This window comes from Alosa sapidissima, chromosome 14, assembly GCF_018492685.1.
Source record: "Alosa sapidissima isolate fAloSap1 chromosome 14, fAloSap1.pri, whole genome shotgun sequence".
Classification (NCBI taxonomy): domain Eukaryota; kingdom Metazoa; phylum Chordata; class Actinopteri; order Clupeiformes; family Clupeidae; genus Alosa; species Alosa sapidissima.
Genome location: NC_055970.1, coordinates 17,736,025 through 17,880,203, shown reverse-complemented (window position 1 = coordinate 17,880,203; position 144,179 = coordinate 17,736,025). Strand labels below are relative to the sequence as shown.

General features: G+C 44.0%; 6 protein-coding genes across 15 annotated transcripts in view; 4 read left to right on the top strand and 2 right to left on the bottom strand.

The window, feature by feature from the left end:
- sh3gl3a (SH3-domain GRB2-like 3a) overlaps positions 1–12,497 on the bottom strand; it is a 27,764-nt gene extending 15,267 nt beyond the window's left edge. For 2 of the 3 annotated variants that reach the window (XM_042062071.1, XM_042062072.1), the window contains exon 1: positions 12,250–12,497. In XM_042062071.1, coding sequence (XP_041918005.1) covers positions 12,250–12,294 — 45 coding nt within the window. In that variant the 5' untranslated portion in view covers positions 12,295–12,497. The remainder of the gene's footprint in view (positions 1–12,249) is intronic. The other variant, XM_042062070.1, reaches the window with a different exon arrangement.
- Positions 12,498–33,677: 21,180 nt separating this feature from the next.
- On the top strand, positions 33,678–37,211 carry fth1a (ferritin, heavy polypeptide 1a). The gene is made up of 5 exons (XM_042061665.1): positions 33,678–33,986; positions 35,165–35,270; positions 35,667–35,813; positions 36,545–36,670; positions 36,753–37,211. Exons 2-5 carry the CDS (start codon positions 35,169–35,171, stop codon positions 36,909–36,911), a joined length of 534 nt encoding a protein of 177 aa, XP_041917599.1. The 5' UTR covers positions 33,678–33,986; positions 35,165–35,168; the 3' UTR covers positions 36,912–37,211.
- Positions 37,212–42,826: 5,615 nt separating this feature from the next.
- saa (serum amyloid A) lies at positions 42,827–43,837 on the top strand. 2 transcript variants are annotated; one of them, XM_042062122.1, is made up of 4 exons: positions 42,827–42,981; positions 43,116–43,217; positions 43,375–43,513; positions 43,629–43,837. In XM_042062122.1, the coding sequence occupies exons 2-4, from the start codon at positions 43,130–43,132 to the stop codon at positions 43,765–43,767; spliced, it is 366 nt and encodes a 121-aa protein (XP_041918056.1). In that variant the 5' UTR covers positions 42,827–42,981; positions 43,116–43,129; the 3' UTR covers positions 43,768–43,837. The 2 variants fall into 2 exon arrangements, with proteins under 2 accessions (XP_041918056.1, XP_041918057.1); XM_042062123.1 differs by lacking the exon at positions 43,116–43,217 and having other exon boundaries at positions 42,895–42,981.
- A 908-nt stretch (positions 43,838–44,745) lies between these two features.
- Positions 44,746–46,843, bottom strand: rplp2l (ribosomal protein, large P2, like). Of its 2 annotated transcripts, none has more exons than XM_042062124.1 (5): positions 46,742–46,843; positions 46,188–46,311; positions 45,865–45,913; positions 45,649–45,741; positions 44,746–44,860 (listed from the first exon to the last, which is right to left on the bottom strand). In XM_042062124.1, exons 2-5 carry the CDS (start codon positions 46,308–46,310, stop codon positions 44,781–44,783), a joined length of 345 nt encoding a protein of 114 aa, XP_041918058.1. In that variant the 5' UTR covers position 46,311; positions 46,742–46,843; the 3' UTR covers positions 44,746–44,780. The 2 variants fall into 2 exon arrangements, with proteins under 2 accessions (XP_041918058.1, XP_041918060.1); XM_042062126.1 differs by having other exon boundaries at positions 46,730–46,816.
- Positions 46,844–50,263: 3,420 nt separating this feature from the next.
- On the top strand, positions 50,264–55,395 carry slc25a22b (solute carrier family 25 member 22b). The gene is made up of 5 exons (XM_042060819.1): positions 50,264–50,521; positions 54,324–54,426; positions 54,613–54,673; positions 54,770–54,923; positions 55,019–55,395. Exons 2-5 carry the CDS (start codon positions 54,394–54,396, stop codon positions 55,236–55,238), a joined length of 468 nt encoding a protein of 155 aa, XP_041916753.1. The 5' UTR covers positions 50,264–50,521; positions 54,324–54,393; the 3' UTR covers positions 55,239–55,395.
- An 8,709-nt stretch (positions 55,396–64,104) lies between these two features.
- On the top strand, positions 64,105–136,939 carry syt7b (synaptotagmin VIIb). Of its 6 annotated transcripts, none has more exons than XM_042060807.1 (12): positions 64,105–64,358; positions 90,074–90,177; positions 101,277–101,356; positions 103,574–103,708; positions 109,727–110,080; positions 113,578–113,697; positions 130,628–130,763; positions 133,579–133,846; positions 134,121–134,290; positions 134,808–134,922; positions 135,577–135,776; positions 136,247–136,939. In XM_042060807.1, the coding sequence occupies exons 1-12, from the start codon at positions 64,325–64,327 to the stop codon at positions 136,349–136,351; spliced, it is 1,821 nt and encodes a 606-aa protein (XP_041916741.1). In that variant the 5' UTR covers positions 64,105–64,324; the 3' UTR covers positions 136,352–136,939. The 6 variants fall into 6 exon arrangements, with proteins under 6 accessions (XP_041916741.1, XP_041916743.1, XP_041916745.1 ...); XM_042060809.1 differs by having other exon boundaries at positions 64,106–64,358; positions 130,628–130,751; XM_042060811.1 differs by lacking the exons at positions 64,105–64,358; positions 90,074–90,177 and having other exon boundaries at positions 101,312–101,356; positions 103,127–103,708.
- Positions 136,940–144,179: the final 7,240 nt, after the last annotated feature.

Sequence of the window (144,179 nt, the reverse complement as noted above, 5' to 3'; positions counted from 1 at the left end):
GGGTGGAGTGACTGTGACAAAAAAATAAATAATTCAGTGGAAATGCATGGATTCAGTTGCTTCCGTAGCAGCAACTGGAATCCATGCATTTTCACGGAATTATTTTTGGAATCTGATCCCTTATCATACCTGTTCGTTCGTACTCGTCGCTCGACTTATCGTGACTAAATTCAAGATGGCGTCGAACGGTAAAATTCCTTAAGGTACTGTCTGTATAAATCGTCTTGTAAATAAACTACCAGTGCTTTTTCAAAGTTTTCTATGTCTCGTTTTAAATGTCAAGGCCCTCGGAAGTCTACCAATGAAGTATGGAGCTACTTTGAGCCTCGTAAATGGTGTAAAACAGTGATTTATTTGCATGGCTAGGGCGATGCCCGAGGCACCACAACGAAACACTGTGTTGGTAGCATTGGCTAACTAGCGCCAGATTTCTGAGTGCAGGGGACAAGCCGAGGTGAGCTATGAGACATACATTCACACTCGGTATCATGTTTCAACACACTTTAGGTCAAAATCACACCGGAATTATCCTTTAAGTGGTCCTTGGTCTGAAAAAGTATGAGAAACACTGTGTTAGCCTGTAGCTAAAGAGAAGGTATCGCAGGCAGAACTACCTGAATAAGCAGAGCGTGCTGCAGTGGCCCTTTCCTCCCACTCATCTTCACCAACGCAAATGGCAGCACCACAAACTACACTACACCCTACAGCAAACTCTGTGTGAAAATGTGTCTCCTCTGATGTGTGCTTAAAAACACATTTCAATGTGAGACCATGCTTTTGTCTTGAGCAATTGCCAGAGCTTAACCCTTGATCTCGATTTCCCAGACCTGAGGAGGTGTACTTTCCGTGCTGGGGATGTTCCTGATGTCATTCCATGTTATTGTTGACCTTTGTCAATGCCCTCCATTTCCTGCATAATTAGATTTTTCTTCTCTCTGATGCAATATTGTGAAGGATATAATGACTGTCTACTCTTCAGAGTGCAATAGGACTGTGTTTCAGTGACCTAGCCATCAACAGTCTACTTGTACAGCTTCCGTTTAACCTGCAATTTCACAAGAAAAGAAGAGCATAGCTACAATAATTGGAGCAGGAAATGAATTTTCACACAGAAAAGAGAGAAAAAGAAACACAAAACCATGAAGCCTAAAAGTTTGAGTCAAGGGAGCTTGTTGAACAAAATAAAAAGATGACCTTTTGGTAAGAAAAGTAACTGAGGGAGCGGAAACTAGGCTATTGAAACTAACATTTGACATTTCTTTATATATAACGGTATTTGCTTTGTCGAAAATAAGTCCCTTCTATAAGCCCCAACCTCTGTGGATAGGTTTTTGCCAAGGACAAACCGTCCTCTAGGCTACGTCCTTCGAAAAAAAGAATCCTTTTAGCATAGCCTACATGACAGAGATGCAACAAATCTTTCTATCACAGGGTTGTTGCAATGCTTACACTGAATCACCAGCACTACAATAAATACCCTTACTGGAAAGATGATGGAATTAAAAAAACATCCAGTCCATAGCCTATTCTCCACAGGAATTTGTCATATTTATCACTTGACATAAATAGCCTGACACAGAATCTAGACAGCAAACAGAGACATATTGTAAAGGCAGCATGCCAGACTCCAAGCAATGCAGAAGCTCATCAGAGTTTGCCTGTGGCACACACAAATCTGTGATCTGAAATCTCTACTCCATCCCTGTAGTATCAGTTTTCAGGCACTGAACGCAAAACCGACCAACTAGGTCAGAATAAATTTAGCCCACATAGAGACAGAGAGAAAGTGTGTGTGTGAGAGAGAGAGAGAGAAAGAAAGAGAGAGAGAGAGAGAGAGAGAGAGAGAGAGAGAGAGAGAGAGAGAGAGAGAGAGAGAGAGAGGGTGATCCTAATATGGAGATATTCCTTGAGAAGCATGAGGACAAGAAAGACACGGACAGGAGGACTCTGCTGACTGTCTAAGAACACGGTGCTCAGAGAACAGTCAGGGAGCCAAAGAAAAGCTGATTACCTCCATCATAAGTGGTTTCAGTCTAGAGCAAATGGAAGGTATTGGCCTCTGCTAGGCACGGTCCCGGATCTACACATAGGAGACCATGGCCTGTTGGTGATGGGGGGGGGGGGGGGGTTGGTGCTTGGCACGGTCTAGCAACGAGGACTGCCATCTCGAGAGCAGCACAGCTGCGCTCCCTGCAATCTCTGGCCGCTGCTTAAGTCCAGGAACTCATTTACAGCTGTCCACAGACACACAGAAACAGTGAGACCCTCCATGGTCACTGTGGCCTATCGTCTCCTGCCATCTTCCTCCTCAAGAGGCTATAACACCAGGGCCAAAGACCGCTATTAGGCCTCCTCATCTTGGCAAATTGCTCACACAGAAGAGGAAAAAGAAGACACAAGAACACGAAGAAGATGACATTCAGAGGTCTTGTAAAGCTGAGAACTGAGGCCCAGACAATGCAGGTGCCCCTGGGTTGAGTTACGACCACGACAATCAGACTCCATGTTCTTTCCTCAAAACAGCTTCCTGCATGTGAACAATGTGTTAGAGGGGCCTGGCAGGTTATGAAAGAGGTACTTTGTAGCAGAAGAAACACCAACCCTTTCCTCCCCTGAGAGCTCAGACAATACAGAAAAGCAATAAAAGAGACACATCCCTCTCACGAAACATGCACCGTTCCTTCTTCTTCAGGACAAGCACAGATGTGTGTGTAGTACTGTACTCGGTCAGAACTTAGACGGTTCAATGTCTCAGGCAGCTGGTTTCATCACTAATTGGCTCATCCGACTGATATAAGAGACTGGAGAGAACTGCAAAAACCTGTGGACTTTGATGAAGTCTTTTTTGCTGCACTATACTGCATTATTGTTCATTACTGCATAAAAATAAATATAAATATAAATATAAGGAACACCCACATCTGTGTGATCCAATGACTCCTCCCTTTCTTTACATGATCAGTCCTCTCCTGTGAAGCACCGCATCGGTAATCAGAAGTGCGGTGGAATTACCTTTTTTACTTGATAACAAAATCCAAACGTTTGGATTACAAAGATGGTTGGTAGGCTAAATCAGTGAGAAAAATATGAATTCAATAAATTAATAACACAAAACATATCATACAATTTAACTGTTGGCCAAACACAACAATCAGAAGCCTACTACTGTGTATGACGTTACATTACATTACATTTAGCAGACCCTTTTTTACCAAAGCGACTTACATATGTCAGCTATATTACAAGGGATTAGATTGTCCACGGAGCAACTTGGGGTGCCTTGCTCAAGGGCACAACGGTGGAAGCCAGGAATTGAACCGACAACTTTCAGGCTACTGCACGCCAGACCAGCTCCTTAACCACTACACTACCACCGCCCCGACAATGCAGCAATCAATGTTAGTCATTTCATTTATCATTTTTACTCTACTCTTATTAGGATAATTCTGGAATTCCCTGAAAGAGCTTTTGGTTGACGTTCCGTGTTGGACTTAAACTCCCATTCAGCATGCACTTGTTTCTTCCCAGGCTGCCCCTCAAATTACCTAACTAAACCCCTTCCCAGCACAGTGAGTGAGTCAGCAGCCACTACTCATACTCCCACTTACACAAACCAGCAGAAGGAAACGCCATCAGTGCACTGCAATGAGTTCCGGGCACCCTGAGAGCAGGCAAGAGCCTTTAGCCCATAACAACAGCGTCGTGGTAAGGTGACAAGGAAAAGTAGACTAGGCCTAATAGTACTACAAAAGTGGCATCTATGGCCTGGAGATACCATCACTGGATGTCAGGGGAATTACATTCTTGGCTGTTTCATTGTTTCACAGACCAAAAAGGCCTAAATCGTGTAAAATTGTTGTGGTAAATGTACTAGGTGCCATGAAAGCTTAGGTTTGGTTTAATTAAAGGAGGCACAGTGGCTTACTATAAAAGTGTAAGCTCTTCAAATCTCAGGCCTGAAGGCAGAAACGAGATGGCTCTTTTTCACTTGAAATTCCGCTACTGGCTCAGACATGAAACATACTGCTTCATAACAATACATACATCATAGTGTGTTGTACACTGCTGTGCCTTTGGTAAACCACACTGACTACTGAGTCTTTTCATATGAAATGTAATCCTTCATAAAATAGCAGTCGCTCTGTACACAGAACTAGTGTGACCACATGAGACACGTGGCTTTCCTGTGCAATATCTTGCCATAGCTGTCAGGAGTGTGTGTGTGTTGTACTGTGATGTGTTAACTGTCCAGCACTGCAGCTGTCAGAAGTACGGACTTCAATCTCCCTCTCTTCTGCAACAGCTCCACTGGTCCACACGCCCACCAAACAAGCACAGGAAATGTCAATAATACCCCATGCATTGAGACAGAATGGCTTTAATTTGAGGAAACACGTACGCTTTGCACAAAGAAAGACATACAGACAGAGGAAAGGCTGAGAGGAAATCTGGACCGGACGTCACATGCAAGAGCCGAGGGAGCACAATCTCTTGGTTCTCCAGTTCAACGGCACAGGATTTCAAAACAATCCGAGGCAAAGATATCAACAGGTCACGTCTTGAGAAATTTCATGACTTTGGAATGAAAACAAACTCGATCTGAGGAGCATCGTAACAAAACAAGTGTGTGGTCTGAACTGTTAGAGCTAGTGGCAAACAAAGTAGCACTGGAGAAGACAATTGAGACTGAGGTCGGGGCCTACCCCTGGGAAGTCTCCCTGGCCTCCTGTTGGATGTGGGGCTGGGCCTGGGCGTCCGTGGCCGATAAGAGCTTGTGTATTATCCCACCCCGCCCCTGCTTGGGGAAATGGAGCACACATTTCTGCACAGCTTCCTGAGAGACCCTCTCCCACCACACAGCTGCTGCGGCAAGCATCCTGCCGCCAGCGGCTCCCCGCCACACTGGCCTGTTCACAGGGACGAGCCTCAGCTGGGCTGGGCTCAGGGTTGGGACAACGACCGCCCTCCACCCCGCCCAACTCAAGTCCCGTTCTGCACCATGGATGTCTCTGTGAGGCTCGAAATACCCTGGAGTCCTTAGCAGTGCCATGACATTTTCCTCAGCGGTCGACAGGGCAAAATAAATACTCGGCTACTGATCGATGGCTTCTGGTTCATATTTGTCCGTTAGGACAGAGATTGGTGGTGCTCGGTTTCAAAAACAACCGAGTGGCCCTTTGAACAACAGGAGCAGGCTTGAAGATGCATTAAACCACCACCAGCTGATTTGTTTTTATTGCATGGATTGGACCCAGACATTTCCCCTGAAGCATTAAATCTGCCTTGCAGGAGACAGACAATGTCTATGTCTACCCCTTCTGAAACCAACACTATGCAGCGGCTGCACAAGGAGTTAGCATTCCATGCATTTCGGTCACAAATAAACTAAATACCAGAGTCCAATACTTGGAGTGAGAGTGAGGAGTAAAGTCATTACGTCTGACGGGAGTGAGCGAGAACACTCCGTTAAGAGGGTAATAAACACGGATGGCTCTGTTAAGAGTGAGGTTCTTCTGAGGGGAACAGGTCCTTTGCATCAATTTGGCAGAATCAATACGGAGCGAGCCAGATGACTGTCTGAAGAGCTGCGTAAATAAGGCCTCTGGCATGCAGCTCAGCCCTCTGTTTAGACACAAAGCTGTATCTCCTCTCAGTGAGAGGATTTAGCAGGGCTGTACATTAACTTTTTTTGTTCATAGCACTGGTTCTACTGAGGTTGATAGTTTTCTAGCACAATCCACAAAATCTCTAGAAACAGTATGTCGTCACAAACACCTCATCTCATTTTAAATGAGGGGTTATTGGTGCTAAGATGGTAAATCATACATAGCACAGACTGATTTTTTGTAGCTACATAGATGTAGCACTGCCCACCCATTTAGCCTTACCCACATGGAGCCCACAGGGGAAGGAAGGGGAGCTGTCGGTGTTGCGTTGATGAACACAAGCCATTCAAGCCTGCACTGCACTACACAGAGTGAGCAAGTCATAAGACCAAGGAGCTTTAGCGGTGACAGCCATGTCGACCCCTTTCAAACACTGCTGCTGAACTGCAAAGCGTAACACACACACCCACAAAGGTAGGCTACAGGATGTTAACAAGCAGCCGGAGGTCTGCAGAGGGGTTAGAGATAACGTGAATGAAGGGTTTTCAACAATTTCCCACAGTATATTTACATGCTAGTGAAGGGATTGACAGATGGGCATGCTGCAACAGCAACCCCGTCTGGTGTTTTCTCCATCAAAAGCACCAAAAACATGGAGGGAAACAGCCGAGTTAGCCTACATAGAGTCATTATTGTTCATTAACAGCAGTCAGGCTCCTGGGAGTAGTTGGTGCTTCGGTGTGGTGACAAATCTCAGGCAGAAAGCATGCGACTGCTGAAATGTTTATGAGCTGTGTGACCGCGCCTTATGAACCCCTTATGAATCCTTAGCACATCATCATCCATATTTCATACAGCTACTTTCTATAGCTCAGTTCCATCCTCATGAAATGGCAAATCTCTTCAAATCCTCTTCAACTTCCTGCCCTCCATTACTATAGCATCCATAGCCACAGAGAAGCTGGAAGCTCATATTATTTCTACTGATTGTTACTTGGTTAAACTAAAGGGGGCTTAATGAATAGTTTGTGAACAGGAAACATGACAACAGCAGTAATTTACGGAAATTAAAGTAAACTTCAGATCACAATGGAGAAAGAATGGGATTACTCTGCATTATTAATGACACTGTGGAATCTGAGATTATTCCGAGGTCTATTCTAAAATAACATGAGCCAAATCCCTCCGCTGGGCAGTGAATCATCATGTGATTTTTCCCAGAGCTGCATTCCCATGGTGCACCACACCTCTGTGCAGGGGCCCTGCTGAAGGCGTCCTCCTCCAAGAACAAAATCATCCATAACCTCTGACAGGAAACACCAGCAACAGTTTCACAAACCATAACAAGCTTCCTAAGAAGGTAGAGACAAGCCAAGTCATTGCACTTGGCTGTAGTAAACTCAACATTTAAAACTAATTCAGTCTTTTCAAGCATGATTTTGGTTGTGGTAGACCATGATAAATGGTCGCCAATTCTGTACAGACTATGAAAGGAAGCTTTCAGATATCCCAGATCTGTGTGATTTCTGAGTGATCACTGGTAGTATGGTGTTTTAATGCACTGAAGGTCAGAGGCTAAGAAAAGTGTTTTGTTAACAAAGTTGTGTCAAGTTAACATTTGTCTAGGTGAACTAAAGAAAGGAGTGCAAAATATTCAAGTGAGAACTCAGGGAGGAATTTAAACTAAAATGTAACTGCCACATTGTGTTGACACCAAAACAGTCATCATTCACAGCCTACACGCTCTCGGTGACAACTATGTAAACCTTGTTGAAAGTTTTGAACTTTGTACTGTCAACAGAACTGAAACACTAACATGAAACTGGCCCATGGGATTGCTAAACTAATTATCCATGTGTCCTGATAGGCCTATGTGGAGTTGTGCATGCAGAGCCACAATACTTTGACACTGTGTGGTGATGTGGCAGGTGAGTAATCAATCATGGGAGGTGTGACCGATGCACGTGACATTGGCGATGACGTGAGGGCTCCGGCTAATAACAAACCATCACCACAGGCTTCCAGATCTCTGTGTTTATTCAGCTGTGGCCGTCCAAGAGTCACTCCCTGTCCATCCTCCATTGAAAAACAATGGAAATTATGCTCAATCACAACTCACCTTACCTCACAGCAAATGATTGTTTAGTGCAGTGTTTCTTAACTGGTGGGTCGGGACCCAAAAGTGGGTGACAGAACCGTTCCGGGTGGGTCGCGGAGCTTGTGGTTAAAAAATCAATTTAAAAAAATAAATCGCCCATTTAAAATGCTAACTCTAATCCAATATTGGACTTTTATTTTGATAGACTTTATTTGTATGCCAGTCATTGCCATGGACATAGACAATGTTTATGTGACAGGTCATGTTAGACATAATTTTAGCGGTAAAGCAGCTATGGCCCTGAATATTTGAAGTAGGATATGGTTTCACTTAAATTGAGACAAAATGGGACAAAAACCTCAGTGTGCAGTGTTCACTGAATTGCTGGCACGAGAGAAAGTGCCACATGGAAACAAAGCACCCGTGACAAAGACAAACCTGTAGAGTTCTTTGAAAGGTGACATCAGGAGTTGAAGACTTCACAAATGTAATGCCAAACATCAGCATGTTCCAAACAAGTAGGCCTACATGCAGGCACTACACGTGTCTTACCATGTAGCTCACCATATCCGTTAGTTTGATCGCTAAAAAAAAACATACTCTTATAAAACACTGATAGATAGATGACATCTTGTACTAGGCTACAATTGTCAGAATAGAAAAATACCTGCAATGTTGTTTTTCTCAAATTGGAAGGACTATCAGATAAGACATTTTTCAAACTAATATGTTTGTGTGTGGAACACACATGGCAAAATAGCTTTGATAGAAAAACATGTTTACAGTAGCCTACAGTAAAAATTTTAAATTGTTGAACTCTGCTAGATACTTCAGGTGATACACAACAGGGATCAGATTTTCTTCCTAGTGGCCCTTAGGGCCTGAACATCTGAAACTGGCCCCTGGTACTGTACATTTCTACTGGCCCCAAAGTCATTTTTACATAACACTGCTATTTTTCTACATTGTATTTTACCCCCTCTTTCTGAAAGTAGCTTCACATACTTAACTTCAACAAGTTAGCATCAAATGTAAACTGAAATGACTCATGATGTTGATGGGCAGAAAAACTGACACTGGTCCAACATTACCTACAAACTTGCCTATTTACTTGCCCCTGGCCTGTGGGCCAGTACTTGTGCTTAACCGTGATACACAGCAATGTAATGTGTGTACCATATCACATACCATACCATAGCACATTGTCTTCAGGATCTTCTCCAACACACATCCTCTACATACTTACAGCACACTGCCCCCACCTACCCCCACACACACACACGCACACAGTCACTGCTCCACTCCCCTCCCGCCCACACACACATCTTCACTGTCATTACTCACATACATCATACATACAGTACTCTGCTTGCAATAGTAAGTCCCTTCATCATACTTGCAGTACACTGCCCCCCCCCCTCCCTACACAGCACATTATTTCATTAGGAAGCTTCTCCAACACACATCCCCAACATACTTACAGCACACTGCCCCCCCTCATACACAGCACATTGTCTCATGAGGAAGCTTCTCCTACACACATATTGCACACTGCCCTCTCCCCACATACACAGCACGCTATCCCATCTCCCCTGTCATCCCCCCAACACACACAACAAGACCCCTGGCAGTTGGGTTAGCCCCTTGAGCCGTGGATCTGCCCAAAGTTTCTGCCTTGGTAAGGCCATCCTTAAAAATATTTTTGTTTGCAGTAACAGCCAAAAAAAAATAAAAATGGGTCGGTAGGTAGGTCAATATTTTTTTTTTTCAAGATTCAAAGTAAAAAAAAAAGTACAATTTTGGTCATGGTGATTACGTAGGAATGAATTTACACAAATGTGCATATCGTGACGTAACTGACTGGGTCTTCAACCCGTGCCTTCAGGCGCACCATTGCAAACCTCATTCTGATGCAGGTTATATAGACCAGCCTTTCTCAAACTTCTTTGACCTGAGGCCCGGTCATGGCAGACTTTTGGGTCATAGGGCTCATCTACATGTACCCAGAAAGAAGGCTACAATAGCTCTTGGCCACGTTATATTGAAATTTGACTATACAATACTCAATGCTATACAGTGTATTATACAGTCTCTGCTCTGTTTCTAAGGAAGTTCCAAAAAACAACGTCGTTCTATTAAGTTTCGTTAAATAAATAAATAGCCTTCCAACAGGTTGAAGCGGAGCTTTGATACCAACGTTATCGATTAGTTTCAGTTTCTCTCGCGCAGACGCGCATTGAATGAATGCTCATACCACCACTTAATTGTAGGGCTCCATGTTTAATGACATCGATAGCAGAAACGTTTGTTTTCTTTTTTCGTCGATCCGCGGTTTCTTGATCAACTGCGCAGCAAATTATCAGATGAAGCACCGGGCCTAATTTCACTCCACGACTCCGCGGACCAGCAGTCTCCATGTTGCGGACCCATATTTTCAGAAATGCTGAATAGACCACAACCAGTTTCAATACTCCGACACGGTCACCGTTAGACTAGGGGGAGAAGGGATGAGAAAAGATCTGGCCACAGTTCTTCCAGAACTTCGTGCCAAGTAAAAGCGTTGTCAGTTTGTGTGAATGAGCGTAGGCCATAGTGTGACATGCGTAAAACCAATGGTGTAGAGATGACGCCACAGGTTTTTTTTTTTTTAAGTGAGCCACGTTTGCATGTAGGCAATTTATATTCACAATACTTGGGCCTACTAAAAGAAATATTATTTTATTGCATTTGTATTGGTTGTTTATTGTAAAAAAAACAATCGGTCGGTATTAACGCAAGTTTACAACCGGCAAGTCGGTCGGACTAAAAGGGGGAAAAAAATAAATATTTGGGTCGGTTCTAAATTGACAGGGTCGGTCGGGTTACGGCAAACGAAAATATTTTTAAGGATGGCCTAAGGGAGTTTTTTTTCCCTTGTATATCAACGCAACCCAAAGCAGCAAGTCTAGGCCTACATCCTGAAAAAACACAACATGGTGGCATTTCTTAAACAATGGAGTCATTTCAACAGACAGAACAATGACACATTAGCTCTTGCATAGTATTCCCCAGCTTTAAATGTCAATTGGTGAGAGGAAAGAAAACATATTACTACAAAGTGCAAGCCAATTGTCTTTACCACAATTCTAGCATCAAGCTTTTTGGGATAAGACATTTTGTTCCTAACTTTGTAAAAACAGGAGAATCCTCCAAGCACATAAATTGCAGTGAAATGCCAGGGGTTCACATGATGGCATGTTGGGCAGGTTTCCCATTGCTGTAACTTGTTCAGACAGGCTCCCGCAGCTTAAATAGCTGTACAGCACAGTTTCAAAACTAAGTGTGAACTAAAGCATTAATTAAGGGGATAAACAACACTATCAAGGTTCAGATAATCAGCAATAATAAAGGCCACATTGCACATCCTGACAAACATCCACTGTATTTCATTCTCGAAGATAGCTTAAGATGGCCAATGTGATTATGCATCTGTCTTGGGTGTAACATTCTAAGCTTACCAGTATTCACTTGGCAATGCAATTAAGGTCGTAGTTCTATACATTAAATTCACAGTTTACCTGCCAACGACACTCCCAATCTGCACTTATTCTATATCTGATCATTGAAACATCACTTCTGTGTTCAACACACTGTCACTAACGTTATTTGTTAGGGGCTCATATCTTCGAATGTGCCAATCAAGTTACAGAGTGAATAAAGCTAGGTCTATAACGTTATATTTAATCTAAGTTTGAAACACTTGGTGCTTAGACAAAATGCTGATATGTGCTGATATTAGCTGGTTAACTTTTCACTGAAGATCGAATGTATTCTTTGCTTTCACGACACAATGTTTACTTTTTAGCAACCTAGTGTCATCAACATCCCCCTAACGGATTATCAACACTAAAATGCAGTCATTGTAACGTTAACGTGGGTAGTCTCTCGTAGACCTGCTGTTACTGCTCCATCTGAGCGTCTCTCGCACTAACATTAACGTTTTCATAGTGCACTTGTTACCAACGAGTCAAAATCGGATGATAATTTCATTGTTAATCGTGGTTAGCCATGCCTTAGCGTTACTTTACGATGTGTAGGTTAACGTAAAGTTAACTAGCTAGCTGGCTAATTCGTTGGTAGGCTATAATGTGAAGTAACGTCAACGTCAAAAGACAGTTATCGTTAGCTCCTTTCTCTAATGCCATTGCTTACAAAGGCGTAGCTTCGTAGAGGTAATAGCTGAAATATATGCTGCGACTTAGACAAAACATCATATGTTACCTTTTGAAGAAACTGTATTTTAAACAAGTAATGATGTATTATTTTCAATTTCAACGTTTCACCACTCTAACTGGTTGGCTAATTTCACATGCTGCATTCCTCAAGCAACCGCTGGAGTGAGCAATGCAACGCTAACGTTATCAGACTTGGGGGGGGCAGTGAAATGGCTGGGATTGTTGAAGTAAACAATAGGCTGAGATTTTCAGTTAGAGGGTGTAAGGTCGCAATATAATATCATAATAGTGCAAAGACTTCACGAAATAAATTGGGGCGTCTCCTCCTTACCTGACTCGCTTTATGAAACTGCTTCTTAAATCCGGCCACCGACATCCTCAAAATGTTCAAAAACACCACAGAGAAAAGCCGGGGAGGACAATGAATGTAGCCTACACTGAAAGTCAGGTGGACAGTAGAACTATAGCGCTGAAATATTACGAAGGTGGTTTTGTTACAGCTGCTAATTACAATCCATACACTTGCGTATTTGCTTTGAGTGACCACTCAGTACACGAACACAGACAGTTTTTTTTCTAAAAGGAAAGATGTGGTTGGATCTAAAAGCTGATTGGTTGAGAGCGATTTTTATGCAAATTACGTTAAACGGAGCCCACGCACGTCCGCAACATCGCATAGGCTACATTTGGTAGGCCTACTGATGAACCTTCTAATCTATGTCATTACGATGGATGCACTTGCCACTTGTGGAGGCTATATCTACTAAGTTAGGTGGTTTAGAGTAGGCCTAGCCTATTTCTCTCTCTCTCTCTCTCTCTCTCTCTCTCTCTCTCTCCCTCCCTCCCTATGTGTGTTTGTGAGAGAGAAGGAGAGACGAAGAAAAACAGAGAATAAGTGTAGCCTACGGGATCTCTGCTTATAACTTCAATTTGAACCTAGGCCTATGCAGCTTGAAAGAGATGCGTTGAGTTTGGCTGAACTATTTGTGAATCAGAGGTTCACTGTTTTCATAGTAACGCACTGCCCTCTCGTGGCAAAACATGTGTGACACGTGCTAACTGGCGTGATGCAGGCATAGGGTAGTGTATACAATAGGATGCAGGATATTCTATATTACAGTTTTTTTAACTGTTTACACACAAAATCTTTGCACATCACACAATCTTTGAAACATGGCACTCAAACATCATAACCCCATACCAAATCTGCAAAACCACTAATTCTCAGCCTTTGACTCAGTTTTCAATATCATGAAACACTTTTTTGCAAAGCACCAACACACAAAGATCTACCAGGAAGTAACTTGATTTCCTTTTTCAAACACAACCTATCAAAATGCCACACTGAAGTGCTTCACTCTCCCTCCTCACATAAATACTCATTACTTTACTGAACACCATCCAATCATTGCTTTAGTATAGGCCAATGAATAGATATAGCCCACAAACACACACATACAATAATTTCTGCCAGTTTCTGTCCAAATAGGCCTACATGGGGGTTGTTGTATTTTGCTTTGTTTTTTTTGTCTTGTGTGCTGTAAAGTAGGCCTATTGTATTAATAACAGCTTATTATTGGGAAAAATCTATATTTTTGGTTTCAATACTGCTTACATGTTTACTCTGTGTATTTCAACTTCTCTTTGTAGATGTCTGACTTTCACTAAATGCATAAGCCCATGAAAGATAGAAAAGCTTTAGGTTTTGAGCAGCAGTGCGTAGCTTGTGACCAGGGATGTAGTAAGAGGTGGGTAAACTATGAATTCTGTGATCATGGAGATGTGGACTGCGCCATGCATTAACAGATTTTTTAAAAAGGCATTCAGAACATGTTTGATGATTGTGGAGGTTATTGTCCAATGTTTATAACAATACCGGTATTAAATGGTTCATAGAGTGTTGATGAGTGTACATATTGTGAATGTGGATAATACATTATGATGTTTGAATGTTAAAAGTTGCAATTGGTGAATAAACTCTCTTGAGAGTTGGATAAACTCTATTTCTGAAATTTTAGAGGTGGATAAACTGCGTTTACTTGCTTTTAGCCTCCACTACATCCCTGCCTGTGACGTATCCAAAATGTCATTTTCAGTGTTTATGTGAGGCAAATGCTTGCTTTTGAGGTGTGTTTCAGACATTTTGTATGAGCAATAGTTGGATTTGTGTGTTGAAAAGACACAGAGCTTTGAAAATGTGTGTTGTAAAAAACTGTAAGTTAATTTCATTAAAAATATCCATACCTTTCCTGCAGACAACGGGTCCGTGTAACGCTTTGCAGTGCTATGTTCTATTTGCAGAATTCACATGAAAAAATATAAAAATAGGCTTAAAAATCCGTTATCCATTCTTTAGGATGGCACAGTAAATGGGTTATTGTTGCTTATTTTGATTTTCAATTGAGCACAGTTACGGTTTTCTGTTCAGAAGTTAAAAATTGAAATGATGCGTCAATTTTCTAATTTTCCTTTTTTGCCCTTGTGATTGGACTGAACCACGAATACCGGGGGGAGAACACCATCTAGCTGGGCCAGGCTAGATGGTGGAAGGGAGCGCCGCCTGAAGTTGTTTGTGATTTTGACTCATTACTTTAGAGATTAATGACAAACTTTTTGGGAGAAGGCACGTTAAACATAACTTTCAGCCTATGTTGAACATATCTACAGTAGCCTATATTTGAATACCATAGCCATGCCATAGCAAATAATTCCCCAAAGCAGAATGTCATCGACGTCAGTCTTGGCTATACCGGGCTATACAGGCTACCCCGAGCACTGTTTGACATGGTATTTTTGCTTATTTAACGCTTTACGCTAGACTAGGTTTCATTAGGCTAAACGAAGACACAGCGGTGAGCCTAATTTATCCGTTTATCCATTTATTAATTTCAACAGCAAATAGCCTACATTGGCCTGTAGGCTACTAGGGCTCACGTAGGCCTACTCATAAGTGTCAGGACGCAGCAATGTCTCCCTCTGCATCTGAAGTTCTGATCTCGAGCTGACATTATCAATCGCTTGGCACCTTGATGCAAGCGGAACTGTGTTTGATAGCCCTCCATCTCTACATCTATTTTTTACAGTCTATGCTCTACATCCGCTGATAAAATGTGATCACCAACACCGCGCGCCAATATCTATCAGGTCACCCACCCCTACGCGTGGTTCAGCCCAACAAAAACAGTAAAAAAAAAGGGGCCAAAATCCAATATTAACTGAATTTTACTTTTGTTTCCAATCCAGTTTCTGTTTTCTTTATCTTGCGTGACTAATGACACATTTAGAAAATAGCAGCAATTATCTATTTGCTGACCAGTTAAAACAAATTGAAAATTGGATTATTGAACACATTTTTTATTTGGACCCGATGGATGGAACAAATAGAACAAAGCACTGCAAAGCGTTACACGGACCACAACGGAATGGATTATCTGCCTAGTGCCTACAGGTTCCAAAGTTGGAGAAATGCAGTTCAATAAATGCAGCTTCAAGGAATCAAACCTAATTTCTAATTCAGTGCTAGTCTAGGCCTATCCAGAGCACAGTAGTGTAAAGGTCATGGACAAAGATTTCCTTGTGTCATCCTACCATTTGTATCCCTTTGCAGGGTTGTCCACTGTCCAGGCTTGTTTCACTAATAAAACATTGTCAGTTCTGTTAGGACTAGGTGTTGATATCCCTATAAGTATACATGAGACGTTGGACACAGTGGGAAGGTCAATCGAGTGATGGAACCTTTTGGGTTATCAAGTGGGCGCCCTCCTTCCCCAACGTTTCGCTGATAAGCCTACGACGTCTCCAGAGGGTTAAGCAGTGACTCCCGGCGTCCCGGGCTCACTCACTAGACACCATCTACTAAGTTGAGGCCCAAGTGGAATCCTTTCTCTTAATCCAGAGCCACTGACTGCCCTTTTCAGCAGCTCTGGAGAGGCCTTTCAGTGCTTGCCGGTGGACCTTTCCTCGCTCTCCCATGTCCCGGAGTAGCCTTGATGTTGACTTGGCTATACAAAAAAGTCACATCATCATGTCATGCTCTTCAGAGCTCTCCGACACCCAGTTATCTTGCCCCTTCATTGAACGGTATCACCAAACACCAGTTCCAGCAGATCGGCTGTGATGTTGGTTTGCAACCTCTCACTGTAAGGTTGGCAAGCTCAGCAAAGCTTTTAACCCTCCTGTTATCTTTGACCCCAAGCAACGTTTAACATCATAAAATATATGGTTCACTTTTTTTTTTTGCTTCAATGTTTTATGACTTTTCCTCAATTGGAGGGTACAACAGAGTTAGCATATGTTAGCATATGCTTTCAATGTCCTGAACAAATATTTTGTACATCGATGTTTCTTGGGGTCAGTTTGACCCCAGCTGTATGAAACATAAGATACATGAATATTTGACACATTATGGATATTATTATTGTAATAGTATGAGAACATATTGTTATTATCATTATTACATACACAAGTACATATTACATATAAGTCATTTTGGCAGAACTGTATTAGTCAAAAGGGCAAGCAACAGCAAGCCTTTGGGCTGCTGACACTGGATGGCCAATATTGCCAGCCAGGGTTCCAAGGTTCATAAAGGGGTGTGGGGGGGTGGGATTGTTTTGTAGGGCTTTTGATGGTGGTTCTTACACTCTTGTTAAGTACCTGTCACAAAAAAACTGGGTAACAAAATTAATTATATATCATTCTCTCAGTCATTTTCTGAGGGTTTATTTAGTTGGGGTCAAGTTGACCCCAAGGATAAAGCATGTCGGTAAGTTTTGATAACACAAGGGTTAAGAGGCCTCCTAAAGTTCCCACTAAAGTCTCCATTTCCAACAGGACCCCCTGAGTCCTTAGAAACGCCCCTTTACTTGTTAGTTAGTTTGTTAGTTAGTTTTATTAGTTGTCCCCTTAGGGAAATTCTTTTTCACATTTTTCCATATCACTTTTCATCCTGCATGGTCCCAAACACAGAATGGCACATACATGGTCACAGACATAGGTATGACACATACAGACATACACCTTACATACATCATAGGCATTTGACACAAACTTTTACATAAATTATTGGGGGTTTCATGGGAAAACCATACATTATTGCACTGCATATATTTTTATATGTGGGGCTTTGTGTTGTTGAGTGTTTGGATTCCTAAGGGGATTAGGCTTCTGCTGAAGCGGGCTTCATTGCACCTTATGCTTTTTAACCTCCTGCCAGAGGGTAGGGGAGAGAAGTAGCGGTTGAATGGGTGGGTATAAGCCATAAAAACCTAACTGCACATGGTAGACTTAAAACCAGCTACGGCTGTACTAAGTGATTGTATATGCTCATATAGACGCCAAAAGTTCATGGGGCACTAACCTAACCGGCGTTAACCAATGGGAATACATTCCACGATCACGTGATCGCAACTGAAGTCCTCTCACAGGTCCTGCTAAGGTTCTGTTGGCGTGAAAAACGGCTCGGCTATAATAAGCCGCCGCGGCCTACGACAATCACTCTTTCATTCTTCAGCGACGTCGCTTGAAGTTCCCACAAGAGAATCAAACACGGTCTTGCGAGCAAGAAGAAAGGCAAAGGATATCGGAAGAAGTTAAAGGAGCGGGAGAGACGGGTGTCATCGACTTCAGCCTTGCCAGGGAAGAAGACTCTCTCTCTTTCTGTACCTCTCTCTATTTTTCTTACTTTTCTGTCTTGCTTCTTCAATAAAGGTTCAAAAAAAAAAAAAAAAAACGGTGACCGCCCAGATGCGGAGGTGCGGTCGGAGCTCTGATCCTCGCTCTGGACCCACACCCGGTCTGCATAAGCTGCCTGGGTGTTGACCATGCCCGGGCAGCGTTGGCGGTCCCCGAATCCTGCCCGCACTGCGAGAGGTTGGGGCCGAAAGCTGTCATATACCGGGCTCGTGTGCTCGAGGAAATGGCAGCCAACGGCCCCCTTCCCAGCTCCCAGCTTGGCCCTGGTGATGCACTTGCACTCCTGGAGCGGCTGCTGGTTGAGCAGGGAGAGGCACCTTTGCCCGGGACGGTTGCAGGGTCCCCCGCTGGCTTTTTTGCTGAGACCTCCGCAGACAGCTCTCATGAGTCCGATGACGATGACAGTGTCCCTCGTCGCCTCAGAGAGCTGCTCGCTGGAGCAGCAGGGCCCGGTTGAGAGCACAGGGGATGATGAGCCGTATTCAGCCCGATCCCCGGGCTCTACCTTAACCATATTATTAACTGAATTGATGCTGATAATTGAAGTTTATTAACTACTTTTGACCATTCAAAATAAAACCTCTCTGTTAATATGCTTCCTCTGTCAAATAGATAGGCCTATCAGAAACATGCCGTATTGTTATTGTTTGGTTTACGTAGGCTAACGTTAACAATTCATGTGGATGTCTTGTTAGCCTATGAGCTTCGGTTCGGTTCGCTAGGCAAAACGTTGGTGCACTGATGACAGTCAGGATCATTTCTAACTTGCCAACTAGTATTGTTCAGTTCATGTATAATAACATGTTTTACTTGCTACCTGGATAATTTCCGCTAATATTATTAAGGTAAGATGAATGATAAAATATAAGCACTGTGTTCGGTAGGTTAACTAACGGCATCGCGGCAAAGGCAGTTAGCTAGGCTGTTAAACAATCTCCGTGGAAACTATAGAATTTTCATGCCGGAAAATCCCTTTCAGTGCAGTAAATCCCTTGGCGTTTCTCATTAACTAAGGAAACATTTTAAGGTATTCTGTGCAACACCCTTAAGTAAATCCCTTACCTGAGGAGAAATTAAGTCTTAAGGGTCATACTTAAAAAAACTTAAGGTGCTTTGTGCAACCGGCCACTGGACCTCTCGCTGCGCGCGTCGAGGTGTGTGCTGCTCTGGCGCAGGGCAGGGCAATGGGCCATTTGGTGGTGCTGGTGCGCCACCTGTGGCTTACGCTGTCACAGCTGCCGGACAGGGAGAAGATCCCGCTACTTGATGCGCCTCTGACCCCCTCGGGGTTGTTCGGGCCGACATTGACCAGCATGAGGGAACGTTTTGAGGCGACCCAGAAAAGCATGGAGGCGCTGAAGAGCTTTCTGCCTCGGCGAGAAGGGATCTCCCGCCCCACCGCACAGGCGCCGACAATGGCCACGCACCGTGTGCAGGCAAGATGCAAGCGTGCGCCACACCCACAGCGGCAGCAACAGCAGCAGCAGCAGCAGAGGCCGTCTGGGCAACAAAGGGGCATCTACCCGCCGCGGAAGGACGGGCAGTCAAGGCGGGGCTGGAAGCGGGGCAGAGAGCGGTCTGCTTCACGCCCAGCCCCCACCGGCCAGCCTCAGGCGAGCTGACTGTTGGGACGGTCACGGGAGGTTGGCGAGCCGTTCCCCAAGCGCGCCAGGGTTCTCCCAAGTGACAGTTCATGCGCAGTTGCGCTGTTGTATCCACAAGCACAAAAAAATAAAATAAAAAAGAACCCCCCCTCCCTGCAAAAAAAGATCATCAATCAATAATCATGATAAGGCACGGCCAAGCCCGTGTGCCTGCCGTGGCGCTACAGCCTGCAGCAGACACACAGCCGACCCCAGGCTTGGTGGCTCCGGACGTGGATGCCCCGCCTGGAGTGGGTCGGCCTGGGTTAAGCCCGCGGCCGCCGTGTCTGGCGAACCACATTGCGGAGTGGCGGAAATGCACAAACTCCCAATGGGTTCTCCATACGCTGGAGCACGGGTACGAACTACAGTTCGCCCGTGCTCCTCCCGTCTTCACGGGTATCAGGCGGACAAGGGTCTCGCCCATACGGGCCCTGGCGCTCCGCAGGGAAATCCAGGAGATGGCGGCCATGCAGGCCATACGCCCGGTGCCGCAGGGCCAGTGGATGGAGGGGGTGTACAGTCAGTATTTTTTGATTCCCAAGAAGGATGGCAGCTTTCGGCCCATTCTGGACCTCCGGCAACTGAACGCATACTTGTCAAAGATTCCGTTCAAGATGCTGACGTTGCAGCGCATTGTTCAGAGCGCCCGCTTATAGCAGAGCGTCATGTGTTGGTGAGGTCGGACAACACTGCGACGGTGGCATACATCAATCGCCAGGGGGGCATTCGCTCGCCGCAGCTATGTCACCTAGCAAGGAGATTGCTACTTTGGGCGAGGTGTCATCTCCTCTCAGTCCGCGCAGTTCATGTGCCGGGCAAGAAGAACGGGGCGGCGGATATGCTGTCGAGAGGCCCTTTGTCGTATCGAGAGTGGCGCCTCCATCCGCAAGTAGTGGAGGGGGTGTGGCAGCGCTTCGGGAGAGCGCAGGTCAATCTTTTTGCTTCACACGAGACGACGTACGGCCCGAAGTGGTTTGCGCTGACGGAGAGCGATGCTCCGCTGGGGGTAGACGCTCTGGCCGAAGAGCCTGTTATATGCGTTCCCCCCGAAGCCCTTGACACGAGACTATCCTGATAGCCCCTCATTATCCAGATCAGATATGGTTTCCGGAGCTAATGGCTCTACTGCACGGCGAGCTGTGGATGCTCCCGGCCCGCAAAGATATGTTGTCCCAGGCGTACATGGCGATTTGGCACCCAGCGCCGGAGAGATGGCAGCTGGCGGCTTGGCCCCTGAGAGGCTGAGGCTACTTAGCGCTGGGTTGCCACTCTCGGTGGTGGAAACCATACAGAGTGCCAGAGCCTTGTCAACCCGCTCACTATATTCCCTAAAATGGAAAGTGGTTGCGGACTGGTGTCGGGAGAGAGCGCTCCATGCCTTTACATGCCCAATCGAGGAGATTCTGGTGTTTCTGCAGCATCTTTTTGACTTGGGGCGTGCCCCGTCCACGCTAAAAGTTTACTTGGCAGCCATATCGGCTTGTCATATGGGTTGGGCGGGGATGTCGCCTGGGGCTCACCCCCTCGCGTCGCGATTTCTCAGAGATGCACGCTGCATCAGACCTCCACGCTCGGTCACAGTTCCACCTTGGGACCTGGCCTTGGTGCTGAAGGCTCTGGCGGGAGCGCCGTTTGAGCCATTGGCACGGACCGAGCGGAAATGGCTGTCCTATAAGACGGCGCTATTGCTCGGTGAAGCGAGTGGGTGACCTCACAGCATTATCGGCTAACCCAGCCTGCATGCAATTCGCAGTGAATGACTCGAAAGTCGTTCTTCACCCTAACCCCTTTTATCAGCCAAAGATTCTGTCCTCCTCTGCTCGAGGGTGATCGAGCTGCCCGCTTTTCGCCCAGAGGCCCAGCAGGAAGAGCCATGGCTTTGTAGCCTGTGTCCGGTCAGGGCTCTGAGAGTCTACACGGAAATGATGAGTGCGCTACGGGAGATTGAGCAGCTGTTTGTCTGTTTTGGTGCACAAGCGCTAGGGAAACTCCTCTCTAAACAGAGGCTCTGCCATTGTGGCATGTGATCGTAGCACGGTGGCATAGCCTCAGAGGCGCGGTGCAAAGGGGAACCCGGCTGGACTCAAGAGAACGCTCCGGCCGGACGTGCTTATCCGCAGGTGATATCGAGCCAAGGCTGGCCCATGGAGACTCGCTGTGGCATTTACACGGTCAGGACCGGGGTTGGCCCCCTGTTTTTTTGCACGCGCATTTGGTGTGTGTTGAGTGGGGACAGGTGGACTGGGCTGTGTTTCTAGTGTTTCACCGACAGCCCCCGAGCGCAGTGGGCATTTTCGTGGGAGACTGTTATTGGCCAGGATGATACATGATAGGCGCTCTGCTCGCTCTGCTCGTGTATTCTCTACTTGGGAACAGCTCTGCTCTGACAGCCTAGCGGGGTAAGGTAAGAGTGTGTTTTCCCACTGGTTAACGCCGAGTAGTTCAACTGAAAGAGAACGTAAAGGTTATGAACATAACCACGGTTCTCTGAAAGAGAACACAATGCGTTAACCCTTCTATCCTCTTGGAGTGTGTGACTTGTGTTTACGTCGCTTCAGAATGACTAGAGTGATTGTCGTTGGCCGCGGCGGCTTATTATAGCGAGCCGTTTTTCGCACCAACAGAACCTTAGCAGTACCTGTGAGAGGACTTCAGTTGCGATCACGTGATCGTGGAATGTATTCCCATAGGTTAACGCCTCGTGTTGTCCTTCAGAGAACCGTGGTTATGTTCATAACCATTACGTTTCCCGAGAGTGGCGGTTCTCTCATAGACAGTGTTCTACCCTTATTAGACATTCTCTGTTCATAGTTTGAAACTTTCTCAGCGAAAATTATTGACAAAGATGGCGGAGTCTTTTACTGCCTACGGCGGAAATCTTAACGTGATTAAAAACTTTCTTGATGAATATTGGTACTTGGTATCAACAAGGATTGTGGTTTATACATCAGCGTTACAGCAGACTTTTCAGACTCAGATTTACATTATTGGCAGGGATGGATTACTGCACGGGCCTACCAGGCCCAGGGGCCCAAGGGGTCAGGGGGCCCTGAAGCCCAAGCCTTTGCATGGAATCATTGCCTCAATATCAACAAATCAGGATGTAGGCTATGAATCTGATTCCTATGAATTTGGAATCTACTTCCAAAGCTACACCAGCATGTTGATTTTCCAACAAGAGGAGATAACATCCTGGACCTGGTCTACACTACACACAAAGGAGCATACAAAGCCACCCCCCTCCCCCACATTGGACTTTCAGACCATATCACTGTTATGCTAATGCCCGCATACAGACGAAGGGTAAAAGCGAACAAACCGGTTCGTAAGCAGGTAAAAGTGTGGCCTGAGGGAGCCTCCGATGCTCTTCAAGACTGCTTTGACACAACAGACTGGGAAATGTTTAAGCAGGCAGCCACTTACAACAACCGGACAGACATAGAGGAGTATACAGACACTGTAACCTCTTACATCACCAAGTGCATCGATGATGTGACCCACACAAAAGACATCATCACTCGGGCTAACTGGAAGCCATGGCTGACAGGGGATGTCCTCAGGCTGCTGAGGGCCAGAGACAAAGCCTACAGAGCTGGGGATGAAGCTGGCATGAAAACAGCGAGAGCCAACCTGTCCCGTGGCATCAAGGAAGCAAAAAAGGAATACACTCACAAGATAACCACCCACTTCAAAGACAGCAGGAACGCACAAAGCCTATGGCAGGGCATTCAGGCCCTCACGGACTACAAGCCCGCGCCACAGAGCTGTGAGAGCAACAGCCCTCTGCTCAACAACCTGAACCGCTTCTTTGCTCGCTTTGAAGCACAAAACAGCACCTGCCCACAGAAGACCCATCCCCCTCTACATGAGCAGCCCCTGTGCCTCTCTGCCGACAGCGTGAAGAGGACACTTGCGGCTATCAACACCCGTAAGGCAACAGGTCCAGACAACATCCCAGGTCGTGCGCTGAAGGACTGCGCAGGGGAGCTTAAGGATGTCTTCACAGACATCTTTAACACTTCCCTGAAGCAAGCCATCGTCCCATCATGTTTCAAAGCTGCCACCATCATACCTGTGCCGAAGAAAACTGCTCCATCCTGCTTCAATGACTACCGCCCTGTGGCACTGACACCCATCATCATGAAGTGCTTTGAGCGGCTTGTCATGTCACATATCAAAGCCATTCTCCCCCCCACCCTGGACCCCTTCCAGTTTGCATACCGAGCCAAGCGGTCTACAGAGGATGCAATCTGCTCTGCCCTCCACCCAGCCCTCACCCACCTGGAAAAAAGAGACTCATATGTGAGATTGCTGTTTATAGACTTCAGTTCTGCATTCAACACCATAATACCACAACAACTCATCTGCAAACTTGACAAACTGGGACTCAGTACCTACCTCTGCAACTGGCTACTGGACTTCCTCTGTCAGAGGCCCCAAGTAGTACGTGTTGGCAACAATACCTCAAGCAGCATCACACTGAGCACAGGGGCCCCCCAAGGCTGCGTGCTCAGTCCGCTGCTCTTCACCCTGCTGACGCATGACTGCACTGCAACCTACAGCAACAATCACATAGTGAAATTTGCTGACGACACAACTCTGGTGGGTCTCATCACCAAGGGCGACGAGACTCAATACAGGTTGGAGGTCGACCATCTGACCACGTGGTGCAGGGACAACAACCTCCTGCTGAACGTCAGCAAGACCAAAGAGATTGTTGTTGACTTCCGGAGAGGTCACACCCAACACCTGCCACTGACCATCAACGGTGCTGTGGTGGAGAGAGCGAGCAGCACCAAATTCCTGGGGGTGCACATCAGTGAAGACCTCTCCTGGACCACCAACACTGCATCACTGGCGAAGAGAGCTCAGCGCCGCCTGTACTTCCTGCGGAAACTCAGGCGAGCAAGTGCTCCACCAGCCATCATGACCACATTCTACCGAGGCACCATTGAGAGCATCCTCTCCAGCTGTATCGCTGTGTGGAGCGGAAGCTGCACTGAATACAACAGGAAAGCCCTGCAGCGCATAGTGAACACAGCTGGAAGGATCATTGGTGCTTCACTCCCCTCCCTGAAGGACATTTACACCACCCACCTCACCCGCAAGGCGACCAAAATTGTGAGTGATGCAAGTCACCCCGCTCACAATCTGTTTGATCTACTGCCCTCTGGGAAGAGGTACAGAAGCCTGCGCTCCCGCACTACCAGACTCACCAACAGCTTCATACACCAAGCTGTAAGGATGCTGAACTCTCTCCCTCCTCTCCCCCCTCCACCCTCAGCTACATAACATCCTGGACATTGGACCCACAATGGCCGCCTGCACTACTCCACTTGCACACTTGCACACTTGCACACTTGTACACTTTACAACTTGGTGTTGTTGTCCTGAAAACACAACACTTCTGCTGCTCTTACATAACTTGCACCACTATGCCACTTTCTTTATTACTTAGGTCAAACAGAACTACCCAAGCCTTTTATTGGCCTGACTTTGCACTAGTATTTTATTGACTGTCTATGCACAATTTCAACCAAATTTTGCTGCTCTTATTTTTTTCATTATTATATGTGCCCTCTTATTTACTTATTTACTTACTTTTTTGTTTACTTGAATGTTATGTTTGTCTGTGGACTTAAATTGGAAAAATATGTCTTGTCTTCACCGTGGGATAGTGAGAAACGTAATTTCGATCTCTTTGTATGTCTGGAACATGTGAAGAAATTGACAATAAAGCTGACTTTGACTTTGACTTTGACTTTGATTGAATTTAGTATTGGCCATCCCCAAAATGCACCAGAATACTTGAAATCACATCAAACAAATTAAACATTTTCTGGGGGAGGACCCCTAACCCACATATACGACAATAAGTGGGGGGCCCTTAATACATCTGGGCCCAGGGGCCCGAAAGTTCATAATCCGCCCCTGATTATTGGCTCATCTGAATAATAACAGTAATAACAGTAATAGTAGTGAAGTAATAGTATTAATAACCTAATTATAATAATAAACTATTTATGTATCAACTATGACAGCTTTTCTGCTGCTCAGTTTTTATCAGTTCCTTATCAAATAAATTAAAAGAGGCTAAAAACCCAATAAATGTGCCACACATAATAGCCTAATATAAGATAAACCTTGCCTATCCCATTTCAATTAGGCAGCACTAGGCTACACTACTAAGCTGTCATTATAATTTTGCGTTTGTACAACTTCTCTGATGTGACGTTTCTTGGGCATTTAGCTTTACCATCATGTCATTGTCAACAAGTTTCTTGGGCATTTAGCTTTACTATCATGTCAACATAGTTGTAACGTTATGCGCAATATGCTCATCTAGGCTATGGATTTAAGTGGTTTAATTTTAAAAAGGGCAGCAAAAGTGGGATATAGTGCAATTGCTTCCCCAAAACAATTCCTCCATAACTGTGGATTTAATCGTTTGATATGTGGATACCTTTCAGTGGACTAAACACATAAAAGGTAAGACTTTGTTATCACAAAGCTAGCTGGTTCGTTAAATATGGCAAAGCATATTAACAGCCAACTTTGTGGGCCTACTTGCAGCAGTGAAACTGAGTTTGTTGTTAACATTGTTGGTAATGTAAATGTTTCTTCAGTATGGAAGCCCGTTTGCGCCACATAAAAAAAAATCTGATCTATTATATCTCATTATTTTGAGATACTATGACATAGTATCTCGTTATTGTGAGATACTATCTCGTTATTCTGACATAGTATCTCATTATTGTGAGATATACGTCGGCGCAATAAAACTGATGTTGCTGAAGTTGCAGAGTTCATCCATTAGCAACTCCAGACTTGAGTTGCTGAAGTTGCAGAAGTGCTGGATGGCTGGCATAATTACGGACCGAGAAACTGTCCGTCTGTTGTTAAGACTAATGGATGGTGGTGGTGTAGATTTGCGAGCAAGACACCGCTTGAGATGCTGTGTGTATGTCAGTCATGGGCCGAATTATGTGTGGCAACTCCGAAGTCTGGAGTTGCTGATGGATGAACTCTGCAACTTCAGCAACATCAGTTTTATTGCGCCGACGCCAAAGATGCTTTCTTTGCAAGGTTATCTGTAAAGTGCAGAGGCTTATTTCAATATTATGCTCTTCATGTAAAAGCGTTTGTATCTCAGTGTTTGTAAAACCACGTCGAAAATAGTTTTCAATGATTGAATCCATCTTGAATGACTAGTTTTCAATGATTGAATCCATCTTGAATGACCACGGAAATATAAGGGGCAAAGCATTTCCTATTTAGTCATAGCGAAATATGTCAGAATAACGAGATAGGTATCTCAGAATAACGAGATAGTATCTATAGTATCTAGTTATTCTATCTCACAATAATGAGATACTATGTCACAATAACGAGATACTATCTCACAATAATGAGATACTATGTCAGAATGACGAGATAGTATCTCATAATAACAAGATACTATCTCACAATAATGAGATACTATCTCACAATAACGAGAAACTATGTCACAATAATGAGATACTATCTCACAATAATGAGATATATCTCACAATAATGAGATACTATGTCAGAATAACGAGATAGTATCTCACAATAACGAGATACTATCTCACAATAATGAGATACTATCCCACAATAACGAGATACTATGTCAGAATAACGAGATAGTATCTCACAATAACGAGATACTATATGAGATATAATAGATACAATAATGAGATATAATAGATCAGAATTTCCATACTTCAGTTAGGAGCCGGACTGTTTTTTTTTATTTATTTTGTATTAATTTTCATTGGCAAAAGCTTAGCCTAATATGCATGAGAGAACCTAGATTTGTAGGAGCCGCAGCTGTTAGCATCAGCACGGTCATATTAACACAGCAGGGCACACTAGCCCAGTGATGAAGGATCGTGTAAAATCCCCATCCCCAGAAAGTTTCAAACCAAGCTTGCGCTGATGATGCATGATTACTGATCAAATTGCTATTTTCTGACACTATGAAACCATTCCTAGGTGCTCACCTGTCTGAATCTCAAGCTCTTTAGCCTATCATCTTAATGCTGTTCACAGCACGGTGAATGACAAACAGTGTTGGGAGTAATGCATTAAAAAAGTAATGTAATTACAGTAATGTATTGCTTTTTGCTGTAATGCAGTAATGTAAGGCATTGTCAATACAATTTCAGTAATATTTTACTCGGTACAATTCTCAGTAACTGAAGTTACTTCGCTTTTTAATCCAAAATTGAGAAATGCTCAATTGGCACCAGAGAAGATTATCCAAGAATAAAAAAAAGTAATCTACTGTATGCTGGTCCTGGAATTTGATTGCCTTGTTTAGATGACTGTAGAAAGGTAATTTGAGTTATCTCTGCCATCCATGCAACAGATCTAACATGGTTAGGCTATACTTCTCATTTCAAGCAGTGAGAATAACTAAAATGTTGCTTTTACAGACAAAGATCATAGCCATTATTCTCAAACTATTTGCATTAAGTCTACACCACTGTAAGTGGAAGGAAAGGCAACCAGTGACCTTTGTGAGTGACCTTTGGCCTTTGGGGCCTACATTGTCCCATGAGCCATAACTGCAACCATTATATTGTTCTTTTGTTAGCCTTAAGCCTAGCTCAGTCATTTTGCCATACCACATCACCTCCTGCCGTGTAATGAGCTGCATTGAACACATGAAGATCTATTGAGAACACCAAATCCATATTTCCTGTTATTTTGGTGAAAGTAATGTAACAAATTACTTTGAGATGACAGTAACAAGCAATAAATAATGCATTACGCTTTTGAAGTAACTTGCCCAACACTGATGACAAACGATGTCAAAATGCTGTTCATGTTTATGAGTTCAGCCTGGTTATTTATCGAAGGACTTACATGTCACGTTTTATATTTTATTATAATCACTCGCATTATGGGGTTACTGAATGCTACGGTTAACTTAGCATGCCCTAACCTAGAAATCTAGACGCACCCTAGCGCCGGCAAATTAATTTGCTCAGCCTGTACGTCTAGTATCAAACCATAGGGATTTCTATTGGCTGACGCCGTGGACGTCATCCAATCACAGCGCTCTATTTTGTTAGAGTCTTAAGGCGGGCTTAACAGGATAACGACAGTCCTGCGACGGTGAACAACAAGGAAGGTGGCTATGGCGAACGAAGAGCGGTTGTTTGAATCGGCGTTGGCGTCAACTTTGGAGGTGTTGGACTTGTGCTTTTCTTTGAAAGTTGAGCAACACAATGCATCAAGTCATCCAACACAATGCATCCAAGAAGGATGTATTTGCCGTTTTGCCGACCGGATACGGATATGGTAGTAGCGCTGGCCTATTGCATGCCTAGGCAGTTTGAAAGACAATTCTCCGCCCCACCCTTGGATTAAGCGAGGTAAATGGTTCGATTCCAGACTATACATTTCAATGATATAGGATGGCCCGCTAGGCTAAGCATGCCCACCATTACACTGGAGATGTTAAAAAACTACCTCAGGTAATTCGCTCATTAGCTCAGATCAGTGACTATTAGAGGAAACGCGGGGGAGAAAACTCAAACAAGTTAATGTTAGACTAGTGTGTTACAGTTTCTCGTTGCAAAATCAAAATTTCACTGGAGCTCCATGTGCTTTTGTAGGCTACACACAGTCTCAAAAACACTGTTTACAGCTTTTCGAGTCACTGTACAAGGTCATTTTTTTTTATATAGCAATAATTTAGATACAATTTAATTGTATGGGGTGGGTGCAATTGCGTTTTCTAAAGAATCTCCCGTCTTGGTTTTGTACAGAAATTAATATTAAGTGACACATACGTAAAAGGGTGGGAAAAAATGTCACCATGTAGCAGGCTACGATATAAGGTCTGGAATTTAATTTAATATTGTTGTAATGGTAGGATAACTACATAATTTACACAATAATTACACTATGTTATACATATTGTATATCAATGCATTTATTGATTGTCAATTACCCAAAATCGTGGCTCTGTCTATCATTGAACAGTAGCCTATTTAATGCATTCTAATCGATTCTAATCCATTGTCCATCACTTCCAATTAAGCAATTGTTTACTAAGCAATTGCTCAGTTGTGGTTTTTTTATATTATATACTTTTAATTACTTTTTCTGCTGTTAGTGAATGTGTGTGTGTATGTCTGTATGCTACTGTGACCTTGAATTTCCCCTAGGGATCAATAAAGTATCAGAGAATGTCTAATAAGGGGCGAACCGCCACTCTCTGGAAACTTCCGTTTTCTGAACTGGTTGCAGTTCCTTTTCTGGTTCCACATGAGGGCGCTCACGAATAAGTGCAGAATGAATGGAGGCCTATGGAGCTGTACCCCTCAAATCCACTTTTCTTGGGATATCATTTTTTGCCCAGAAATTCGTATGTTGCAGTCGAAAGAGGGGGCAGAGAAAATACAAACCGCTGAGTATTATATTTTTTGAGTCACTTATTTGTTCTAAAAAGCCTTTCAAATGTGTCAATGACGTCATTCATTAGCAGAAAGCTAGTGTGTTGTGGGCAACAACAACCCAACCTGTAAGAAATCGAAAGGACGTGACTACTCGTTCATTCAACTTTTGACCTATAATCTATATTGAGCTTGCAGAAACCACAATCAAATATTCAATTTCTCAACAACAACCAGGTGAAAGAGACAAATTTAGCCATCTAGCTCCATAGACCCCCATTGTTTTTGCACTTATTCGTGATCGCCCCTAGCAGAACTGCAACAGATTGCAGGTACAATGGAGTTAATAGGGAGTGATCCGGCTCTCCGTAAACAGGCTCTGAAAGTATCTATCTATCTATCCATCTACTTCCGGGAACTTTTTGAAGTTTACATGAACCACGTGACCTTAACGAATTTTGAACACCCATTGTTGCAACTGTACCTGGCTCTGCATCTAGCTAAAAGCCACCTCCGTGCTACAATGTTGCCATGTTGTGAACGTCTGCATTTTACAGCTCGGATGCAACAACGTGACAGTTCATTTAAACTTCACAACGAGTTCGGCGAATTAATATACAAGTGTGATACGACCAAAAAAATGGATCTACTTCATAGGTGTGCAAATAACATACGGTTAATGGTCGTTCTAAATTACCTAGGACATTCAACCAAGCAGTGGAATAAAAGGAATATATCATTAACAAAATATGAACAGATATGGCGAACACACAAATGTTAAAGTAATAACACTGTCAATACAATGTGTGTCTCAACTGTACCCCGCTGACCACCTCACACATTTATCTAGATTTTGCAACGACCTTACATGACACAAGGTCATGAAATATGCCAGTTTATAGGGCACAAAATATGTGCCCTATAAACTGTGTAATGATACCAGTTTAACAGTCACATAAGGGTCATGAGTTATTCATTGTGGAAGGTATATGGTGAAGTGACAATTTTACTTGGAAAAAAAATAACTTTTGCGATATCTTTGGATCAGAGATACCTGTTTCTTTCCAATTTTCCATGATGAAAGAGGGCACTAATTCGCATGTGCATAGCAAAAATCACAACTTGGGCTTGCTGTGCACGCAAGATATTTAAGGCGTCTCAACTGCATGTCTCAACTGTACTCAGTCTACCCTAGGCTACTCCTGCGTATCTGTACCGCTAGGGTGTGTCTAGATTTCTAGGCTATCGTATCTGAGCTGGTCATCAATCATTGGTTTAAAGGGACACCAGGCAAGCCTGATGCTTTTTCTCTACGAATTTCCCCCTCGCTCGGTCTGAAGCTCTTTTCCTTTTCTTTGCGTCTTCCGTCAAGGGTTTTCGCTGCTTCTCCGCCGGCTCTGCCATTATACACACGTTTGCAACAATCTCTAGCGTTTCGTTAGCCTGCCTCTGTGCTGTAAACTGATCCTGCTTCGGTCGGCGGGTAGGATACACCGAACCTGCAAGTGGGATATTCTTCCTACAGGCAGTAGGTAGGGGCGGGAGAAAGAGCCTTCATTCGCCTCGTAATGAGTCATTTAACCATATACCAACTTACGAAGATGATTAATTAACACGAAAACATTGCCTGGTGTCCCTTTAAATTTGGTTGGCATAAGACTCTTTCCTGACCACAAGGGGGAGATTTTCCACATAATAAAACCGTGATGTAGGCTGTCTATAATTCAGGGAGCTTTGAAAGATAGAAGAAACACAAATGTTGCCCATGTAGAGTAAATACTAGTGTCAGTTATGAGTGGTGTCCTAATTTTAGATCATATTTTCGATCAGCTGTTTTCACCCATTCTCTGGTTTGGCACATGAGGTGCACTGAAATTAAAGTTTGGGTAGGTAGAGACCTCATTAAGATGTCAACCAGTGACGATGACAACCATGTCTGAACAAACAGGGCTATGTTGTCTGTGAAATCATAATATTTTGTATAGATGTACAGCGCAGCACAGCACAGCACTTATTAAAGACACAGTCAGGGATTGCACATGATGTTTAAATTTAAATTTCTTATAGCAGATGCTTTTGTCCAAACAATGTACATTTATATTTTAACCAAACAAAACACACAGACACAGTTTTTTACAGTGTACTCACAGGATGGGCAGCTAGTGCATCGTGAGGAGATGTTTGCTGAATGTGACATTTTTTTTATTATTGGCTTGAAATTGCGTACAATCGCTGACTAAACCTTCAAAAGATATACAGAAGACATTGCAGAAGCCCCCAGTCAAATTGCTCTTCACTAACTTGATGCTCCTGCACTGTCCAAGTATTTATTGGTAAAAATAATAACCAAGTTTAAAAAATTACAATACATTTGACTTGAAGTTGACTGCTTATTTGGTGGATGTTTTAGTGTTCTTTAAAGTGACTCATGGTCATCGGTTGTGAAAAAGCTTACTGGCTATATATTTATCTTTGACTATGTTGTGAGGGTGAGTTGTGGTAATGATAGTGGAACAAGGGACATGCTGTGTCATTAAAGAACTCAGAATAGCTGATGTAGAGGTTCCACCCATACCTGAGTTGATGCCTGAATTACAGATAACATAACAAATGTTTTCTTCAATCAGCTATAAAGGGTGGGTGAGTTACGAATAGAAAATGTATCTTATGTTGACTGGGGAGTTTTGCACCTTTTACAGATGCAGAGGCGTATAGTGCAGGGTGCAAGTTTCACTATTGTCGTACACTCTTATGTTTTCTGAATGCCAGACAAAGGCCATATGGTATAGGCTGGGGGTAAAAAGGGGTAGTAGATACACCTGCTCTAACCACAGGAAACCCACATTGAATGATGTCCTGACACGGTTTGCTATAAATTAACTGTTTTCAAGTCTCAGGTCCAAGATGGAAGAATTTATGGTGTTGTCTTTAGGTAACAGCACACATTACAGAGCATGCTTTTACAAGTTAATGGACAATATCTCCATTAAAAGTATGTAATGCTAGAGGACCTTTGGTGATGGTCAGGATAGAAGGTGATTTGCTCAGAGCCTGTCAGCGTATTTTCTTGACACATTAAAGGGTTTTAAAGTCTTTTAAAAGACAAATCTCACATAAACATTGTCTAAAAAAAAGCTTGAAAGACCTTAAAATACTAATACTCACAAAAAATCACAAACATAAAAATCGCTTAAAAGCTGTCAACATTTACATCAATAATTCTGACTAAACTCAAACATTTCCACATGGTAAAAAGTCATGGCAGGCAGAGTGCTCCTCGTGCTCACAGTGACTCAAGGAGTGATACGTCATTCCTCTGATTTCATTGCACAATTAACCTCTAACCAGCCACTGTACAAATCCCAGAGTAACCATTTGTCATAAAACTTCCACTGCTGTCACAAGGTGTGTATCATGAGACCAACACAACTTATAATGATTACCCCCCTCCCCCATCACCACCACCGTAAAAGCATTGTAGACATGACTCTCATCTGATGGTTATGGGATTTGAACAACAATTTTGAAATGTTGGTAAGACTGAAGGAGAATAGCAATAATGTCAATTCAATCAATAGCCTAATGACAATAAACAAATACATAAACCATAACTCATAAAAACGCTTAATTAACCATGTATAATGCATATGCTAATGTAATAGGCCTATATACATTGGTGGTAGCATTTCAGTTAATCCTTCATAAATAATCCCTCTAAAAAGTCATCTTAAATTATTTTTCATCAAAAACGTCTTAACTGGGTCTGTGGACTGCATGTGTAGCAGCCTAGTGCAGGACCTGATGACGCACTAAAAAACGCACTTGCATAATATGATAGATCACTTTTTTTCTTAAATGTTTTATTTGAGTTTACTAGTTACCAGCATGGCCGCCTAATTGAGTAGGTCCAAGCTTTTTCATAGGGCAGAATCTCTGATGAGGGCGGTCTACACCTACGTCATTGCATCATTTCTTTAGACTGCGCCACACGGTCAAAGTCACATCTACACGCTTACGGACAGAGTGAAGGTTACCTGCTTCAACAGTGCTTGAACGGCAACCCTCCTTCTGTCAGAACTTGCGCCTCATTAATCAGCATTTTGATTTCAGAATAATTGCAGCTAATCGAACATCGCTTAAAAAGAAGACTTTCCTCAACGTCCATTTTCCAAACACGAAGACCCCTCCAGGAGAAATAATAATCGTAGCGAGCTAACGTTAGCTAGGACTGTACTTGGAAAGCTTTCAACGACTTTAACGTAACGCATTTAATTTTAATACCAAGATAATCAAGCAAGGTAAGTGTTATTTTATGATAAACGCATCACTACCCCACCAACATATACATAAGCTTATCTTATAAGTTTATCTGAACAGAAATGGTAGATAGCTCGCTAAAAAAAAAATAGTTATTATGCTAACGCTAGCTGGATAAGGCCTTGTTTGGCCAGTTTTACGAAGCTTGAGATGGTAATCATTTCCACTGTAGAAATACTTTTGATTTAAAAATACTGATATGTTTTACTCTTAAGGCTAACAATTGTATATAAGTGAACTCATTTAACGCACGAATGTGTGTCGTGGGACCACGAAGCTATACCGTAAACTAGCTTACTGAAGCGGTTTGTTTACTCATGTTAACGTGAGTGCATTGGTCTACATGCGCTTTAGCCACGGCGCTGTTCTCTTTGACTCCACGGTGGTCCGTCCGTCAGTAACGTTAGATATTCGATGTTTAGATTTCCCTTATTTTTTGTTCCAGGCTACATTAGTTATAACTTATTGGTGTTTTTAAGTTATAAGTTCATAGTTTATTCTCGTACTCTACACGTCTCGACCTAGTCATGAAGAAAAGTTGAATGCCTGCCAAGGCAGTCCAAAAGTCAAGCCGATGGTAAACACCAACTTGACTGCTAACATTTAACCGCCTTTACGAGATACTAGTGCCAGTTGAGTTGTCACGTGCTCTGCTGCTGCATCAGGACAGATAAGAAATTGTTAGTTAACTGTAGCAGTGACATATAAACTCAACTAGGCTATTTGAAGTTGGCTAGCATATACACAGCTTCTCAATTCCCGTACTGCTGTTTTTGGCAATTTTGTCTGTTTTAAAAGAGGTGGACTGGTATTAGATCTCGTTTAGGAGTAGATTTTATGTAACCTTAGATTAGAGTCCCGATGTTACTGAAGCCAGTACATGAATAATTGAGCACAATGTTAATTCCCTGTATTTCATCATCTTCCCTTACACACACACACACACACTCACTCCTGGCATTACGGGCATTACCCAACTTCCTGTAAACTCTCCAAGGACATTGAAGCACATGATTTTATTGCTCTGTCTTCATAGCCTTACCTAGTTTCCTGGCCTTGTGTATGGATGGTTATATTGAGGAAACATTAAATGTGTATTCCAGTAAATGTTTTGATTGCATCTGCTTATATTTTGTTTTGGTTTCCATGTATTTTCTAGAAACATGACCTCTCAGGTGAGACAGAATTTCCACCAGGACTGCGAGGCAGCCATCAACCGTCAGATCAACCTGGAGTTGTATGCCTCCTATGTCTACCTTTCGATGGTAAGAGAAACAGTAAAACTACCAGAGCGATGGGTAGAGAATGGTGAAATGACTGGTGGAGTTGTGGCTTATGTCGTGATGGCAAGTAGGGCTTCGGTATGAAGTGGGTGAGGGACTATTTACCTCAGTTAAACCTGGGAGCAGTGGGTTCACATCCTTAGTTAGATAGCAGAAAATTAGTCAAAGTGCAGCCATGGCGCGACCCTATTTGACCTGGAGATAATGAGTGCCATTGCGTACAACTCCACTGGTCTAATGGCATGGCATTTGTTTAATTTGAAGGTGGAGTACTGGCAGGTTCTGTTAACCCCAACTCTCTTCCTAACTGTTATTGAAATCCCACTCTGCTATGTGTCTCCACACTAATTTTGCCTTGTTCTTCTTTCTCCTGTTCAGGCATACTACTTTGACAGGGATGACCAGGCCTTGCATAACTTTGCCAAGTTTTTCCGCAACCAGTCTCACGAGGAGCGCGAACATGCTGAGAAACTCATGAAATTACAGAACCAGAGGGGAGGCAGGATCTTCCTGCAAGACATCAGGGTACGTGTGTGCGTTTTGAGTGTGTGTGGTATGTACATATGTCTGTGTATACCTTTTGGGTAGCCTTTTATGGACACTTTGTGGAGACAGCTAAACGTCATAGTTGTTAATGTGCTAAAGAGCGATAGATAGACATAAGCAGTGCCAATGTACACGTGTTTGAAGCAGGGTCACAAATAAGTGTGAGTGCGTGTTTGTGTGCGTTGAGGAGATATAGAACCCACAAAGGGAGTTCACTAATGAAGACGGGAGATACTGAGGGAGGGAAGGGTGGAGCACATATCTCTCAAAGACATTAAGCCTCAACTGAATGAGTGTGTTTTATAATATCATACTTGTATGAGACATGCCTCACATAACATAATATAGCAAAATGTATATACCAAAATGTTACGTTCACCAGAATTCCATTAAAGAAAATATTAGCCACTGAATTTAAGCCATCAATTGGGAGACTTGCAAAGCCAACAACTGGGACATTGCAGTAAACTTAAGCTAATATTTTGAGAATGCATTCCACAAAGCAAAATGTTTGAGACAGCCAGACAGCTCAGCCGTGGTCGGTAAAACCTGGAAACATTCCAAATCTAAGATCCTCCCCTCAGTGGGAAGTCCCATAGTGGTTTAACCCTAATGTTGTTGGCTTTGTCAGATTCCTGGTTCAGGGTAGGGTGTCAGTAAAATGTGAATTGGAGCGTATGCCACTGAACGTGTGTGTGTGTCACTTACAGAAGCCTGAGAGGGACGAGTGGGGCAGTGGAATGGAGGCTCTCGAATGCGCACTCCAGCTGGAGAAGAGTGTCAACCAGTCCCTGCTGGACCTCCACAAGGTCGCCTCCGAGCGCAACGATCCTCACGTAAGTGTACACACACACCCACACACCTACACACCTACAGGTCACAACTGTAACCCTCATGATAATCTGTTCTCCCTTACAGATGTGCGATTTCATCGAGACACACTACCTGGACGAGCAGGTGAAGTCCATCAAGGAGCTCTCCGACTGGGTGACCAACCTGCGCCGCATGGGTGCTCCCCAGAACGGCATGGCCGAGTACCTGTTCGACAAGCACACACTGGGCAAAGAGAGCAGCTAAACCCCCGCACCTCCAACCCCACCCACCCACCCAGCCAGCCAGCCCCCATCTCCCATTCCACCTCACTACATTTTCTCTTCAGCTCAAGCTCTTCAGCTGTTAAGATCAGTCAGTTGGCCTGAGCCAACACTCTGCTTGCTCTTTTGCCATACTAGCCGTCCGGTACTACTGTTCCCATAAGCCATAGTTCTTATCAGTGTTGTTGCTTGTCTTGAGTGGCTGCCGCTCTTGTCCTTGGCCTGTGTTGTTTTATTACTGATGTTATAAACAAACCAAATAAATGGAACTCTGGATTCTGAATGTCTGTTTGTTGCCTTGTGTGAAACAAGAAATCAGTGTAACCTTAAAGATTGACAGAATAATGGTTAACATATGGTTGAAACGATGGTGTAGATGGTACAAAACGTGAGGGCGGTTAGAATGTTAGAAAAGCGATATACAGATTAATTCAAACTTCCTTTTTTTTGACCGGGCCCAAGGTGAGAACAGCTATTATTTTGTTGCATCAAACAAAGCGAAACAAAATAAATAGCTGTAAAAAGGGAAGTGTGAGTGAAAACCATTGCTCACTTCTCTTAACTGGAATAGCTGGGGTTTAGAGGGGGTACTTTTTACGAAATAGTTCCTTAGTCTGTTACCATGGGAATGTGGCTATATGTCACAGAATTGCAATTTCACTTACCGTATTTTCTGGGCCATAAGTCGCACCGGAGTATAAGTCGCACCAGTAAAATGTTTCATAAAGAGGAAAAAAACATAAATATATATGTTGCACCTGAGTCGCAGGACCGGCCAAACTGAAAAAAAAGTGTGACTTATAGTCTAAAATACGGTAATTAATTTCAAAGCATACAGAAGAATGCTAGGTAGAGTTGAAGTTCTGCAATATGACAAGTGATTCATTAATCCATAAAATGAACATTTAAAACCGAATGTAATTCAAATAGTTGCTGTATTATAATTCTACCACACCTTTTTCCTTTTCGTTTGGATATATAATGCATCTTTCTCTGAAACTTGAACTTCCATAAAGGGGCAGTAATAGTGGCATCACATATCAATGGAGCAGGGAGTTACACTATAGAAAATATTTTTAAGAAAATATTTACACAAGCGCACATACTAATACACAAAAGATACATACGTATACATTTACATGGATCCATAAGAAATCTTAAAAACCTCATCTTAGAAACCTCAAAAGTTATTGCTTAGTCTTAAACACCCTTGCTGGCATGGGAACCCATGCTTGAAATGGGAAGTGTCAAATGTGTGGCTATTGTTTTTTGTTTTTTTGGGGGGGGTGGGGGGACATTCTTTTCTCCAGTTGGGGTTTTATGCCCAGAGAAATTTTACTTCTGTTTTATAACAGAACAATGACAATGACCTGGGCATTTTGGGATGTCCGTTTTGCTTCCACAGCTGTGGCTGTGGGCACTGATCATGTAGAACAAATGGTTCGCAACAGGGGGGCCATGTCACCCAGGGGACCTCAGAGAGTTGGGAGATCTCTTTGAACGTACGCTCAAACAATTCTGTTCAGAATTGGAATAAAAGGAATTAATACATATTTGCCATTGATGTTTTTTTGTTTTTTTTAGCCAGACTATCTGTGGAGGCAACATAATGGGAAAATGGAAAAGGCAGATTCTGCCTGTGATGGGCTACTTAAAAGTGAATGATATGAGATGACTGAGCAATCTTGCTGGGCAACCACATAATCGGTTACATGTGTTCTAATTTTAGGATCATGGTCATTTGCCTTTATGATTATGATTAAAGTTCTCCTGGAAGACAAATTGCCAGAAGAACGATACTCAGACAGGAACGTTGCCCATCAACATTGCTGAAAAATTGCCTTGTATCAGCAGCTTAAGAACCGCTGAAATGGCAAAAGCAGTTTATAAAATACTTTTATGAGGTCTAACAGAATAACCTTGACTGACTGCATTAAACTTCGGAATGTGTACAGATTAGGCCACAATGATGACTGACAGACAGGTTATCAGACAGGCTATTTCCTTGGACACAGGGGTATTGGGGGCAACAAGGTTGAGAATTACATACATCAGAAGACAGTTCAATTATATTCTTAGTGACTAATACATTACAGATAATGTTGTCATTTTATCAGTCAGTATATGTACTGATAAGGAGGCCTATATGTCTGGAAATCTCAAGGCCTTGGGGTTGTTTTCTTCCATGGTTCCGGAACATTTTAAGTCTCACTGGGACATGCAGACACAGCATTGTACAGCTATTTTTTTCCATTTGACTATAAAAAGTGCTTTGCTTGTGTAAATCTCTGTAATGGTCTGATAACAAGTTTAAACACTGACATTAAACTACGGTTATGGGCACCACCTCTCTGGACTCGTCAAAATTTACCTGTTCACCAGCCTATAATATCTTAGCTGGCCACCATAAGTACAGTATTACCCTCCTTTTGTGTTTTTCTACCTTGGTACCTTGAAATGTGCTATATAAATATAAGTTATTATTACCATTTGTTAGTATTATTATAACATTATATAACACATATACAGATCCATTGTCAGTATGAGACATGATGGGAACATTGCTTGAAGTGAAAGAGAATCAAACAGAAAATGTCTTATACCCTGACAAGTTTTTTTGGGGGGTTGTTTCTTTGTCAGAAATGGCTCCTGGCTAGCCTGGTCTGAATGAAATCTAATGACTGGGAAATTCCCCTATGGGGCCTACCCTTAGACAATGCTGGTGCTCCCTCCAGTGGTTAATATCTGAAACCACTTGAAAATGATATATTGAACAGAATAGATCATAGAAAAATCATATGGATGTGGCACTTACAGTTTTTTCTGATTGCTTAAGCACATTTTTTGTAACTATGGCTTTTTTTTGCAAAACTCTACACACAAATGGCAAAACCTCTCACCCAATCAGCAAAACATTGTAGTTCTCTTGCAAAAGCTAACACACCTTGCTTAACTCTTCACACCTTCGTAAAAATGGTGTTTTTGTATCTAACAGTAAACACAAGCCATCACAATAGTAAGCACACAATGTGCCAACAACACACTGATGGTATGAATATAAAACACATCTGGCTTTTGCTTTCTCTGTGCACAAGGTAGACTATGTCAGTTTGAGGTCATACTTTTGTCATAGTTCTGTAAACATACAGGGATCCAAACTTCAGGTATTACTGTTTACTGTATTTACACACATCAAAACAAACACAAGTGTGTTTTTCCAAGTCAAAACACAAAATAGCATTTCACTGAGACAAAACAAATCAGTCTACATCGGGTCGTCTCTCTCAAAATTTCGTCTACATCACATGCAATGTCCTAGTCCAAGGCACCGGGGAAAATATATTCTGGAATGCCGTATCCAGGCCTGACATGACAACATCCCCACATGTAGACTGATTTTTTTTTTGCCTGTAAAGGGCTATTTCTTCCTCTTCTTACCCTTCCTCCTCCCCCTCCCCATCCTCCTCTTGCTCCTTCTTGTCCTCTTCCTCTAACTTCACCTCCTTGTCCTTGTCATCCTCTCCCTCTCACTTCTTCACCTCTGCATCCTCTTCCTCCTCTTCTTCCTCCTACTTCTTCACCTACACGTCCTATTCTTCAGCCTCCTCTAATTCTTACTCTTCTCACTCTTCCTGCTCACTCCATCGTACCCATTGTACATTACCTGTGGCTTATTTATAGTGCTTAGGCTGATTGCAAAGTGAACTAATTATCTAAAACAGTTTTCACATGAGAAAGTGTGCCAGAGAGTTGGCAAAATAGTGTAAATAATAGCCATTGTGCCTACAGTTGTGCAAAGTGTGTGTTACAAAATTGCAAACTGAGTGCAAAGCAGTGTTTGTGCTTTTAGTTTTGCGAACTCAGTGAGTGGTTTTGCCATTTGTGTGTAGAGTTTTGCAAAAAAAGCCATAGTTACAAAAAATGTGTTTAAGCGTTCAGAAAAAACTGTAACTTAACTATCCATGTAACGCCAACATTTGTCTTCATACCAACCACAATAAAAATTCTATACAGTGATTTGTTTGTGTGTTGATAGTCAGGAGAAATTAAAACAGGGAAACCTAATTAAAATCCCTAAACAGGCAGGAATAAATAATATTCACAAAGCCAGTACCATTAAACCAGTGATTAGATTTTACACTATATTGCACATATTTCACATATTGTAGTTCCCAGAGTTACCTGAAGTTCAAGGCTATTTCAAGCAGGCACGTGCAGAGAAGGGGGGCTACAGGGGCTCTAGCACCTGCCCTTTTGCCAATTTGATGCTTTGATGTCCAAGTGCCCCTTTGACAAGACCCGTTTTTTACTTTTTAAAATTTGTAATACTTCCGCTAGTTCCAACGTGAATATTCGCTAAAATGTCTCATTAATAATTTGTGAAATTAGAAATTTACAAAAATAACAATTTAACAAAATCTGTGTTAATTGAAATGCCTTGCGGCCACTAATCCGTGACGTCATACATTCAGTTAACTCTCAGAAGGTGCACGCAGGCACAGTGCTGCAGGAGACGTTTGGGAGCACGGTAAGGTCACTTGGCAAGTTGGCAGTTAGCCTATCTGAACATGCAATAGTATTCAGCTTAGAGATAGAGAATAAAATGTTTAAAGTTGTTTCATGTTTAATGAAGTAGGCTATCAAACCCGTTTTAACCATGTCATGGTCCATCCATTTCAATAACCTGGCAGCTTCGAAAATCTAAGGCTGAACGTTCATAACATATTCTGTTTAGGTTACTATGTTATAGTAGCCTAGCTTAGGTTAGTAGGCAAACCTTTTCTAAATCGCCATAAGCCGACGACATAGGCTACTGTAGTTGTTTAACTAACCCAACTCCACACGTCGTTCTCTGTTTACAGTAGGCTACATTACGCGTCATTTCACTCAGTGGCCACAAGTACAGCACGTGAATCTGCAAGACACCAGCTTGCTAATGGTGGTAGTTCACTGTGATAAACATTAAAATTATAGCCTGACAAGCCAGACTAGGCAATAACATATTTGCTGCCGCTAGGGTGCGTCTAGATTTCTAGGCTATTAAAATTAGCTTTGAATTTAATCAATAAGATGTAGCCTTATAGCCTATCTCTGTGTAGACAATACTGTAGCCTAATGCAAACTGAAAAGACCTATCTGTCTGTGCCCTGGCTACAGTAGGCGTACATGCACTCCTATTGAATTTTCAGAACCAAGGAGAGAAATGAGAAAAATGTGTTACAGCTCTGCTCTATTTACACCCATTCTTCTTGATACATAATGAATAAATATGAAAAACATTTATAAAATGTTTATCAGTACATTAGACTACTTTGCAAATTGCTAAACCATATAATAGCCTGTCCCACCATCATCATTGAAATAGCATAATGCTAGAATTTAAATGCAAAAAAAATTGTTCCAAGTGCCCTTTTTTAAAATTTGAGCCCCTGCCCCTTCAAAGGTCTCGGCACGCCCCTGATTTCCAGGGTGAAATCACTTACCCCTTGCAATGTTGAGTCTGATGGCCTCAGATCATGAACATTCATAAGGAGGGACAGCTGCTATAATAGCTCACCATTAAAGTGCAAGCTGGGCACAGGACAGAGTGAACACATGTTGCAGCATCCCTCCTCTCTACCTCACTGTCACACTCACCTGGCCAGGCGCTGAATTCAAAACATGACTGAGAGATTAATTCATTAAAATTGTTGTGAATTGGGCAATGAGTTTAAACAGGCATGTGTTGTAACCAGGAATCTTTGATTTGGAAACATGTATGCTTTAGAAAATCAAAGGTCCTCTTAGAAAGATGCCAGCCCTGTAGTCTACTCAACTTATTGATTTTACATTTAGCCTAAATTCTGACTGAAACACAGGGAATTTCCAGATGTTCACAGTTCAACCTCAGGACTTTCCAAAGACAACACATCATGCCATTCTTTTTGGAAAATCCAAACCTTACCCAATCCTACCAAACTTGAGGGCTATATAAAGTGCCACACGATTCTGGTGTGAGAGACCTGGAGAACCCGTAAAATTGTATTTCTCTGAACAAAACATCAACTATACATGTAAGTAGGCTATCTCAGATGAATAAACCATTTTACATACATCATAAAATCTCTACACACTCAGCTTGAAAACAGAAGTGTGGTGTTTAGCTATACTTTATTTAAGATGTGGACCTCTTGTTGGATTTTCTCAGAGTAAGTTGTAGAGATGAGGCTGCTCCTGGCTACACTACTGCTGGCTTCTGTAGCTGCCATTCAAGCTCAGTTTTACAACTTTCCAGCTGAGGCTTTCCAGGGTAAGCTCTTGATGTGGATCTCTGTACATTTGTAAGGATAGTAGCCTACAGCAGGCCTACACCAGGTTTATGATGCACTGAAAGCTATTTTAGCTATTTTATCAAGTGCTATGGAAGTTCAACTGTGACCACAGTCACTCTGTTAAATGCATTGCAGGGGCAAGGGACATGTGGTCTGCTTATTCGGATATGAGGGAGGCCAACTGGAAAGACTCAGACAAGTACTTCCATGCCCGGGGAAACTATGATGCTGCCCAAAGGGGTCCTGGTGGCAAATGGGCAGCTGAAGTGATCAGGTAATTATTATAAGAATTTAATTCAAAGTTGAAGCCATTTGATCTTGAATACTAATTGAGCAAGGATTGATTCTGTCCGCTTCTCTCAATTAAAATAAATACCCTGCTCTTTCAGTAATGCCCGTGAAGGATGGCAAGGAAATAGTGGTCGAGGTCATGAAGACTCTGAAGCAGATCAGGTGGCCAATCGCTGGGGCCGTGAAGGAAATGATCCAAACCGCTTCAGACCTGCAGGCCTCCCTGACAAATACTGAATCAGTCATCTTCACTAGGTGGGGATTGCCAGAAGAATGTGTTTGGATAAAATAGATTTTTCTTCTGGAAGCTTAGTCTTTATTCGTGCTTATTCAGTGTCAATTAAAAACTTACATCAGACATATACCCATACTGGTAGATGCATACAAAATATTTCAACAGTCATCCAGAAGGACCTATATGCAATGACCCCTACACACAATTCTGAGACTTTATGTTGACACGTGTTCTTGCTAGATGAAAACTTGAATTCCACAAAGATGGCTGAAAAATGTCAAAGTAATTTTGAAAGCATTATAGCTCCAGGCAACATTTGTGTCTAAAATTACAGTAAATGTGCAGAATTTAATTTTTTTTGCTACCAAAATTCCTAACTCTCCCAAGCCAAAAAAAGTTTTGTGATCATACTTCAAGAGACTCCAGTTAAACTGGCCTGTTGTGAGTTTGGACAGGTCAGACATCAGACAACACTAGTTTTACCATAACACTGCAAATCCCACAGTTCCAACTGTAGGTTAAATGTAAAATTCCATAACTTTACCCTGCCAAAAAACCCTGAGTTTCCATTACCTACTATATAATGAACGGTACAATATACCGATCAAAGATTTCTGAGCAGCCACATAAGCGTTCTAAACTGACTTTCTCAAGCAGATGATTAAAATGAGCCATTAAACAAAGTTGAAAAAGGTGAATTTGTATTAATATATGTATTTTGGCAAGTACTTTTTTCACTGCTACACCAAAATTCACTGACATTCCATGACTTTGCTGCAAAAATGTTGTAATTCCCTGTCTGGAATACTTTCCAATTGATATTCCAGAAATTCCATGACCTGTGGGAACCCTGAAATACTAAAGGCCTACTGACCGATTCTTTCGCTGACTAACCACTTTGACTTTAGGTTAACTGGTCAAATCGATGTACACAGTAGTGCAGAGTAACCATTTTCAAAAGAATTAAGTCTCAGAAATGGGAGTTTGTACAAATTTTATTTTAGTCCAGAGAAGTTTAATCGAAGAGTCCGAATCCCATGTCGTCATCGGATTCCTCAGACTCCTCCTTCTTCTCTTCCTTCTTCTCCTCAGCAGCTGTGGACAGAAGGACAGGGTCAGTCAGAGGCCAACCATGAGGGGAAAAGATGAAACTTGAATTTGCTAGACAGGAGTTACAGGAGCTTTCCGTAAACAGCAAGCACACTGAAAACAGTCACACCAAATTGTGTGATAAATGTTGTAAAGATAATTTTGTTATAAAAACATTTTTAAACATTTATCTAAACACCCCCTTTTAAGAACTCAGACCTATTCATCAGGTCCCTTGTCACAGGTATATAAAAATCAAGAACCATGCAGTATGCATTCATAAACTAGGTGCTTGATTTTATACACCTGTGGCAAGGGACCTGATGAAACCTGTGAATAGGATTATCCAGAGATGGGGGAGGGGAAAAAAGACGACAACTTTGTTCTTTTACATGTGATCACTGACTGAATTAATCTGATGAGTACCATGTGAACAAGGTCTACATACCCGTTTTACATCTTACAGCTACTCACTACATTATCCATTTTACACCTTGCCACAAACTCATCGCATCACTTGCTAGTGATGACAGGAAAGTTCATTAACTTTGAGGCCAATACTGAGATACATTTCCTGCTCAGTCATACAATTCAGGTCTTTATTTTAAAACCCCTTCAAATCAAACTAATACAGTTTAGTTGAGTATTACTGAGTTTTTCAACTTAACTTGTAATTGATTAGAAAACTGCTATCCTAGCTCTACTGTCTAAACATCAGGGTCTTGCAGAACACTATAATTATACACATTAAGTGCAACAGCATTCTACATCCCAGTTAAGTTGTGGTAACTGACCTGCAGCAGGGGCAGCAGCACCGCCAGATCCACCACCAGAGGCGGCCACGGCCACAGCACCTCCAGAAGGTACGCTAGCCAGTTTACCGTAGCCTGTGGGGCAACAGACATTCACATTATTTAAAAAACAATCTGCTAAGAGGTCAGATAAACTGGAAACGCATATTTAAATATCAGCTTTATATGTTTTGCGGCTACAAGTGTGAACCAACTTACCCTGAGCAATCACCACCTCTACATCCTTGCCACCGAGTTCAGAGACAACCTGTAATCATAGACGTTTTAAGCTTGATTACATAGTTTATCTACATCCAGAAAACTACCAAAGAGCAAGTCATTGTATGTTCAGGACGCATAAGGCCTTCATATGGCTACACATTTTCAGTAGAAACAGCAAGTTGTATTTAACCAGCATCACATTGATGTTTATTAGTAAAATGTCACAATTACAACATTTAAGAGGATCCTGCAGTAAGCACTTCAACCGAACAAACTTAGGTAACGTTATTCCAATTAAGTTGTGGTAACGTTATGGGTACCTTCTCCAGACGTGTGTCATCGGCCTCAATACCAACGCTCTCAAGGATTTTCTTGATGTCGGCGGCATCTGGGCTCTCTTTGCCTCCGAGGGCAGCGAGCAGGTATGCAGCTACGTAACGCATGCTGAAATCACAGTCAAGAACATACAGAAATTATTAGCGTTATTAGACGTTTCAACGAATTTATTCGCGTCCTAGTGTTAGCTACAATTCACCTCACAACTAACTAGCTGTTGTGATTCATGACAAAATAACGACACGGTAAGAATGTAACTGCATTAATCCTTCATAAAATGTTATTAAAAACCGCTTTCCCCAGTAGCTGCCCACCTCAGGCAACCAGCAAATAAATGACGACTCGGCCACACATGGTATTGTAAACTAGCGTTAGCAGACCCGAGTTAGCAACCTCGAACAAATAAACAACCTCCTGGCTCCACACAAATATATATTTTTGCTATTTACTACAGCATGATAAAAAGCACAGTTGGTTTCATCGTTTTATTGTTTTCAATGGTGCCTATCCATAAAATAAAACTTACTCAAAGACTCACTTTTAAGACAGCGTGGTATCGCGTGTTCACGGTAGAGCTCGTACGGGCGGAAAGGAAGTAAAACGGGTTCGGAAAACGGAAGAACTTTAAGTAGGCGGGCCTTAGTAAAATTCAATTGGTGGAGAGAAATGTCTGTGAAATCTTCTGATTTAATTTGATTGCGCAAGCGTATTGTAGATGTGGGCAAATATTTTCATGTTAGGAACCTTATGTCTGTCTTTTATGAGACTTACTAAATAAAAATAGTAATAATAAAAAAGCTCATTATAGATGAGTGTGTTTTGCTGTGTGTTTTTAAGTATTTGGGAAATTATACATAGGCCTATTATGGAAAGGCTAATAGGCCTAAACCTTTTACATTCAAAACAAATCTCTCTCTCTCTCTCTAGATTAGATTCAACTTTATTGTCATTATGCATGAGTACAAGTACAGAGACAACGAAATGCAGTGTGTGTGCGTGGGTGTGTGCGTGTGTGTGTGTGTGCGATTTCTAATTGACTAAATTGTTTGATGATAAACCATGGGTGATACATAGTCCTTGAGTATGTGAGAATAAAAATGTATATTTAGATAACATAATAGTCTATTGTATCTATCTATCTATCCATCTATCTATCTATCTATCTATCTATCTATATCTATTCATCTATATAAAAGCTGAGTAATAGCTGAACAAAACAATTCCTCTATTCGAGGAAGACTTCAGACAGGACACTCCTTCAGAACTCTTTCAAGCCTCTGTGTTGTGTACAGAGTGCAAGCATTTTGGTCGAAACATTATACTGTACCCCTCTCACGCACACACACACACGCACGCACGCACGCACGCACGCACACACACACACACACACACACACACACACAAATGCACTTGCATTGACAAACACAAGCAACAATACACTGTCTTCATTAGCCAGACCTCACCTGCAGCCAACCAATGAAAGCAGAGTCCAAAACTGCTCCCTTATAACTTAACTGTATAAAAGAGAACAGAGAGAGATCCATTGATTTAACCCATACTGTTTGTGAAAATGATTAAAATACAGAAACGTATTTATGTTGTAAATTTATCAACCAACCAACGTGATTCCCATGCAGTAAGCAGTGCACATCATTCAACATGGTGCATTCCAATGCAGACACAATGCATTGCCATACAAATCGGGGCAAAACACCTGTCCCATTTTTAGCATTTGGAATTATTTTGATTTCTTTTCATGACTGATGTATGACTATGATCACTAAGGCCTTCTCTTTTTCAGCATCAATTGATGCAGTCAATATGTAAAACTCAGTGTTATTACTATTTGGACACAGAAAACCTACACTCACTCACACTCAGAGATATACAAAGCACAGTCGCCCTATTTATTGAAGAAACAAAACCAAAGGTTAGGTCACAAGTATAGTTACAAATCTGTTGGTACAGGGGACAGGAGCAGAGAGCACTCACTCAGGCTGGAGAAGGAGGGCCGTAATGAGTTAGGTCTGGGAAATGGGATTTAGAGAGAATAGAGAGCTCATATATCACTCAAACAGCTATCACAGAAATATGGTGTAGGCTACGTTCTATATTTTGATAGTAGAGCAATTTGGCCTATAATATTTTCAGTTGTGTAGTCTGCGGTTGAGTGGTAGATTCAGTTTATGTATTTTTCTTATAGCCTGTTTATTTATGAGTGCACATGTTCAAAGTAGGTTATCACAATTTTTGCTTTTTCTCAATGGTTGGTTACCATGGTAATTAAAGCACTAGTTTAGGGCCTGGGAAGAGTTGGCGGCTGTGGTTGTACCAGTGTGTGTTTAAGATTCATGATATTGGTTGTGTTTAAGATACTGCATATTTGTGTGAAGCAGGGCTAATATGTTAGCCACATATTATTATTATCATTAAGAGATTTATTTTCATCGATGTGCTGCTCCTTACCATTTCATATCTTACACTGAACTCTTGTTGTTAGGGGTGTACAAACAAACAGAACCATTGTTGTGCAATATAACCACAAACACTTACAAACAAAGGACATGAATCTCAATATTGGGAGATTAAGAAAGGAGCCGTAGAGGGGTAGAATTGCAAGATGAGACAAAGGGTGGGGCGAGAGCGTGTGTAATTTCCCTCTTTTTAATCGATGGGTCATTTTACAGGGCTCATGGAACATAAAGAGGCTCTAATACCCAATTCACCTCAGATTCCCTGCCTCAAAGAGGCAATAGAAGACAGTAATGACACAGAGAAATGAGATTTCCAGATCAAATTAAAGTAGATAAACTGTAAACAACTCGGATCCTGTTAATGATGCCAATGTTTTCTCAAAATTCTTTTAGGTTAACCATGAGAGGATCCGAAATAAAATGTAGACTCTCACACACCGATTACCATTTGTTTTACATCCTAACCAGCTTTTGATGTTGTGTTTGTGTTTCTTATTTCATTTTATTACTTTTCTTAGACTAGATTTCACACACGTGTATACTCTCAACACTGCAACAACTGCTGTATGTTTGCTATAAAGAAGATCAGATAAGAACTGACACAAACTTGGTGTACTGGTTGTCAGGTTGACTAACTGACAGCTTCTGGGGAGCTTTGCTTGAGTTAAACTGATGGCTGACAACACAATCAGGTAGTCTTTTTCACAAAGTTTACTACTTTACTTTATATGTTTTTATTGTGTTTTCTATGGTTGATTTATGCCAGTATTTACACATTTTTCCATTTCTCTCTATCTCAGTTTGCCTGCCAAGCTAATAAATGGGGGGATTGCTGGATTGATTGGAGTTATACTTGTGTATTTCCCATAGACTTGGCCAAGACTATGCTCCAGAACCAACAAAATGGGTTTCGTCTCTACAGGAGCATGTGGGCAAAATCTCAATAGTCAGAAATCAACATTATGAAGAGTACTGTAAACATCTTTAATTTAATGTATCCAAGTGTGCCAACATCCAGACGTATTAGCTCATAACAGTATCAACTAATTGGACTGCTAACCATCATAGTACTGACAATAGAAACCCTCATATGGCCAACTCAGCCAACTGGATTGCAGGCTGTTCAAAGCTCTTAGAAATGACCCCATGACGTTCTTGAAAATTGATGAAATTGAATGAAAATTACATTTAATCAAATGTCTATTTTACCTTTGGAGCTAAGGATATTTGGTATCAGAGGAATTCATAGAAATTATTTTTAAAAAATCACTGAAACTGAAGGGCAAATATCACTACCAATTCTTATGGTATGTCTGCAAAATGAATTTCTTGAATTACAGACCACATTGCTTTTCTGTGTATTTAAAACACTCACATTCACAGTGTAACTTGGAATGCAATGCACATCTAACCAGGAAGCATGCAGGGAAAATGTGCTCATCTGTGTTTTAGGCATGTTCTGACAGTTCTGACAGGAAATTACATATTCATCTTACTGGAATAGTTTTGACTATAATGCTTCCTACAAAATGTTTATGATTTGTCACCTATAAAATCAAGCATTTGTTAGAGACATATCCTGTCATTCAATTGTCATTTGTCAACAGTTAAAGTATTTTCTTCCATTTAACAGTTTCATGGACTTAATCAACATGCTTGTTTATTGTTTTGGGTTAGAATGCTGATGTGCCGCTGTATCATGCTGCATGGTAGGCTACAGAGAGAAAGTAATATTGTGATCTTCTGTTTTACTCTGCTGAAAATATTTTCTACCATCATGCCTCTTAGGTCAGATTGCCTTATCAAAACCATTCGCTCAGAAGGCTACTTTGGTATGTACAGAGGTAGGTTTGAGCAAATAGAATTCAAAGCATTCTGTCACTATTATACCACTATTCCTCTAAACATAATCTGACGACACACACACACAACAAAATCCTGAACATTCAGCTGTGATTGTGAAAAAAAGGTTTGTTTTCCAACCAGCTTGCTGCTAATGATTTAATTCGACAACAACTTTCCAGGGATGGGTATGTGACACTACACTATGCTGTAAAGGATTAATCCTGTAGCGACACAATTTATTTTAAGCAATGACTGTATATACAGCCACTATGTCCATCTACAGTCATTGATTTTAATCATTGTAATATGAAGTTACAGTATTGACCGAATTTTTTAAAAGCTTAGAAATGAGAGCCACAACAAAACAGAGTCCTTGTTTATTTCAGGAAGAAAATATATCATTAGATCTTTGGCAAATGTTTTGGAAAGTTATGATTGTTCACAAACCCACACTGTTACTTCTTGAACTATCTTTGGACCATCTTTGTATGCATAGCCGTGGGAAGTGGGAGTTTGGTCTCTTTATTGTCATACAGATCAAGTAAAATCGTACAGTTTGCCCTCTAAGCCCAACGTGTAATCATTTTGTTGTGCAGTAAAATGTCTCATACAGCATCAAACAACTAAGCATTTTTAGCCGACTGGTCACCTGATAAAGTTTTACGCTGTAGCCCAAGTAAATGACAGATAACGTGAGGACGACCACATAGGCTACAAATATTTTCGGTAGAGTTTGCAATTGCAAATCTATGTGTTAAGACGAACGTTTTCTGTTGTATAGGTTTTGTTAGGCAACATAAATTAACACATTTTGGTCTCTTTATTGTCTTAATTGTATATTGATTTACTAATTGCAGCACAAGTCAAATTTCATTCAACATGTGCATGTAATTTTTTTTTTATAATTAAGTTTTCCACGTGCGCTAAAAAGTCTGTAAGTCTGCCCCCTAAAATGTCTGTGCACGCCACTGAATGTATTGGTGTGCCATTCTGGAGGAGTTAGACTACCTGTGCAACGTTTGTAGGCTCCAGGTACTGGCTTATGCTACCAGTAGTGACACTAGTGAAAATTCAGTCAAGGAGGATAAAGATGGAAATGTATAATTTGCCACCACCTCTAAAACCATTCCTGTGTTTACAGACCTATCTCCCTTCTTCCTTTCTTGTCAAAGTTTTTGGAGAAAGTGGTCTTTCAGCAAGTCTTGGACTTACTATATCAGAACAACCTGCTAGACCCTATGCAGTCTGTTTTCAAGAGTCATTCTGAAACTGCTTTTCTGTCTGTGACCGAAGCATTGAGAGTAGCTAAGTCCTCATCTAAGTTGCTTAGTCATTAGTATTCATTAGACTTATCTGCAGCCTTCAATACTGTTAACCATGACATGGCTACTTCTTTAAAATCCAACATGTCTGCCATTTTAATTATGCATGATTGTCTCATGTATTTCATAATGCTGAAAGATGGCTATAGACACGTCATATTATGTGTTAAAAGCAGCATAGCATTATAAATGTAGAAAAAAGGGCATATTTTGGTGGCCATATTTGAAGTCACGATAGGGGCCACTAGGGGGCGCTATGTGTTGGGGTCCATTTAAATTTTTGATCACTAGGGGTAGTACTATACCAAGTTTCGTGCTTTCTGCAAAAACTGAATGATTCAGGTAAAAATCTGGCCTTAGCCGTTGTACTATCTCTGGAGTCCAGGCCCGACTGAAAGAGCTGTGCCCTCAGTCCATGTATGTGCATTGTAGCAATCATGCACTTGACCTGGTTCTCCAGGAAGTTGCTGGAGAAGTAAGCCTTGTTGCGGATACTTTGAACTTTGTGCGCAACGTTGCGACAGTTATCGGAGAGTCGGCGAAACGCAAAGCGTTGTTCGAGTCGCTTTTTGCTGGTAATGAGGTTGCTGTGAATATCTTAGGCCTGTGCCCGACTAGGTGGTGTGTTCGTGCCATAGCTATAAGCCACATATTGACCTCGTACAGCGCTCTTTTGGCCACACTGACTGCGCTAAAAGATGACAAGGGGACGAGGGGAGACACCAGGTCAAAGATTGTGGGGCTGTGTAAGCAGGCCCGAAACGGCAGGACACTGTTTGGGCTGCTCAGCTGCCAAGCACTGTTCGAACCCTGCGAGGCAGTGGCTAGAAGGTTGCAGAGCTCAAGCATAACGGCACTCAGTGCACTTGAATGTGCAAATGTGCTCAAACAGCGGATAGTGGCACTTCGACGTGACGAAAATGTGGAGAAGATGCTTGAAAAAGTGAACGTATATGCTGCGACAAATGACCTGAGGATGCCTAACACCACTGGGAAAGAGAGCAGAACCCCTGCCCGCCTTCGCCAAACTACGGAGCCAGAGGCACTTGCGCCTAGCGCATCCATTCTGACTTGGAGACGTGAGTTCTATCAGGCTGTCGATTTAGTGTCATCAGAACTGGAAAGACGGTTTAACCAAGACACCATGATGCTAGCAGCGAATCGAGAGAGGGCGGTCATAGTGGCAGCATGTGGATGCCCGGTTGACTTGGACACCCTTCAGCTTCCCAAGGAGCTGGACACGGGCCGCCTCGATCTCCAGCTTAAAATAATGCATAGTGTTACCGGGGAGTCTCGGTGCACCACGGTGAAAGGTGTGGCATCGATATTGAGTAAGCTCCATCCACAAACGAGAGCTCTCTTTAGCGAGGTGGATAAACTTATTCATCTGTGTCTTTGAATGCCTGTTTCAGTGGCCTCCTCAGAGCGTTCTTTCTCCAATCTGAGAAGATTGAAAACATGGTTGAGGTCCACAATGACACAGAAACGACTCACACACCTGTCCCTCATGAATGTGCACTCGGATATGCTATCCTGAATGCTTTAGACATCAAAGCCCTCATGAAGGACTTTATATCCACTACCCATGAACGTCAAGTAGTGTTTGGTATGGAAGCTTAATTCAAATGAGAATGCAATCTGCAATATGCAATTCAAAAAGACATTACATTATGCAATTGCCAATTCATTATGGAATTTAATATTGCAATTTCAATTTCAATAATTTACAACAAATTGTATTTTAATCTGCAAAGTGACAATGCAATCCTAAAATCAATTTGAATAATTTTGGTTAAAAAATAGAATAAACATGGATTGAATTGCATTCCATTTTGCCATTGGATTATTTTGGGCAAACACGGAAGTGACATAGCCTAGTTCCCGCCTTGATGAGTGACTTGACAGATTGCAGATCGAGATTCCCATTTGAATTTTGCAACACAAAGAGCGTGGCAAAGTGCAATGCAATCATGGGGGGCGCTATTTCTTTTCCATTTGAATAAAATGCCTCAAAACGATGACAAATCGTTTTGCCCAAAATAATCCAAATTGTTTTCAGGCTGGCATTGTCAGTTTTGCCAAATATGTTTTCAAAATGCAATCCTACATTGCACTTTGAATATTAAATTGTAAAACGAATTGACAGTTAAATGATGAAACTGAATATTGAAAATTGAAATGCAAAATGAATTGCCATTTGAATTTTGAGACTGAAGTACCATGGCTAAATGGAATGCAATTCAATCCATGTTTATTCTATTTTTTAACCAAAATTATTCAAATTGATTTTAGGATTGCATTGTCCCTTTGCAGATTAAAATACAATTTGTTGGAGTTTATTGAAAATTGCAATATTAAATTACATAATGAATTGGCAATTGCATAATGTAATGTCTTTTTGAATTGCAGATTGCATTCTCATTTGAATTAAGCTACACATATGCTTCCATACATATCTCTCTCCCTCTCTCTCTAATAGAGTTGTAAAGTATGTTTCCTCATGTGACCTCGACACCCCCCACAGCCAGAAACTAACTTTGCTGCGAGAGATGCTGGCGGGCTGTGGAGCAGGTACCTGCCAGGTGAGTTATGACACCGTGTTTCCTTATTGCCCCCATGTGGCTCTGAGCAACACTGCAGCGCCAGATGGCTTTTCGGCGAAACTAGTCCAATCCTGGTGCCAGTGTCCTCATTATCTGCAATGATGAACACAGAACCCTGGTTACAGCTGTGCAGAAAGTTATATCAGTGTAAATGCCACACTACAGGTCATCGTTACCACCCCAATGGAGATGCTGAAGATTCAGCTACAGGATGCTGGTCGAATAGGTGAGAGGGAGACCAGCTGATATTCTCACCATGCCATGCTATTCCATCTTGTCCCATGTTGATGATGCTGGACTGATGCTGGTGTGTGATTCACAGAGGCCCATTGGAGGGTGATTGCACAGACACGGGACCAAGCTGCTTTGGGTAGACTGGAACCGAAGTCTCCCACAGCCCGTCAGCTCACCAAAGACCTTGTGAAGCACAAAGGAATCACTGGATTGTACAAAGGCCTTGGAGCCACCTTACTAAGGTTGAGCAAAGCACACACCCATGTTCCCATGCATACAGATTCAAACACACAAGCACATTCTGCATGCCACCGTAATCCTGTTATCTCTTGTGCAGGGATGTGCCTTTCTCTGTCATCTACTTCCCTTTGTTTGCCCATCTGAACAATTTGGGAAGAGGTGGGACAGAAGGACCTGCCCCACTTTATGTCTCCTTCATCTCCGGCTGCGTTGCAGGCAGCACTGCTGCTGTGGCTGTCAACCCTATGGATGGTATCTGTGTCATGATGCTCTCTATTGTGTGTTGTATGAGAATCTATCTGTATGAGTCTGTATGAGTGCACAGGACAGGATATGTTTGTATTCTTGTATGGATGCAATACCTTTGAACATTGACTGCTTAACCATTTGGTAGAGCACACTTTAAAGCAACACCAAAGAACTTTTCCTCTGTCGCACGCACTATTTGTTTATCCAGCACCAGCTTTGCAAATAACAATGCCCACAGACAATGTAGAATATGTTGCATGATTTTATGAAAGTATGATGTATTGCGACATCAGATGCAAGTCAAATTTGTAGTTTCTCATGTCTCATTCCATCGAACTACAGATCCGCTACCTGATCCGGCAAACTTACATAGTGCGGTTATAGCCGATAGGGCCGCGAAGCGAATGCAGAAAGTGCCGTTCACCCTATTACGAGTTGATGAACCACTGAAACGATTTTGGAAACATTATTTTAAGGTACAAAAACCTCTTTGGTGTTGCTTTAAGACACCATATCTTACCAAAAAATCCAACTGTTTTGAGTTTAAACATATGGAGCCATATCTACCACTTGAGTAGCCTACTACATGTTAAGCACAAAATATTTGCTCAGTACCTCTGTAATGTTGAAGGCCACACCTTCTCATCATACACGATTTAAGAAATGAATTTACGCGATTTCGGCCATATTTTGTGGAGTCACATCTACCAAGTTTTTAAAGGTAAGACTTTTTTTTCTTCATTATTATGTAAATATTAAGAGGAATAACGCATGTATTAACTTACATTAAGAAAAAAATATTTTCATGGTTAAATAATTGTTTGAAAACATGCTCTACCAAACGGTGGATGTGCCTGTCATTGGTAAAAGTGAGGTCCGTATAGATGATACTAGAAAACAAAGTTCATGAATTAATTATATTAACCATTATATACTGTTTTAAAATGTATACTACTACTGTTAACACAACATATATATGTTTAAAAAGCATGCATATGCATGAAATATATCAAATAGGCTTATTAGCTAGTAATTCAATGCAATTCAATACATTTTGGTCTGTACCATGAAGGGGAAACCGATTCAGCTATATAAACCATGTGTTATGCATGGGCTGCATACTAATGAGGAGGGTGGGACATGTGTCATGTCATGTTAGATCACATCCGGAGGGTCTAAGCTTTCAGAAAATATATGGTTTATATGGTTGGACCAGTTTTTCCTAAATGGCTCAGACCTAAAGGTATCAGCCATATACCGATTTACTGTACCAATACCCAATGTGTTATGCATGGGCTGCATACTAATGAGGAGGGTGGGACATGTCTCATGTCATGTTAGATCACATCCTGAGGGTCTAAGTTTTCAGAAAATATGTGGTTTATATAGTTAAATCAGTTTTCTCTTCATGAAAAAAAATACAGACCAAAATGTATTATGTGTACACGTTCTTCACCTAAATCCATAGAATCCCATTAATTTCAATGGTAAATTTACTTAAGTGGTCTGCACTCTGCAGGTACAGTGGGAATGAGTTTATTTCTTGTTAACATGATATTTCTTAAACTCTTTTCTTTTAGTAAAACACAATAATCTCATGCCAAAGTCAGATAACTGACTTTTACCATAAACAGGCACTTCAACCGTTTGGTAGAGGTTCATAGAAATTGAATGGGAGGGTCCTTTGAAAAAAAAAATCACAGATTGTTCATACTACAGCCTAATAGAGCAAGATAAAACAAAAAAATAAAATTTTCATCACTTTTATCATGGTGTGCCAGTTAAAGGGTTAATATATAGCTCATAATGCTCTTGTATATGTTGATATGTTGGAATATTATAGCACATGTACAGTCAATTATGGATATGGATGTGGATGTTTTTTTTTTTGTTGTTGTTATTGTATCATTAGCAGAGGCTGACAGAGTACACAGCTTCATTACTTGAGTAAAAGTACAGATACCCTTTGCTAAATTTTACTCAAGTACAAGTAAAAGTACAACAGTCAGATGTCTACTTAAGTAAAAGTACTGAAGTACTTGTTTTTAAAAGTACTTGAGTATCAAGAGTACAAGAGTAGCCTACATTTTCTAAATATTGCATTACTACTGCCACAGTGCTTATTTACATTTATGTACAGAAACGTCCTACATGGAGTTATGAAAAATGTTAATGTTAATACCTTGGAGAATGTAAAAGGAATTGAAAGTAAAATCAAGTAATTTTCATATTTTTACAATGTTGCCAGGGATGGGCAGTATTTCTAATACATGTATTCAAAATACGTATTTCAAATGCAAAATTCTATTTTGTAATTGAAACACTTGAAGCGAAAACTATCATTAACTTGTTCAGAAAATTGAAATAGTCTGGCGAGGTGGAGCCACGGGTTGGCACATTCCCGGGATGGACCTGCTGCGTCTTCATCCATTGTTTCATCCATGGTTTCATCTCTTATCTAAATCTGACCATGGAGTTGACTTTGGCGGAAAGCTGAAGGTGATTGCTGATAGGCTGTCCCAATCAGTGGTGCCTGCACAATCCAATCACGTTTGAGAGGGAAACAACAACTTGAGGGTTTCCGAGATTTTTCTTTTTTCCTTTTTTTTTAGAAGTAGTAACAAGTACTCACGGTTATGGATAGAAATGTAGCGGAGTAAAGAGTACAATATATGCCCCTCAAATGTACTTGAGTAAAGTCATGAGTACTCCCCAAAAATGATACTTGAGTAAAGTACAGATCCCTCAAAATTGTACTTAAGTACTGTACTCAAGTAAATGTACTCCGTTACTGTCCGGCTCTGGTTGGACATTTTGTCAACTGTCCCTGTTTTTACCCCTTTTCATTCTTTCATAATACTGTATAACTTTCACAACATCAGGAAAATCTTACATCATGAGGGTCCCTCTGCCTTCCTGAAAGGTGCATATGCCGTGCTCTAATCATTGCGGCCCTATTTGGCATCACTCAGGTGGTCTACATCCTGGATATGGGTGAGCTCATCCACTGCCTCCTGCCTGACGGAGGCCCATAATCACATTCCAACAGCATCCTCGGCTGATTTGTAGTTCAAGAAATTGACATTCTGCACATCATCTGGAGATACAGTATGATGCTGAACTCAGTCAGATTGTTATTTCTTGTATCTTTGTTATAGTCTAGACTGTTGTTGACCTTTCCTTGGCTGTGTAAAAGGGATTTGTAAGTGGGAACACTGACAAATCGACATTTGTCCACACAGTAAATCTGACCCTGTAAGGTAGACTACAAGTTCAAAAGTCCTTGGATAAACTGCAACATCTTCCTTCAAGCCAAAAAGGGCAAACATTTTCTCCTATGATCTATTCAGTGATTTTTGTTATGAATCAGACCTTAGATAAAATATTCACAGGCAGAAAATAATCGGATGTAAACCGTTTCTTTAAAACAGATCAGACTCTTTCTGTTGCTGACCTGACTTTTTTATTATAGTGTGTGTAAAGCATTATTGCAATAGTAATTGATTTGACTATGGTTTGTATTGAATGCCCCTTTTTTTCAATGCACCTTGGTAAACAACCATGCAGCTTTAAATAACATATTCAAAAAAGTAAATGTCTAATCTAAAAAGTAGATGTTTAAAAAGTAGATGTTTATTATTTGTACAGAGAGCATGACCATGACGCTTTTAATCAATCATTAACATGTTGTAATAATTTTGGGTCTTTCAAGAGGGGTCTACAGGCATACCTGTTCAACTTAGTTTATTAAGCCTTTCTTATGCATTATGGTTTGTATATTATAGTAATTTATTTTCATTAGGATATTGATTGAATTGATATTGTTGTTTATTATTGCTATTCTCCTTAATGTAGTCTTACCAACTTTTTAAATTGTTTACTGTTAAATGTAACTTTGTATTGTTGTGTGTATGTCGCTTTGGACAAAAGCGTCTGCTAAATACCATAACCATATAACCATGGTCAGACTATTGGATAATTCATTTGAGATGACAATAGATAATGATTTCCAAACAAAGCTACATAGTTTTTCTTCCCTCTGTGATAATGTCAACTTTCAGCACCCTTCAGCAGTTGCCCACTGCTCTAAATGCTCTGGGTTGACAGCTAGGCACATTGGAGGCCGTTTTGCTGTAGTAGGCATATTGCTTTTGATTCCGAGCAACATTTATTGTCTGGAGAGGCCAAACATTCACCCTAACAGGGAACAGGGAAACTTCTTGATCAGCTTTGAAAGAGTGCAGATTAGGGAATCCAGATGACTGAGCCGATGCAATTTACCTCGTGTGACAAATGAAATCCTCTTGTGGATAAGTGTTTGTGCTTTTTACTGTCTGTCAGGGTTGCCTCTTTGGGAATGCACCGTAAGTAAGGTTTACGTATATTGCCTAGGTATATGCATGTGTCTGTGTTATGAATGGATTGATTGAATCACTCAGAGAGAGGGCTATAGCATGCAATTGCTTTTCATAATCTGTCATTCTATTAGGGATTTAGTATCAGGTAATACTCTGTGACTTTTGTAGACTGTTGAAGATTGGATTATCAATTATTAATAGTAGACTAATGCCGGTTCAGGTTTGAGCCATGTCTCTTGTTACTTAAATGTGTCTTTTAAAATGATTCTGTTCTCATATTGATATTCTAAGCCGGGTATTGGTACAGCTTTAGCGAAGATACTGCAGATTTGGAGTTTCAGAAGATTATTTGTGGAGAAAGATAGTGGTCATTCATTGTTTGAGTAACATTAAAAACTATGAATGTAGTGATATTCAAAATGAAAGACACTTTGTCCTATACTTCAAATAAATGCACACAATACTGCTGCTTGTCTGACTTTGATCATTCTTCAATGAAAAGACCAGCCTGTGTAGTCCCCGCTTAGTTCTCTTTGTCTTTGCTCTGTGTGCAGTTGGCGTTATGAGATCATGGTTTCCTCCGGTAACCACTCCCAGGGGGCTGCCTGTGGCCCTTTGGACAGTGGTAACCAGGACAACAAGGCTCTAGAGTCAGCGACTTGCCAAACTCATCTTGACTGGTGGATGTTTCAAACAGGAGCAGAGGCCTTTGAAAACCTAAAGTGCATTAGCATTTGATTTTCCCCTCTGGTGTTCACATTCCCAATCTATATGGCAAATAAATTCTCCGCTGTGACCACCAGAGCAAGCTGATTTTTCATTCACAAATTAGGAAGTGTTCTGCTCTGGGGATTTAATACCGCATGTTAAATAAGGTCAATTAAATTAGCTCATAGTTCCAAAATTCATAATTTTACATTCTGAGCAAACAACTTGTGGGTCAAAGTAATTTGCCTGGGTGAAGTTAGATGGAAAAAAATATACCTTAGAGGCAGTGTTTTTGTTTTTCCATTACTTTATAAATTACTTTATACTTATTACTTTCAAATTAGGCCCATATTTTCCTCAATACAATAGATGATACACATTCACCTGTGTGGAGAACTGGATAATGATTATTTCAGAAAAGAAAAAAAAAAAATATATATAATTTGGACCACACATTGATTGGCACCAGCACACCTGGTCTGTTTTCTGCAGTTTTGACAATTATCCAGCAGAGAGCAGCAATGCGTCATTGCTGCAGGAAAGACCTTTTTTTCTTGTAGACTGTTCATTCATTTATGCTACACCATGCTACATTTTTTTGTAATTAAATTATGGATCACTTGAAACTTTTCAGTATTAGAATTGGCTCAAACTGCCCTACTTTAGCAATAAATGCCATTGTCTCCTTGCTCTCCAGCTGCCTGTTCAGACATGTAAATCCATTAAATGTGATTTTCTTATTCTGAAGAAAAACTGTTGAATAAATTCATTTGTAAAACAAATGCTGGATATGGTCCCAGGGTGGCAATCTATTCAGGGACTGATTCTGTCAATATATGTCGACTTGGTGTGCGTATTCAGCTAACAACTAACAGGAGAGAGCCTGAGAGAGAGAGAGAGAGAGAAAAGAGAAAGAGTGAGAGAAAGAAAAGAGCACAGATTCAGTGAGACTTCAGGCACCCTGACATGCCACCAACCACTCAAGCAAATCAGGCCATGAGAATAAACCCATTGATTGCAGAAAGAAGAAGCAGAAAAAGAGTGATTGTATCTGGAGGGGCGAGCACTGAGGCCCTGGATCCTATTACACATGCCGGGCACAGAGCAGACGGCGAAAGGCATGGGGGCTCCAGGGCCAGGGCACAAAATAGTCCTCAGCGCCATTTCGATCAATTTTCGTCACGACCAGTCTCATCTCTTTTCCTCACATCTCATTAGATCTCTCTATCCATCTTATTTTCCCAAGCATCCCTGCCAGTTTGCTGTTTTTAGAGAGCTTCTCATTCCCCATGGCCATTTGAATTGATTTCAACTGGTTCCTACCAAGGCAAGAGGTAGGCTACCTTTTTTTGGTCTGTTTTGGTTCCGTCGAAGAGAGCATTAACATCCACATTTCTTCAGACTCTGTTAAACAATGAAGGCCAATGCATGGAAGGCAAGGATTCACAAGCAGGCAGGAATAAGAGGGTTGCAAACGCTATGTTGCCCTATGCTGCCGTCCATAGGCTGTTTCAGGGCTCATGCGCAAACAAAGAGTTCAGATGCAAAAACCTTCTAAATCCGTCTGACCACTTTTCTTTTAAATGAGCATTTTTTATTAGGCTCCTATAGGTTTTTACCTACAAATAGATATTTCAGACCAGGAAGAGAGTGGTATTTAGCGGGTTTTTGAAGCAACAAAATATTAACGTATACTATCTGTGGAGACAGCATTCATTCACCTTTGTTATTTAGAGGTGGTGTTTAGAGGGTTTTGCATCTGAAGTCTTTATAGGCTGTTTTGAATGTTGGTCATTTCATTATATATTTTTGCCTATATGAAGCAAATGTTTCATGTCATGCCAAAGGGGCTGCTTTGAAACCTAGATGCAAACTAATGGGTTGGTGGGGGCCAGGGTGAATTTGCAGATATGTGTTGTAACTGTTTGAGCTTGTATGTTTGTTACTGTTTGTACTGTTTGTACATGTTTGTTACTGTTTGTTCTTCTGTCTTCTGGGAAGTAATGGGGGTAATAGAAGGTGACAGTGTGCAGATTTTCTCTTATATTACACCTATTCAACCTACAGGATCAGTTTATCATGTAGCATATATATATACATATATATATATATATATACTATATATTTTTACCAGGGGTGGAGATGGATGATTGATGTTTTTCTCATCTGTTGTTATCCAGCTTCGCAAAAACATGCGACAGACTCGTCTAATGTATTGGGCTGGTTTAAGCATGGGATACGGTTATACTGTTGATGTTAGAGGTTTGAGTAGGTAGGTGGCTAGATCAAGGCTCTAGCATCAGTCATGCTCTCAGGCTTGATCACCCAGGAAAACAGTGGGAGATGAAAGGCCTGCTTGTTGACTTGAGCTCAGAGGCAACAACGAGGCGGACTGATGAATATTTAACTCAGACGCGGTGCAGGAGAGAGTGAGTGTGTGTGTGTGTGTGTGTGTGGGGGGGGGGGGGGGGGGGGGGTTGGCATAGCATAGGCATAGCATAGGAATTACATTTAGATATGGAAAATGTCTATGAAAATGACCCGGAGGACATTCCTTTGTGTGCAAGATAGATCACCCACCCAGGTTTGTAAAAACACACATTTGTGCATCTGCATAAGTAATATACCTGGAATGACAGGCAGAAGGTAAGACAAGTGAGAAGGCACTATAAAAAGGGAGAGGAAAGGGGTGGGGTGGGGATGAAGAAATCAGACAGTCAGTCCAACTGATAACTGGACTGCAGGAGAAAGTGATATCTTTAGGCCAAATGCGTCCGGCGATACAGGGTGAGGCACACAGCCAGTTGCTCTAAGCGCCAGCATATTATCTCCCATCTCATGGAGGTGTCATTGGCTACAGGAACACAACACTCAAGGTTAAGCTATCTAAGATAGGAAGGTTACAAAAATAGCCAGAGATGTGGCTATCCTGGGCTATTGTTTGTACTTTATGCCTTTCAAAAACTTTCTCTTTTGTTTCTGGTCAGATGGTAATAATAACAACGCTGTGCCTCCCTGCCCATGATTAGAAGAAGAACTATATGAATATTGGCATTGGCAAAGCTATCTCATAGAGAAAATTGGGAAGGTAAATATTTAGAACTTAAAAATGTATCTTTTTTATTTTTACAGTGGTTATGGGTTCATTTGTTGGCCTTTCTCCATTAAAACACTTCCTGGAAGCAAAGAGTGTTAACAAGCTGTTCTGAATAATTTAGAGGTGACTTGTGTGTGCATGTGTCGGTCAGGGGCAAATAATAACATCCCACAGATGACAGTTTATTGTTGACAGTTGTTTCTCTTGAGAGTGACAGAGAAAATATTTCCATAAAGATCTCCATCTCTTATTTTGAATACAAATTTTTATTAGCCCATTCAGTGAGTCTTGAACAAGCAAGTGAGAGACCTCTGGGCTAAACTGTGACAAATGTCAGTAAATGTCAAGTGAGAGTTTTATATAATCTCTCAGACTTTCAGAAAATATCAAATTAGAATGAGGAAATGACCACACGGCTGGGTGCTGAAAACGAAGACTGTGTGGTTATGAGGACAGCCAGCTCGAGAGGCGACCAGACTGATCAATTGAACAGTGGGATCCAGATGGATGCGTAGGGGGAGAGGCACGCGTTGCAATGAAGGCAAACCAATGAACCAATTGCTCGTGCAATCATCTGGCGGGGACATGAGCTGATGATTCCAGCTGCCGACGATCACACACGAGACAGCCCCTTGCCCATCACTCATTTTCCTCCTCACCAAAACCTCTCTCCTTGCTGCCTCTCACAACCCCCATGCATCGACTGTGGAGATTGAAGAGAATAAGACAAGGAAAGCAAAAAGGGAGAGAGTGAGGGAGGGAAAGAGGGAGGGAGCTGGAAGAGGAGGAGGGAAGGAGGAGAGAGCAACATCACTGACTGACTACCTGCTCGAGCGAAACACTGGCTGAAGACGCTCAGACACGCGCGCGCACAGTCGATCGTTCGCGGAGAAGCAACACAATCCTCGGGCACGAAACTATTCAAAGAATCTGGGAATTTTTGGAGAGGAGATAAATTACAAACAACCTTGAAGTGAAAAAGTGAACAGTCATGCATCTAAATCGCGAGGACGAGGATAACAAGGGTAAGGACAAGACACACGCGCAGCTTTTCCACTTTGTTTCTTCACTGTTTGGTTTGTTAGGTAAAAACGCCCTTGAATAGCTAAGAGTCTGTCGGTATCCACAACTGAGCAGATGTTTTGCATCCCTTTCAAGACAAGCCAGGGGTCAATGGCTCTTGCAATGACAATACTTGGTGGCATTGCACAGCGTTGAAAATAGTGCAATATGACTAGTTGATATCCCATGTTAATCGTGTCAGTGTCGGCAATGACCCCAGCGATACCGAAAGTGCATTTCTCTAGTAATAATTATTACACTAGAGTGCTCGTATCCTGCTTGTATGGTGAATGTTCACTTGTTGTTCTGACATGCTTGCCTGTGCTACTTTGTAGTTATCAGTGTTCATGTCAGTGTGACTTTAGGCCATCCTGGCGGGTAAAGACAAGGTCATTACATTCTCATCCATGCACCCTTGAAAGGCGAGCCCACATTGTGTGTGTGCGTGTTCGCGTCGCGGCTACTGCTTTTATTAGAAAGCGTGCTAGTCTCTCTCTCTCTCCCTCTATGTGTACGTGTGTATAGAGAGGGTGTGCGCGGGCGACAGCGCGTGCGGGCCTGCGTGCGTAAATGAGTGCTAATCTCTTATCTTTTTGTGCGCATTATTGAGCGTGACCAGGATCCCGCTGGTTTGTCCAAACGTAAACACTGAGGCAACTGACAAGCAGTCTACAAGTGGTTATGAGGAAATATACCCAGTATTTTCAGCATGTGCACAAGGGGCATGATTACCACTAGTGTGGGAGACAGACTTGTCCATAGCCCGTCTACCTCGACCCTTCTCGCGGCAACTCTTGAGACATGTTTTTTGGAATTACGAGGTAAACCCTAACCTCCCATTCGTACTGTTCTAAAACGAGCAATTGGTGGTGGGAGGTTCAGTGGTGTGGCGAACAGTTTCCTGCTCGGTTGGCAAATGCAATCGTAGCACCTGTGACTTGCCTACCAAGTCCAAAAAACGCGCTCTGGGAATCTCCCCTTTGCAAATAAACAGTAGCAGTAGCAAAGAAAATACACGCATTCTCTGTTGATATAATGATAGGCTTGCAATTATATCTTATATTGCATGCCATAGCAACTGGAGTTATTTTACTTGTTTCATCGTATATGATGCATTTAAGATCGGGCGGTGCCATTATGTTTGTAAAACGACGGGGGCTGGTTACGGTCGCGCCCATAGGTCCGTTTCCCCGCGCATGCCGGTGCTTCCCTCTCCACGTGCATTTCTCCTTGTAAATTCCCGGCGCATCTCAAGGTGGAGCAAGGCGGGGGAGATTGAGCATGCCTCTGCCAGTGATTTAACAGACTGACGTATCGATTATCTTTCCCTCATCGCCTGAGGATTCCTTCTCATCTCTGCCATTTCTATTGCCTACATTTAGGTGTATACCAGAGACAGTGTCTGATCTCAGTCAAACAGCCGTAATAGCAATGTTAAACGGCGTTGTGTTGGGTGGGGACATTTTTGTATTTATTCACCCTCTGAATTGAATCAGGAATTTTTAGAAAGCCTTTTCCATAATTATACAATGATGGAATTTATGTTATTATCTTCAAACGGAATCAATGTCCATACACACAAAACACAGAAAAGGTTTGATATTTTAAGGAACAGTTTGTTTAAATTGATATAGTTAAGAAGTTACCATGGTAGGACCATAACAGTGTTGTACATAATGACCTACTTCAGCTGGTGCAGACACAGTGGTAAACTCAGACCATTAAACTTGGATAGTTAAGAACAGACCTGGATTGATAGAACAGACCCTGAGATAGAATTGATAGAATAGACTCTCTGTAATGTTTGTATAAAGTTAGATTTATTTGCATTACTAAATTGAAAGATAGCACTAATCCCATGTCTTGGAGATGTCTAGATGCTGTGTCAGAAGTCAAAGATGTCTTGTCTTCCAAGACATAAGTCAGTAGTAGTCATTCTGCCCTTTTTACAAACTCCCTCCCCAAACAATTATAAACCTGTTTATAGCACAAAAATGGATTTAGTTAATTTGTTAGAAAATGTTTGGGAAAAAACAATGCCACATAGAGGCTCTGGGGACCCCAGTTTCTCTCTAATCTCAGTTTTATTATTGTGATGACAGTAAGCAGCTTCTCCCCTTGGTCTGAATGGAAACTCAGCGGGAAGTTTCTCTGGAATCTTGCACTGTATTTATCTAAACCGATTACGAGCTAATTTCCCAGCAAAGCCAAGACATTATGTGTTGATTTGTGGTACAAAGGATGGGCGAGCCGAAACTGGTTGTGTGTGTGCACTAAGCATGAATTCTCTCTACATCCCAGTGGAGAAACCCCTGAAACCATTCTGCTGGAGAGATGGATTGTTCTGCTGGTTCTCAGTTCTAGCAAAGCAAGAGCACATTTAACCTCCTTATTCAGTCAATAATTCCCAATTATTCATAAATTAATCGAGTGAAAGCACAAGTTTTTGTGCTTCACTCTTAAGCCTTAGGTGGACTCAAACTATGCATCATGTCTTAAAGAGGCATATTAGACAAAGGCATATGCCAAGCCAGCTGAGTAATAATAAACCGACCTGCAGGGCTTTAAGGCAGTGAGGTTAGCCAAGTCGCTGTAGGCAAACTAACAAGACACCTTCACATGAGTAACTGACCGCTACTGCATGCAGGTAGCCCTAAATTAAGTGTAACTGCCCCTGGAAACCAGTGAACCCACGAGAAAACAAAACTAAAATGTAAACCATAGGAAGACAGTCATCCGGACTATGTCATAGTCATAGTGCTCTCAAAATGATGAATTCAAAAATTTGTGTTGATGTCAAAGGAATTCCAGAACAACCAAGCATGTTTGTTAAAGGTCTGTGATTCTAATATAATACACTTTCTGTTAGACTCAGGCCATGGTCATCACTAATTGGCCCTCATGTAGCTGTCTGTTTCATGTGTGTTCTCCGACAAACAATGGTGTTCCTACACTGTTCAGATTCTGTAAATAGGAAACAAGCTAAGTAGTTTGGACCGAGCCATTCATTATTCCAGTCTAACAACATGTTGCTTCAGGAACAAGGAAAGGAAGGGTGTAATTAGATTGGCTGTTGAAAATAAATATATAAACCATTTGGGCGGAATTGCCGACTAGGCTACCTTTATGAGATCAAGTGGACAATATTTCAAGTATTTGTTGCAAATCAAGAGCAATCAATGGAAAATAAATCATCTAACATTTTTTTTCTTCACTTAATACAAGTTATTTTTCATGTAAACATCCACATGATTTACTTGACTATGTCTTGACTTAAAACATTTTCATTTATCAGAAGGCTTTCACAAAAAATCACACTTGTAGATCAGTAGACAGAAAATAACCCCATCAGGACCCCAGATCAATGCTTTCAATAGACTCTGACCTTTCATCTCCTCAATGACATCTTCCAAAACACAGCTAAATATTCACATTCTGCTGGGCCATGGACCAGATTTCACATCCTCAATACGGTCTGCCTACTTGCAAAACGAATTGCACTGCCGCTGAACGTTGACTTGCATGTGACTGAGTGATTGGTGATTGGCACGTGTTTGAGTTATTGGCCTGAAATAGTCTATGCACAGGATTTAAGTCTCTCCCATCCAGTCACCACCTTTTTAGAATCAGTTTCAACTGTCGAGCACCAGACAGACATGCATTGCAGCCAGGGCCCTAATGGTTTTTGCGTGCCAGCAACAGGCAATAGGTTTTGGGGCTTTAAGGATTTGGGATTCAGTGTTGGAATGACGGACAGACAGTCTCAGCTGCGAGAGAGTCCCTGGTGTCATTAAAATTCCCCGAGCATGGCTCTGATGTTGTAGTGGAGTGATAAGGCAAACACGGGGAGAAGGTCAAGCTCCGGCCGGGTTGTCAGGTCTCTGTCGGATAAGAGGAGCCACGTGGGCATCTGGGTCTTGGCAATGGGCAGCGGTAGATGCGAGTGAGCAGCACCGACACCGGGAGCTGAGCCACAGAGTGGCCGCTCTCAGGATGAACGCCAGACACAGCCTTGATTCTCCCCCTATACCAGTCAGGTAATATATAGATAGATAGATAGATAGATGGATACTATACTGCACTACTCTATACAAACACAACACGCATAACAAATGTTGAAAAGAAATATGGCCTATGTTTGAGAGGATGAGTGAAAAGTTATTTTGTCACCTTTTTACTAAAGAATCAGGGCCAGTTATGTGTCTTATACCGGTGCAGTGTGTCAGTGAGGTGTGGAATGTTTTTTGACATGAAAAACAAGGGACTGTCTAGAGTCAGATTTATTGGTGTAATCTAAAAACGAAACATTCTACACACAAGACGCTATGGTAGAGACTTGGTGTTGTGGCGGAGTGCCTCAGGCACTTTGTGATATTTGCTCCTGACACCAAAGAAAACAAGCTTAAATTTAAGACTTTTTTTGTTTTGTCACCATTGTAGCTAGAGTAATCTGGTCATTGCACAGGGGCCACATACAAATGTATGAGCTTTGATGGATTTGTTTACAAGCTTGATAAATGAAACATTCACATGCAATAATATCACATAGATTTGAGGAATTGCTGGGTGACAGGGCCTAGCGGCATGTATATGCACACACAGCATTCTAACTGAGACATGAATTTGAGACTTTTGAATTTGCTCTCTGCTATTGTTTTCTGGACATAGTTTTGCAATGCATTGACCTGACAAAACAGCAATGCACTTGTTAGCATGGCCATATTGCCCTCCCTGCTGTGCTCTGAAAGGTTTTATTCGCCACAAAGCTCAGTGGTCAAGAGTCTCTCAGCCAAGCCATACACCGCATATAAATCTGGTTAACAAGAACAGAGGGGGTTGTCCACTTCAGCACTTCCGCAAGAAAAAAGTCATGTTGGAGGGTGGACTATCTGGTGGCATCTCCGTTGGTCATTAATAACCTCCTAGTGTTTGTTTCTGTGGCAAAGCTGGCCAGGATGATGTTTTTGGTGGGTCTGGGTTGGGGGGGGGGGTGCGTGGAGGAGCAGAAGAGGTGACCATATAAATGGGGCAGACAGGAGTGTGATGGGATGTGCCTCTGACCCTACTGGATAGGTGTCTCTTCTTCCAGGCAGACGGCTCATAATCGTCCTTCGTAATTGCGTATTAATAGTCACATCCAGCCCCATTGTCAAAGGTCTTGTTAATAGGACGTCTCGTGGAAAAAAACAAAGGGAGAAATAATGGACTGTAAATGACTAGACCTAAGTATCAGTGTGTGTTTTTTTTCTTCTTCTGAGGAACGGCAAAGCGTGTGGGAGAAGGAGGGGGGGAGAAAAGGCGCGATTAGTCAGGTGCTGTGCGTAATAGCCATCTAAAATGGATGTATTTTTATCCCGCGGCATTACTCCTGGGTGTGATGGGGAGAGAGGCACAGAGATCAGCCCATTTGGAGCGAGGAGAGAGGAGCCACAGCACGGAGATAGCATAACACCATTTAGAGATGGCCTATTCTCAGTCGAGCAATGATTTATGCACCGTGCCCTTGATTCCCGGTAATCATCACATGCAGCGCATTAAGTAATGGCAACTGTCCTGCTGTAGTTACAGTAAAATATATTGTTGTGGTGTATGATTCAAACCCAGTGTGAGTAATAGGTCATGCTAAATATGTGCTGTATATCTGAATAAACTGTACTTACATCAGTACTATTATATTCATGGAAATTAAGTGCATTTAGAAGAGTGTAATGGGATATGATACTATAAACTGCTTATTACTGTCATGGTAGCTCATTCCCATTACCAAATTCGGCAGTGATGTAAAATGGCAGGATATCACTATTCAATGATCTAGATCGAAGGTCAGTGATGTGATGGTTGGTCCAGATGACAGACGGTCATGACAGTTGCCCCCGTTACAGAGAACCTGCATTCTTCAGCCGCCAATTCACCAGAATCAATGGTCTGGTCGTGCCGCATTGAGCCGAGGACAACAGAGCGACTCCACAACTTTTGCACCAGGGGTGGAGTTTGTCAGTGTAATGTGTGTCATGGCCTCTGAGCCTGGCATTGCACCCCCCCCCCCACCACCAGTCCACCCCCACCCCTCCCGCCTCCGTCGTGCTGTCACTCAGTATCACGCCGGCGACTCGGAGCTGAACGAACGCCCCAGAGGCCAGTGTCCGAGTGAATGTGGGATTCTCATTAGTGGCATGCTTTGAAACAGCTGATAATGGAGGGACGGGCTATTTTTTTATTTTATTAAAACATTTTACATTTAAATATTTTATTATAAATACAAAGTGACATGGATAATGAGTCATAAAGATGTTGGAGCGAATGAGATAGAGAGAGAGAGAGAGAGATATGTATGACAGAGGGCTGGACTGGAGCACTATGTCTGTTAGAAGTCAGAGGTTGACATGAGCTACTGGGCAGGCAAACAGAGCAGCCTTGCCTGCTTCAATAAAGCCATCACATCTATTAACTAAGATTGAGCAGAACCGGGATGGGAGTGCGAAGGAGGAAGGAAGGTTTGATTATGTGCACCTTTTTGCATGTGTGTGTGTGTGTGTGTGTGTGTGTGTTACATAACACCCTCTGTGGCTGAGTCACGTGGAGTCTCTGAGAGGTTCGCGCAGACCCCTGGCTCTTCTTCTCCTGTGCTATCGTCTTCTTCCTCTCCTTTCTCTCATCTCCTTTCTGTTCTGTCCATCCCTCTCCTCCTCCTGTCTTGTCCTCTGTTCTACTCTTCTTGGTTTGCATCCTCCCCTCTGCTCCTGTTTGACCTTCATTTCTCCTCTCCCATCTCTCTGCCTGTCTATTGCACTCTTCTCACTTACTCCCACACGGCTGATCTACAAATGACATGGATAAACAATCAAAACAGACCCATCTCCAGTAGAGGGAATCGTCTCTATTATATACCACTATACCTAAGTGAAACTAAAAAAGACAGTCTGACTTCAGAGGAAGGGAAACAAATGAGAAATACTAATGGCATCGTGTCCTCCACGCCAGCCCAGCCGGAGGGACGCTCTTCAGCCCAGAGAAGCAAGAGCACAGCCTCATCAGCACGGGCCACGAGTGTGACTCATCAGCCAAGAGCCAGCACAGCCCTCTGCTCTGCTCCCCGCTGTCTCACACACAAGTGGAGTGGGAGAGAGAGAGAGAAAGAGAGAGAAGGGGTTAGGGAGAGGTTGAATGAGGGAGGGGAGGAGGAAGGGGGGGGGGCGAGCTAAGGGGGTGAGAAGTGGGTGAGACTGGAAGGGGAGGATGGGGAGGAGACTAGAAGCAGCAGTGTGACCTCATCCCCTCATAGGAACTTGTATTTTGGGACAGTGTCAGAGAGAGGGTGTATCTGTGTGTGTGTGTGTGTGTGTGAGAGAGTGTGTGTGTGTGTGTGAGAAAGAGAGAGAGAAAGAGAAAAAGAGAGATCACAAGTGTGGCTTTTAATCAGCCAGCTCATAGATGCTCTGGTCTCTAGAGGCTGTGCATGGAAAGAGCAAAATAGAAATAGAAAGAGAGACAGAGACGGAGAAAGAGAGAAGGTGGAAGAAGAGGTAGATGTAAAGTGAGACTGAGGGGAGGTGAGGGGGAGGGGGAGGGGTAGTGTTCTGAATTATCATACCGTTATTTATGAGGAAATGGGGAAGGTGTTTGTGTGGCAGGATCGTCTGGAGCAGTAGGGGTTTCCATTCTGTTATTTATGTGATGTGTAATATTTGGCAATTTGAGGAAACATTTGTCATGGCAGCGCTGCATTGTTTGCGCATGCAGATTCTCAAATGGGGGGGGGGGGGGGGGGGGCTGATGGCAAAATGAACCGGCTGATGGCCTCCCATCAACACGAGATGACAGAGGGGGGGATCTGCTGTGCAAATGGTGTCATCAATCTTCATACATTCATTAACATACCTAGAGGAGCATGCAGTACACGTTCTGTGTGCAGAGCGCACGCCATGCTGGAAGTGTGCATCACATGTGATAATGTGCACGGAACGAAGGCTAACATGCTGTCAGCATGTGAGTGATGGTGTGCGTGTCCTTGTGTGTTCTTAGTATGTGTATACCTTGCAGTAGATGTAGGATTACGACAGGTCAACAAGTCATGCATGGAATGGAAAAGGGCCCATAAGCAAGGGTCAGGAGGTTGTGGTTGTAGTGAGGGGGGTGGGGAATCTCACACTGTGCAGACTGCTAATATGAAATGCGTTTCATGCATGCTTTATCCAGTTATGTATGGAGCGAGCATTGGAGAAGTGGTCCTCTCTGAAGTGGCTTGGTCTCTTGTGAAATCTCTTTGTAGTGGCATGCTCCTCTTGAATTCAACCCAAAGTCACAACCTGGAGCTCTGGAGCATCAGTACGAATGCTAATGAAATGCCTGTCTGAGTAGGCTGATGCATGGGTGGTTTCTGTTTGAACCACACAGTAGAGGAGATGGGGGGAGAGAGAGAGAGAGAGAACAAGAGAAAGAGAGACAGAGGTTAGATGTGAGAGCAATGATGTGGACCAGGTCAAACAGGCTCTTGACTTGAGTGAGCAAAGGTGTAGAGAAGAGCAGTGGAATAGGGTGGGGTGGGTGGGTGGGTGTAGTAGGGGCAGGTCAGCTCACACCACACTTGTATTTGAGCATGGCATAATTACAACTCTGCGAGATCTCTTGGAGAACAGAGAGGTCCTTCTCTAATTCTGGAATCAGTCTTTTTGTCTCAGCACAGCCGCCTGCTGCGGCACATTTGCATTTCACTGCCGGCTCTCTCTAAATATTCCATTTTCACCACCTGTCGTTTTTTTTTGGGTGGGGGATGTGGGCACAGGATATTGTGTCCTCTCCAGCTATACTTATCCTATCCACCTACCCATCCACAGCTGCCTCTAATGTTTGTACGAGGAAAGTCTCTGCCTCCACTGTCGCCCTGGGCGAGCTTCCAGGGGTTCAGTCCAGTGGTGACTGCTATCATTTCTGCAAGCGTTTCAGCTAGAAAGTCCTAATGGAAGTCGAGCTGCCGGTGGATTGGAGTGCCAATCTGCATGAAATGCTGGCCACCAGATCCGGCCCTCGAGAGGTCATCCAGATTTGTGCGTTTTTGGCTCTTTTTTTCTCTCTCTCTCACACAGAGCTGAAATGAAAGTGATTGAGAGGGGATCGGTGGCCCTCCGAGCGTCTCTGAACACACGAGCAAAAAGCTCCCGGCTCCTGGCCTGCCCGCCACAAGCGGTGAGGAAGAGCTCTCACAAACCGACGGGATGAAGCCGTCATTAACGGTGTCAGCGGTGGGATTAGCGACTGAAGCCACCTCAACACCCCGGCGCTAGCGATTCCCATTCAGACCCAACTCACAGCCTCTAAGCTCATCAGAGGGAGGGACAAAGCTTGAGAGAAAGGCACAGGAAGGCCGAGGGAACAGAGGCACAGACAGCGACAGGGACGGTGCTTTTGAGATTGAGACTGAGACTTTGGGGGTGTAAGATGCCCCCTTTACCTTCCCTTCTCTAAGCGTGAAGTCTAAGGAGAGGAGAGAGGAGGAGAGTAGGCAGGGCTGACGTACAGGCAGCCAGAGCACCAGGAACAGATGGCGAGACTGAACGCTTCTCAGACAGTCTGCCTCAGTATGCCAACATTAGTCGCAGAGAAAAAAATAGATGTGTCTTTCTGCGGGCCTGTGATCCACATGTGTGGCAAACACACACACACACACACACACACACACACACACAGACCAGACTTTGAAATCAATTACATTTAAGTGGTGTCACACAGACAAGATTTCTGTCCTGAAGCCAGCACTGAAATACAATTAAAGAGTGAGAAAATGAACAAAAAAAAACACATCTCTTAGGTAATCACATCTGATTATAACAAGACTATTAGCTGTATCACCTTTTCTTAATATGTAAACTCATCTCACAATATACCATTTTTATTGCAAGGATGTATTTACCGTTTATCTCAAAGAACTAGGTCATAAGTGTACACCACTCGACTCGATTATGCTCATGCTGAAGGTCACCTTGGATTTTCTTTGGTTTTTTTTATCGTCTTTCCTACCAAATTGGATTTATTTCGCAAGTTTGGTACTTGATATTACGGCCATTTTAATTTCTTGAGTTGGTCGGGCTCTGATCCATTTGGCCACAAGCACGTCCTAGTGCTGGGTTCTGTCTGTTGTGGCTTGTGGTGGTGGATGTCCAAAAGCTCACTAAAATTCCGTTCCTCGTGAGTTAATACTGTATCCTTTCTGCTGCCTGCCAAGCTGCTGTCAACCTGACAGAAGCAATCAGCTTGATTTCTGGAACGACGTGGCCGAAGTTCCATTCTGAATCTCATTCCGGCTGTCACTTTGTTTTTATTCCCTATTAAATGCTGAGCTCAGGTCAGCAGTGTTGCATTTTTTCCCCCAACCATGTTTGAGAATGCCATTGAACAAAGACACCCAGTTTCAATAAGATGTGCTGCTGTCAAATTCTATTTTATTTGGAATATATCAGACATCTATATATGATAATAGTACCATGTTATTAAGGCAAAATATTAATTTAGTGATTGCATTGTAAGCACACACACACACACACACACACACACAGCGCACTACCATGCTCTCTCACAAAAACACCATTGCATCCACTTGCAAACACAGTGGGAGAGCTAACCAGCCAACCCTTAGGGTATCTCAGTAGCTGTCATTTCTTCAAGCTCCAAAAGATGAAACAGAATCTACTATTTGGACTCCTCCTAACTCCTGAATTTGCAGCCTCTTTCTTGCTATCCTTGGACTCCTCTCTGTCCCATCTGTCCATGTATGTCCTCTCCTCTTGGCACCTCTTCTCTTTGACACATCTCTCCTCTCCTCCTCTCTTTCTCTCACTTCAGCCCTCAGCTACCTCCCACTCCTCCTCTCATCCCTCTCCTCCTCCACCGCCATGCCCTCTTCTCTTCGCTTCCTGCTCCTGCTCTATCCTGTTGTGTCCAAGGCTTTGCTATCCATCGTATCCTGTGCTGTGCTCTCTTCCTCTCTCTCCTCTGGTCTTGTCTCGTTCCCTGCCTCCCAGTCTTCATTTGCAGTCAGCTCACTCACACAGGACAGCATTTATCGTCTGTTGTTTGTTTTGCCAGTACAGTAAATGAGGGTGGTCTAAAGAGAGCTCTTTTCCTTTAACTCACTTGTTCATTCTCTCTCTCCCTCTCTCTTTCTTTCTTTCTTTCTTTCTTTCTTTCTTTCTTTCTTTCTTTCTTTCTCTCTCTCTACTGTGGTCTCACCAGGCTGCATCTTATTTAATATTATGCACATGCATATTCAGACCAGGCATGCTCAGTGCGGACTGCCATATTCTTTAAAAAAATGTATCTGGTGTGCCTGCAGACACCAGCATCTGCTGTTGAGTGCAGAATGGTGACTGTTTTTGTGATGAATTCTCATGTTCGCACCTCCTGAAACATTTCTTCCTTATTATCATGATTGCTTCAGCTGCCATAATCCAATGTCTGTTCCCCAGAGACAGGATGCCGAATGGGAGCTAGGAGGTGTGTGTGTGTTTGTGTGTGTGTGTGTGTGTGTGTGTGCGCGTGCGTGCACGCGTGCACATGTGCATGGATGTGCTGTCAGTGTGTTTGTCTGGGTAAGCGTACATGTGGATTCCCTTAAGCATGTTTATGTTTGTATCTGTGTCGGGTGTCTTGGACCTCAGATGGCCTGTCTCAGCCACACTTGAAAGGATTGAAAATAATGTCTGTGGGGTTGACATTCATGTGTGCTTCCTACCTCTCTCTCTCTCTCTCTCTCTCTCTCTCTCTCTCTCTCTCTCTCTCTCTCTCTCAAATTCAAAGGGTGCTTTGTTAGCATTACTGTTTGAGTACAGTGTTGCCAAAGATATATTTTACAAATGACGCGGTAGTGACACAAACGAATGAATATAGAAATACATCAATCTCTCTCTCTTTCTCTTTCTCAATCTCTCTTTCTCCACCCCCCCCTCTCTCTCTACTAATCCCTCTCTCCACCAGTGATCTCTACACCTATGTCTGATTCCCATTCTCTGGAAAACTGCTTTTCTGGTTTCCTCTTCCTCCGTATGTCTTAATGGGATGGTGCATGCCTCACACCCCCCACTTCATCACAGGGACACGAGGGAGAGAGAGGAATGGACAGATGTGTGTGTGTGTGTGTGTCTGTGGGTGTGTGTGTGTGTGTGTGTGTCTGTGGGTGTGTGTGTGTGTGTGTGTGTGTGTGTCTGTGTCTGTGAATGGGGTCTTACTAGGGGTAGTAGGAGAGGTGGGAAGATGCTGGATGTCTGGGAGCCAGCAGGGATTTATTTATACACTCTACTGAATACAGTCTACTGAATTATTAAAAAGAAAACCTCCGAAGTGGCCATCTACGGTCAGAGACAAACCGGTCGAAGAACTACACACTGACAAGTGGAAAAGTGGGGCAGAACAGGTAGCACAAGCAGACACACACACACAGACACATACACACACACACACACACACTCACACACTGGCACATTGTAGAAAAAATAATGAACCTCCACAGACTGACTTGCACATTGATACACACACCTTTTTTCCAAGATCTCATGAATTCTGAGCACAGTGCGGGGCAGCTTGGAGGGGAGTGTTATCGATGCAGCGATCCACTAATGCACCGATGCGACTGACAGCAGCGTTTCAACCACAGTGTAATTATTTTTAGATATTTTTGATGTGAGGATGATGCCAGGTGGTTTATCGTTCCCCAGTTAGGCTCTGCTGTCGGCTGCCAGATTCAGAAGTTTAATATTTATTTATTTATTTAGGTTTATTTATTTATCTTTTGTTTGGGGTTGATCAGATGTATCCCAGCAGAAGCCAGACATGAAGTGTTCTCGGGACACTGCCATTTTGTTGTGGTATTAAATTGTGCTCTTCTGTTTTTATTACACGATCCTGGGTGCCGCCGAGCCTTTAACAGTCTAAAATGTCATCTGTGGGCTTGTAAATGAGACAATCATCCATGATGGATTATGATAAAATGCTCCTCGGGTGACTGGTCTGCCATTGCCACCCTATCCGAGGTCTGTGCTATGTTTATATTGTCTGGGCTGCTCGCATCCTTAGAGGCTGTTTTTTCGTTAGCCCTGTGACCCTGGTGATATTTCTACACAGGGGTTTAAAATAGAGCCAAGGAGATCCCTCTTGACAAGCTGTGCCCTTTCTCTGTATCACATCACATTTAGCATCCAGCGGGAAGAGCAGATGAGCATCCCTGCACCCCGAGTGAAGGGCCGCGGCTCAAGTACATCCAGATGCATATCTGTATGATTAAGGGTGTCACGATTTCGATTTTATATCGAAATTACATCTCAATCTCGAACTTCGAACTTAAAAGTAGAATCGACGATGCAGCCACACCCCCAATGTCACGTCCAGCTTGTACAAGACGCACAAACACACATGCACGTGCTGAACTGCAGGGTCAACACTCCTCTAATTGTAGGCTGCAGCCAGTTAAAATATAGCCTACACATCAACCTACCGAAATCAAAGCCCCTCTTGCTACTTTGAAATCACCGGTGTGGAAGTATTCGTTCATTCACGTAAATTAAAACTAACTTAGCCTACTCAACTTAGCAAGTGAAAAGATGATCTAGTTACAGTCCAAAGTTACTTTAAGGCTTAAAAGACACATTGATAAGTACATAAACACTAACCTTGGGTCTCTTCGGAGTGTGCTGAAACAATCAAATTAACATTCTGTGTTGTTTCATTTCACTATGTTCACGTCTCTGTTTTAGCCTAATGTTAGTTCTGTTTACATTACAACCTCGCGGTTGGAACTGTTTCAAAATAAAAAGCGGTTTCAAAATAAACCCCCCCCCCCCCCCAAACAGAAAAGGAAAGCGCCAAAAAGAGTAAATAACATAAGGAATGCATCAATAGTAATATTAAAAAAGATTGAAAATCAAAAAAATCGAAAATAACATCGAATCGAGGATTTGGAGAATCGTGACACCCCTATGTATGATCACAGTGCCTTAAACAATGCTTATCTTCAAACTCCCAATTATAGTCCTCACTGAGGATATTCAGCTACAGAGTGCGACTGAACTTAGGAATGGGAATGGTTAGTATGATACATCTGTAGATTTCCTCCCTTTCTGTACACAGCTTCATCTTTAATGTGGTCTGTCCCCTGAGGATTAACCTAGTCTAATCTGTTTTCACCACTGAGATACTGTACTGAATAAGGAGATGATTTCCTGTGAATGCCAGCTCTTGGCATCAAACAGTGTTCACACTGCTTATATGTGACCTTTGGCTTCTTTACTGCTGTTGGAGTCCATGTCTGAACTGATTGCGTATCCAAGTCCAAACCCATCCCGATACGGTGGGAAGAAGTGTTTATCCATTAGGTATGGGCAGAAGGTGTAAATAAAATGCATTTGGATGCTAATATATGGCTGTTTCGAGGGCGTTTCAAAACAGATGCAATTCTGGCTTGAAATAAATGCAAGACATGGAAAACATATCGACCTGTCAGCTGACCTTCAGACGACTGCCAGCACCGAGATTTGGGGAGCTCCAATTATTTTCCACATGTTTGTTTTTATTTTGGTCTTCTTAATGCCATGGCTCTTAGAAATGCAGTGCGTTCCCCCCTGGAGGGGATTTAGTTATGGGCGCTGATAAAATGGTAACTCACTGCCCGGATGGGTCTGACCTTCTGGTTTGCAAGAGCAGTGCAGTCACCGTGTGGCTATATTTGCGCCGTTTGTTCAAGCAACTGGATTATGTCCCTCTGTGCACTATAGGTTAACTGCATCATGCCATCCTCTCAGGCAATAAGTCAGTTTAACATGATTTTGAAAAGAGGAATACGGATTCGCTGCAGAAAATATGGAGGCTGTGTGAGGTCTGCACGTGGATCACGCAGGGTTTTTTTTCCCTTAACCCCACCTTGTGTGTCTGACTTGCCTGGTCCATACAAGTGCAGGATAACAGCAGGAATCCTGTGTTTTTCCTCCTCACATTTGTTTGGGTTTGAATGGTGTGTGTGTGTGTGTGTGTGTGTGTGCGTGCGTGTGCGGGGGGGGGGGTTGTCACACTCTCTGAGCTGGCCTCTCCGTTCACCTGTTTGGCAGCTTTCATTGATGTTGCTGGTTTTTGTGGAGTGCAGTGGCTCGGCGCTGACTGATAGCAGCTATGGGGGGAAACACTTACTGCCATTTCACAGTCTGCTTGAGCACTAATTCAGCTCCCTCCATTAAACCCCAGTGCTGGGCCAAGCGGGCGTGATTCGGCAGCACTCTCCTCCACAGTTCTGCGAAGACGTGTGTTTTGGGTCTACTCTTTAAACCCTGGCCTATGCATAATGGCATCTGTTTGCCTCAAGACTATGGAATCAGTGCCATGTAGGGGTGTAAAGGTACATGTATTTGTACCGAACCGTTTAGGACGTACAGGACGTTCAATACAGATGTGTACCGAATGCAGTCTTTAGTAATCAGTAGGTTTTTTTGCTTTTGGACCATGTTTCAAATTTGAGTTCCCACACACATATTAAATGGCGGACCATATGTCATTTTAGTGAATTAACAGCGGAAAAAAAAACATTTTACACCTTTTCAAAATACTATTCCTGTTGTACATCAGTAATATTGTCAGTGAATTGTTGTAGGCTTACAGTACCTACAGGCTTACCGTACCGAAAATTAACCAAACCGTAACTTCAAACTGAGGTGCACACCGAACCGTGATTTTTGTGAACCGTTACACCCCTAGTGCCATGGATTGTTTGTGTCCTGATAAGCTTCAAAGCTTGATGGCTACATAGTCCAGTGCTGGACCAGGCCTCCTGTCGACTGGGCTGTTATGCATTGTTTTACATAACCTTATTCGATTTGTTTTGGAGGCAACAGGGTTGTTGGTGGTTGTTCGGTATTCTGAATTTGATTGGTTTTGCCTTTGAAAGCGCCTCCGCTGATTAGTGGCGTATCATTGTTAGACCTCTTGTTACCCAGTGTGATTTATGTTCCTCTGTGGGGCTCTGAGGTAACTTGACCTCTCTTGACCCTTATAAACAATCCATAAAATTATAATTTTTGAAAAACAAAAGCATCCTCTCTCAGTGTCAAGGCTTGAAGCCATTTTGTTAAAGGCACATTGCATTTATTTTTTCCACATGGGTAGCCAGATAAATTGTGAAACAATTTTTAATGTTGGCTCAGCGGCTGAAATAAAGAGGTGAAAGTGACTCAGTGTTCTAAGACCTAATCAAGAGGGATATTGTTTTCCTTAGGGCAATTACATTACAACTAACGTGTCGTAGTTTCATTCACTGTATTAGATTAGACTGATTAATTAGACAGGAAGCCCTGCATGAATATGCTGTGGGTACACAGACATGAAATCCACTATAACCTGAGATGAATAGAATATGCAGAGGAATCTCAGCCATCCAGACTGGCAGTTTACAGGCAGACTCCACAGGGACACGGAGGTCCACAGGCAAGGAAGCCATCCCAACTCCAGACAGACACACACACACACACACACACATACACACTGGCCTTGGTACACACAGACAGACAGACAGATACACACACACACACACACACACACACACACACACACACACACACACACACACACACACTGGCCTTGGTACACACAGACAGACAGACAGACAGACACACACACACATGCACACACACTCACACTCTCACACACACACATACATACATACACACACACACACACACACACACTGGCCTTGGTACACACATCGAGACAGACAGATGGAGAGAGGAAGTTGAGAGAAAGGCCACAGGCCTAGTCACAGTGTTCATAGGAGGTGTGTGTGTTTTAGCCTGTTTAATGGACTCACCTGTCAGAGCAACTCACTTTAGCAGTCCATCACTACAGGGCCCACATTCACACACACACTCACACTCACACTCACACTCACACACACACACACACACACACACACTCACACACACTCACACTCTTACACACACACACACACACACACATCCATGCCCACAAGTGCACTCCCATATACAGAAACACACATGTGTGGTAAGTGCATTCAAACATATTCACACATACGCATGCTCATTGACTTGCATGCATGCACACACACTCATGCAGACTGCTTATTCCAGAGGCCCACACAGTTTGGCCCATTGCAGTTAGACACATGAGGGCCCTCAGGTTATAGTACTAATAATGAAGCCATAAAACAACATCCCTCTTTTTTTCCTGCATACACTCTCATACACACAGGACCAATAAAGCCACCGTTCTGAGTCTTAGCCACTGGCTAACAATATGCTTGAGTTGCAAGTGTGTGTGTGTGTGTGTGTGCACGTGTGTATGTGTGTGGAAAGGGGGGGGGGGGCGTGGGGCATGTGTTTGTAGCGTCTGTGCCTGTCTGTGGGGATTTAGGTTTGTGGTATGATTCAGTGTTTGCATGTGAGTGTCTCACTGAGTGCTGTGTCTGTACGTCACCTCTGCGCTGAACAGCAGCCCAGCTCGCAGATTTGGTGTTGCTAGTTTCTACCCTGAGATTGTCTTTTCTACTGTGCATTACTGTGTGTGTGTGTGTGTGTGTGTGAGAGCGAGAGAGAGACGGAGAGAGTATGTGTGCGTGCATCTGTGTGTGTGTGTGTGTGTGTGTGTGGTGGGGGGTTTGGGGGAGAGGGGCAGAGACACCCTGTTGTCTAATTCATTCGGACACCTCCGCACACCCCAGGGAAGGCTCCTATTGAGCAACATTCTGCTGGCATTCTCCACAGACACCTCATACTTCCACGCTCCTCTTCAGTGTCGCCTGAACGAGAGCAAGTGTGACACGCATTGCGCTGACGGTGAGAGTGGGTTACGTGTGTCCTTGTGCGCAGAAAATTGCATTACTGGCTATGCATGCGTGTTATTTGGCGCTAGTTGTTTTTACGTGCATGCCTTGCTAAGAGCAACAATGTGTCGTGCATTCCTATTCCGCGCAAAAAGGGCACAAGTGGTCAGAGGAGCCCTTTTGGTAAACATGCGCGTAAGCAAACACTCGGCCCGTAGGCTCGCTAAGATCAGTGGACTACTAAAAATCTGCTTTATATTCAGAGAGAGTGAGGGCTGGAGGGTCAGCCAGCTGCCTGACCACCACGACCACCAGCGCAATCTAATCCCTCAATCTCTCTCATGTCCCGCGTCGCTGTCGCAGTCCCCACGGCTCCGTTCCCCCCCCCCCCCCCATCACACGGCCTCCTCGAAAAACTCCCCTTCTTTTAATCTGCCCTCATCGCCGCCCTCCTCTCAGTCTTCCAAAGAGCACTTTGTCTCATTCCTCACCCTCATCTCTGATCCACTCTCACGCAACCCTCCACCCGCATCCACCCACCACCACAACCTCCTCCTCCTCCACCACCACCACTCCCTCTCCTCCTATCTCTCTCTCTCTTTCTGCCTCTCCGCTGGCCCTCATTCTCTCCCTCTTTCTATCTCTGACCTTCAGCCTCTCAAGTGCTCCTTTGCGTAATCCCTGCTTCTCTCCCCGGCTGGCCCGGGTGCCCTCGAACCCTCCCCGCTCTCCCTCTCTTCCTCTGCCATCTCTCGTACCCACTCTAACCTCTCCTCTCCTCTCCTCTCCTCTCCTCTCACTCTCCCCCCCAGCACTCCAGCTTCCTTTCTCGACCCTCCTTGTTCTTATGCTATCCATCTCTATGGGCCATCATTCCCCCTCTCCACTTCTCTATCTTTTTCTTCTCTTTCTGACCACCATTTTGCACTAATTCTTTCCATCTGTACTCCCAGCTTTTTAAACCTACTTCCACTCTTTCCTCTCTCTCTCTCTCTCTCTCTCTCTCTCTGTGTCTGTTTCTGTTTTTCTCTCATTCTGATATTAACCCTCTATCTCTCTCTCTTCCCCTCCACCGCGGTCTGGGTGCCGGTGAGTTATGCCGTTCCCAGTCATAGGCGGCCCTGTTGGCTCTAAATAAACCTGCGGATGCTGCTCATTACGGGCATCATATCACATGCCTCTGGGAAATGGACTTTGATGGGTTCTGCCTGTGAACCGCCCCGATAAATACACCTGCCAATCAAATAAATGAGAGTGCCGGGGCTGCTTGTGATGCTCCCGTGTCCCCGCGCCAACGCCGCATCGTTTGCCGCATGTGGCAACGGAGAAGGAGATGGGAGAGGGGAGGAGAGAGTGAGGGAGAAAGGGAGGCAGGGAGAGGGGGAGCAAATAGGTGAACGAGTGCAGCGGCTGTAGGAGCAAGGTGTCGAGCGCGTCGCTTCAGTGGCGGACAAAATGGAGCCGAGTGGTGCTCGTGTGTGGCGGCGGCGGTGGCGGCAAGCGTCAGGTGGGGGTGAGAGTAGCCACTCGACGCCTGGTTTAAAGTTTACGCGGAGCCGACATGGCCGGGAGAGCCTGAGTCAGACTGGGGGAGCTCAGCAAGCAGACATAAACACACACAAACACTCACACACAAACATACACACACACACTCTCTCTCTCACACACACACACACACACACACACACACACACACACACACACACACACACACACACACACACACATACATACACACACACACAGAAAGAGAGAGATAGGAGCATGAGGGAACGGGGGACAGAGAGAAATATAGACACTGAAGGGGAGAGAGAGAGAGAGAGAGAGAGAGAGAAGGGAATGAGAGAGAGAGAGAGAGAGAGAGAGAAGGGAATGAGAGAGAAGGCATAATTGAATAAGAGCCTCCCTCAATAGGTGACAGTAAATAAGTCAGTATCAGGGGTGCAGTGGAGCAGTAAATCTAATGAATCTCTCTAAGACTTGCCTAATATCTCCTTTATCCCTTTGTTTTGGTTCGATGCTTGGAGAGATAAAAGAGTACGGATGGGGAATATGATGAGGGGTATGCAGGAATGAGAACACTGATAAACAGACAGGGAGGGAGGGACACAGGGCAGGTTTTCTTTAACAGGTGACTAGTTTTAATCATCCCTGTTGGAGAAGGTGTAATTGCTCGATAAGGGAAAATTAGGATGCAGCAGTGCCTATTACACAAAATAAAAAAGCGTACAGTAAACAGCATATAAACAAGGAAGGGGAGGGAAGATTGAGAGGCGGAATTACATGTTTGGAGGTATCCAGTGGTGAGGGAGACAGAGAGGTGAGTGCTATGTGTGTTGACGAGAAGGCAAGAGGGTTTGTGTGAGCGAAATGCCTCGTCAGCCTCCCATGGCAGTTTATTGCCTCGGTTATTGTTTGTGTCCAAACTGTAAAGTTGCGTGGAGTGCTGCTGCACGCAGTGGCATGAGGGCTGACGCCGGCGGCCGGCGGCCTCTCAGGAGCTCTCCAGTCCGTGGCCGGCTCTGTGCAGCGCGGTGTGGCGCAGCAGAGGGCTCAGCGTGATGCCCATCAGCGCCCAGCGTGGGGCCTCCTCCTGCCAGAGTCCTGATGGGAGCCTTGCGGGGGTCAGGGCCAGGGGGGTGCGGCTCGCCAGAGTCGGAGGGCTGGAAAACATGGTCAGGCTGACTCGCCCCGCTCGCTCCAACCAACACGCTTTCCTAATTGCCGTCCCTTGTGCCAAAGCAACTTCTTTTTTCTGGTACAGATCTGGCCGCTCCACACTGTCTGTCTGCCCAACCCAACTGTCTCTGCGCTTGTGTACAAGATGCGCTCTGACTGGCCCCAGCCGTTTGTCAGGAATATTCTTGTCATGTTATAAAGGCTGCTGTCTTTTATGAGATGGCGCAATCGGAAGGTTTGTTCATCATGTAGAGTAGCCATTTTAGTGTGGGGGATGGCTAGGTCAGCCACTTCATGACATGGATGGGGCATCTTTCTATATTAAAATAATGTCATAGCCAGGTGGTTGAGTTGGATGAATGTGCAAAGCAAGTAATGTTAAAGCAGAATAAGTTGCCTCTTATTTCAACAAATTGTAAAAAAAAACAGTGCTAGACTTTAAGTAAATCAGTTGCATTCATTATTTATTAATTGTCCAGATCTGTCTGTTAAAGCAATGAGTCTTTTAAGCTGTAGTTCTGTAGACTGTATTGCTTTTCCAGCTCATCTATGATGCATTGACTGCTGTGCTAAATTGATTACTCTTTCAAATAGTTTGAATACAGAGATATTTTCTACAAATTGAATTATTTGCCCTAATATTAAGAAGGAAATGCATCATACAGGCAAACAAATTACATGTAAACTCAATGTCAATATGAATATATAATACAATTAAATATTCATCTTCAGACTTTTTGTGCCTTTGTTTTCCATTGTCCAGCCTTAGTAGTTGGAAGACTATCAGAGCTTCGCTAATGTTAAGAGGTCTTCATGAAGCTGGTGCATAACAGGGACTTAGCTGGCGCACAGAACCAACAACTGCACAGCCGGCTCTGCTTAACAGGCACCCTGGGTGCCGAGCAACCTACTTTTAAGAAGAAGGCAGGCCAGCAGACAGGCAGACTAAGGCTCGGCTCGGCACCAAGGCCGTCTGATGAGCCTATGAAGCAGTGCTCAGCTCTACGTTTGGGAGGTTATTTGGGATAGAGCTGTGGCCCTGCACCACTCCCCAAAGAGCCCTCATCTGTCTGCCACTGTTTTCCTCAGCACTCCCCCTCCCCTCCTAACAGCCAATAAAATGCTGAGGAGGACTAAAAAGCATATATCTGGAGCAGTCAAAATTGAGGTGAAGCTCGACCCTCTCCTGAGGAAGGTTGCTCACCACTGTATCTCACCCTGGTGTGTCAGCCTTTCCCTAATCCAATCAGTAGTCTTCATTAAGCGTGTATTAAGATATGTAATTTTCTGATAGGGAGGCACGTTATTTTTCCCCTGTGAATTTGCGATTAGATATGAACAGCATGCAGTTATTAAAGCAAGATGAGTAACATTTTTTGTCCAGTAACAACTGCTCCAACAGCAGTGGAAAACTGTTACATCATACTTGTATTGGACTGGTATTTACCATTAAATGGTTTCATCCTAGTGTTTGATCCAGGGTGTACTATAGCAGTTTGGAGTCGGAGCAGTAATGGCTGGAGTCCTAGTGGTGCTGAATGGGTTTGATGAAGATGCAAAATGGTATTGAGCTCGTTTGCAATTGTTGTAATGTTGTGCTCTCAATAGCCAACCTCTGCTGCACTACAACACTTTAGTTCCATGGACTCACCCAACTAATTGCCTGCATTCATCTGTTAAACCAGCAGAACGCTTCAACAGAGGCTGTGTTGGGTGCACTGGGAGTGGTAGATTGGTTTTCTATATTGCATTAAATTCCAGCTCTCCTGCAGTCTGAAAGATTTCTTGATTTGACAATTACTTGTTTATTTGATCTATGTGTATGTGTGTGTGTGTGTGTGTGTGTGGGGGGGGGGTGTTGTGTAATTTCTAGTTATCACGCATGCATATTACCATCATTTTTTATTCATTTTAACTATGCTTTTATAACATTACCTTGAGGGGGTTGGCCAACTCATCAGTGCCCTCTCTGACTGAGTGGAGACATCACAGGTAACTCTAGGTCATAGTGGTTGGCCAGGCAGACTTGGCTTGTGTGCTTAGATTGGTTTCACTACACTTGGCACTTTTCTGCCACTTGCACTATTTATGGGCTAAATTCCATTTTTGAACTTCCTCTAGAATTTACTCCCCTCTGCTTTATCATACTTTTCTCTACCCCTCTCTTTTTGGGGCTCTGCACTTTATTTACTCGTTCATTTTCTCCTCCCTGTGCAATCCTTTTCTCTTCCCAGTTCCACTGCCTTCACATTAACACAACTCCCAGTACACAGTAATTTGTTTTCTTACATGTTCACTTGCTTTCATACGTGTTCATGTTGTGCTTGTGTCCTACGTTGTGCTTCTGTTCCTCTGGCAATTGCGTCCAGTCTTATGTAATGAAATGTAATGTGGTATAATGTGTTCTGCTCTACTGTACGTGGTTGAATTCTACACATCTCTGCCCTGTGATTGATAAAGTATTTGTTTGGTTGCCAAGAAATGTCTGCACTATTGAGGCAGAGAGGTATTGTGATGATTTGTGCTCTCGGTTTTCTGTCAGCCGCACGATAACATTTATCATTCATGACGAGGCACACTGCAATCCTCTTTGGCGTTGCTCACCCACAAAGCCTATGAGTGCTTGAAACGCCTGAGGTTATCATTTTGCTTTGTTTTTTTTCCTCATTGTTTTTATTTGGTATGTTTTTTTTTTGTTTACACCACGATCAGCAACTGCAGTTATGTGTATAGATATGAGCTTGGCATTTGAAAGTAGATAAAAGAAAATAGCAAATAAATGCTGGATGCAAACTAATGATGACACTAGTAGTCTATATTTAGAGCAACATTTTAAAAAGGGACTGTTTGAAGTAAGGCAGTGGCATTTGTTTGACATTTTAATCTGTTACATTTCCTTGTAAATTCTGTTAACGTGCAGATGAAACTGAGGAGAGCATCTGCATTTGGGAAGTAAAAAACCCACTGAGATCTATGGAGGTCGGAATCAGCTGTGAGGGAAGATAGAGATTAGGCCCAAAAGTTATTTCTCATTTGCATATTGCACTCATTTCCCAGAGGGAGAGGGGGGGAGATATGATTTATAGGGCAAGCAGGTGCAGAGAGAATGAAAAGGAGAGGCTGTTTATTTGCGTTACCATAAGTGTATGTGCATGCGTGTGTGTGCGTGAATGTGTGTGTGTGTGTGTGTGTGTGTGTGTGAGGCCAAAGAACAATGCTGAGAGCTTCCCATTCTTTAGCTGACATGGTTGGGCAACACAAGCCATCGCCTTTAGAATTCTCCTCTGAGATGGACCGTGGAGAGGAAAATGGCAGTTTTGTCAAGACAGAGGAGAAAATGCCTCTGAGACACAGCACACTGGACCAAAGAAGCATGCGCTTGTCTGTCAAGGTTGTGTTTGTGCAAGTGCTGATCAGCCAACAAAAGCGGAGAGTTAAAGGAACGAAATCGGCTTACATTTATTTACAACAGGGGACTTGTGAGATGGATACTGACAATTACAGCATGTGTTCCCTGGAGCGTTTTAATTTAGCTGGTTTTGGTAATGACTCTGTAGTATGGAGGACCCTACCAGTCTTTACTGTGTGTGTGTGTTAACCCAATGAGTGCATCGATTCTACCAATCTGCCTGGTCTCTGTGTGTGTGTGTGTGTGTGTGTGTGTTAACCCCAAGAGTGCATCTTTCTGTCTGTGCGTTGTTACTTTGTCTAGGCTTATTTTTCCCCCTGTTAGCTCACCGTGTGTGTGTGTGTGTGTGTGCGTGTGTGTGTTAACCCCAAGAGTGCATCTTTCTGTCTGTGCGTTGTTCCTTTGTCTAGGCTTATTTTCCCCCTGTTAGCTCACTGTGTGTGTGTGTGTGTGTGTGTGTGTGGATGTGTGTGTGGATGAGCTACAGTATGATAAATGAGGTGAGACAAAAAGGCACATTACTGACCCGCACTCTTCCGTCTTCTCTCTCTCCCTCCCTCTAAAATGCGCCTCGTTTTGGTGGTAGAGATATTCTTAAATCATTTATTCTTGTCTCCCCCCTCCCCCATCCCATCCCAACACCACATATAGAGCCCAATCCCAAACCTGCGTCCACTCCTCCTCCTCTATGTCCTATCATTCCTAAATCACATCCCTCCGCTACCTCCCGTTGCTCACGGTCCAGGCTCTTCTCAAGGTTACCTCCTTTAGTGTGGTCTTTGGGGAGAGCCTCCCTAAACCAGCTGAAGGGGGTGTCGAGACCCTGCTGTATTTTTATCAGCTAACGGATTGTTTTAGTGTACGAAGCGCAATTAGCCGCGCAACTAGGTCTTTAGGTTGCTCCGATGGCCCCGTGCTCACCTACTCACTTACTGTTCTGCCTTAAGTGTTGCATGGTGGTCCCAATACTTTATCTGGCTCACCTTGGCTAAAGAAATGGGTTGGTGTTTTTGCGTAACGGTCGGTGTGCAGTGCACTGGGCAGATACTAAGTGGATGTGAAATGCAGTGTGGGGTAACATCACTGAGATGGCTGATGCATGAATTATGTTTTCAGACATACATTACCTCTCAGTGCCTCTGCTCCCACTTCCCTTCCTCCCTCCTGAGTTATGAATGACGATGCCCCGGCATCTAGGGACCTTTCGCTATCTTTAGCCTTGCTACAAGATCCGTATCTAAGCGGCTGTGTTCGTTCCATCCAAATATGGAAAAAATGGAAAACAGAGGAGAACTTGAATGAAACATTAAAAACTACAATTAAGAGTTATAATCCTCTCTTTTATTCAGTCTTTTTTTCTCTTTCTCTCCTATGAATCCCTTTTTTTACGGTCTTTGTCAATTCAGTTTTTATCATAGCTTGCTTAGCGAGCTAATTGGCATGGCAGTAATGCATTTGAGACACCTCATTATGTGTGAACAGATTTATGAGTTTAGGGTAATCATGAGATACTATGGGATTAAAACCAGATTCATTTCACATTTCAGACGGCGGTGGAGAATAAAGGGGGGGGTGGTGGTGGTGGGGGGGGGGGGGGGGGTGGTCGGGGGGTACTTTGCGGTCAGAAGTGAATGATGAACTGAGCGCTTTTTTAAACACTTTTGTTGAAATCTCTTTTTGCCCCCCCCCTCTGTCTCTCTTCCTCTTTCCCTCTCTCTCTTGCTCCCTGCCCCCCCCCCCCTCTCTCTCTCTCTCTCTTTCTCTCTTTCTCTCGCTCTCTCTCGCAGGTTCTGTGTCCCTCAGCGTGTTCCTGGTGTCTCTGGGCCTGACGGTGTGTGTGGTGTGGCTGGTGGCCCTGTGTGGTGTCTGTGGCTGGTGTCAGCGCAAGCTGGTGAGTGACGTCAGAGCCTCCCCCGACTCCAGAGCCCCACGTCTCACACACACACACACACGCACACACACATACACACACACACACACACACGCACGCACGCACACACACACACACAGAGCACCTGTGCGATGCAGTGCAGCACATTATACCACCTGCCGCTCTGCACCACTCATATACACTCACCTATTACACAATACCAAAATGCTGATCCACCAAACTCACCTTGGACAATTAAATGGCTCTTTTTTGGTTACTAGAGAGCCATTTCACTGTCTCTGATGTCATGGCCAAGGTCAAAACCTAGCAGCCATATTTAGTGAAAGGTCCACTTTAGAAAAGGAAATAGGTTGTTAGTAAGCTACTGTATTGAACAATGTTCTTCTCCTTCCTGATTCATTACAGACTAAAGCTAAAGCAAGAAACATCAGAAGGGAATTTCTCTTTTATGTGGCCCTCTTAAGGAGGCCTTTAGGGACATGCATTCAGGCTGAAATATGTTAAGAGCACATTTCAAAGAATTGTGTGCACATTAGCTTTAATCAGAAGAGAAAAGGCATCTGCGTAGTCATACAGAGTGTTATGGTAGGGTTTGTCTGTAGCCATTTTTAGATAGTCATATCAGTGCATGGATTTAATTGGAGCACAGCATCTTGGTTGACATTTTGTTTACAAATGGGAGCACAGTCTCGTGTCTGTGTGTGTGTGTTTGTGTGTGTGTGTGTTTGTGTATATTAGAATGAATTGGTTGTTATCGGCGCTTGTTGGAGGCAAGGGTTTTTGCACTGTTTGTTTACGAACACCATGAGGTCAGTTATTCCACCAACTGTGTCTCATTTAGTACACAGTGCCTCGTCGTCTAATACACAGAGAGAATAATGCACACAACAAATATCTGAGGGAACAACAGGCACATAAATCCAGTAGGAAAGTCAATATAAATAGATTTCTCATAATTGGAGAAAAAATGTGTTTGTGTGTATGTGTGAGAGAGAGAGAGAGAAATATTATATGTCAGTGACTGTATGTGTGTGTTACTGTGTGTCACAGAGAGAGAGGACAAGAGAGAGAAATTGAAAGTGTGCAATCTTTGATTGTGTGTGACTGTTTTTGTGTGTGTGTGTGTCTGTGTGTGTGAAAGTACCTGTACCCATTAAGTGAGAAGCCTTAGACAGGGAGTCTCCGAGCCATAGGGATAGGAAGCATCATGACTAAACCGGCACTGCTTATATCCAGGGTCTGTGACAACCCCAAAATGAGACAGAGAGGAGCCATGCCTCTCTGAATTTTACTGCCTATAACACTGATTCGGGTATAATTAACTCTGATTAATAATTAGTCATTGGCAGTCTGTTCATTAGAATGGGGGTAGAGGGATGTGAGGGTATCAGTATTTAGTATGGGCAAATGGCTTAGTCTTAAATTAAATTCTGTTATGGGCCCAAACATTAACCTCCTTACCCTCAGCCACAGCCAAACAGTCTGGTATAGAGTGAGAACTCCTCTACTGCACGAACAGTTGGGCTGATGTTTTATTTAGAATGACACTGTTGCTCGACACATGAAGTGACTAACTGGCTGATGTGTGTCAAGTGAGTGCAGGAAAGAGAGAAGAGATTCTGAGTCTGGAAGTGAGACTGGCAGTCCGTCTCCTTTAGAAATGGAGCTCAGCAGAGAGAATCTGATTCTGGATCAGGGTCTTGCACCTCCTAGAATCCGGATCAGTCCCTTGGGTGGAATTAGGCTAATTGTGTGCGTGGACTGAATCTGGTTCTACTGTGTGTGTATATGAAGGAAGGCTGCAGTCACATGTGGTTATGAGAGACAGCTGGGTTGTGAACAGCACTCTAGGGTTCTTTAACGAGGGAGAGTATTGTTGACATGTCTAACATTTCCAACTCCAGGTGTTCAGCTTACACAACCGATTCCCCAACCATACAGACAAACAAACAAACAAACTCATGCAACAAATATCGATTGGAAAGAGCTCTATGGTTTGAATTTCAGATGTTTACATCATCTTGTTTTGGATGAGTGTGTGTGTGTGTGTGTGTGACTTTGGAGCTTCTGTTTGCCTACCTGATGGTGTCGCTGGTAGGGTATCATTTGGTGGGTGTTAATTATCCACCCTGGGTGTGACTAGTGCGCTGTATGGAGTCATTAGCATGCCTTCTCCCTGTGTCCTTTGTGTGTCTCTCTCTCACACACACACACACACACACACACACACACACACACACACACACACACACACTCACTCACTTAGAGACACAGGGATGAACGCATGCACGCATGTACACACATACACATGCACATGCACACACACTCAAACACGCACACGCACACACACACACACACACACACTCAGAGACATGTACACGAACGCACATGCACGTGCACACTTGCACACACACGCACATGCTCAGAGAGACACGCATGTACGTACACACATACACATGTACGTGCACACACGCGCGCGCACACAAACACAGACACACACACACACACAGTTATTCAACCTGTCATTGTCCCGCTCTCTCACATTCATATGCTCTCTCAGACATAAACAAGGTCAAGATTGGCAGTGTTTTCATGGGTGCACCATGGATGGGCCTTTTTCTATTCTGTCTGAGGCGAGGCAGAGGGCCAAACGTGTGCCCTTCACTACGAGTGTTTATTGAAGGATTCTCTCGTCTGCACATACATCACGTGTCCCACGTGTGTAATTGAACCCTTTGTGCTTCTTATCTTTCACGCTAATCTTTGCCCTCAATTTCCTCTCAAATGCACGTATCACAGAGTCACAAGAAGTCGAATGCTTCCATCGTCACAGGTTACATCGAATTACATTTCAGCCCTTTAACTTAATCTAGATCAACTCAGAAACTGAAAGGTAGATAAAGTTGAGCTTTAAGTGGAGGTAGTGGTGTCAACATAATTCTACTTGGAGTCAGATATAACTGGAATCAGATGTACAAGTCTGCACTTAAGTCATCTAGGAAGAGGCAAGTGTCTGGTGAGATGAATTAAAACATTCAGTGGACTGACATTCAAGACATTGGAAGTGGTTCACTATTCATCAGAGCAGCGGTGGTCAGGGACCATCTCCGGGCAGTGAGCCATCGCCCAGCTGAAGGGTCATCACACTCAGATGTCCTCAGTCATTAGAAGGTGCTGTAAAATGCTGAAGTCTTCATGCCTGCCATCTGGAACTGAGGAAGCCTCTGATGAATGGCAAGACTCTCTTGGTATTGTAATGTACAGGAAATCCAGTGAATGTTCTTTTTGCTATAGTTTGGGAGACAGGTTTGTTATGGTTTAATTCCACATGATATAACAGATCCAACCCCCAACTCTCCCACATAAGAAAGACAAAGTTTAAATTAAGACTAATACACGCTTTAGTACAAAGATGAATAGGTATGAGAGGACTATTAGAAGTCTGTTTCTTCATTTAGCATCAATTTTAAAACCCAAGTATAGACATGAAAGAATATAATGTAGATAATGGATTGCCTCACCCCAATAACCTATCCGAAGCTTGTAAATATAGTAGCCCAGACACCAAGTAGTCAACATTTTGAATATAAACATCCACCAACATGTTATCCAGATTTAGGGAATGCATTTACCCCACAGCAACATTTACAGTCAATAAAGTGCATTTACAATCATACCAGCAGGGTGGAGCAAGGGGAGTTAATCGATAATGGATGCCGTTGTTCTCTCAGACAGAATTCATAAATAAATAAGGCTCAAATGGGTACCCAAATATACTTTGGCAGCCATTAATACACCTGGCTGGCTGGCCCGACTAAGATCTACGTGTGGGAAACACTTGAAATCTTCTGCACTAGATCCATAATGTGACTATCTCCTCTTCTGCTCAGTCCCACGCAGTGATGTGGACAAGAGAGCACATCTCGGACTGCGGACTGCTCAGCGCGCTTACATAAGAGCGTCTTTCTGCCTGACAGACACAAAGGCCTGGATGTGGTTAATGCCCCATGTTGGCCCCGAGGGGCCCACTAATGATTCATATGTTTATGCCCATGTTGTTCCATGCCACAGGGCATTTCTAGAGCTTTGTGAATGCAGCAGCTCAGTAAATTCTTGCTTTGTCTTTCAGTCTTTCGTGCAGTCTCTCTCTCTCTCTCTCTCTCTCTCTCTCTCTCTCTCTCTTCCTCGCTTCCCTCCCATTATGCTGCGCATCCTACATGTTTATCCTGGGCTCTGGCAAGCATGTTTGTGCAGGCGTGGGAGTAGATGCAAATCCACCTCTCTCGCCCATGTCCACCCGCTGCAGCCCTCGCTCTCTCTCTGGCTGTTCATCTGGGCCTCCATCTCTGGTGCTCACCTAACATCTACTCACTCCGACTCATACACCCACGCCGGTGCGGCGCCCCTCAGACCCACTGCTTCTCTCTCTCTCTCTCTCTCTCTCTCTCTCTCTCTCTCTCTCTCTCTCTCTCTCTCTCTCTGCTTGTTTGGTCTCCCTCTTTTCAACTTGTACCTGTTTCCTCGTGGTCTCCTTCACCACTTCGCTTGTTTGGTCTTCCTCTCAGCATCTACCGGTTTCCCTGTGGTCTCTTATACCACCCCATGACCACCTTTCCCCCCTTTCTGCTTTTCTCCTGGGATTGTTATGCCTCTTGTCTTGATTGTTATGCCTCTCTCTTTGTGTTTATCTCTGTACGTCCTTCGTGAGTTTGGTTCTGCTTGTTCCTGTCTGTGTGCTCTTTTAACCCCCCGTGTCCCCCGCTGTCCTTGTCACCACTTTGGACCCATGCTGCGCCACCTCTCTCTTTCCTCTCCTCTCCTCTCCGCTCTCTTTCCTCTCCCCCCCTCTCTCTCTCCTATCCTCTCCTCTCTGCCGTGTTTCATACGTCCTTTTCTCCTCTCCATGTTTAATTCCATTAGGAGGTCCAGTCCAGATGGGATCACTTAGACTTGGTGACACACACACACACTGAAGGAAGGCACTTAGCAGCCCCCTCATGTCTGATCGCTGTTAAGGTTCTCCAAAGTGACAACAGAGCCCCTGCTGCAGCCACCACTATCCAATATGCAACAGTCCGCTCCAGTAAAATATGTATGCCACCAAGAATACAGCCCAGATTAATGAGCACATGGGAGGAAACAACAGAGTGGCTTCTTCTCATAAGCCAAAGCTAAGCTCAGTGCTGCACAGACATCTCTTAGGTACTTGCGTTGAGGTCCACAGAAAAAAACATTACAAAACAACTGCCACCCCCACAATTTCCTTGCCCTGAAATAAACTGCCTGTCCATTTGTCTAAATCATGGTCGATTGTAGACTAAGGCTCTGTTGCAGTACAAATTGCAGTAGATCACAAGCCAAGGGTATTCATTGATCTCAATCCAATACATTCCAGAGAAATGTCACTCAGTTAAAAATATGAACAAAAATGGAAATCCATAGTGAGAAAGCTAATACGATGGTTATGGCTTATTGATTGACCCCATACACCCCTTCAACTGACCTAACTAACAACCCAAACAAATTATCGGCATAGCGATAGTGAAGCCAGATGTATTCCATTTGCCTGGTAGTCGGCCTACTAAAGAGTTTGAATGGAGGAGCCCAATTTTCATAAACTGTGAGAAATATGGATGCCCACTTTAAACACATTGACAGGACAGTATAATGAAATCGTAAAAAAGACATGGTGGGAGTACATTTGAGTGGAACAGGGATTTGGATGCCCATTTTCCACTCGAGCATGATAAAGGCAAAACGGGGAGGCAAAGTGCTGGCTTATTTTCCCCATCGTTTACTGTCGCGATCGCACATGTAAATGCAAATTTGACCCAGATGGTTTGTCTGGCAGGGCGCAAGAGTGGAGGAGGAGGAGGAGGAAAAGAGTAGAGGGGAAGATGAAGGCATCAGGAGTGGAGAAAGAGGAGGAGAAGGGGCGGACGTGAAGCGTGAGGATGTAGGCTGGAGGGGGGTGGATTTGTGGCCGCTCCTCAGCTGTGACACAAATTTACCAGTATGGTGCCGTCGTGCCGAGGAAGACCCATTTGGGGAACACACCAGCCAGCCCCCGCAGGAGAAAAGACTCTGGCTCTCGAACACTCGACACACACGCACACACGCACACACGCACACACGCACACGCACACGCACACGCACACGCACGCACGCACACACGCACACACTTTACTTTCTCCATCCCCTTCTTCCAGCGCCGTTGATCACGTCTCTATTCCCTCATCTCCTCGCCGGTTTTGTTAATTCATTTGGAAACCCACACATCCTGTCACTCACTTGTTTAGCCACCCACCACCCCCCAGTGGGCTTTATGTTTTTCTTGCCCTGTTTTTCCCGCTTCCTTCTCTCCCACTCTCTTCCTCTGCCTCCATCCCTCTATCTGCCCGCCCCCCTCTCTCTCTCGCTCTTCCTCTCTGCCTCCATCCCTCTATCTGCCCCCCCCCCCTCTCTCTCTCTTCTCTGCCTTTTCTCCTCTGCTGCTCTCCTCTGGCCCACCCCTGTTCCTGGCTGCTTCCTCCCCTCTGTGCCACCAGCCCTCTCAATCAGCCTCATTCTCTCTCATCCTTCCTCCCTCTCTCTCTCTCTCTCTCTCTCTCTCTCTCTCTCTCTCTCTCTCTCTCTCTCTCTTTCTCTCTCCATCTCCCGCTCTCTCTCATCCTTCCTCTCTCTCTCTCTCTCTCACTTCATTTCTCTCTCTGTCTCTCTGTCTCCCGCTCTCTTCCTTGCCCCCCCCCCTTACCTAACTCCTGAACATTTTATGGGAGCATTAAATGATAGATGAGCTGCACTTGATAGCATACTCTTCGCTGTCAGAATCCTGCCTTCTGTGTCCCACTTGAAACCACTGTGAGTCTTGACTGAGTGCGTGTGTGTGTGTGTGTGTGTGTGTGTGTGTGTGTGTGTGACTGTGTGTGTGTGACTGTGTGTGTGTGACTGTGTGTGTGAGACTGTGTGTGTGATAGAGTGAGAGAATGACAGAGAGAGAGAGGGAGAGATGCACGTTTGTGTTGTCAGTGTCTATGTGTTTACATAGTAGAGGTTCAGTGTTGATTGTAGGGTCATAATGTGTAAATAATACAGCAACATAAGTGGATTTGCAGTGCCAGGGGATGTTACCGGAGACGATGAACATGGGAGGCACTTATGTAACACCAATAAAAGTAATAAAGAATCCTCATCCACATGTTCTACGATACGTTTCCCCATCACTATTACACAAGCCATCCTGTGTTCCTCCTCTCCAGCAGTCTCTGGCCATTGAAGTGAATTGGCAACCATTTCCTGGCAACGATAGGAACTGTAAATGTGCAGGGGGCGGAGTGGAAGCCACCCATCAGAGTGCATGTTCCCTCTGTCTGCAGAGTGTACTGGCGAGTGTCCCCTATCTGCACAGTCACTTCAACAGATCTGTTGTGCTGTCAGGAGAATCACAGGGGAGATTTTTCAGTCCGTTTGAAGTGAGACGCTGCTTTCTGCAACAGAACCTCTTCATCACTTCAAACGACGAGCCACAACCAGCACAAAGCCTTTCCAGAGGCTATGTCTGTGTGTGTGTGTGTGTGTCTGTGTGTGTGAGTGTGCATGATATGTACATTCTTTGTGTGCTATGTCATCTATGTCATATAAGTCTTCTTGAATGTACATTGCACATGTTGAGCTTGGGCGGACAGGCAGACTATGCGTCTGGCTTCTGTTTGTTGTGGAGTTGTGTTTGCTGTTGGCCAGTGGACTGGTGGACAGTCTGATCAGTGCAGCGGCAGGGTGGTTCGTTCAGTCGAATCCCATTTAGGAGCTGGAAGCCGGCCGTGAGTCCTCAACCCCGTCCAAAGCGCCGCTTCCCTGTCACTCATTTCGAATCGTTCCTCATCTTTTACACTGCTTTTGGCAGGTGATGGATCCTGAAAGGCGGTAAAATAAATCTTTTGCCAGAAAATGATTTACGGATACCCAAATGAGGACAGTGCTTGGAGCTACCGTACTGTGATACACAAACATAATATAATGTGATTGGCCATTAAGGTGGCCCTCTTGATTGTTGTGATTAGCTTAGCAAACCGTGGGCAGGTGAAGCACACCAAGTCAAATAACAGCCATTGATCTATTTTGGCCAAAATAATAGTGCACTTTATATTCTTTGCAGACTCTTGGGACATACCCATTGACTTCACATAATTGGCCCCTCTCCCAGAGCGGTTCACATCCTCAAAAATAAAGACTGAGGCGAGGGCATGTGGCGCTAAAGGTGTTTCTCTCATACATGAAGTATCTTCCTTCTTTACTCATCCACTCTCTCTCTCTCTCTCTCTCTCTCTCTCTCCTCTCTCTCTCTCTCTCTCTCTCTCTCTCTCTCTCTCTATTCTCTCCTGTATCTCATATCCTCTTCTTAGTGGGGTACGAATTGTATTTCCGTAGGATTTTTTTGCTAAAATTTATATTTTTGTTTTATTTGCTTTATTTGGGGTCCTACTGTGATGATGGGGTGCAAATTTTCTGACCCCGCTTTGTCACCTTGGCCAGGATACTGACCACACACGACATCTACTAATAATGATCACATTTTCACAATCTTGGTGTCAATTTAGGGGTTATTGAGGATGCTGAGTCCATTTATGACAGTTTCATTGTGATCAGAAGTTGTTATGACTCATTTTTTGCAGTAATAAAGGCAAATCCAATGGGGCAAAGTCGCCAAACAGTAAGTGAGCTCATATTTTGGGAACACTTTGATGTATGTTAACGAAACTTGGTCACATGACAACTGACCCCCTCCCAAGGGTACACAACAAATTTGGTGTAATTCGTCCACTTGGGGCGCTATAATTAGCAAACCTGCGTTTAGCGGTTACAGTATGTCACAATGACGTAGGGTTAGCAAAAAAAATCCAATGGCTAGTCATACTCTTCATACTCATATTGATGATCATTGCAAATTTTCCCCACTCATTATGAACAATTGGCCATATTGGATTTTCCTTAAAGAGAAAGTAAATCATCAGCAGTCACAACTTTATTTGGCCCCCTCACTGCTGCTTGCCATTTTTTGTCAAAGATAACTATTTCAACACAAGATATATGTGTTTTAATTCTGTCTAATGACACAAAGCTGAGAATCACATTGCTAAGATACAGACAGAAGATACAAGAAGACACAATTATTATTACTTGGACCAGTCTTTAAAGGACAAAACATGCAAGAAAAGAGCAGCAACATCAAGGGAGTTTGAAATTCATCTGGAGATGAAACTCACAATGTCTCTAAAGGAACTTTTGAAGAGGCAGATACACTTAGTGCTCATCAAGCAATGGTGTGTTCAGCTGAGACTGGCTGGAGTGAAGTTAGAGTTTGGTCACCAGATACTGATGTCCTAATCCTTCTGCTTGATCTTGTTGCTGGTAAGCACCTTGGACCTCACACTCATCTCAAGTTTCTTACTGGTAAGGGCACAAAATATAGAGAAATTGATGTGGTAGAAAGAGTGCAGATTATAGGACATCAAAAATGTCAAGGCCTTATCGGTCTCCACAATTTCTCTGGTGCTGACTGGGGTGGTAAATTTGTGGGCGTCAGCAAAAAGACCTGGGTTGATGCCTACATAAAAACTTGATGATGATTCTGTCATCAGTTGCTTTAAGAAGCTTGGTGAAGGTCCATTGCCATCTAATCTCATCAATGGTGAGCTTCCCCAACAAGTCAGAGGTCTAGAGCAGTTTGTCTGCAGTGTCTATAGGTTAACTGGTCACACAACTCTACCAAAACTGAGATGGGAGCTATTTCGGACCAGGAACTTGGAGGGAGAAATGTTACCTCCGTCACGAGCTGCCTTGTTGCCTCATATCCTTCGTGCCAATTACATTGCCATGCGTGATAAATCCTACATTTCAAACTGTCCAGTTCTTCCTCAGATTGAAGAAAATGGTTGGACTTTCCAAGAAGGAGTTTATGTTCCTGTGACATGTCTTACACTCCCTGCCCCTAGAGCTGTGATAGAGTTGACAAAATGTGTGCGAAAAACCCAGTGCAAAACACTCAGGTGCACTTGTCACAGACATGGAATTCCCTGTACTCCTTTTTGCAAATGCTTTGCTGGTGACTGTGAAAATGCGACCAAGCATACTACAAATGAGGATGATGCTGACGAATGATCGATTTATGTAGAAGTGTATTTCTAAGGTGTTTTATTTCCTGTTTATGTTTATGTTTATGTAACTTTACATTAATAATTAGTTCATTTATCAATTAGTTCATCAATTAGTTCAATACTTAATACTTAGTTAATGTACACTGTCATTGCAGTAGAGCTACAGTACATTTTGTATTAGTTTTATTTCAAAGATGTTAAATGATTGATTGCTTTATTAGCTATTGTAAAGGGAAATATCAGATTGTTCACCAGATTGTTAAAAAACACAACAAAAAAAACAACAAAAAGTATCTAAACACATATCTGCTAACTGAGGCCTTTAGTCTCTAACTCTTTCTAAAGCCGCTATATCTAACAAAGTTATTATTATTATTATTATTATTATTATTATTATTACTATTATTATTATATAAATTACTCTTCAAGTTTATACAGTGTATTAACTTCTTGAGTGCACATAACTTAGAGTGTATATAATCAATTTGACCAAAAAATATGATAAAATACCCTAGAAAAGCCTAAACCACTACCAAAAAATGAGACATAACAACTTCTGATCACAATGAAACTGTCATAAATGGACTCAGCATCCTCAATAACCCCTAAATTGACACCAAGATTGTGAAAATGTGATCATTATTAGTAGATATATGTGTGCAGTCATTATCCTGGCCAAGGTGAGAAAGCGCCCCCCAGAGGAGAGGCAAAACGGGGTCAGAAAATTTGCACCCCATCATTTTTCAACAAATAAAGCAGATAAAACAAAAAAATCAATTTTTGCAAAAAAATCCTACGGGACCATTATTTCATGACAATTCGTACCCCACTATCTCTTCCTCCTCTATCTATTCCTCTAATGGCCTGGTTTGTGTGTGTGTGTGTGTGTGTGTGTGTGTGTGTGTGTGTGTGTGTGTGTGTGTGTGTGTGTGTGTGTCTTCCCAGGGGAAGAGGAACAAACCTGGAGTGGAGACAGCGGGCACCCCAGACTCTTCTCGGGGCCGAGGGGAGAACAAAGGCCTGAAGTAGGTTGGGTTGGGACAAAAGGGGGATAGAGTTAGTGGCACATAATTGTCCAGTCCTCCCCACACTTTGAAGGGTGTAGCTCTATAAAGTCTCAATGGCCCTTTCAGACCAGCCCCCCGTCTGGCCTTTGGGGCAGGTTGAAAGTTGTGCAAGGAGTCCATTAGAAGAGTATAAATGAGTTAGAACAGGTGCTAAGAGTGGCAATTATCTCCACAGTCTTTGCCTGTTTTGGGCGTGTCATGCGACTGACTTCATTTTTAATCATAGATGCTAGGAACCTGAGCATCACTTAGCTTACAGTCAGCTGCTGCGCACCTAGAATGTTAATCAGGCTCCAATCTAATTAGATGAGAGCATCAAGCCCAAGATGGACGCTATTGTTCCTTCCGCTTTTGCGTCCAGTTGGCTTATCACCAAAAGGTGATCCACTCTCCCGCGTGGCCCTATCTTCCGGAAGCCTGCCCCTCGCACGCCCCGAAGACGCTTTGATTCGCATAATCGTTGTGTACAAACAATCATTAATCTGGAAGCAGGCAGTCACATTTTTATGAGCTGCGAGAGGCAGGAGCACTCAAGGAGACAATCGTGGGAGATAATGGGCCTGCTTGTGTTTGTGCAGAGGCCTGAGCGAGCGCCGAGCAGGGGAGGGGGGGGGGGGGGGGGGGGGGGGGGGGGGGGGGGGGTTTACCGGAGCGTTCTCACAAGCAAAAGCAAACGCAGTCAGGGCGGTCGGAGCAGAATGCCATCTGAATAGCATCATGCTCCACCCGCAGTGCCCTCACACAGTCACGGACAGATGTGCGGCTGTGTCTCCTCACTCCTCTCTCAGCCGCAGATCGCGGTCACGTACTGTAGGCCCGCCTCGCAGAGCACCAGCATAAAAGGGAGCTCAGTCGTGGCAGAGCGAAAGATGAAATATAAGTCCAACTGAGGAGATTCAAGGCTAGGTTGTCAATCACATATGGCCTTCCCACAAGCCTAGATGCTGATGTTATACAAGATCGGTGAACTGTTACATTTCATGTCTGAAGATACCCTCGGTGTTCTTTTATTTTAACAAGCTTGGTGCAGTATTCAAAATCTAATTCAAAATCTAATTCTACATAGAATATTATTTACAGGTAGGCAGGGCAGGACTGGACACCAATGCCAAGTAGTGAAAATTACACAGATATACTAAATAAATATTATTATTATTATTATTCTAGACGCGCACTAGATCGTTTATATCAGAGACTTATAATGCAGTTGCATCAGTGACTTACAATGCAGTTGTAGGTTAACATTTTTCCATATATGTAGCTTATGGCTAATAAGGACCGTAAGCAAATTGTTTGTCTTTCTGCCTGTCTCTTTGTCTGTCCTTCTATCTGTATGTTGATCAAAGAGTCTGTACCAGTGGGACATCTGCTGCTGTTTCACTCTCTGTTCCCTCTCCTCACTCTGCTTGTTTGTTCTGTGTCTACACGTGTGTATTCATTGTAACAACCTTGCAGGTGCTCCTCTCTGATGTTGAATGTCTGTGAGGAGTAAAGTGATATTTTTCACTTTACACCCTCGGGAGGGGAATTATGCACAAATTAGTTTGGAATGTTCCATTATTGATTCCTTCTGTTTATCTTCACCGTCTTTATGGAGAGACTGGAAAATATAGAGCTGTCTCTTTTAGAAATCCCAGTCTAAGACAAAGTGTTTCATTTCCTCTTGTATAAAAAAAATGTCATACTGCATGCGGACTATCTCTGACATCTCTCCCTTTCCCTCCACAGCCTAGCCGCTCTCCCCGAGACACTGTGGTTTTTACCCAAGGTCTTTGTTATCAACAACAGTGTACGGCTCCTGCTCTCACAACTGCAGCCACAGTCACCAACTATATATCTCCTCAAATGCTTGTTTTATCCTCAATCTCTCCATCAGTAACCCTTTCTCCTGGTGCTGACCCATCTATGCGACTGTGTTCTCAGAAGCCTGTCTCGCCCGCCCTGCGGCTCTTTGGCCTGCCCTGCTCCAGTTTGACCTGATCCCTCTTCTCTACCTTTCTCTGTATCTGGCTCCGTGTCGTCTCTCTCTTTCTCTTTCTCTCTCTCTCTCTTTCTCTTTCTCTCTCTCTCTCTGTTCACCTTCTCTCTCTCTCTCCCTGAGACCCCTTCCCCTCGTTCCTGTGCCCAGTATATTTTGGCTGTCCATCTCTGACCTGTCTCTCTCTCTGGCCGCAGTGATCTAGACAGGGACTTTTGGAATAACAATGACAGCAGTACCGTGCAGCAGCGGTGGAGCTCCTACCCGCCCAAGGAGTTCCTCCTAAACATGTCCCCCTATGCCCCCTACGGAGACCCACGCCTCACGCCCAAGTGAGTCTCGGTCGCGGCTGGTAAGGGACCCCTTCTCTCTGTGCAGGGCTGTAACGAAGGGGCCAAGGGGGGTGGGGAAGGGGGGGGGGCACCCCTCTGCATTTCAGCTGTGTGTGGAACAAACACCACCCCTCACCCCCTCAAAAACGAAACTCTTTTCACAGACCCTAGACTTTCCAACCTTTCCTCCACCCTCCTTTTCCCTTTGCTCCTTCACTGACTTAGAGAAATAGAACACATAGAACAGGACAGTCACCCACGTGTTCACATACAAATACACAAACATGCACACACAGTCCTAGGGAAATACCAGGGGAATGCATAAAAGGATAACATGTGCAAATAGGCTTGTGCATGCTATCCTATTATGCATTACCCTAGTCAGCCTACAGTTTTGGTCATAAGGTGTGTCCGCTGATCGTACCTGTTGCGCGGAACAGAGTCATTATTTGCTGATTTTCTGAGGAGCGGTTCTCTCCAGGGCGGGGCTGAGTGTACTAACTGCCCGTCCGGCACGCACTGACAGTCAATTTAGACAGGCCCTCCGAGCAAGCGCTCTCATTTAGTCGAGCGCTCACAGGCACGCACTGGCCAACCGTAAACCACCGCTCTCCTGCCTGATCAATGCCGCCTTTATTTCCAAGCTGTGCAGGCTCATCAAACCACGCACGCGGCACCGACGGCATCACAGGCGGGCCCAGGGCGAGCCGCTGCACCTCTGCGTGCTCCCCCGAACCCCCAGCTCGCCCGCCCCCCTCTGGGACGCAACGCAAGTCCAAAGGAGGTCGGTGGGGTGAGCCAAGTCATGCTCCGCCTGACATTTTAATTGCTTAATTGAAGTCATTATCTGGAAAGAGAGTAGTCTCTCACAGCGCTCCCAGGATAAATCAGCCACTAATTGAATGGAGACAGTAATAGATGCACAAGTCTGGCATGCCGCGACTGAATCAGCCCACTTTTCTCTCCCTGTCTCTCTGCCACATGCCATCGGCCCTTCGCACTCTCTGCTCCATAGCAACATCCCAGCCAGCCCACACACAGCCAATCCGCTATACGGATCAGAGAAACTGTGTAGAATACCGAATCCTCAAACATACAGTACAGTACTCCACTCTCCCAACCCCAGCCCACCCCGTCCCACCCGGCCCAGCTTCTTATCCCACTTGACCCACTCAAACAAGTAACGTTATTCGGTGTTATCAAAAACAGAAGCCCTTATCCCTACAGCCCTGCCAGCTCACTAACCCCTAACCCCTCAGCCTCTCACTGCCCAGCCCATGGGTCCACGCCATGGAGACGGACAACCCTCAGAGTCCACTGCCCATGCTAACTTTAACCGCTAGAGTTTCCTAACACTTAACATGCAGACACGTAGCTATGAACCTACCACCTTTAGCTATAGTGCCCCCTTAATGAATTCTAGAGGGTTGACCGTTGACTGCAGTTATTGTGTTCTTGTGGTGTTGTTTTAATTTGGCCATGTGGTGGTTTTTACATGTTGTGTAGTGTTTCTTTCTGGCTTCATCATGCATCACTTTCACTTTTTGACTGGCTGTAAGTGTCTTTGAACACAAATGCAATTATATGACTGAGTGAGTTCATGATTATGTACATATTGTGCATAGTAGAATCACATTCAGTGGAGTGCAAAATTCTGACATGTGAGATTTGCAGCTACAGATTTCTTTCTTAACTTTACTTTGGACCAACTAGTGTTTTTTTGTTGTTTATAAATTAATTTTATTTCATTAATTTAATTAATCCCCTCAGGTTTTTGGGGGGTTTTGTCCAAAGGTTATGTTTACATTTTATCCATTTAGACCTCATGCACTAATGAGGTGCAACATTTCGGTGTCTACTGGCAATGAAAATTTATGGTAGAAAATTAAAGAGTATGATTTAGTTTGCAAAAGTGTCCATGCAGCTGTTCTTAGTATAGACTCTTACTATTGTGGCCCTAAAATAGAGGTTGGAGTAAAGTTATTTTAAAACGTGTTGCACATATTTCCCTGGCTACTTTAGATGGTGTTGAAATATATACAGGCAGAAAATATGTCTAAGAAATGTCCTAAATAAATCTATTTACCTGTAGTATAAATCCTGGATGTAGAATCATAACAGTGAAGTCAGGATGTGCTGCTTTGTGCTCTTTGTGTGGTAACTATGGTTATGTCCGTCCTGTTTACATTTGTCCGTCTGTCAGTGAACTAGTCCCAGAACTATCTCTGTATTGTCCAGGTGTAGAATTGAGTCTGGGTTACGTGGGAGAGGGATGATTGCTTTTCAACTGCAGTTTGTTGCAAACAATATCTGTATAGTGGCATTGACATGTAAGACCTTTTTTATAAGGAAAAATGCAGAGAACTAAATGATTACACTTTTGCGGTTGCCATGGTTGGTTCCATGCGAGCTGCAGTCATTTGTAAGACCTTTGTTGTATTAGCGGAGCTCAAAGGCTTCACAGAGTGTGCCTGCTCTTGGGTTTGCCATTAAAAGGCCAGTCATGCAGGCACCTAGCACTCACCTGAGCCACTTAGTGCTTTCTTCTCCGCACACACGCTGGTAGGCAGTGAATGGCACTCTCCCTCCCAGCTAACCCAGACACCAACATCCCCCTTCCTCGACCTGCTGAATTCTCTGGGCTTCTGCACCTGTGCACTGGAGAGGGAAAGAGAGAGAATAAAGTAAAGAGCTGTGACAGGACTCCTCCTACCCGTTCCGCTCCCTCTCTGCTGCTGCTGCTGCTTCTACTGTATGTGGAGGTCTCCACGTATGTGGCACCTCACAAACAACACTAATTATTCTGTCGCTGTCCACCTCCTCGTTCTCTTTCTCCCTCCCTCTATCTCCCTCCCTCTCTTTCTCTCTCTCTCTTTCTTTCTTTCTCTCTCCCTCCCTCTTTCTCTCTCTCTCTCTCTCTCTCTCTCTCTGACTGTTTTCTCGCAGTGGGACAGTGGAGAAAGGGGAGGCGGGCGGGGGAGGGTCGGGGAGGGGGCCCAATCGCAGTGACAGCGTAAAGAGCATGGTGGCAGGGGCCAGCAAGGCCGGCAAATGGCAGACGGTCCAGAGCCACCTGCACTCCGGAGGCCTGAGATCCAGCAAGTGAGTGGCAGGACTTATTAGCTGAAGTTTGCATGGAAACACCCCGACACAGACGCATACCAGTGGGGAGTTGGCAGATTCTTATTCAGGGATTACTCAGAGACATAAAATGGAAATGTTTTGTGGGATTGGCAAAACAGTGAAAGAGTGAAAATGGATACGGAGGGGGAGTCTCTTTATGAGAGCAATGGTTATGAGAAAAATACTGCCAAGGGCTAAGTTATACACCTTACCCATATGCTTGGGATTGTCATATACAGGCACATCAAAGTTTAGAGCACTGCATTAAATATGTATTTGAGACAACAACCTGAGACACCTGAAATGTAGCATTCCTATATGATTTATTTTTAATTCTGGGTTTAAATTGTTTCTATGCACAGCTTTTTTTATGGTTCTACTAAAGACAGTTTGAACACATCAGACACACTGCTGTTATCATTTCTCCTTCACCTTTTGTGGACTTTCCACTCTCCTGTGTGTCTTTTCAGTCCACATTCACACACATTCTCCATCTATAATTGCTTTTCTATTTCGGGATAGTTAGGAGAGCCTCGCTCTTCCCGGGATTTTCGCACCTTCCTATGTGCGGATAAAGCCGGCCTCTCTCGCTCCCCTCATTTAGGCCTTTTGCCTTTACATACTGCGCTCCCAAGGTCCTTCTATCATTTAATTTCATTTTATTTAAGTTCGTAACATGGGATTTGAATCAGAATCTCTTGCGGATTCTGAATTGATGGTTCAGGGCCATAATAAGGCCTTGAGAGCGCCTCATCTTGAACATAGTTGCACTCTGGTTGAGCGTTCAGTCATGCTGGTGAATTGGTAAATCATTTTTTCCCATCTGTTTGAAATTGATGGAGCAGAGGTGAGTTGAGAAAAAAATCTAAGCTATAAGAATAAAACATTTAAAGGCAATAGAAGATGTTGGTCTGAATGTGAAAGAGACATTGATTGAAGTTTTTTAGCCTTGGGAAAAAGTTCCACTATTTATTTATTTTTTTCTTGCATTTGCTCTATTTTAAAGTCCTTCACAGAGTGCATAGCAAAGCATGTCAGTCAGAGCTCAACGCTAATATTCTTAAGAAAATCATCGCCAAACTTGCCTCGCAGGTGGCACAGTCAACTTAATTACATCTCCATGTGCTGAAGGTGTTTTTTCTCTTGTCTTCCTCTTTGTCCTCATCTCCCTCATGTCTTAATTTGCTTCATCACCCCTGTCATGTCCTTCCTCCACCATTATTATCATTTCCTGTTTGCGTTCCCATTCACCCTGCTCTGTTGTTTTTTAATGTTTTCCTTCTTTTCCTCCTACCCATACAAGACCAGTAAAATGTGGGCCAGCTAATCTGTTAGAGAGAGAAGAGTCAGTAATTGTATGTGTATAAACTTACTCTAGCTGTAATGCTGTCAAAGGGAAGTGCAGTGAGTGTGATTTAAGTGTAAACCAGAGGTGCTGTCTGCATTTTGTGCAAATCTGCAAACACGTCTGAATATTGAAAATGTGTGTGTATACTTTTTTGTGAGGTTGCTCTGAAAGAGCAACACAGCTATAGCCAAAACACTTCAACTCATCACACGCTATGGTTTCACCAGCTCAACTTTTGCCTGCGTGGCCATTCAGAAACAATTACATTTTGCCAGTCACACCGCCAATGCCATTATATGTAACTCTCATACACACTAACCACAACAAACATGATATGCATCTAATGTGGTCATGTGCATTTGTCGCAGATTCATCATCACCATGCGCATCATACATGGTGTGCATGGGGTAAAAGGTGTGTGTGCGCATGTGTGTGTGTGTGTGTGTGTGTGTGTGTGTGTGTGTGTGTGTGTGCGAGCATGCGTGTGTGTGTGTGTGTGTGGAGGGGAGGCGGAATTGAGAGAGCGGAGTAAGAATTATTACTGGCATTAATCCAGTCCTCCGTCCACAAATGGCCTCGTCTAAGACGCCTCCCCTGAGCACTCAACAAGATATACAACAGCAGGGCAAAGCAAAGAGTGTTTTCAGCCCAGTCCAAGCACAGTAAATCCTCCAGTCAGACGCCGGCACCCCGACTGACGGGTTCTGAGTCCCGTCTACAGTTAGCAGAACCGACAAGCGAAAGCAAAATAAAAAGGCAGGACCTGAAGCTATCAAGCTGAGAAAGTGAGTCTAACAAAGGGGATTAGAGGAGAGGGGACCTAGATGAAAGATGCTGAAGAAGAGAGAGACAAATGTGGGGATACGTCTAAAGGGAATTTAGCATGGGTAAGTGGAATGAAGGGACGACAGTTAGTCAGCCAGTGTTGTTGAGGAAAAGTACAAATGTAGCACAGTCATGCATGTGAACGTGCAGTGTATGCATACACTGCCATGATGTTTAGCTGAAACGAAATCTGTTGGGTCTGGTTGGTTTAACTGAAGAGAAGGAAGACCCAGAATCCAACCACGATTTGTGAGGAACATTCAGTAAAGGCGTTAAGAGCGTTGTGTGTTTCTGATGCTTGTGGCTGACTTTGCTCTGTTTCTCTCTTCCTCCTTCACGTCATTCCCCTGAATCTCTCTCCTCCATAATGGATGTCTCTTGACTGGTCTTTGTTCTCCTCATTCTTACCCTCCTTGTTCGACACTGTGTTTGTCCTCTCCGATTACCTCTCTTTTTCCCTCCCACACGTGCCATCACTCATTTCTCCACCCCCTTACCTGAGTGCCCGTGTCATTCTCTCACTTTTTCAATTCCTCCTCTTTCCCTCCATTTTGATCACTCCGTCTCTCCCCCTGCCACCACCACCACTGTCCTTCCTCTCTGTCCACTGCCTCCCACCATCTCACCTCCTCCCTGGTCCCCTTCACCTGCACGCCCCCCCCCCCCCCCCTCCCCCGTCCCATTGCTTGTATCTCCACTCCTTTCTCCTCCATCTGGGCAGCTTTGGGGACCCCTCCCTGTCCTCTGCCTCCACCCTGGAGCACATCCCTTCCTCGGCCGCCCGCCCACGGCCCCTGGTGAGGCAGCAGAGCCTCCAGCAGCCCCTATCCCACCAGCCTCCGCCGGGCCCCAACGACCCCCCGGCAACATCTCAGAGCCTGGGCCAGCTCCATACGGGGCCGGGCGGCGGGGGGAACCGGGGAGGTCCGCGGGGGGTGCGTGGTAGTCCGGCTGGAGCAGGGGCCTCGCGATACAGGGGAGGCGGAGGAGGAGGGAGGTCTCGCTCAAACCCGGGCAGCGTGGACCACGTGATGGGACAGATTCGCCGGAGAGGACTGGACGTCAAGTCGTTCCTGTAAGTCAATACATTCACACTATGTGTGCTTCCTGTTTACTGTCTTTGTTTATTAGTGTGCATCTCTTCCAGCTGTGTGGTCTCTAGTGCCAATCCAACACTCTCTCTATTTCTCCAACACATTTTCCTGCTAATGGTTGTGAATGTGAGCTCTTCTGACTGGTGCAATCTCAGGCAGCCATTTGCCTGATTAAATAATTAGCATGTGGTTATGATTGTTGTCTCTGTAATGTCTCATTTACGCTATTCATTAAGTTCTCTGACTGGATACGCTAGCCGCGGTTATGTTAGCCGGTTCGGCTCGGGCCCATATTTATCATGCCTGGTTACGCTCGCAGCCTGCCGGTGCCCTTCTGTCCCTCTCTGTGTCCATCTGTCTGGGTTCAGTGTGTATGTACCGCAGACACCTGCCCACTCCAGGGTAGGAAAAGACCCAGGGGAGAGGATTAAAGTGTGTGTGTCTGTGTGTGTGCGCACGCATTCTCACAAGGGGCGTTCATGTTGAAGCATCTGTGAGTGCATGCATAAATACCAGCAACGTTTATCCCAAAATAATTTGCCCCTCCAAGCCGTTCCTATGGGAACACCGGCGGTGCCCACTACCCAGCCCGGCTTCAAAGACGAGTACAGCGAGATGCGATTCTGACGAGCGAGTGACCCTTCGACATGGCAGGGATCATGTAGAAAGGCCCTGATTTATCACACTAATGGATTCACTCCGCAGTGCCGTGACAGGGAGCCAGTGCACAGCTGCAGACATGCTTGGCACAGGAGCTCTCACTGCCTTGACCCCAATGACATTGCAGCTTGGTCCCCACAAAAGACAAATCCAATATGCGGTGACCTCAGTTAAATCAATCAACGTGAAGCAGACATGACACAAAATGGCGGCAGATATTAAGCGAAAGAAATAGAGGAGGGAGCAACAAAAGCAAGGACGGCAATAAAAATGTGACGGCATAAAATAATAAAAAAAGCAAAATATATATTTTTTAAAGTATTTGTAAAGATGAATGGTAATGTATGGATTGGTTTACTCAAACGTGTAATTGAATTGAGTGGCGCCATTATATTACTAAGCTGAGCGTCAGATCACAGCACTCTGCTCTAGTGTTGTTATTGAAGTGCATCATTTAAAGTGTTTGTGGTAAACGGCTATAGCTTGGTGCTGCATCGTATGAATAGTAGCCTGTGGGAAGTATATTAGAAAATACACCCACACATACACACAATCACACATTCACAGGCGTGTGTGTTTATCAGTGCCGTGCCTGGGTCTGCTACGCGTGAAGGTGAGGCTCAGAGGCTAAGCAGCGGTATGTAGAGGATGTTAGCAGGTTAACTCCACCCAGCATTGATCTCCTGTCCCCAGCATCATTACCCTCAGGATGGACTGTCACCATCACTGGGCAGAGGCACCTCGCCGCGGGAGAAGGGGCTCCACTGAAAGACTGAAAGGGCCGAGTGAACCATGGAGGCCTCGGAGACAGGGAGGAAGCGTTAGGAAAAACACGGGGGGGGGGGGGGGACGTGGCTCCAAAAGACGTGTGCCATTGTCAACGTTTCAATGTGACTGGGCCGCTGGAGGAGGAAAGTGGTGGTGCGGTGGCCCGCCTGGCCGTGATCTGCATGTGTAATCATCGTTTTACACTAAGGCTACCACACAGCACTCATACATGTCTGCCCACGCTATTACGCCCTGCTGTCACTTAAGAAGAGGTCAGATGAGAGATGTCTGCTGCTATTGTGTGTGGATGAAAGCGCTAAGACCTTTTAAAGTAAATATCCTCAAGCGTGACTCGCACTAGTGGCCTGCACTTTTTTTTATTATAATTCATGCTGCATATGAAGGAAAAATAACAGGACAGAATGCAAAATATGTGGACGGGGGAATAGTTGGGGAAGTATGAAATTCTCCTCCTCCTCCTCCTCCTACTCCTCCTTCTCCTCTTCACCTTACTTACCCAGGAACACACACACACTTTGCCCTGTATCTACAAGGCCCTGGTGGCCCCTGTGGATAAGTCTGTTAGAAGGGACGAAGCCTTGGGTGGAGCCACAGTTCTCCTTCTAGTCACCCCGGGTCTCCTCGACCTCTTCTCACCTCGCCGATGCAGCAACAGGCCATGTCAGAGCAAGACCTGAACTAGAGGCATATGGGGGAGGTCTGCAGTCTCCTCACACTAGAACATCAATGAGCAGGGTGTGTCTGTGTGTGTAGAATTGTATGTGTGTTTGTGTAGAACTGTTTGTGTGTGTGTGTGTGTGTGTCTATGTATTTGTGTGGGGTGTGTGGTAATGGTCCTCAGGTGTCCCTTGTTTTAGGGCCAGTGTAATTGATCCTTGAATTTCCTTGAATTTCCCCTAGGGATCAATAAAGTATATCTATCTATCTATCTATCTATCTATCTATCTAATGCCTCCCCAGCGTGAGCCTGGTTTTTAAGTGCTTCCTTGTTCTGACTGGTTTACATGCTGACCTGCCAATACAGCGTCTCAGTGTGTAAATCAGAGTGGAGAGAGATGGATCGAGAGATAGCAAGAGAGAGAGAGAGAGAGAGAGAAAGAGAGGGATGGTATTGGGATGACAGAGAGGCTGAGAGCCACTAATGAAGAGTATCGGCAGAAATGGAGATTATTTTAACAGGAGAGGATTAATTGAGAACATGGGCACGAGAACACAAACCTCGCAAATACTGGACTACAACAAGAGGACTTCAGGGACATAGAGGGAGAAGAAAGACATAGTGCCTCATTGATGCTGGAAAAGAACCTAGTGAGTACTATTGAGAGAAAAGCAATGAGACCAATGCCAATCAGTGCTTGACTTCATCCTCTGTAGCTGTAGTATGCATTGATTGGAACAGCTAAGGAATCCTCGACTCTTTAGCTCAAGTGTCCATAGCTGTGGGTCTTGTTGTATTTACGCACAGATATTTTGAGATATTAATGAGCTTTTATTAAGTGGAGGATGAGGAGGAAGTGTTTTTTTTATCCCCTAGAAGCACAGTGAGTGTACAACGATGAAAGGATGGCAAGCAAAGGGAATCAGAGAGTCGAATCTCTCCAGCAGGAGGGGATGAGTGGCGCAGTATGAGAGGACTGAAATCCGAGCGGAGGCAGAAATAAAATACAAATTCAATGCCAAAAGATCAGGGCGGGCAGAGATGAGTTGTGGAGATGGAGCGCGAGGTAGAGCACAGCAAAAGTCTCAGGAAAAAATGAGTCACCTCGCTGCTTGAAATGTTCCACAAGTGAGGTTTTTCTTCTTTTTTTTTTTTTTTTTTTTGAGGAAAGCCAGACTTGGGGAAATGCCCCAAGAGAGGGATGGTGTGCACATGTGTGAGTAGGACTACCTGCGCGCGTGATCCTTTAAAGTGGTAAAAGGTCCACATGTCCTTTTAAACATGTCAAATTAGTGAACGAATGAGTGGATTATTTTGCTATTTTTAATCATCTTTGTACCTGCTCTCTCCTCCTGGTGTTTTCTTTGGCAGGGAAGGGAAGATGGTGGTCTTATCCCTGGCGATCGGATTGGCTGAACAAGATGACTTTGCCAACCTTCCAGACCTTCAGGAGGCACCAGCGAGCCAAGAAACGCCGCCCTCCGACAAGAGGTACGATGAGAGAGAGAGAGAGAGCATGGGGGGGAGGGGAGAAATGGAAGTCACATTGAATGTATATGAGGAGAAGGACAAGGCGGGAGGAAGGAATGAGAATTGGCACGTTGCATGTGTGAGGCTTCCTGTGGAGATTTTGGGATGGTTTTAAATACGATAGGGACACAGGCGCGCAAGAGAGAGAGAGAGAGAGAGACAGCGGGAGAGGGAAAGAGAGAGAGGGATGGCAGGAGAGGGAGAGAGCGAGAGAAAGAGACGGCAGGAGAGAGGGATAGAGAGAGCACACCAGTAGGAGCCATTCCATCTGTCGTCCAGTGTCCTGTAATTGGACAGGGACTGGTGAATCCTATGCGACTCTCTGGTTGTGGTATGTAGTGATGAAATTAAGCTCTGTCAGTGTGAGTGGTTAGAGTGTAATGAGCTTTTTCCCAATTTAATGGGATTCTGGGTTCCACAGGATGGTCTGCTAACAGCCACTCACAGGGTACGGTACTATGAAATAAGGGCCGCCAACCACCTCCCTCCTCTCCTCCCTTTTCCCCATCCATTTGGTGACTGATGCTCCGTCCAGTGGTGACGCTACTTGTGGGAAAAGCTTGACCACAGCTGTTGGGTCCTCCAAGCAAATGTAGCTGGCAGATTTGAAATGATGCTCTACTGTTTGACAGCCTGAGCCTTAAAGTGGCATTTGACAAACTGGTAAATGGGGTGCCAAGGTTGAATGTTTTTTTTGTTGTTTTTTTTTTTATTTTACTTCCTACTTGAGACAGTGTGTCCTGATCTCTTGGCCATTGTTATTAAGGACCAGAAATGGCCTAATTTGTATTTATGCATGGATAAACCAGTAACTAAATGTCAGCTCCCATCCTGTTAGCTGAAGAAGAGAGAGCATCTTCTAAAGAATCAGGCCATTTTCAGATAGATTAGTCCAGTGGAAAAAAACATGTCCTGATGACGTCCAATGATCCCATCTCTCTGCATGGCTCTGGAAGAGCTATTTTCTCCTCAGCGCAGTAAGACGCTTGACTCAGCTTATTGTTTGCAGGTCAGATTTATTTCAGTGTTCAGTTTCAAAGTACAGACACATCAGGTAAGAAGATGGTATGGGTGTCCCACCACCTTCCACCTCGCAAGAGCTGCCATAACTGAAACTTTACAACCTAGATATACAGTAGGTCTCAGTCAGGGGGAGACAGCATCCCCCACTGGAGCTTGGGACACGACCCTTTCCTTTTGGTCGTGACACATGACTGGGTCCCTATTCGTCACTGTAGAAAAGTACATGTTTTCCCACAAAGCAGATCTGTCAGCATGTTCACCAAGTAATCTACTGATTACATGTCATCAAGAAGCAGCAAATGCATAGCGATATTAAATCAGTGGGTTGTGACACACACATTCTTATATCCACATATATGTACATACATATTGCGTATAATGCACTCGAAGCTCTGCCGTTGTCTCCTCAGATCATTCCTCCCATGCAAATTGCAACCTCCTTCCTCAAACCCTCATACGTTTACCTTTATGTCGCTCTTCTCCCCCTCATTCCCTCCCCACCCTGTAGTTTCCCGTCAGCCTGGTTAGTCCTCGGCGCCCCTCCCTCTCGTTCTCCTCAGCGCCATGGAGGATTTGATCTGGGGGTTGGGGTGTCGTGACGGGTGCCGGGTGCCGGGTGGGGGCGTGCTGCTCATTAGATGGTAGCGTGGTCCCCGGCGTCTCACGCCCGGCTATAAATACACCCGCCTCCGTCTGACACTCACAACGGCACCATCCCCTGACAGCTCACTAGGGTACACACACACACAGAGAGAGAGAGGGAGACGGGTGTACTTCAGACACACCGTCTTGGTGAGAGACAGAGGTATGAAAAGAACTGCGTGGTGAATTAACAGACAAACTTCTCAGTTACTAGAAGTGCCTTTCCCTTGTCTTTGGATACTGGGAGTCTGCCAGCATACCTGCACGCTCCGCATAGACACAATAGACATCACACAGAGACCCTTCATCACGAATGTCTCCACGTAATTTAATCAGGGCCCAGCAGTGGATCCCTCTCACAGGCTGATATCAGGTGATATATTGTGCTGTCTAGTAAAAACCAATAAGACATTATCACGATCATCGTCGGGTGAGGTATGCCCAACATGCAGGCTAAAATAGGCATGTGACATTTTAGTGTTAGGAGACCTTGCGGCCCTATAAAAGCCCATGTTTCATGGCTGTACTGTCATGACAACCCCTTAAAGCCTTGACCCGGCAGTATAACCGCCTCTGGGTGATGGGACCAGCGCACACTCTTCATCCTCTGCCCTGTCTTTTGGGACATCTGTCAACCATCAGCCTTTAATCACAGCCAGTCTGGTACCCAGAGGGGGAGGGAGGATGTGGGGGTGGGGGGGTATGGGGTCCATGAGGCTGAGGCACAGAGTGTCCTTGCTCGACTAATAACTGCCTTCAATCATCGCCGCTGTCCAGACCTCCGTCTCTCCCCGTTGAGAGTCGCTGCTCTCTCTGGCCACCCACTGGCCTTTTGACGAGGACCAGCGGACAGCGGATGATGGATCCCCAAAAGACAGAGAGAGAAAACAATGTGCCGCCACGGAACGAGCGGGCAGGGCCCTGTGCCGTCACCTAGGAGATTAAACAGTCCGATACATTTGAGGGTGGATTTCTGTCTGGAGAGCGCAGTAAGGGCTGTGATGCAGGGATGACACCGCGTGATAGGAATCTGCGCAGTGGAGTGGACTCTGTGCGATGGCACTGGTTCTTTGCAGTGTCATTATAAAGGTCACGATCTCAGTGTAGTGCTGCAGTGTGCCTTTACAAGGGCAGGTAGATAGGACATCTAGAGTAGAGCGTTTACATAGAGATTGCCATGTTATGGAGATAAATGTAAATTTATGTGCAGGGCGGGACGCACCTTTAAGCGCAGTCAGAAGCAGGTTCAGAGCGAGGCTCCGAGTGAGCTATAGGATCATCCACTGTTCATACCCCCTTCACACACCCGGAAAGGGAGAACCAAAAAAAAAGGAAAGAAATGAAACACCAAGCAGTTCCTTGGGGAGTGATGCTGTTAATCAAAGTTCTTGTACTCAGTGTTAGAATAATAGTCTCCCTTCCCTCCCTTTAGCCCGTGCGGCCCAGTTAGAAATGAATCTCAATATTACAGCACCGTGAAGGCAGCCATCGACTCCACATGGCACCACAGAGACCATGGCGAGATCAATCTGCTTCAGAAACAACTAATACATCAACATAATGTAAGACCTATACTGTTGAACAGCTCTGGATATTGGTCAAGGGAAAGCTATGAGGAAATTGCTTTTTTTCACATGGTGACAGATATCTATATCAATATGCACATCAGCAGTGATCAATTGCCTCTTTAAATGAGTTGTGCTTGTTCCTGTGAGGCCTGAAGCCGCAACTGATACAGTCCCACGCTGTGCTAGGTATTCACAGAATCCAAACTTTATCACTGCGGTGTGTGAAAAAAAATAGCTGTCTTGGTCTCTAGAAGGTGCATGTTGTTTAGATGATGTGAAACAGCATCACTTCCTCTTTAACTAGCATATCGGAACTGGTTCATGTTGACAGGTTGGAGATGCGTACATTTACCAGCTTCTTAGGAGGAAATTGTTGAATGACCTACTTCTTTCCAAGAACATCCTGTGCTAAAAAAAAATCAGTTCAGTCATATTTCATGTGCATTAATAATTTTGAAACATTGTCTCAAGGCACTTCACAGAATTCAAAGCCTAGCAAAAACAAAGGCACATCACCCTAACTGTGGCGACGGTATCATGAGATGAACGCGAGACTGAGATTAACACATAAAGACAGTGCATCGAATAAGCATATCAATTAGGTCGTTGGCACAGGCCGTGAAGCTTCTCAACTGCCTGCACAGTTCATGTACTTCATGTGTGACTATATGTCTTTGAACAAATCCAGGCTCCGATGCACTGATGGCGTGACTTTCATAGTGTTCTGTTCTACAAAAGGCAGCCCTCCTTTTGTGGCTGCAACGACCACATCCTTCCACGTCTGCATCTTCTGCCTGTGGGCTGTGTACAGATCGAGCCACATGTGGGACAGAGTCGCTCGGCCCTCGGAGCCCTCTCATGTTCCTGCATCCATCTTTCATATGGAAAGGCAGCTGCAGCCAACCATATGCACTAGAGCAGACATCAGTGTTGATGAGCTCGCGGAAAATGATGATGAAAATATTTGTTGACGTCTGAGATGCCTTGGGAAATTTGTTGATGTGGTACTTTCACAGCTGTGCTTTGACCTGCCAGTGCAAATATTTTATGTCCTTTAAAGAGGGAAAGCCTTGAATATGTGTTTGATTACAAGCTTCTGGGATAGGGTTTAATTGAAAGCAGAAGCAGTGGCAAACTACCAGTAGTTTGTCTTAGATATGGCAGTTTTAAACATGGGTGGATAACTTGTTTTTTGTCCAAATACCCGGCTGTAAAAGAAAAGACAGTGTGTGACAGTTTGAAGTCGGTGATACCTGAAATCTGGCACTTTTGCCTCTGTTCTCCACTTTAATCCAAAGGCATTCAGCATAAAAGAGAAGAGGTTAAGCGGTTGTAAAAAAGACAGAGTTGAAAACACATCAAACTAATATAGGGATTTAGGTTTTGAAGGTGGAACAAAGACTGTACAAAAATTATACTTCTGTCGTTCCTAGGCATACATTTTGCATGACATTTGCGTAGAGGTGCATGGATTAAAATGAGTAGCAATTTAAAGACTACTATTCCATCTATAGCTTGATGGTGTGATAACACCTTTCTCTTTAATGTTAATTGGCACCTGGGTAGCTGTGAAATGAAGTGGTAGGCTGGTATTGATTGGAGACGGCGAAGCAACATGGTGCGGTGCACACGGAGCCATTCCTCTCCTCCTCTCGGCCTCGTTGTGGTGGCTGCCACCGCTCTGCTCTGCATGTCCTTTTAGAGAAAGAAAAGCCTGCTGAGGCGGCCAGCTTAAGTCTCTCTGTCAGGGAGAATCACTCTAACAGGCTCCCAAGCACACACAAATACACACACACACACACACCTATACACACACACACACACACACACACACACACACACACACACACACACACACACACACATAAATACAAATACACACACACACACGCACGCACACACAAATCTACACACGCGCACATAGGCACGCAGACAGACAAACACACTCCATCAGGGCTGCCATGCCAGGACACGGCAGCTCAGTATCGCCAGCATCCCCCTGATATGGAAATAAAGGTTGGCCAAGCGTGACAGTGCAGGGGCTTACTGTGCGTTCTCCCGTCATCCACCACCTCCACCCCTCCACACACACACACACACACACACAAACAGGCAAAAGCTCAGGCAAAGGACATAAATAAAGTCTTAACCCTCTCCCATGTTCCACGCACTGGGCCCGCTGTAAGAGGCAGCATTACACGCACATGCACATACGTTGCTCCACTACCTTCGGCTTTGGCCAGCCAGCTGGACAGCCCTCCTCGTGCCTGCCACGCTCCTGAGGCATGCTGTGTTCCTCTGGTCCAAATGTCTCACGTCACTGCATCTATCTGATGTCCACTGAATAAGACAACGTCTTTTTTGATAGCATTTTGGCCTCTGGAAGGATTGCTGCACGCTGCCCAGGCAGCGGCTAACGCTCGGTACGGGGTCCGGCACAGATCTGGGTCACTTCCGTTCCAGAGCCTGATGTCCTCAAGCTGCTGATGTCTGCATGACCTGTCAAGTGCAGGCTAATAGGCAGGGGGCCACAGCAGTAAAGCTCTTTCATTGTATTCACTGGACTCTGGACCTCATCGTTTTTATTTCCACCTCATTGGCCTTAAGAAATCCGTGTGAGCTTTTTATATATATAAAAAAAACAACTTCTACTGGAGAGTGTTTGTTTACCCACAGTGTCATTGGACTCGGATATGGAGCCAGCAGCTGCCATTCTGCTCCGACCTAAAATCCAATTGGAGTGACCCCTTCTTGTATTTAGGTTTCAGTGCTGACCTGCTTGAGTGGCGCCAGAGTTCGGCTAAAAACAACAAATGTAGGTCAACCCGAAAGAGGACTTTTTATAAATGCCACTTCTGTCTTGCTGCTAGCGCTGAGTGCTATGCTGTTTGAGTCAGAACAGTGAAAGAATTAAATAAAGAGATGGGTTATATAATCCAGGCGCCTTTGAAGAGTCTCCTCCCGAGTGCAAACAGTGGAACTTTGCATGTGGCAGCGTGCTGTCGCCTCAGCTCATTTGGTTTCTGTAAAAACTAATTGAATTGAAATGAAAACGAAGTGCTTGGTGGCATGTGTCCAGCTGAGGAACGGTGACTCTTAATGAAGGGAGTGTCACAGCCAAGAGGGTGTGCACACCCACAGACACACACTCGTACACAAACATAACCACTGACACACACACACACACACACACACACACACACTGCAGACTGCAGTCCTCCCTCAGGCCAAAGTCTCGGCATGGCCCCCTGAGCTTCCTGCTTCTGCTGGTATCCACACACTGCCTGCTGAGCTAAAAACAGAATAGGCAAGCATGGCTTCAACCACTGGTCACATGGTGTGTGTGTGTGTGTGTGTGTGTGTGTGTGTTGGGGGTCCTCAGCTTGTCTGGATGGCTCCTCAGAGAAGTGTTATGTAATTAATTCACAAGACTGGCAAAAAGGAAGAACCAGCATACACAGAGGAATCTCAAGGTTCCGACTTGAGAGAGGCTTTCTTGTATGATGCAAAAGAGCATCCCTAATTGAAGTGAGGGAACGGAAAGTCGGACAGAAACCCATGAGAGCTCGGACTCCGAGAGCCTCACAGCGCTGTGCTTGAGCTCCAGGAAGGTGGCACTGTCTTGCAGCTGGAGGTCGGCTGCCCCCGACAACTCCATTAGCCCGGATCCGGATGGAGGGGAGGTGTCGGCGGGCTCGGTTCCTGCTTGCTTTAATCGCTGACTGTGCTACCGCCGCGACCCAAGGCTCATCCATCACCATCGACCGTCAGGGGCGGGGGGGGCAAAGGCAGGCAGGCGGCAAGGGGGATCTCATTTGAGGCGCCCTGTACCAGACCGTCAGCACAGTCGGGCGTGGTGGCCCCCAGTTACTGTATGTTTATGGATGCGGTCCTCTGCTCTCACTCCTCCTTCATTATCCAGCCCTTCCTTCCTCAAACACCCCTCTCCATCATTCAGTCCCCACCTAGTGGCATTAATCTCTCTCTCCCTCTTCTCTCTTGGCCTCACCCCCCTCCACCCCCAACCCTCCACCTCCACATATTCCTGTCACCTCACCCATCGGCTGTTTATTGCCCCCCCATCCCCCCCCCCCCCCACCCTTCCCTCTGCCATGCTCTGGTTTACCCCCCCCCCCCTTCCCCTGCGCGGGTCTGTGTGTGGCGGCAGTGGCGGCGGCGTCTCCTCTGGGGGTGTTGACTGCCTCTCTGATGGGATGATGTCAGTGCTGTGGTGGGCTGTCAGGCTGCATGATTGTCAGCGGGCGCCGGGGTTGGGTTACATCTGCATCAGCCACCGCTGAATATCAGAGCAGGGGAATGAAAATTCCCTACGGCCACCGAGAGAGCACCACGCCACGCACACTCACGCTCACACACACACACACACACACACACACACACACACACACACACACATACATACATACATACATACACACACATACATACATACACACACACACTCACGCTCACGCTCACACACACGCTCACACACACACACACACACACATACATACACACACACTCACGCTCACACACACGCTCACACACACACACTCACTCACGCAAATGCACACCACACACTCACACACATGTGACTGAGCAGTGGAACTGGCATACCCTGATTTCTCACATCCAAGCAAAAAAAAAAAAAGCCACCCTCATAAATTCACACGTTTCTGTATTAAATCCAGGACAGAGGGGAGGCATAAGCAGACAGACAGAGAGATTGATAGATGGCAAGATAAAGAAGCACAGAGAGAACAAGGAAGAAATGGGGGGGAAATGAAGAGAAAGGGAGAAATAAGTGCTGTGTTCTGCGTACGCACACACAAAAGCGCTCGCAGTCCCTGAGGACAGGTTGTGTCCATTACATTGTTTCTGCCACGGGGGAGCTCCAGATTGCTCGTAGGGAATCATGGGAGTGTTTTTATTTCCTCCACCACTCCGTTTATTTTTTATTTTTGTGAGCACAGTGCGATTGCCACCCACTCACAAGCACGACGCCTCATAAGGAGGCTCATCTCATAAACACTGTTTGCAGCTGTTGTGGAAATGGATAATATTGTGGCTCATAAGTGCATTTTCTGCATGACAAACTTCACTCTCTGTTTGCTCTCAAACCCCCTCAGATAAAGCAAAGCATAATTTTATCAACAGCAGATTGTGGTTACAGCATGTTTGCCTTGTATAAGTGCATTGAAGATTACAAATGGGGGGTTAAATTGCGTTACGCTGTCATTTCCTTTATGCAAATCGAATTGTATTAGGATCATGAATCATTGGGTCATCGTAACCATCTTAGCATTGTTGTGATAGGACTGAATCTCTACAGCTTGCCCTGAGACCATAGAAATGCATTTTGAGACTTAAGACTCGTCTCTCAGGCCTCGCCAAAATGTCTGCCCTTATCTCAGTCTGTGGAGCAACAGATTTAATTCAATCGCAAGACAGCCGGCAAGTTCACTCTGCGGCAGAACGAAAGATAAATAATGCACGGTTAAAACAGGCCCCTGCTGTGCTGGGAGGCAGGTTTTCTGTCTAGTGGCTCCTGTACAGTGGAGGGGAACTTGAGCATGGAGTAGGTTAGACTAAGCACCGCTCAGACCTGTCTTTATTCTGACTACTAAAGGCACGCTGAGAAGCACGCACCACGTCTTTTTGGCTGAGTGATGATCAAATTGGGGCAGCCGAGGCCTACTGGTTAGCATTTCGGACCTGTAACCGGAGGGTTGCCGGGTTCGAATCCCGACCAGTAGGCGCGGCTGAAGTGCCTGTGTGTGACTGTGTGTGCCTATGTGTATGTGTCGCATAGATCATTTGGTTTATTGCTAGCTTCTGATGATGAGTAATGGTGTATGTTCTTGTGATAATGTGTTCCAGATGGTGGGCTTTTTGAATGTATAGAGGTTTAAGTGCATATTTATGATCAGCTGTGTGTGTGTGTGTGTGTGTGTGTGTGTCTATCTGTGAGTTGTGCACTCCTGTGCTGGTGGTGACCCAAAGGCCAGTCGTCCCCTTCGGGAGCCTCCTCCCCCAAGCTTGGTTAAGCAATAAGGCCGTGTGTGTGTGTGGGTGTGAGCGGCCGTTCCTGTGGGACCGCGGGTGCAGACCTGGCTAATCGTTTACAGCCCTCAGGGTGCAGAGGCCAGATTCTCCTGCCACTGGGCAGGATGCCCTCCGAGACCACGATCACCTCTGGATTGGTTTAAACTGGGGAAAGCTAATTGGCTTGGTGATTGTGAATTACTGTTCGGACAGGGAAAGGATGTGGCTCACTGCAGCTTCCTCAGGATTTAGGATGTTAGTAGATACTAGATCTGGGAACGCTTAAACGTGTCATATTTACAGTGTCATATTAGTCATCAATGTCATTTGTTTCACATACAGAGCTAGAATCAAATGTTAAGCTACCACATCAACCTTAGGTGATGTTGTGTCTGTATACTATAGAACCATCTGAATTCCTGTCAGATCTTTATGAAAATGAGACAAGGGGATTGTGTTTATTGCCTTTTAATTGAACTGTCATATATGTTATACTGTCAATGTGATTTACAGACATAGTGTAAAGTCACAAGTAACCATAATTAAGTGCCCATTGTTAAGCCTCATTGAAAGTCAAAAATGTGAGCAGTGTTATACCATTTGATTTATAATAGCTTAATAAGGTAATTCTTTGTCTTTTGTGAAGTTTTCAAAAGAGCAGTGCCAAAAGAGATTCTCCAACCTTAATGGCATATTGGATTTGCATCTTTTGAAGTCTCAGGCTTCTGTTAGTTCTCAGCCTACTGCATGTTCTTGATTCCTCCCCCTTTCATTTTTGTCAAAGCACAGCAAAAGTAATTAGCCAGTGTGCTGGATTACAAGATGGCCAGCCCAGCTCCATCTCATGTAGTCTTTTAATCTCAGACTTAGAAGTCCAGGCTGTTGCAGGAGATCTTAGAGTTGTGCTGCTCCTGACTCCCTGTGGCACCTTCCTCATGAAGAATGAATGCCTCGCACGTGTGTGTGTGTGTGTGTTCCATCCCTCCAGGAACATGCTGCCACATTATTGGACTCAACTTCTTATTAGGTGATGCTGTCCATGTGGATTGATTCACTGTTTTATGCCTTAGGGCCACCATGTTAGTTTTGCCCAGTGTACTGTGACTCAAATCTACATAATTTGTCTTTGCTTTTAGCAAGTCCCTCAGTCAGCACACAAGCAAATGTCCCCGGTTGTGTTTTCTCTCCGGTCGGAGTCAGTGAGGTGCAGCTGGGAGAGCAGCAGCTGGCGGGTCAGGAGAGGCAGAGGGGATCCATCTGAGGAGCGGAGATGGCCTGAGAGCAGGAGAGAGGGGTCACACGGAGGGCAGTAAGCAGGCAGCGAACATGCCCACAGGTGGATCAAGCCCACTCTGTCCACCAGCTCTGGATGGTGTACGCAGGGGCGTCGAACTGGGGGTAAAAGTGAAACTGATTACCAAGGCTCCAAGGTGGGAGAGGGCCCTTGTAAAGTCTGGAAGATATGCATGAGGGTGGGGGGGGCATAGAGGCCCATCAGGACTGCCTATGGATAGGGTCCAGGATCTTGTGCTACGCCCCTGGGTGTACGACTGAAGGTCCTGAAGTCTTGTCAAAACAGGCTTGTTACACCTCCAAGAACCACAATGGTTGCAAGAGATGACATTTTATTTCTCATAATATGCTTTTCTCAAGGTTTAGGCAACATTACACATATGCCCATAAAGCAAGTCCACCTTGCCTTGGAGGTAGATCATTTTTACTATGTGAAAAAGGAATGATGGCCTATAATGGCTTGCTACGATCAGAAAGGACTCCACGCCTTGGTTACAGCAACCCTTCGAGGCAGATTGTGTCCTTGCCTTCACTATAAGCCCCTAGAGGAAAGTGCTGTCGCCATGGTGACTTGAACTGCAACCATTTCTTTCACAGCACTGTTGGGACGTCATGGTTATGATGCGGGGTCAGGAGTAATACAATTTCAGCCTGGTTTCCATCTCGTCGTAGAGCTTCAGGCAGCCTCTGAAGACTGAAACTGTATGGTCAGGCACTGACTGAGAGTTTTCAGAGAGAAAAAAAATATTGGATGGCCGTGGTCTTTTGGACCTCAGATGGCACTGCATTAAAACAGATTTTTTTCTGTAGAGAAAATCATTGTATGGACTCAGGAAAACTTCTAATAATCATTGTCTATGAGCACAGTGCTCCATTCACAAACGCTAGTGTGAACTTTACCATGCAAAGAATAAATTTTATTTAGACATGATACAGAAATGCTACCATCTTATCTGAGCCTGAGCTCATTTAAAATGGACTGATGTAAAGTGGTCCAATCAAAATGTACAGTTCTTTTTGGAAATCATGGACTCCTCTGGGCTAAAGAGGAAGGGGACTATTCAACTGTCGTATCCAACTTGTTGAACTTGAACTTGAACTTGAACTATCCAGCGTATCCAACTTGTTGTAATGCTCAGTTCAAAACCCAGCATTCATGACAGTGTGGAGGTGCATTAGTGCCTATGGCATGGGCATTTTGCACATCTGGCCAGGCACAATCAGTTCTGAATGATGTACACAGGTTTAAAGCAACATATACTGTCATTCAGACTATGTCTTTTCAGGGAATACCTTGAATATTTCAGGAAAACAATGGCAAAATGAATTCTGCACATATTTAAACAGTATTTCTCCATAGAGGAAGAGTCCAGGTGCTAAAATGGCCTGTCTGCAGTCCAGACCTGTCTAATTGGGTGCATCATGTAATGAAAAACATGATTAACCCTCAAGTTATCCTTGGGGTCAATTTTTTTTTTTTGCTTCATGTTTCATGACTTTTCCTCAATTGAAGGGTAAAGCAGAGTTAGAAATTTGTACAATAATTTGTTTTCAATGTCCTGTACAAGTTTTGACCCCAGCTGTATGAAACATAGGATAAATGAATATTTGACACATGGATATTATTATTTGAATAGTATGAGAACATATTGTTACATAATTATTACATACACAAGTACATATTACATATGTTACATTTTGGCAGGACTGTATAAGTCAAAAGGGGAAGCAACAGCAAGCCTTTGGGCTGCTGACACTGGATGGGCAATATTGCCAGCCAGGGTTCCAAGGTTCATAAAGGGGTGTGGGGGGGTGGGATTGTTTTGTAGGGCTTTTGATGGTGGTTATTACACTCTTGTTAAGTACCTGTCACAAACAAACTGGGTAACAATATTAATTATAATCATTTTCTGAGGGTTTATTTAGCTGGGGTCAAATTGAAGCCAAGGATAAAGAGTGTCGGTAAGATTTGAGGATAACACAAGGGTTAAGAAGTCCCCAGACTGTTGAGATGTAGAAATCATGTATTGGGCAGGAATGGGACCACATTTCATTCTCAAAACTCTAGCAACTGGTCTCTTCAGTTCATAAACATTTACAGAACAGAATGCCCCTGTTCCAACTTTTTGGAGACGTGTTTCTGGCATATTTTTTTCCAAAAAACAATAACATTTCTCTCCTTCATACGACAGAGTATTAGTGCCACACATGAAGAAAAAAAATATTTTTGCCATGGCGAGATTAAACTCGACATGTCGACATAAAACTCGACATTTTCGAGAATAAAGTTAAAATGTCATGTCGACTTTAATCTCGATGTGTCGACTTTAATGTCGCCATGTCGACATTAAACTCGACATTTCGAGAATAAAGTTGAAATATCATATAAACTTTAATCTCGACGTGTCAGTTAGTTAGTTAGAGTTAGTTAGCTAGCTCGAGTAACAGGCAAACTGAATGATTTATTCCGTGTCCAAAAGAGAGATTCATTGGCACCACACAGAAGCAATAACAATAAAACAATACACAAAATGATATTGATCTTCTCTTATAGCTTATTCAGAGAAAAGTTTATGTTGTGACGTTAAGGTACACTGACTTAGAATCCTATAGGTCAGTGTTATGGGCACACACGCCTATTTAGGAAACCGGAACTAAGTACCATTTTGTTCTATTGATGAAGCCTGAAATGCTTGATCTTGGTAAACTAAAGTTTCTTTGGTATGGGAGTGTGGGGTGGGTGAAGATGGGATGGTTTGGAGTGGCAGGGTTGTCCCTCTATGGAATCTCTCAGCAGCTCTGGTGCAGACTGGCTCCTTCTCCACATCTGTGATTGGCTGGTGGTGCAGGTAACTTTTTAATGGAAACGGATATTATCACAGGCTATATGGTTCCCATAGCAGCATCAACGCTCTGACTGACCGCATGCATGTGCATTTCAGTAGGTGTGTAGGCTATAAGAGTTTATAGTGTAGTTGTGCATGCGTAGGAATGGGAGTCCCATGACTGGCTCACCAGCACCTGTGATATATCCTGTAGTCCTGCTCTTGATATGTGTGTGTGTGTGTGTGTCAGTCTGTCTGTCTGTCTGCTAGCCTGTGTGACCTCACTGGAAAGCCTCCCTTTCCACACATCCCAGGTGTGCCCTCCATCTCTCAGCCGTTGCCTTGCCAACGAATGGCACAGCCTCCTTCGCTGGTGGTGTTTTGGGGGAAACGTTCAATTGAGTCTGGGCTCCATCGCCCATTTCTGGCAGCCTCCACCCACTGCAGGCTAAACTGGCCCGAACTGACACGATGCCTCGTTGGGTTTGCCCTCCAGCAGAAAACAGTGTGTTAGTTTTGGCAACTCCAGCAAGCCCTCAGCCAAACCCAATGGCACGGGAAGTCAGCGTGGACTAGGTGACATATCTCATGCAGCTCGCTGGCATTTGTTCTTATCAGCATGGTGGTGAGGACGGATATACGCCCGTCTAGCATACCAGAATCAAGTCCATTCTCTCTGTGTGTCTGTCTCAATCTGGCGGCTGTACGCTGAAGTCTAAGTGGGGCTGAGTCACATTGGGACAGGTTTCTGATTGGTGCGTGCAGCTCACTCTGTCATTAACCCAGACCGAGACCTCAGCAAGCTTTTTTCATCGGGTGAAATTCGATGCTGGACAAACATGAAAATGGCTTCTGTTCCGCAACATTGGCAGACCTGCCCTTCCATCACCACCCCAGGGTCGGGTGGTGGGGCTGTTCAGAATGAGTAGTCACTCAAGTTCACCCACCTGAAGCAGACAGGAGAAAGAGGGTGGTCAAGGCTGGCTAGAGTGCACTGGGATGAGCTTTGGGTGTCAAAGACAACCCAGTCTTTGTGAACCAAAGCATCGAGTATTGTCTGATGTAATATATAGCTTATAGCGAAACAATTCATAGGCTATTATGTGTTCTAAAAGGAGCTGTCCACCTGCTTTGCCAGTATTTCACCATTTCTTTGTAGTACACTATACATTTTACTTTGTGCCTCAGCCTGCGTTTGTGTGCCCTCGGCATTCTAGCTCATAATATCACCCTCCTTATTAGCTTTCTCTTACCATGCTGTTGCTTTTCTTGTTTTTTTCCTACTTGGCTATTTGATAAGTTTCTTAACATGATTAATCACTGCTCTACTGTTCCAAATTAGGCTTTTTTGTTCCTCACATAATTACAGAACCTAGCTACCAGTGTTGCATCATTCCTTTCACACCAAATCTGAGAAGGGATATCCGTGGTCTTGTTAAAACACTGAGAAACTGAATCCTATCTGGTTTAACCACAGTAACTTTTCCCTGCCTGCTGCACGGTTCATAGAAGGGATATATCCCAAATCCCTCGGGGAATGTTGTAATCATGTTTTTAATTGAGATTATGTAATTTTCTCCCCCGTTACAAAAGAAAATTAAGTTTACTTTAGATTTTGTGCTGGTAGTCTTTCCACTGTGCCCAAGGAATATTTAGTTGTGGTAATGTCAGAGCTTCCATCTCCAGCCGTCATCGAAACTTCCTTTGCGCTTCCATCTTCAGTAAGCGAATAGGTCTTAATTTGCATATATGCATAACCACAGGACACATGCACTCATGTAGATGAAATAGTTCCTTTGTTGCCTTTTTCAGTTTCATTGTTAAACTCTTTGATTCTTTATATTTAACAGCCAAAATGCTGTTGCCTTTTCACAATCCATACTGTCTTCCTCCTCCTCCTCCTCTCTTTCTCTCCTACTTCTTTTTTTCTCGTTCTTGCCGCCTCTCTGCCTCCAGACATTCTCTTCCCTCAGTCACCTTCATCTTCCTCTTCGTGTGTGTGTGTGTGTGTGTGTGTGTGTGTGTGTGTGTGTGTGTCTTCAGTTGGTATGTTCTTTTGTCCATGTTAACAGTTTCTTTTCTTCTTCTTGGTTTACTCAGACTGAGGTTTTTTTTTTTAACTGTTGGTGGTGTTTCCAGGTGCTTTTCTGTTCCTTCTCCTACCTTCCCCCCCTTTTCTTTTTACAGCAGTGAGTGAATTGTGTTGACGTGTGCCTCGCTCTCAATCTCAAAAGTTCATTCTGTTAATCCTCCGACTCCTAACTGACAAATCTCTCTGTCGGTCTTTTTCCCCTTGTCACAGATAAATCTTCTAATCCGCCGCCCACTCTCTCCGTTCATTCTTTTCACAGCACCTTCCCGTGATCAGTCCTTTCTCCTCCCGCGTAATGTTTCATAACTCATCCTCCTCGCTCGTCTCTCATTCTGCCTAGCGCGTCGCGCGCTCTCTCATTAGTGTTATTCTTCCGAGTGCCTGGTGTCATTTCTGTGTTTATTTGTGCCATTTGTCCCTTCCTCGCACACTTGCCATATTATATAGGTATCTTTTTTTCTCTCTCTCTTTGACTTCTTGTTTCATTTTCTCTCCATTTCTCTCTCTCTCTCTCTCTCTCTCTCTCTCTCTCGCTCCCTCTTTCTTGGTCATTATCTTTATGATATTGTGCAGGGATGCATTTGCAATTCATCTCAATGTTCTGTGTTCTACTTCAGAAACGTGAGCACACAAGGAGGCAACGCATCCATTTGACTTTCATGTAGCCTTCAATAAGTTTTTCTTTCAGGGTAGTTGTTGTAGACCAGAATACCATTGTTGCATCAGCCTCTGAGCCCCCATACTGTGACATAGAGATGAAACAATGCCCAGCTCTCTCTCTCTCTGTCCCTTTGTCTAATGTGTAGAGTATGAGAGCAGAAGAACCGTTTGTGTTATGTGCATTAATTTTACACGAGCCTGGAACTTGACTGTTTGTCTATATTGCAGCACAACCAAAAAACTATTTCTCTATGCTTTTTAGGTCAAAGAGATCTGATTTCTTTAGAGGTCTTTTCCCACCATGCATTTTAACTTGTGAATACATTTTCTAAATCCGCTATTGACCTCTTCTTCTACGTGCACTTTTCTGTGCTGTAGTTGTTATGACTACCACCTACAGTAACACTGAATGAATCGGTAAAACCCTGTGTAAGAAACAACAGTTTGTTCCACTGACTGACATTCATTTTGTATTATTTCCCATCACCTTCTTGATTATAATGTCAGATTTAACAGTACATATACCTATGGCCTTACTTCCTACATGAGAAATGTCACCATTGCAGCCCAGGTAGGCACCCCCCACCTGACTAGGCGGAGACTCTCAGCTCTCTATATCCAAGTATCTAGTATCTCCTCAATGCAAGTCTGTGGAGCTCCTCTTTTCCTGGAACAGAGGCGAGATTCTCCCGCCCTCCCTTTCTCCTCACCATCCAATGACACACTTATCTCTCCCGCAGAGGCGCAAACAACAAGCCAGGAAGCAGCCCCAGGGGTCAGACACCAGATGATGCCGGCCGCCGTCAGGACGCCAACTCCTCAGTGTCAGACCTGGCTAACTCACTCACCAGCGACATGCTAATGGTACGAACACAAGTACGGAAATCTTTTCTCTTTATCTGCTTCACGGTCACACCGTCTACATCTCTTGCCATTTTTTTGTATAACAATGTCAAAGAGGAGTTATCTGAAGAGTATTCCATAATTATGATTCTTTGCCAGTGCAATGACAGAATCACAATCTATAACCCTAGGGAGTGTCATCGAAAATTAATCTCACAAAGAAACAGCCACCCCCAGAGTCTCATTAAAATCTCTGAATCAGCAATTATTTTCATTTGTTAATTTGCTCTCCCTGTCAGTACTGGCAGCATTGCATGCATTTAGCATCCTCCAACCACACCATAGCCTGTCAAACGGGAGCGGCGTGTCAAAGTGAAAGCGCTTCATTTAAAGGAGCCTGATAATTACAACTGGAGGATAAAGCTGTGAGAACAGGGTGGTCTGGTCCGGGCCCAGCCTGTGTGTTATTATGTGGGTGGAAAACCCTTTTTAAAGAGTCTCTGATGATGGTTAATGATGGTGCTTTGGCGCAGCCTATGCCAGAGGGACTTGCAGTAGGAGGGCTGGCACTTAACTTTTGCCTCACCAAAGGAGAGGTAGAGCAGGTTATGGCAGTCTCAACCTCACTTTGACAGCGGTTTGATCCTACTCTTCAGTGGTCTGATTGATTTGGATTTTAATTGGTCCCGCCACACTGCTTCTTGTATACTTAATGATGTTGTGCTGGTTGCACTGATTGCTATTGCATATCAACTGAAAGCTGTGATAATAATGTTCCAGTTGCATTGCCGTTTCCAGCAGTACACTTTTGTTTCCTATATTACTGCATGTTGCATGGCTTCCTCCTCCAGTTCAAAAGCCTTCAGCAGTCATTGACTAAACTGACTGTGGCACATTGCAGGGGTCTTACGAACTGAATAGGACACCAAATCATAATATTTGTGCGGCAGTTCGTTCACATTCCTCCAGCGTGCCCCGTGATCTCAGGGGCATTGTATTGCTTGTGGGAGGTGACACGCACACAACCGTGAGCCACCCTGGATTTGCTTCCCCATTTTCTGAAGCATTTTAAAGGAGCAGCGTGGCCACATAGCGGAGACCTGAAGGCAACATTTACAAAAGTGTAATGAGATTACCAGCAACCCCAATGATACAGCTCAACCGATATCTTCAGTGAGTAATGGGGCCCTCAGGTAAGTCCAAAGTGGAATAAAAGTGTAGGTTGTAAAATTAAGTCAGTTTCTGCATCCTGTGATTCAGTTCCATTCTCAAGACTTTTGAAAAGAAAAGGTGCACAAAGCAACTGTGTGTCATGAGTCCAGGTGAGACCAGGAAGTGCTGGGCCTGTCCACCCACAGTGCTATATTTTTGGGCTGTACTGGCCGTAGGAGCCCCAGCACAGCGGCAGTGTGTAAATCGCAGTCCTCACACAGTCCTCCAGAAGGTAATTTGCTGACTTTGTGACAGAGCAGAACACACGCTGATTGTGTTGATTACGGCCCTGTAATAGTTATTAATGCTCACTGGACGGGCGCGAGCAGCCATGCTCTTCAGATGGAGGTGGGCAGAACGTCCTCCATCTTCATGACGTATGTTTATGAGCCACAAATAGATCTCATTCAAGTCTGAAGCCTTGATTTGTCATTTTGAGATGAAGATGTTTTATGCCCTGGGGCGTGTATTCTACATGCGACTGTTAATCATTTAATATATGTATCATTATATGAAATATAACCCTAAGGTTTCATCATACTATGGAAATCTGTAATCTTTAGATAATCCTGTCTTTATAATAGCCCATTGCATATATTCAGATTAGTCCATGCATCAGTACATAGTCACTCACTGTTACGAGTGGACTCCTGAGAATTGAGAATATTTTGATATTTTGAGTCCATTATAATTCAGAGAAGGGTTCACCACGCAAAACAACAGAGGAAGGTCTGATTTTTACACTCCCACCAACTTTTATGAGGACTGAAAATAAATTACTCATAAATCCACAGCACAGAAAAAGGCCTCCTGGTCCCCATTGGTTTCAGGAGCACAGCATTGTTGCCTCTGTGTTAGGTAATCAAAATGCACAAATGAACTGAACAAAACGGCAAAATGCACTTATGAACTGCATGAAAGTGCAGACTCACAGCCTTTTGTAGACTTTTACTGGCTTCTGCCTGCACATAGTGTATTGACTCCTGTGTCATTTGGTCCCGTAAACATATCAGCTTCAGAATCTACCATCTATAACAAATAACCTGCTGTGTGTACAGTGTATGGGTACTTACTTTCAGTAGGTAAGAGGTAAGAAATACAATGCGGTCAATAGTGCTCATAATTGCAGGTTTGACCAGTGGAATGGGGATGCCTGTGAGCGGCAACTGCCATCTTGAGTGACACATGAAGAGCGGGGGTGGTCTTGTTTCTGGAGTGTGAAATGACAGGGAGGTCAAGCAGGTAGAAGCCTGACATGATCCTCTGGCAAGGAGCAAGAATGGGCTTGTAAAACATTTATTTCAGATATTCTCAGTCTTTGTATTACATCTTAGTCACCATAGTGCCATTAGCAGGAGCTAAATGGTTCATAAAAAATAAACAATGAACACATGGGTATGTTGTTGTTTTTCCAGAGTTTAATTTAATCAAGACTTACATGTGCTGGCAAAGTGTTGTAACTGCAGTCTTAATCAAACTGCACACAGCATAGCAGGCATACGTATATGTATGCTAAGTATATTTGTGTGTGTTTTTAATTCTCCATATCATCTTCATCTTTACTTTGCTCCACCATCATGCTCTGTTTTTGTCCTGCAGTGAAACAGAAGCCTTTTTCTCCGTCTTCTGTTCACAGCTGTCTCCTGGCTCAGAGGAGGATGATCATGAGGGTCCCATAGTTGAGAAGCTTGGGCGCATCCAGTTCAGTTTGGGCTACAATTTCCAGGACTCCACTCTCACAGTCAAGATACTGAAGGGCCAGGACCTACCTGCCAAGGATTTTTCCGGAACCTCCGACCCCTTCGTCAAAATATACCTGCTGCCTGACAAGAAGCACAAGCTGGAGACCAAGGTCAAAAGGAAGAACCTCAATCCACACTGGAACGAGACATTCCTCTTCGAAGGTCAGATGAACCATTAAGAGCCTTTTGACTCCTGCTGTCAAGTTTACCTGCCATTCCTCTTCCATTAGCTGGCACTACCTGTCAGTGTCTAATATATTTTCAGTCTATACAGCAGAGATAGGCCTATAAATATTTAGACTATAAATATGGATGTCATGTGAGGTAAATATGTTAATGTCAGAGGAGTCCAAGAAGCTCTACAAAGGAAGTGTGCTCAGATGTTGCCATCTTTGCTCTCCTTGGCTCTCACCTTGCGTTATCTCTGTCTTCCCAGGATTCCCTTTTGACAAGGTAGTCCAGCGCACATTGTACCTGCAGGTCCTAGATTACGACCGCTTCAGCAGAAACGACCCCATCGGCGAGGTGTCCATTCCCCTCAACAAAGTGGAGCTGGCGCACATGCAGACCTTCTGGAAGGAGCTGAAACCGTGCAGTGATGGCAGCGTGAGTGGCACACACAGAACGAACAAGAGAGAAAGAGAGAGGACAGAGAGAGAGAGAGAGAGAGAGAGAGAGAGGACAGGGAAGAGAGAGGAGAGAGAGAGAGAGGACAGGGAAGAGAGAGAGAGGGAGAGAGAGAGAGGGAGGACAGGGAAGATGCAAAAACAGGAAAGATGTCGAGCGACAATCAGAATAATAAATGCTGAGTGGGGGAATGGAGGAAGGGAAAGTGGGTCAGAAACAGGACCGACAGAAGGAAGCAGCTCAGGGAGGAACAGAGAGATGGTAAGTTAAACGGAGTGTGGAGGATAGATGGGTGGATGGTGTGATGGGCATGAGAGAGGCATCCAGGAGAGGGAGGGCGCCAAAGGACAGATGAGGACAACACTGAGCCTGGGCATTCAATAGGGGGGGGGGAGACAGGACATTGACAGGAGTCTGGGAGTAAATCGCTCTCGAGCAGTGACGGCCGGGCTGTCAGCTCTCGTCCCCGTTAACTGTGTCCGCTTCTGCTCTCCAGGGGAGTCGAGGGGACCTGCTGGTGTCGCTCTGCTACAACCCCACTGCCAACACAATCACTGTGAGCATCATTAAGGCCCGCAACCTCAAAGCCATGGACATCGGAGGAACCTCCGGTAGGGATCTAACATCGCCATTAAAGGACCACTGGTGGTCCTGTGGTAGTGGGTAGGGATTGGCTTCGCCATTAAATGACCATTGGTGGCACTGTGGGCATACAAACTGATGTGTACTACTGATGCAGTAGTAATTCCAAGCTAAGATCCCATATGCACTGTAGCTTAAATGTTATTCTCTTACTGTAAGTCGCTTTGGATAAAAGCGTCTGCTAAATAAATACATGTAAATGTAAACTGAGATTTGACATTGTTCTGGGTAGGACCAACGCAGTCGTTTTGTCACTCTCGTGTTTGCTCCATCCACCAAAGCAGTCCTAACTGGCCTTGTACAGTGTCTCAACGCTAGTGATGGGCAAATGAAGCTTTGGTGAACCACTAAACCACAGCAGTGTGAAGCTAGCAACACTAATGAAAAAATCCAATATGGCTGCCACATGTAGATTTTTCAACATAAAAGTCTTTACCCAAACCAGTATATGAAACCAAAAATATTGGTTTGCTAAGGACTTTTATGTTGAAAAATGAATGTGTGGCGGCCATCTTTTTGCTTTTCGGCTAGTGTCGCTAGGTTCACACTGCTGTGGTTCAGTGGTTCACTAAAGCTTCATTTGCCCATCACTACTCAGCGCTCCTCCTGCCACTGCTTTGCAGATCCGTATGTGAAGGTGTGGCTGATGCACAAAGACAAGCGGGTGGAGAAGAAGAAGACAGTGGTGATGAAGCGCTGTTTGAACCCCGTCTTCAACGAGTCCTTCCCCTTCGACGTCCCCGCCCACGTCCTGAGAGAAACCACCATCATCATCACGGTCATGGATAAAGACAAGTTCAGTCGCAATGATGTCATTGGCAAGGTACTGCATGGGCTTCTCTTTATTTTCTCTCTCCTGCACACACACACACACACACACACACACACACACACACACACACACACACACACACACACACACACACACACAAACACACACATACACACAAACAGGAAAGCAAATGTGTGTATCAGGTATGACCACAAATATTGTGAATACAAGTGTTTAGTTTTCGGCTTAGCTGTGCTCCAAATCACAGCTAAGATTGAGGCTGAGGTTACTACAATGCAGAAGTCGAGAGCCCAGTGGGGCTTAGAGCATCGTTTGCCCCTGGCAAGAACGAGGCGAACGCGGTGTGCAAAAGCCTTTTCCATTCCTTCTTTAAGCCGAGAGGATTAATCACTTTTCTCTCGACACAGTGTGCATGATGAAAGAAAGGTTTTGAGAAATGTCTCTATCTGTCTCTCAGTTTTTCTCTCTGTCCCTCTCTTCTCCCCTCCTCTGCTCGCCAGATCTATCTCTCCTGGAAGAGTGGTCCAGCAGAGGTGAAGCACTGGAAGGACATGATGGGTCACCCTCGCACGACGGTGGCCCAGTGGCACCCTCTGAAGGCCTGAAACCCCCCCCACCACCACCACCACCACCACCATACACCTGCCAAAACCCTGCCCGCAACTGCCCCTTCCCCAAAACAAATCAAAACAAATGAAGAAAGTCATTTCTCCTCTCCTATGTGCCCTGAACCCAGTCAATATGCACAAGGCTCTCGCTGCCAAACGGGTACAAATAGCCATTCAACACAACCCTTTCTCACCTTCTGTCCATTTTATCTCTCTCTTTTCTCTGTCAGCTACTCTCCTCTTGAACTTCAGTATATTCAGGGGGGTGAACAGTCTTCTCTTCCTCATCCTCTTCTTCCTCCTCTACCCTGCCCCCCCCCCCTTTTCTCCATAACTGTGGGTTCTCCCTGAAGTTTGTCTGCCCAGCACCAAGGCCCAGCACTGGGCTGCCGTGGCAGGAGGACCGCTCCATCAGAGCTTCGCTGCCCAGAGAGAGAACACCGTCTCCCCAGCAGGCACGCCATGTTTTTAGAGATCAAAAATTCATTATAAAGTTTCGACCGTGCCCGTGTGGAGTCTCCAATTTTCTTCTCCTCTGCTCTCTTCTCCTTTCCTCCTTTCTGCTCTCTTCTCCTTTGGGTGTGAAATTAATATTTGAACGCAGAATATGGGCCAACACACAACACTAAAACACAGTTGTTTGTGCTGAACCTGAAACAGGCTATGCTTCAGGAAGGCCCCACGTGTAAACGGACTAAGCCTGGGATCCAACACGCTGCAAGTGTTTTTTTATGCATCCACAGTGAAGGCTCAAAGTTTCCCTCTGCTCCAAGATGGTGGACATCCTTTTTTTGCTGACCATTTTCTTTTTGTTAGTTGTCAAACTTGTGCCTCCTTTCATCAACATTACCTAAAAAAAAAAAAAACATGGAACAAGGGGAGGGATCAGGAGAGGTGTGCAATACCCTAGAGAAAGGAGGAAAAGATGTGGCCATTTACGCCAACCTCCATCCCCACCACCTTGGCACAAGTGTAGTAACACCACACCCCCACCCCAACCCCACCCTTGGCTGGAAGCCTGTGTCATCTGTGTGTTCCGTGGGTGCTGTGCTGTGTTCAAAACAAATTCTTGTTGAAGAAAAGAAAAAAATACTTAACCAACTGGACTAGGTCAAGGGGGAATTAGAGTAATAAGAACATTCCATTTTGAAAAAAAAAAAACATGTCTAAAATGGACATTGTCAGTGTCAACTGAGGTGAAAATTTGTGGTGGATGTTGTTTTGCGTTTTCTTCTGAAACTAAATGAGACCAATCAAAGACGTTCTTCCAGAGAAAAAAAGGAAATAGAAGCAAAAAGCCAGCTTTTTGAGCCTTATTGCGTGAGAGAGAGTGAATGCAACATGACAAAAACAGTGACTGTGAGCAAGTGTGTGTGTGTTTGTTGAGTGTTTGTTAATAGACAGGCTGACAATTAAATAATACCTGGTACCAATAATAATGACGCTTTACCTATAATTATGGAAATATTAATGCCCATTAAAGTCATAATAATTTAAAAGGGCCACTAACAGGCAACAGCACAAAGAGATCGAGAGAGACAGAGAGTTAAGGAGGTGGTATACCCATCCATGCACTTTTGTGCGTACTGAAGACTGCGTCATTGACACGCGGTCACAATTGTTGGGAGGCACACAACCCCCACCCCCACCCCGCCTCCGGCAGGCCGCCCTGATGACACAATTGTCATCACGCACCTCGTGCACAGGACACAGGCTCAGGACTATACCAGGCCTCTTTTTCCAGATGTCCGTCTGTCCTGTTGTTCCACTAACCTAAGTCCACTAACCTAGTGAACGTAGGGCCCAACTCAGCTAGGATTAACGATCTCCCCCTTCTTCAGTCTCCATGTAAGTGGCTTTCTTTTGATTGCATCATGAATTTAACCAGTATGCAATGACACTGCCAATGCTTAGCTGACCTCTGCCAGAACTCTTTCAAAGAGTCCCTTATTAAGGAGCCAAAGGAGTACTTTATGCCTGTCAACAATAATTTATCTATCAAATTCTATTGAGCAGATTAGGAATATGGAAAACCACAAGGATAAAAAATGTATGTGTAGTGTAATTCTGATCATAGTGTCATTTTTAACATCTGTCTGTGGTACATGTCTATGTCATCTTCTAGCTTGAGTGTGTTCATGTGTATGAGTGTGTGCAGGAATGTTTTAGCCAACAAGTCTATTGTCGTCTCTGTAACTGTTAACTCATAGGTCTGTGTGTTTTAAACGAGTTGTGTCTTAGAAGAGCGAACAGGTGAGCTGCCTGACAGATATACTGCATATTAGTTGGGTGCCTTCCTCCGCACAGCATATCCAATTCAGTGTTAAAAAAAAAATACACAATCACTCATGTATGCCATGCTCACATGCAGCCAAATTAGATCTAGGTCACAGTAAAAGGTTAATGGAAGCTGTTCTTCTACCCTGCTCATGATTACCTTGCAAAATCAGCCCTGGTGACTTCCAGCTATCTCCTGCCTCCATCTCAGTGCAGTGCCCCGCACAGCAATCATGTGTGGGTACGAAATGGGCACATTTTTTTGCGCTGCGCTAAGCGACTCCAAAAATAGACCTATACGACATATAAGTTAGCTTGTAAGGCAGCTTATATATAAGCTGCCATATGTACTGAGGTAAATGCTGTTGGCTCCAACACCCTCAGCCCCAGCTCTGTCTCTCTCTGCATCTGTGTGGCTTCTATGCTGACTATAACTGGACTGAATCCAGTGTCATGGAGCAAAAGACACTTTCTAGCTAACGATGATGATAATGATGATCACGCTCGAAGGACCATTAGTGTTATAACAATAACAATGGATTTTTCATGGTAAATTTTTCTGGAACTAATGGTCTGTGTGTGTAAGTCGGTGTATAAAGTCTGTGTACATTTCGGTGTGTATGTGTAGGTTTGTGTGGGAGTGTGTGTGTGTGTGTGGAAGTGATGGCGTGTGCTTGTTTGTCAGCTTCTTTGTCTTATTGAAAAGGAGAATTTTGGGTTTTCCTTTTTATGTACTTTATCTTGTATAAAGTGTTTTTTGGGGAAGACAATATTTGTTGTACAATTCTTTTGTATCTGTTGCTGTTAAACGGTGATGACTACAGGGATGTCAGAACGTGTCTCAATTTAAAAGACACTGATTACCTGTTACCTTTTTTTATTTGGACTTGAGGGAAGAGAAAGAAGAGTTTAGGGCAAGGAGATAGACAGAGGGAAAAAAACAGATAATCTCTTCATCATTGCAGCACTCAACCATAGACATGCAGACACCCACACACAAATACTCACAGAGACCGATATACACACACACACACATATGCACACATATATATACACACACACACACACACACATACACACATAATAGGTGTTCTCGTCCCTGAGAGTACTTTTTTCTTGGCCCGCTATTATGGGAAAAGCACAGGGATGATAGGACCACAAACCCTGACAGCTTTTTTATGATGTTCCCATAGCCAATTCATCAGCCAACAGTTTATCATGACATCCTGATATGGCGGACAAATCGATTGGTCTTTCCCTACCTCTGGGAAGTGATCTTTGCCAAGAGAGTCAATACCAGCCACCAATCTGTTTCAGTGATGGTGTCATATGCACTCACAAAAGGTGTAGCCTTCCCAATGAGATACATCAGTGGCACCCCACACTAAATTACTTGTTACAGTGTCGCAGGAACCATTGTATCCTTCTTGAAATTTGTAACACCTGAATGAGTCATACAATATGCATTGACCTTGTGTCTATTGAGATGTTCTGTGAGACACTTTTAGCTGTCATGACCTCATCATGAGAGAGTGGCACAGTGATTAGCTCATGTCTGCCGCTCCTGAGCTCTCGCAGTCAGACACCTGGCTGGCGACGCACGCCCAGCGAGTGTCTCAAAGCGCCACGCCCTGGCAGAGGCTCTCACTCACTCACTAAAGATTCTGATCCTGATCTGAGGCTGATACTCCCACTAAGTGTTAGCCACAACAACGGGACAGAGACAGACACAGACATCAGATCTCCGTCATTCTCAGACATCTCCCTAAGGATCTGTTCCGCTCAGAAAAGGTGTGACGAGAAAGTCCTGTCCTTAGCTATGACCCGGCGTTGGGCCTGAAGACAAGTTTGTGTGAGATGCACAGTTGTTGACTGGACTATGTCCTTGTTTGGGGGTGGGACACCACTCCCTGAAGAACTGGCATGCAGTGTATTTCCTGTCCTGTTCTGAACTGACCATTGATCCTGGTGGTATAGTTCAAAGTGAGGTCTTGTTTCTTGTCTTCTTGTTTGTTGTATTTGATAATTGGGTTTCATTTGTGACTACAGTGAGCCTTGACTTTTTTCCTTTGATGATAATATTCTCAGTCATCTTTTGTTTTTCTAAAACAAAATTCTTGTTACATGTTTGACCATGGAAGAACAGAATGTAAACCTAAGCTCCAAATCTATCAATACTGGGAAGCAAGAGTTGGTGGCGTGAAAGAGAAAGCTAGATCCTTGCCATGTTACATCGATCTGAACAGTCGACTTGTAGACTGGATCACTGGCGACTGAGCTCTGTCTAATGGGCCCCTTCAAAGATCTTCTCTCCCCAACTCAACTCTCTACTTACTCCCTCGGTCTCACTTTCTTGCGATCTCATCACACATCTGTGATGTGCACAAACATATTTTGTTATTTATTAGTTTTGACAACTATGTACAGTGTATATAGATATAAATGTATATAAAAGAGTAAAGTTACAGATGTCTGTGGTGTCTTTTTTTACCTTGTAGCAGAAATACTTTTTAGTGTGTGTGTGTGTGTCTAAAGCATGTTTGGTCTTTAGCTGGCTCTGTTTGTTGCAGCTGTATTCCATCAGTCCAGCGTACATCTTGTCGAGAGACACTCCGCGGCTCTAGAGCGAGGCTCTCTCCACACTCATGCATTTATTCATTCTCATTTTATATGTTTTACAGCTGTGATATCACAACACATTTCTCTCACTTGTTTAAAAACATTTGAAGTAGCAGCACACTTGGGGCAAAAAGAGCATCAAGTTGCAGCTTTTTCATAGTTTGTGTCATTTTTAGACTTTCTGAACTATCCAAAAACCCAGCTAAACTCAACAGTAATCATGTATCAAAATAAAATGGAACCTAAACAGTTTTTTGATCATTATTTGATCATGTCAAAAGTGCCTATTATGATTCTATGAACATCCTTATCTAGGGATCTAAGATTTTGTTATCAAATGACTTGTTGATTTTTCTGTTTACGAGAAGTGCTCCCAAACAACAAAACAACTGAAGCAGTCATTCTTGAACATGAAAGTGGTGTGGCTTAATCTAAATGGAAACAACACCACCTTAAGTCCTAAATGCTTGACTATCTTGATTAAACATTGTTTGGTAGCTTCATTTTTAGTCTTTCATCTCAGAAATTCCCAATATTATTGACTGAATGAGATACATATTATGATCTGTGCAGTGTATGCTAAAGATATCTCCTGAATCTTGATGAGGTGTACTGTTGATACTAAACACTTTACTCTGCCTTCTTCCACACCACTCCTGTTAGACTGAGTTAATCATGATTCCTTGCTTAGCACCCAGATATCAGGAGCTCTAGAAACACCTTGTGCATCACTTGTCTGTTGCAAGAACACATCCAAATAACTCATCTGCCGTTTCCTGCAGTCAGCACCACAGATCGAAGAGGAATAGCATAACCCTGACATTACACTGGAAATCACACTTCAGCTGATCCACCCTGAGCCAAGACATTTGTTTGGGTTACACAATCTTGCCAAACTGATTTTCTGCACTTTTTGCCATCTGTGTCAGTGTGTGTGTGTGTGTGTGCGCGCATGCATGCAAAGTCCTACATGGCCATTTGAACACTCACAACATCCTGATCACTCTGAGCTGGGTGCACCTGCTCAGGGCACCTTCAAAAGGCCAGCATGTGTGTTTGTGTGTGTGTGTGTGTGTGTGTGTGTGTGTGTCACTGCTTGACAGACACAGTAAAGAGGGACATCAAAGATCGTATCACACGCATCAAGTAAATGAAGACGCACAGGCAAACAGATACCCCTAAATGAGCGCCAGCCTCTGACAGGAGGCCAGAGATAGAGCTAGCTGGGCTGAGCACTGAGAGACAGGCTGATGCACAGCTCGGAGGAATGAGCCAAGTGGAGAGGTATTTTTTTTTATTATTATTATTATCTGAGGGGGCATTCAGAGGCGGGAGGGCACAGCGGATGAAAGGGACCAGTGTCACGACGCACGCACACAGCGCTCCAGAATGACAGGCACATATTGGTGTGGAGAAAGAGTGAGTGGGCGCAAGTGGGCGACTGACAAATCCACTCTCCAAACATGCTCTTACCAAGCTGAGCCATGCCAAATACAAAAATATGCAAAGCAGTAGTTGTGAAATCCACAGGTCCACTGGCTGAGGGGGACAGGCACAGGTCAGCACACATTGAGGTGAGGGACCTGGGGGAACTGTGCTGAGGTGACTGTGCTGAAGGCATCTGCACACACTGAATGAGCCAGGAAATATGCCGGGGCACGAAGCCAGGTGGGCAAGTATAATGGACAGCACATTAATGTAAATGAACTGTGGAGCCAAATTAGAGAAGATGAAAAATATTCCAAAAAATAAATAAAAAATCAGAGAGCCCTCAAACAGAGATAAATGCACTTGGCTTCAAATTAATGTCTTGTTTCTAAAAAATCCCCTGTGCATTAAACGAGAATCTCTCCAACCTTCTCTCCATTTACCTCTGTAAACACTTTGAACAAAGATGAGGCATGTTTCCATACATATCGCAAACGACCACATATGCCAATGGAAAAAGAAACAAACAGCACCAAAAGAAACTAGCTGCAAACGTGCAAGCAAAGCAATGAAGCCAAAAAGACAATGCTGGTGTCCACAGAGAGACAGATGGCACCAGGGTCAGAGCCATCACTCACTCGGACCCTCCCTGTGCTATTTAAAGACACACTCCACCTGTGAGGGAGGTCGAACACTTGCACTGTCTGTCTGTGGGGAACTGGGTGTGTGAGTATGTGTGGGCGTGTGTGCGTGTGGGAGAGAGTGAGAGAGAAAGAGAGAGAGAGGGTGGGTATGTTTTTCAGCAACTGAAAATATGCTCAGCAGAACATATGGTGTTTGTGCTTTTAAACAAGTGCAGGAAAAGTGTCTGGATATGACGTATGGAAAGTGATGTGCAAGGAGTGATTTCCTTTTTCTCTGCTGAGTTAAGAGTACTGTGTATCATTTGTCAGCTGGCCTTTGCCAGTGGTGGACAGCTGGACAGCGGAGCGATTTGAGCTTTGATTTTGCACACCCTCTCGGGCCTTAGACTGCCTCTAAGCATAACCTCTAACAAACAAACACAGCCTCTTACAAAGGCTACAACACCGTTACGGTCAGCAACACTCACTGAATCCACACTGGAGGGACTTCCCAACTCTCAAAGACCTACTCAACAGGACAGCTCATTGTCTGGGTGAATGTGTGCTTGACTGTGTGTGTGTGTGTGTTGTTGATCACCTGAGGGGTATGTGAAGTCACTGCTGAATCAACTGTACAGGGCACAAACAAAAACAAAATGACTTTGATGCCAATATACTAACAGTGAATAGCTGGTAGTTTTTATTTGCCATACTAATGTTCATGGGAAGAACAAAATACACACAAACTGCCAACACTATAAGAAACACCTTCCAATCATAAATTTGACAGCAAACCATTTTTTTTTCACCTGTCAAATTTAGTCATATTTTCTCATTTTTGCTCCCAAGGCTGAAAAATAAGTTTGCAAAAACTCTTT

Bases quoted from the DNA above. Each gene is read 5' to 3' on its own strand.
- saa (XM_042062122.1), top strand. From the start codon at position 43,130: ATGAGGCTGCTCCTGGCTACACTACTGCTGGCTTCTGTAGCTGCCATT. The intron at 43,218-43,374 runs GTAAGCTCTTGA...AATGCATTGCAG, and splicing joins TCCAGCTGAGGCTTTCCAGG to GGGCAAGGGACATGTGGTCT. The intron at 43,514-43,628 runs GTAATTATTATA...CTGCTCTTTCAG, and splicing joins TGGGCAGCTGAAGTGATCAG to TAATGCCCGTGAAGGATGGC.
- syt7b (XM_042060807.1), top strand. From the start codon at position 64,325: ATGCATCTAAATCGCGAGGACGAGGATAACAAGG. The intron at 101,357-103,573 runs GTAGGTTGGGTT...CTCTGGCCGCAG, and splicing joins GGGGAGAACAAAGGCCTGAA to TGATCTAGACAGGGACTTTT. The intron at 134,291-134,807 runs GTGAGTGGCACA...TCTGCTCTCCAG, and splicing joins AACCGTGCAGTGATGGCAGC to GGGAGTCGAGGGGACCTGCT.
- slc25a22b (XM_042060819.1), top strand. From the start codon at position 54,394: ATGCTGGCGGGCTGTGGAGCAGGTACCTGCCAG. The intron at 54,427-54,612 runs GTGAGTTATGAC...GCCACACTACAG, and splicing joins GTGGAGCAGGTACCTGCCAG to GTCATCGTTACCACCCCAAT. The intron at 54,674-54,769 runs GTGAGAGGGAGA...TGTGATTCACAG, and splicing joins ACAGGATGCTGGTCGAATAG to AGGCCCATTGGAGGGTGATT.
- fth1a (XM_042061665.1), top strand. From the start codon at position 35,169: ATGACCTCTCAGGTGAGACAGAATTTCCACCAGGACTGCGAGGCAGCC. The intron at 35,271-35,666 runs GTAAGAGAAACA...TCTCCTGTTCAG, and splicing joins CCTATGTCTACCTTTCGATG to GCATACTACTTTGACAGGGA. The intron at 35,814-36,544 runs GTACGTGTGTGC...TGTCACTTACAG, and splicing joins TCTTCCTGCAAGACATCAGG to AAGCCTGAGAGGGACGAGTG.
- rplp2l (XM_042062124.1), bottom strand. From the start codon at position 46,310: ATGCGTTACGTAGCTGCATACCTGCTCGCTGCCCTCGGAGGCAAAGAG. The intron at 45,914-46,187 runs GTACCCATAACG...CTATGATTACAG, and splicing joins ATGACACACGTCTGGAGAAG to GTTGTCTCTGAACTCGGTGG. The intron at 44,861-45,648 runs GTCAGTTACCAC...TTCTGTCCACAG, and splicing joins TGCTGCTGCCCCTGCTGCAG to CTGCTGAGGAGAAGAAGGAA.